The sequence below is a fragment of the Thamnophis elegans genome, chromosome 2, assembly GCF_009769535.1.
Source record: "Thamnophis elegans isolate rThaEle1 chromosome 2, rThaEle1.pri, whole genome shotgun sequence".
NCBI lineage: Eukaryota > Metazoa > Chordata > Lepidosauria > Squamata > Colubridae > Thamnophis > Thamnophis elegans.
This window is the reverse complement of record NC_045542.1, coordinates 62,907,311-63,051,489: the sequence shown is the minus strand read 5'-3', so window position 1 is coordinate 63,051,489 and position 144,179 is coordinate 62,907,311. Positions and strand designations below refer to the sequence as shown.

The 144,179-nt window shown below is 39.6% G+C and overlaps 4 protein-coding genes across 5 annotated transcripts in view; all 4 read right to left on the bottom strand.

Annotated features, from left to right (window-relative positions):
* The window catches only part of LOC116503014 (uncharacterized protein C16orf45 homolog), a 16,706-nt gene extending 2,045 nt beyond the window's left edge, over positions 1–14,661 (bottom strand). The window contains exons 1-4 of the mRNA XM_032209101.1: positions 14,583–14,661; positions 10,397–10,517; positions 2,051–2,124; positions 802–916 (exon numbers count right to left, since the gene is read on the bottom strand). Of these exons, the coding sequence (XP_032064992.1) occupies positions 802–916; positions 2,051–2,124; positions 10,397–10,517; positions 14,583–14,661 (389 nt within the window). The remainder of the gene's footprint in view (positions 1–801; positions 917–2,050; positions 2,125–10,396; positions 10,518–14,582) is intronic.
* A 14,841-nt stretch (positions 14,662–29,502) lies between these two features.
* Positions 29,503–41,867, bottom strand: MFSD6L (major facilitator superfamily domain containing 6 like). Its single transcript, XM_032212065.1, has 2 exons — positions 41,782–41,867; positions 29,503–32,976 (listed from the first exon to the last, which is right to left on the bottom strand). Exons 1-2 carry the CDS (start codon positions 41,796–41,798, stop codon positions 31,014–31,016), a joined length of 1,980 nt encoding a protein of 659 aa, XP_032067956.1. The 5' UTR covers positions 41,799–41,867; the 3' UTR covers positions 29,503–31,013.
* Positions 41,868–42,219: 352 nt separating this feature from the next.
* Positions 42,220–75,606, bottom strand: PIK3R6 (phosphoinositide-3-kinase regulatory subunit 6). The gene is made up of 20 exons (XM_032212064.1): positions 75,235–75,606; positions 66,574–66,703; positions 65,343–65,426; positions 63,361–63,452; positions 61,597–61,665; positions 60,152–60,284; positions 59,693–59,762; positions 58,908–59,091; positions 56,072–56,219; positions 55,370–55,459; positions 53,447–53,900; positions 50,580–50,679; positions 50,364–50,465; positions 49,482–49,592; positions 49,306–49,396; positions 48,819–48,889; positions 46,116–46,206; positions 44,769–44,830; positions 43,317–43,429; positions 42,220–42,395 (listed from the first exon to the last, which is right to left on the bottom strand). The coding sequence occupies exons 2-20, from the start codon at positions 66,584–66,586 to the stop codon at positions 42,233–42,235; spliced, it is 2,241 nt and encodes a 746-aa protein (XP_032067955.1). The 5' UTR covers positions 66,587–66,703; positions 75,235–75,606; the 3' UTR covers positions 42,220–42,232.
* Positions 75,607–81,952: 6,346 nt separating this feature from the next.
* PIK3R5 (phosphoinositide-3-kinase regulatory subunit 5) lies at positions 81,953–139,454 on the bottom strand. 2 transcript variants are annotated; one of them, XM_032212205.1, is made up of 19 exons: positions 139,284–139,454; positions 113,303–113,415; positions 106,517–106,617; positions 103,573–103,641; positions 102,565–102,703; positions 101,436–101,505; positions 100,944–101,118; positions 98,775–98,931; positions 98,595–98,678; positions 97,130–97,865; positions 94,073–94,223; positions 90,896–91,021; positions 90,010–90,138; positions 89,331–89,424; positions 88,311–88,387; positions 87,984–88,077; positions 85,083–85,165; positions 84,871–84,983; positions 81,953–83,480 (listed from the first exon to the last, which is right to left on the bottom strand). In XM_032212205.1, exons 2-19 carry the CDS (start codon positions 113,400–113,402, stop codon positions 83,333–83,335), a joined length of 2,646 nt encoding a protein of 881 aa, XP_032068096.1. In that variant the 5' UTR covers positions 113,403–113,415; positions 139,284–139,454; the 3' UTR covers positions 81,953–83,332. The 2 variants fall into 2 exon arrangements, with proteins under 2 accessions (XP_032068096.1, XP_032068097.1); XM_032212206.1 differs by lacking the exon at positions 139,284–139,454 and adding an exon at positions 138,505–138,620.
* Between the last annotated feature and the right edge of the window lie 4,725 nt (positions 139,455–144,179).

Below are 144,179 nucleotides of genomic sequence, written 5' to 3'. Positions count from 1 at the left end.
GTTGTTAAGTGAATCACTGCAGTTGTTACATTAGTAAAAACAGTTGTTAAGAGAATCTGGCTTCCCCATTGACTTTGCTTGTCAGAAGGTCACAAAAATGATCACATGACCCTGGGGCACTGTGACCATCATAAAACATGCCAATTGCCATGCTTCCAAAGTTTGATCCCATGACATGGGGATGCTATAATGGTCATAAGCATGGAAAATGTTCATATCTCGCTTTTTCAGTGCCATTTTAACTTCAAACAATCACTAAAAGAATGGTGGTAAGTCAAGAACTTCCTGTAATCAACTCCTGTTGCCACATTTCCTTTGGCAAAGTCCAAACAGTGTTTTTAACAGTATGGTATGATTAATGCAAAATTGAATGTAATACAATACAGAAAAGAAGTGAAAAAAATTCTGACTTTGAGTTCAGAAGGCCAACTGGTTTAACAGAGTCCCTGCAAGGTACAGTAGATAAAACATTGGCATTTTGGCAGCAACCTTGTCGAACTGAGTCCCCAAAAGATGGGTTAGGATAATTAGGATCCCAAAATCACAATTGACTCTTCTGAATCTGCATCTTTATGGTGCACTTTTCTGCCACATGACATCTACTAGATTTGCTCGACTGCAATTCCCAGAAATGCTAATTATTTACAATGCTGGTTTGGAATTCTGGGAGTTGTAGTAATACTGGGCATCAGTTTTGCAGTGTTATTTTAGGAATAAAAAAAGAATAACCACTATGTGTTTCTTTGGAATGTTTACAGGATTGGGGGAACATAAGGTAATCAAGAAAATTGGCATATTTACCTGAGCCTTTCAAACTCTACATCATCCACAAGGAAATCCCGAGTCTCTACAAGTTTATGAATTTGTTGCACTAACTCCTCCTCCTTCTGTTTGTCTTCTTTTGATTTTTTATTTTCTGCAGTTTGGGGAAAATACACATACAAATGTTTATTATTGAAAATTTTTGCAGGAAAGATGAAGATAATTCTCAGAACGGAGGAATTCCTAGAAAGATAATTGTTTAGATTAGATTAGATTATTGATTATCAGCACCCCAGTTGTAGAATATTCTCCCAAGAAAGTTTTTCTTACTTTTTGCCTTCGGAGACAGGAAACTATCTGCTTTTACTGGGTTTTTGAAATCCATATTAATCTTCCTGTCTCTTTATGACATTTTCCTCTTACCTGTTAACTTTGAATTTAATGTGTACTTGTTATATTGGAAATCCTAAAACGAAAAACAGCTCAGGGCACATGGAAAACTCTGAAAAATGAAATAATAAGGGCCCAAATCAAAATAATACTACAAAGAAAAATCACTGGCTGAGACCAACATAAAGAGCTTTCTGACAAATTGAAGAGCAAGGAGGACAAGTATAAAAAAAATGGAAGCATAAACATTTAACTAAAACACAGTACCAGCAAATAGCCCGAATCTACAGGAATGGAATCAGGCAGACTAAGGCTCAGAATGAATTAAGTCTTGCAACAAATGCCCAAAATAATAAAAATAAGTTTCTTTCAATGTGTAAGGAACAAGAAAAAAAAGTCAAGGAAATGATTCCACTAATGGGAGAAAATGGCAAAAAGGTGAGGGAGAAAGCAGAATCACTTAAATCTTTTTTTATACAAAGGGGGTGGGGGTGGGGAATAGCCCAACCCAACAAAAGCAACATATTGGGAGACAGAACAGAAATGTAGATTAATATAGGTAAGAAATTGGTTTAAAAACACCTATCCACTTAAGATGAATTCAGATCACCAGGACCAGGTGGTTTATATTCCAGAGAACTGAAAGAGCTGGCAGATGTGATCTTTTCCACGTACAGCAGAATCTATTGATGGACCTGACTCTCAACAGAATGGTATTCAAATATGGAGCTCATAGGCCACAGACAATTCAATTAAAACTGTCATGCAGCCTCTTGAACCTTTTTCAACAATTGCCTCTGAATTTGAGTCTTAGGTATCTGCATACGTCTATAGGAAAACAGTGTGTTATAAATCCTACAGCAGTTGTTGGATCAATCACTCCAATTATAGGCCTTACCTGGCACTGAAATCAACTTCTGTAACTCCTTTTTCAACCTGCTGATTTCCTTACAAAGCTGGATATCATCCATCCTGCACAAACAGAAAAAAAACCATAGTCCTGAGCATAAAATAGAGTTGCTTTGATGTAGTGGTTAAGGCATCAGATTAGGGAGATTATGATTTCTAACTTGGGCACAAAACCAACTGGATAACCTTGGGCCAGCCTTGTTCTCAGCCCTAGGAAGGAAGCAATGGCAAACCATTTCAGAAAAACCTTGCCAAGAAAACTGCAGGAATTTATCTAGGCAACCTTCAAGAATTGGACATGATTGAGCAAAACAAAACAAAACAAAAGAAACCAGAATAGAATTTATTAAAAGTTATGGAAGAAAACTGAATTAAAAATCCAGTGTTGTATTATTGTTGAATATGATCATGGCAGCAAGATTTTTATATGTGCAGAAATTGAAAATTAAAGAAGTTCCAGATGTTGAAGAATGGATGTTTGAAGTTATGGGTTTGACAGAATGGCAAAACTCACATTTTGAGAGAGAGAGAGAGAGAGAGAGAGAGAGAGGGAGGGAGGGAGGGAGGGAGGGAGGGAGGGAGAGAGAGAGAGAGAGAGAGAGAACGAGAACTACACACTCTTTTATTAAGAACTGGAATCTCTTATGGATTATATTACAATAGTAGAAAAACAGCTGGATGATAAATAGTTTTATAGATTAATTAAGGGGGGGATAACGGAAAATGCAAATAGTGATACAATGCAATCATATAAAAGAATAAGAAATGGTTACTGGTTCACATATGGGGTTTTTTAAGTTAGATCTTCAGTTTTGTACTTGTAGGCTTATGTTTTTGTGTATGTTTCTGTATTATGTTTTATCTTTATTTCATATATAGGATTTTAGTAACGTTTATATAGAAAGAGAAAATAATATTTATCACGCTAAAGCAGTGGTAGTCAACCTTTATCTACTTACCTCCCACTAATGGATCTTTCTTGATGGAAAAATTTCCTTACCGCCCACCAGTTTTTGCGCAAGTGCGGAACATGAGCATATTTCTTTTTTTCAGACATAGGTTCTGAATTTGTTTCACAATTTAACAACTACTTTTATTCTTATGTTTTGATCAGCACTCCACACAGTACTTTTTCCCCTCCTCTATTCCCTTTTATTACAAACACCAAAAACAATGCTGTATTAGGTGCCAATTTTTATTAAGTGTTACCATCAAAACAAAATACCTTTTCCTGCCTTCTTCTTCTTTACCTTTCTTATAGTATTTCACTATATCAAGGATCTCTTTTTCCCTTTTTTATTTTCTCCTCCTTCTTCCTTTACTTATTTCTTTCTTTTATTTTATAAGATAACAAAACTTAATTTATGAGCCAGACTAAACACTGCTTACTCTCCTCCTTTATTTTAGCCCCTTTTCTCTATTTTTCTTCCCTTTTTTGTTAATTTTTTTATCTTTTCCTTTTTATCTCCTTTTTTTACCTTCCTTAGGGCAATGTACAAAAGTAAGGCTGAGCTAGTTAGCCCACTTATTATTATTAGCCAACAACAATTCTCTCTTGCCTATAACTTTTCTTTCTCCTATTTTGCAACTGCTCTGCTCCGTTTTATTTTATAAGATAACAAAACTTATCTGCCTGTCCCTGTTATCAGTTTCCACTCCTCCCCTTCCTCTTCCCACGTGTTTGCTTGTTTGTGTGCACGCGCACATTGGTTTATTGATGTGTGCACTCGCGCTTGTCCACTCACTCAAAAGGAGGTTTTAACCTTCGAAGTTCCTACCACCCACCTGGAGTCCCAAAACGCCCAATAGTGGGCGGTAGGGACCAGGCTGACAACCCATGAGCTAAAGTGAACACAGAAACTATACATGATTATGGAAGGCAACGTCTACGTACTACTCTTTCAATGGTAATTGCCTTATTTCTTCCAAAGGAAAATGACACTGAATTTAAGAGAATCAATCTAAAGAGAAAAGTAGATAGAAGATGATTGAGGCATGATAGCTTGCTAGCCAGCTAGTGTGTGTGTGTGTGGGGGGGTTCTTTCAGTTGGAGTTTCCCACTATAGTTGGAGATAGAGGAATGCAGCACAGGACAAAATATCTGTCTGTCAAGCTAGGTAGATGGATGGATGGATGGATGGATGGATGGATGGATGGATGGATGGATAGATAGATAGATAGATAGATAGATAGATAGATAGATAGATAGATAGCGATAGACAGATTGGCAGACAGATAGATATCTTGTCCTGTGCCCTATTCCCCTATCTCCAACTATAGTTGAAAACTCCAGCTGAAAGAACTCCACTCCACACACACTCCTTGCAATATGCCTAAATATTATATATACATTGTGTTTATTTCTACATACTCGCCAGAAAGCACACTCAAAGAAACAGCAGCGCCTGAAACCAAGTAAATATTAGTTCATTAGTTTGTGATGTGTTTGTTTTAATTGCTGTTGTTATTTCTGGCTGTTTTTAATTTGATTATTAAGCCACTCTGAATTATGTAGAAAGTGGGAAGGCATATAAATAAATAACAATGCATATTATATGACTATGTTTGCACAGCAAAAAAAAAAGAAAGAAAAGGGGTTCAAGTCATTCACACATACTTCTTCATAACTACTTCATTAGTTAAGTGTAGGCAAACTACAGGGCGGGGCATAACCTTTTCCTAGGGGGTCACAGCAAGATCGACAGCAGTTTACAACTTCCGCGACACCTCATTTTAAAGCCCATAAAAAACTGAATTGAATGAGCTATTAAATGTTAAATTTGCTTTAAGAATGGCTGGAAAATTCGATTCGGAAGAACAAAGGATCATTGACAGAATAAAATGCATTGCCTTTCGAGAGGCTCGCGATGCTGGAGCGACGTTTATCAATCGAAAATGGATTGCAAACAAATTGAAACGTCATCCGGATTGGGTTACTGATAATTGGAACAAAACAGCCCAAGAATGTTTCACAAAATTTGGAGAAGGGCGTCCTCTGCAACTGTCCCAAGAAAGCAAAGCCATCATTGCAACTGGCAGTCGCAAACAACGAAAAGGAAACCGAAAAGTGGCCCAAGAAATCCTTCAAATTCGTGGAAAACGAGTTGATCAAAGGACAATCGGCCGATATCGAGAACGAGAAGGTTTGAAGCCATTCCACGTCATTTGCAAACCATTGAAAACTCAAACACACGTTCAAGATCGGCTTTGGTTGTGCGATTGGTTGTCTGAATGGACCGAGGAAGATTTTCTTCATTTGGCGCCATCTGACGAATTCTTCGTTTATGCCATTCGAAAACCGAATTTCCAGAACGATCGAATTTGGGCTAAAGACGTCGACGACATCGCCAAACATGAACGATATCGACAAATCGTTCGCAATCCGACTTGCATCGGGATTTTCGTCATTTTCACAGCCAAGAAACTGCATTGGGTTTTGAAGGATAAAGGGGAATCCTGGGATGGCAGTTATTTCCGTGAGAAAATTTTATTGGAGAATGTCATTCCATTTCTCAGTGATCCAGACAATGTCTTGGTGGTTGGTGAGGCTGTCTTTCTTCATGACAAAGCTCCTTGCATGCGTGCAAATGCGACTCAGCAATTGTTAAAGGAAAACAATGTCGAATTTTGGGGCAATGACGTCTGGCCGGGAAATTCGCCAGATCTCAATCCGGCAGAGAACATTGGGGCCATAATTAAGGATGAAGTGGAAGCTCTGATGATTCAGGAGCAAGGTCAAAATCGATATTCGGTTGAAACTTTGAGAATGAATTTGGAAACTGTGTTGAAAAATCTGGAAAATCGAACGGAACTGTTTGAAGATTTGTTGTGTTCTTATCCACCTCGTTTGAATGCTGTTCGAAGGGCTAATGGTGGTCATACTGACTATTAAATCGTGTCAATAAACTCAGTTTTTGATGGGCTTTCGAATGGTGTATGAATTATTTGTGTTGTTATTACAAGTGTTGCTGTGACCCCCTAGGAAAAGGTTATGCCCCGCCCTGTACGTTTCACTTATCAAAACCTCTGCAACTTTCTCTCCTTTGAAATATTTTCCAACATTTATTCAGTAAATATGAATGAAAATTAAGAGGAAAAATACAGGAGAATCTATGTGCTAAGCAAAATATTAATACTAATAATGCATGTAAAAAGATGCCAGGCTGAGTAAGGCTGCACACAGTCTGAAGGAGCTGTCCATGGTACTGAGTTTGACCAAGGACAAAGACCAAAATTTTAAAATTCGTATCCCATTAAGTAAATCTATAGATCCACACTGTACATTTTAAAATCTTTTTGTAACACTGCATTACATGTAAGAGTAAACTCTGATAAGCCTAAGGTTATGAACTCTGAACAGATATGTCTATCATTGTACTGTACCAGCATTGTTACACAGCTGATCTGTATACCTTACTTTTCGGAGTATAAGATGCGCCCCCACCCCAAAAGTGGGTAGAAATGCCTGTGCATCTTATACAATGAATATTGCTGAAGCTCCACCAGCCCCCACCCTTTTACCATTTTCAGCCTCCATGTGTCGCGTTTTCAGACTCCGCACGCTCCATTTCCAGGCTGCGGGGATCACCTCAGAACATCGCTGCTGATTGCTGCCTCCACACGTTGAATTTTTGGCCTTCATGCATCACATTTTTGGCTGGTTTCAGGTGGCAGGGATCGGCAGGGATCAATGGGGATTGGAGGCAGCAACTGAGATCCCCGCAGTCTGGAACCAACCAAAAATATGATGTGCAGAGGCCAAAAATGGGGCATGCGGAGGCTGAAAATGGGGTGTGTGGAGGCTGAAAATGGGGCATGCAGAGGCTGAAAATGCACAGAGGCCAAAAAATGTGATGCATGGAGGCCAAAAATGCAATGCATGAAGGGGGAGATCGGTGGTGATGTGCTGTGATGATCCTGGCAGTCTGGAATGGGTCTCAAACAGAGTGTGCAGAGGCCGAAAATCTCACACACAGAGGCCAAAAACGTGACATGCGGCGATGGGTTGTGGCGATCCTGGCAGCCTGGAACAGCTGATAGGCGGTATTCTGGGAGGCCAGTCCAATTGCCAATTAGCTGCTTGTGCTGAATCAGGATATAACAATGTGCTGAAACTGACCAGGCTGTTTGCTATTTACTGCAAGGACGCTAGCCAGATGAATACCAATGGATGCTGGTAGGCAGAGGCAGAATGTTTTTGTTTTCCTCCCCAAAAACTAATGTGTGTTTTATAATCTGAAAGATACAGTAATTTAAAAGAGAAATGTACATTGGCTAGTATCACCTTTTAAAATGCTTGCCTCTTGGTCTCTCTGTCTGTCTATCAAATTTAGATATCACCCATCTTACTCTCAGAATGACTCTGGGCAGTTTACAGACAAAAGCTTTAAAAGCCATATAAAAACATAGTACATACCAAGATCAGTAAAATGGGAGCCAAGTAAAAACACAGCAAAAATAAATTAAAAGGCAGTAGGAGGCAGTGAATGTCTTCAGGTCTCTAACCACTTTCAGATTTGCATGCCCCTCTTTGAGCCCCATGTGAGTTGGTAGAGCCAAGTCTTAATTTTTCTGATAGGTCAGGAGAGGGGGGATCATTTACTCTTGGGGGAAGATTTTTTCATAGGACAGGGGCAATGGCAGAAAGAGTCTCTACCAATTGGGATTCTTTAAGTTATGGGGTCTGCAACATACCTTCCTTGCTAAGTCCAGAACTTGGAATAGAGTCAACTTTATCCTCAGAATTCACAGCTTAATTGCTTCCAGTATGGAGTGATTGGAAGCCAGATAGAAATAATTCTCTAGTAAAAGAATCTGAGTTACAGAAATATATTCTTAACCATTCTAAGTCTCAGTATTGGAAAATTAGCTCTTCCTGATAAGACAGCAAAGAAAACGGTTGTGGCATGACACAAATAGGAAGTCCTTCTCTCACAGTGCCTTATGGCCAGGGGTGAAATTCAGCTGGTTCTGGCAGGTTCTGGAGAACCAGTAGCATAAATTTTGAGTAGTTCTGGCTGGTCCCAGAGTGGGGTGAGAATGGTGATTTTGCAGAATCCTTCCCCCAGAGGTGGGGAGGGAATGGGGATTTTGCAGTATCCTTTCCTTGCCATGCCCATCAAGCAACACCTACAGAACCAGTAGTAAAAAAAAATGAATTTCACCACTGTCTAAAGCTATAGGCAGTGCAAGCTAATCTCAAAATACTGGTCTGCTTTCTTGTTTTTACAATCATGCTGTCCATGTTTGAACTCTTGAAGATATTCAGAATGACAAGTTTAAAGGGCAATGTTCAGCTGACAGAAGGGATATTTACACACACAAACACACACACACACACAAACACACACACATATATATCCCTCTCTCCCCTCCTCTCTCTCTGTCAAATATGTGAAAGACAGGAGGGCTACAGGATAGAAAAACAGTAACCTGCTTTTCTGATATAAATCCTTTGCAAACATTGCTACTCTCGGAGTTCTTTCCAAATCAGCTTGTCATCACAGAAACCTCTGAAATTTCTGGGGCAGGTTGAACAATGTAGCCTTTGAGGAAGCGAAGTTGGTCTGATTCTGTTGAGAGATTCTTCTCATGCAATGAAGCCTACAATTATTCTGAGGAATGTGTTGCAGATGTGGGGATTGAAGAGTGTAAAGACGTGTTCAAAATTGCATGGAGGGACAAAAGCTGTTGAGTTACAATACAATACAATAGCAGAGTTGGAAGGGACCTTGGAGGTCTTCTAGTCCAACCCCCTGCCTAGGCAGGAAATCCTATACCGTTTCAGACAAATGGCTATCCAACATCTTCTTAAAGACTTCCAGTGTTGGGGCATTCACAACTTCTGGAGGCAAGCTGTTCCACTGATTAATTGTTCTAACTGTCAGGAAATTTCTCCTCAGTTCTAAGTTGCTTTTCTCCTTGATTAGTTTCCACCCATTGCTTCTTGTTCTACCCTCAGGTGCCTTGGAGAATAGTTTGACTCCCTCTTCTTTGTGGGATATTGGAACACTGCTATCATGTCTCCCCTAGTCCTTCTTTCTATTAAACTAGACATACCCAGTTCCTGCAACCGTTCTTCATATGTTTTAGTCTCCAGTCCCCTAATCATCTTTGTTGCTCTTCTCTGTACTCTTTCTAGAGTCTCCACATGTTTTCTACATCGTGGCGACCAAAACTGAATGCAGTATTCCAAGTGTGGCCTTACCAAGGCATTATAAAGTGGTATTAACACTTCACGTGATCTTGATTCTATCCCTCTGTTTATGCAGCCTAGAACTGTGTTGGCTTTTTTGGCAGTTTCCGCACACTGCTGGCTCATATTTAAATGGTTGTCCACTAGGACTCCAAGATCCTTTTCACAGTTACTACTTTTGAGATTGGTACCACCTATACTGTACCTGTGCATTTCATTTTTGTTGCCTAAATGTAGAACCTTACTCTTTTCACCATTGAATTTCATTTTATTAGATAGTGCCCAATATTCAAGTTTGTCAAGATCCTTCTGTATCTTTAGCCTGTCTTCTGGAGTGTTGGCTATTCCTGCCAGCTTGGTGTCATCTGCAAATTTGATGAGTTCCCCATTTATTCCCTCATCCAAATCATTGATGAAGATGTTGAAGAGTACTGGGCCCAAAACAGAACCCTGGGGTACTCTACTGCATACTTCCCTCCATGAAGATGCAGTTCTATTGAGGACTACACGTTGAGTGCAGTTGGTCAGCCAGTTACAAATCCATCTGGTGGTGATGCTGTCTAACTCACATTCTTCTACTTTATCTAGTAGCAGGTTATGGTCTACCTTATCAAATGCCTTACTGAAGTCCAAGTAAACTATATCAACGGCATTCCTCTGGTCCACTAATTTTGTCACATTATGAAAGAATGCAATAAGATTAGTCTGGCATAATCTGTTTTTGACAAACCCATGTTGGCTTTTGGCTATTACTTTGTTTGCTTCTAGGAGTTCACAAATTCATTGCTTGATTATCTTTTCCAGAATCTTTCCTGGTATTGAGGTCAGGCTGATAGGTGTATCGTTTCCTGGATCTGTTTTTTCCCCCTTTTTTGAAGATGGGAACCACATCAGCTCTTTTCCAGTCCTCTGGTAGTTCCCCAGTGCTCCAGGATCTCTGAAAGATTTCACCCTATCAACTGAAAATTGATAGGGTGAAAAAAAAGGAGGGGAGAAGGAAGAAAAATCTAGCAAGAGAATTCAAAACTACCTGCTTCTTGCTACCTTACAAACTTGGAAAATGATACTCCTCCCCTCCATCATCTGAATACTGTATCACACATACACACAAAGACCCAATTTTCCAAATTTCCAACTCACATGTATCGGAGCTCTGATTCTCTCCGCACAAGAACATCCCTGATTCTCTCAATTTTGAAAAGTTCTCCTTCAATATCATCAATGGTAGCTGTAGAGTCAGCCATAGAAACTATTTCTTCCCCTGAAGAAATAACAGACAAGAAAATCAGTTAGTGAGAAGGATAGAAACGAAGAGAAGGAGAAGGTCTAACATCAGCCAATCCTTTGAGTGAACAGGCTGAAGATTAGTGTTGCCAGCATCTTAAGCAATGTTAATTGCATGGAACTCAATGAAACCCTATCAGTCTTTATTGTGAGCCTTGTATATAAGATAGCCATATGAATATTTACAATAAAAAACCAATTGTTCCTTGGTACAGGAAGTACCTCAACATTGTTAGAACTGTCATTCCTAATTTTACTTCATTCCCCATGACACTGATCTTCTTTCATCTCTAAACATGGTTTCCACAGCCTTATCCTCCATAGTTTCCTAGCTTATCCCTGTCCTTTCCATCTCAAAGGACTTTAAAAAACATTGCCCACTCCTGCTGAAAAGGAAACTACAGGAATTCCTACTACTACTATTTAGAAGGTAGTGAGAGGGTTTCCCATGGGACTATTGGAGTCTGAATACAACATCCATTACCTGCATCATGCTAGGATGGTGTAGCAATTCCACTTGTTCCCTATCCCCATGACTGGCCCTTCCCTCATTCCTAGGCCTTGATTTATCCTGTTTTATTTTGCTGTTTGCTGCATTGCTAAATACCCACCAGTTGCAAAATAAAAAAAAATGAAGAGAGCCAGGAGGTCATTGCTATGCCAGCAGCTTTTTCTGTTGCTTTTTCTGTAAAGATCATTAGTGAGAAAAGGATGGTTTTTCCTAGGTTTAAATACGTGGTCTATGTTGATTCCTCCCTACCTCAATATTTTGGATTCTGAATTAAAGTATTTGACCTCCTACCAGGATTTCAACTGGAACTAAAGCAAAATGCTTGAATGGCAAATAAGGGCTAAAGACATGGAACAACACTGAAACACTGGGAGAATCTTTAGCATCTCCTCCAATCTAGAAGTTGAAGGGATGTCAACCATAGAGTGACTCCTCCCTCCCTTCCTCCCTTCCTTCAACATATCTTCAAGGATTTAACATAATCTTAGAGTCTCAACTCTAAGATTGCAGTATATGTGCTTGCCTTCACACTTATTCACATTATTTCTCTGGGGAATCATTGAAATGAAACGTATTATTGAAAAATGAAATGCCTGAATAGGTCTTTTTCCTAAGGGTGAGTAGACAAAAGCCTTTTTATTGGGTCAAAGAAGAACCCCCCCTCTTTAAATAAAATCCAACAGGGAGCAACAATTATGACACACCTGTCAGTGAAGAGGATGTGTTGATAATAAGGATGGTCCCTCACTGAAGTTTCTATCATTGGTTTTTTTTTAATGCTAAGGTACCCTTTGTGTTCTTTCATGAATGGCTGTAGCTCAGCAGGAAAGTATATGTTTGGCATATCCAAGAACTCAAATTCAATTCTTGGCATCTCCAGAAAGAACAAAGAAGCACTGATGCCTGTAAATCATTGCCAGCAATACTGTGCAAAATGGACCAATGGTCTGACCTAGAATCATCAGCTTCTTAGGTTTCTGTGTTCTCCCCACCCCACCCACCTTGTAAGTATTGCCATTTATTGTTAATTCCTCCTTCTGGGAAATGATGAAAGTTGGTGGCACATGCATTTAAAAAAAATATCCAACAGGCTCCTGTGGACAAATTGAAACACTGGACATGAGTTATAAGTGATCTGCCCCAACACCCCAAAATCATCTTGTACTGATTTGAGTTCTGCAATCCTTGGATCAGTTCTGCCAAATATGACTTGTGCAGAGAGAGAAACAAGTTTGTAACTTCGTTATCTTTATGCAAACCTTAAGGCCAGCAGTGCCATCCTTCTCTAGTACACGAAAGCTAGTTTAATATATACGGTATGAGCAGAGGTCAGTAATAAGATCGGCATTTCATTATTGGAGCCAACTTGGTCTGTGCTGGTAGGTCAAGGTAAGCAAAAAAGAGCAGGGCTTAAGCTCAATTTTGTTGTGTTTAGGAAGAGTTCCTCTAAGCAGAAGAGAGAAAAAACTGCAAACATCTGCCTTACATGACCTTGGGGAAGAGAAATTGCTTTTAGGTGCCTAGCATTCTAATTAACATGGGAATGCTCTGGTTTGAGTGCCTCTGTCAAATACCAGCCCTGGCACAAATTTCTACTATGCTGGCTGGGGAATTCTGGGAATTGAAGTCCACAAGTCTTAAAGTTGCCAAGTTTGGAGACCCCTGGCCTAGGAGATACTCAGGCTTCTACATAAATCAAGACATCTCTCCAACACTTGATCTGGACTGACTCAAGACTTTTAGTTGTTTTAAGTGAAGCAGCATGAAGATGGAGAGATGACATGTAACTGTAATGGTCCAAAAATTCCCACAGCCATTGCAGGGAATACTTGAATGCCCTCTCAATTTGTATGGAAGAACAGGAAATGGTTCCTTTAATTGGCATGCTGTTTTCAGAGTGGGGAGTCAACAAGGAGCTATATTTACGATGAAATGACCCAAACTTAGTGCCATATCTACAGCAAGTGATACAATACAATACAATAGCAGAGTTGGAAGGGACCTTAGAGGTCTTCTAGTCCAACCACCTGCATAAGCAGGAAACCCTATACTGTTTCAGACAAATGGTTATCCAACATCTTCTTAAAGACTTCTTAAGTGTTGGGGCATTCGCAAGTTCTGGAGGCAAGCTGTTCCACTGATTAATTGTTCTAACTGTCAGGAAATTTCTCCTCAGTTAATTGCTTCTCTCCTTGATTAGTTTTCACCCATTGCTTCTTGTTCTACCCTCAGGTGCCTTGGAGAATAGTTTGACTCCCTCTTCTTTGTAGCAACCCCTGAGATATTGGAACACTGCTATCACGTCTCCCCTAGTCCTTCTTTCTATTAAACTAGACATACCCAGTTCCTGCAACCATTCTTCATATATTTTGGTCTCCAGTCCCCTAATCATTTTTGTTGCTCTTTTCTGCACTCTTTCTAGAGTCTCCACATCTTTTCTACATCGTGGCGACCAAAACTGAATGCAGTATTCCAAGTGTGGCCTTATCAAGGCAGATCCACCTTTTAAAATGACAGTGTCTTCTTTGACATGTAGTTAGGTGAAACTAGCAGATTTCTGAAATGCATGTCCATATGCCATTTTCTTATCTTCAAACAGTTTTTGTGTTTTATTGCATAAATTTAGTAAAGTGGTTGGATAGATGGATAGATGCTTCTTACTTGATTCAATACTATTTGCTATATAATTTAAATCCATAATTACAAGAGAATAGATGCGGAGGGACAAGCAATGGGTCTGTTCTGTCATTAAGCTTATTGCTGTCAGAGCTGGCTTATTGCTTTCCCATTCACAAAAATTGGGAGCTTTTCCCCTGAAGAAATAAATAATAAATCCTTACTTGGAGTTAAAAACCACATTTGGAAGCAATAAATGAATTCCTTTAGAAAAATAAAGGCTATCTTCAGGCATCTTAGTTAAGAATGAGGATGCTACTTTTCTGGCAACCTCCAAATCACGTGTTTTTAACTTCCAGAGACTATCTATGGTCCTTCAATTATTCTAAGGGATTCTTCCTTTGAGTCTTTAGTAAACAAACTCCATCCTGCAATGATCTGGGTCAGATATCTTGGGGGGGGGGGGGTTGGGGTGAAGAGGAACCAAATCTTTTGGTTCTCAGCCAGATGTTCTTGCTCATATTTGTCTTCTTTTCTCCCTATCACTACTTAATGACACGTTATTCTGTCTCGATTGCCAGGGAAATAGACAAGTGACCAAGAAGCCCCTCCTATAAGCCACAACATCTCCAGGAGCTGTGGGGGTGTAGGAAGTAGGTAGAGGAATGAGCCATCAATCTTCTCTTGACTACTATAAAACTTTCAAGGAATAGGAGACCATGCACAGTTAACACATGAATATCCATGTGTTAATAACCATGGATACAAACATATATTTATACACAATACCCATACAGACACACATATATATTTATCCTGCACAGGTGCAAGGATTTGAGCCCTGTTGCTAGAGGTAAAGGTCATAGAACTGAGTTGGTATTTCAGCAGTACCCCAGATGTGCAAAGTAAACTTACCTTTGCCTGAATCTGCTGCAGTCCACTTGGTTGATTCCAGGGATCCATACTGAGTAGATGCCTTGCTCTCCTTTTCCATCTTCACTCCTTGCTGTGGTTTTTAAAATCCCCCCGTTTCCCCCTGTTTTTTAAAATGGTCAGAATTCCCTAAGGAGGAGGACTTCTAAGGAGAAGGGGTTGCCAGGAAGCGAAGGTCAGCTTTTGATCAAGGAATCATTTAGTGGGGAATCAAAAGAGCATGGATCTCAGCCAAACCCGGTCCCAGCTTGGCAGCTGCCGCCCACCATCAGTTCATGCCGCGATGCTCTTGTACATCTGTCGGGGGTGGGGGGGATAAGGCAGAATCTGAGGCTGCAGGAGACTAGATGAAGGTCTATTATGACACTGAGAGGTGCCCTCTGGTGGTTAAAAAAAGGTTTTATTTTTATCATTTGAAAGACTTCCAGAAAATCAAAACACCCCTACTTATTTATTCCACTGATTTTGTCCCATCTTTGCCTGCAACTACTCATTACTCAACCACTCAATTTAACTCCATGCAAAACAGTGTAGAACCACTCGCATAAATATCTCTTTGTTTCTAAATAAATTCAGCTAATAGCCATATATCAAGCTAGGTAAGGTAAAGGTTCCCCTTGCACGTAAGTGCTAGTCACTCTAGGGGGCATGCTCATCTCTGTTTCAAAGCTGAAGTCTGAAGATGTCTCCGTGGTCATGTGGCCAGCATGACTAAATGCCAAAGGCGCACGGAACACTGTTAACTTTCCACCAAAGGTGGCTCCTATTTTTCTATTTGCATTTTTACATGCTTTCAAACTGCTAGGTTGTCAAAAGCTGGGACAAGAAACGGGAGCTCACACCATTATGTGGTGCTCGGGATTCGAACCACCAAACTGCCCACCTTTCTGATTGACAAGCTCAGCATCTTAGCCACTGAGCAACCATGACCCTTTGTAACAAGCTAAGCCTACCCTAAGTTGCAGATTGCTGCAAGAGTTTCCTCAATATTATGACATATCCAGAGGTGGTATTCAACAGGTTTTGACCAGTTCTGGAGAACTGGTAGCAGAAATTTTGAGTAGTTCGGAGAACTAGTAAACACCACCTCTGAATGGTCCTGCCCCCATTTAATCTCTGCCTCCCAAGTCCCAGCTGATGGACTGGAAATGGAGATTTTGCAGTAACCTTCCCCTGGAGTGGGGAGGAAATGGAGATTTTACAGTATCCTTTCCCTGCCATGCCTACCAAGCCACACCCACCAAGACATGCCACACCCACTAAGACATACCCACAGAACCAGTAGCAAAAAATTTTGAATCCCACCACTGGACCATTTCTTCCATTTCTTCCTTGACCTTTTTAGAGAGAGCAAAGAAGAAGAATAATCAGTTTGTGTGACACAAAATGTAAATTTATCTGCAGTTTGGAAGACAGAAGCTTTGTTCCTCTTTCCTTTACTTCTACTAAGTCTTGAGCTTTATGGCATTTTCACAACATCAATTTCCAGGAAGTTTTCGTTGTGTTCAGCCTCTGGTGGATCCCTTCATGTATTGTTGACATTCCACACTAAGCCTTTTAGCTACAAAGGATATGAACTAAAGTCCCACAAGAATAGAGAATTTCCCCCTCTTTATACTTAACATAATCTTGGTAGAAAATGAACAAAACTCCCAGATGTCCACTATCTTTACTTTCTGATGAGTAGAAAAATTAAAATCTATGTATGCTGGGACTTGCAATGACCCAGTGCAATAAAAGAAATTCAGGTTAATTGAAAGTTGGTAAGGATTTCTATTTTTCACCAAAGTCTGCAAGTTCCATCATTTAATATTTATCTGTGAATAATAATAATAATAATAATAATAATAATAATAATAATAATAATATACACAGCTGGCATAGTTAACTGGACACAAGCTGATTTAGACCTTTTGGACCGAAAAACCAGGAAACTAATGACAATGCACTACAGTTTACATCCACGTGGTGATACTGATAGACTATACCTGCCCCGAAAAACAGGTGGCAGAGGATTATTACAAGTGAAGCAAACAGTTGAAGAAGAAAAACATGCACTGGCTGATTATTTAAAAGACACTCAAGAACATCTATTAATCGAAGTAAAGAACAAAAATCTACTGAAGGCCCAACAGACAAAACAAGAATACAGAAAAGATGTGATAAAATCAAGAATGGAGAGTTGGCAGAACAAAGCACTGCATGGTCAATTTCTGGAAAAAATAAAAGATAAAGTGGACAGTGAACAAACTTGGTTATGGTTAAAAACAGGTACATTAAAGAAAGAAACAGAGTCACTAATCCTGGCTGCGCAAGAACAAGCTATCCGCACAAATGCCATTAAGGCCAAAATCGAAAAATCCTCTGATGATGCCAAATGCAGACTTTGCAAAGAAGCTGATGAAACTGTTGATCACATACTCAGCTGCTGTAAAAAAATCACGCAGACTGATTATAAATTGTGGCACAATTCAGTAGCACAAATGATCCATTGGAATTTGTGCAAAAATTATAATATTAAAACAGCAACAAACTGGTGGGAACATCAGCCTGAAAAAGTCACCGAAAATCAGATGGTCAAGATCTTGTGGGATTTCCGTATACAAACCGACAAAATACTGGCGCATAATACACCAGACATCACACTGGTTGAGAAAAATAAGGTCACAATCATAGACATCGCAATACCAGGTGATAGCAGGGTCGCCGAGAAGGAACATGAAAAAATCGCAAGATACCAGGACTTAAAAATCGAAATTCAACGACTATGGCACAAACCAGCAGTGGTAATTCCAGTGGTAATTGGCACACTGGGTGCTATTCCAAAAGCACTGGAATTACATTTAAAACAGTTAAAAATTGACAAAATCACCATCAGTCAAATGCAAAAAGCCGCACTGCTTGGATCTGCACGCATATTACGAAAATACGTTACGACGTCCTAGGCCCCTGGGTGGGGCCCGACTAGTAACCAATGCCAAATCCGGCGAAACAACTGGCCGCTGTGATACAATTGTACAATAATAAATTGCAGATAACATGATGGATTATTTGGAAACAAACAATATCTTGCCAGTAGAGCAAAAAGGCAACAAAAGAAGGAGCAGGGGCACAAAAGATCAGCTCCTAATTGATAAAATGATATTAGAAAATTGTAAGAACAGAAAAACGAACTTGAATATGGTCTGGATTGATTACAAAAAGGCATTTGACTCACTGCCACATAGTTGGATCATAAAATGCTTAGAAACAACTGGCATTAGCAAAAATATTACATCCTTTACTGAAAAGTCAATGAAACAATGGAGAACTGAGTTGGCAGTAGGGAATGAGATCTACAGAATGGTTAATATCAAGTGAGGAATTTTCCAGGGTGATTCACTTTCACCTCTTCTCTTCATCATCGCAATGATCCCACTATCAGTAATCTTAAAAAAATGAAATTAGGCTACCAAACAGCCAAAGAAGCTGAAAAAATTTCGCATTTACTATATATGGATGATTTGAAACTCTATGGAAAGTCAGAAATAGAAATCCAATCATTGACAAACACAGTCCGACTATTCAGCACCGATATTTCAATGCAGTTTGGCATGGAAAAATGCGCCACTGTATCCATAAAAAGGGGCAAAATCACTGCATGTGAGTGAATTGAAATGCCCAAAGGCCAACTAATTAAATGCAATGAAAATGAAGCCTACAAATACTTAGGCATTCTGCAGTTGGATAACATCAAGCATGGAGAAGTAAAAACTATTGTCAGGTGAGAGTACACCAAAAGAGTTAGGAAAATTTTGAAATCTAAATTGAATGGTGGAAATACAATCAAGGCCATAAATACCTGAGCAATACCAGTTATAAGATACACAGCTGGTATAGTTAACTGGACACAAGCTGATTTGGACATTTTGGACCGAAAAACCAGGAAACTAATGACAATGCACTACAGTTTACATCCACGTGGTGATACTGATAGACTATACCTGCCCCGAAAAACAGGTGGCAGAGGATTATTACAAGTGAAGCAAACAGTTGAAGAAGAAAAACATGCATTGGCTGATTATTTAAAAGACACTCAAGAACATCTATTAATCGAAGTAAAGAACAAAAATCTACTGAAGGCCCAACAGATGAAACAAGAATACAGAAAAGATGTGATAAAATCAAGAATGGAGAGTTGGCAGAACAAAGCACTGCATGGCCAATTTCTGGAAAAAATAAAAGATAAAGTGGACAGTGAACAAACTTGGTTATGGTTAACAACAGGTACATTAAAGAAAGAAACAGAGTCACTAATCCTGGCTGCGCAAGAACAAGCTATCCGCACAAATGCCATTAAGGCCAAAATCGAAAAATCCTCTGATGATGCCAAATGCAGACTTTGCAAAGAAGCTGATGAAACTGTTGATCACATACTCAGCTGCTGTAAAAAAAATCGTGCAGACTGATTATAAATTGTGGCACAATTCAGTAGCACAAATGATCCATTGGAATTTGTGCAAAAATTATAATATTAAAGCAGCAACAAACTGTTGGGAACATCAGCCTGAAAAAGTCACCAAAAATCAGATGGTCAAGATCTTGTGGGATTTTTGCATACAAACAGACAAAATACTGGCGCATAATACACCAGACATCACACTGGTTGAGAAAAATAAGGTCACAATCATAGACATCGCAATACCAGGTGATAGCAGGGTCGCTGAGAAGGAACATGAAAAAATCGCAAAATACCAGGACTTAAAAATTGAAATTCAACGACTATGGCACAAACCAGCAGTGGTAATTCCAGTGGTAATTGGCACACTGGGTGCTATTCCAAAAGCACTGGAATTACGTTTAAAACAGTTAAAAATTGACAAAATCACCACCAGTCAAATGCAAATAGCCGCACTGCTTGGATCTGCACGCATATTACGAAAATACGTTACAACGTCCTAGGCCCCTGGGTGGGGCCCGACTAGTAACCAATACCAAATCTGGCGAAACAACTGGCCGCTGTGATACAATTGTATAATAATAATAATAATGATGATGGAAGTGGCAGTGCCTGGAGACAGCAGAATAGAAGAAAAAGAACTGGAGAAGATAACAAAATATAAAGACCTACAAATAGAAATAGAACGACTATGGCAAAGGCAAGCAAGGGTAGTACCAATAGTAATAGGCACCTTGGGTACAGTCCCAAAACAACTGAAGCACCACTTGAACACCATAGGCATTGACAAATTTGTCATCAGTCAATTGCAGAAGGCGGCTTTACTTGGAACAGCTTCCATCCTGTGACAATATCTGTAACAGCCAGATTTGCCCATTCCAGGTCCTTGGTAAGGACTCGATAGGTAGACAAAAATGCCAAACCCAGTCTGAACATCTGGCTGACTGCAATGATCAATCATCATCATCAACATCATCTAACACCCCCCCCACACACAAAGTCTCTGTAAGTTGGATCATATAAAAAGAAATAAAAATAAAATATATGGCTTGTGTTTACTTCTAGTAGCATAAGAAAACCCCGGATCAAGAAGAGTCCAATAGTCTCTTGTCACAGCCGGCCCATGGCTTGAAGGGGAACTCCTTCACATTTCTTCTCCACAATAAAGTTTTCTGGCTAAATGGAATAGTTGACGCTGCCTCAAATAAAGACATGTTCTTTGGCAGCTGCTAGGTAAACTCCAAATCCACACTTTGCTCGTTTGCAAAATATGCACATTAGTCATCTTTATGGTGGCTAAACACACACCAAGAAAAGAACAGTCTTCGGTTTGAGGTGATTCATTTTGCCATGACCAGGAGTTTAGTTCCTGGAGCAGAGACTTTAAATAGTTACAGCCTTGAATTGTTGACTCTATCGGGACAGGGAGGGAGGAACGGGGAAGAACTAGGGAAGGTACTAGAAGTGTTTTAATTTAAATACACTAATTGTATGTTTGGGAAACAAGGAGGTGGGTGGAATTTTAATTTAATTTTGGTTTGGGCTTTTTTGGGGTAGGGAAAAGTAAACAAGCAGGGAGAATAATACACTTTCAATGTTGTTTGGAAGTGTATCACACTGTTGTTGTTTGTTTGTTTACTGTAAGAGTCACTGAATCTACTCTACAATTTTCATACATGCTCTTGAGCAATGTAAAAAAAAAGAAGAGAAAAAAGCACAGACTTCAGTTGTGTCACTTCCTTATTCAAGACCATTGGTGGTGCAAACTGTCATGAAGTTTGGATCTATATTTCATCATTAGTCTTTAAGTTAAAACAGCATTAACAATTCCTAGCAATGCTTCAATAATTGAATGCCATTTTCTCTTTTAACATCAGTTTATTATTAGTAGAGATTGTCATTGAACCAAAAAGTAAACCTGCACTGGATCTTCTAAATGATACTAAAGGTTTCACTATGGCATTGAATTTGAAAGAACATCTTCAGAATTTTACAGCACTAAAGTTCGAAAGACATTCTGTTATTACCATGCAATAGTGTATATTAACAGCACAGTTATTCAAGCTGCCAAATTTAACCAGAAAACCACATATTATGACTTGCACCTCTGCTTCCCTAAAAGCATAGCAAGTCTCAGTTGATCCATGAGTAAACCTTTAAAAACTTTTTTATTTCTAATATGTAGTTATTTCATTGGAAAAAATGATAATTATAAGATTATAGTAGTAGTTTTTCCGAGGACATTATTTAATTAGGAACAATCCTATCATGATTCATACTAGATAACAGGGATGTTAACTAATGTATATCGATCTTGTTTTGGAGATACGTTTTACCTTTTCTGCTAATTAGCACAAAATGATTAAATATAGTGTAACTATGATATAGGAGATGACCAGGCTGAGCCTGAGGGAGGGGTCAAACACATCATAAGACACAAGTCCCTACATGCCCTCAAAAGAGCTAAGTTCAGCCCACCTTGAATTTCTTTCTTTTCTCCCGCTCATTTCCCTTGACCGCTAGTTGGTCATATTCTTGCAATAAATATACTCATTTGAACTGCCTGAATCTCCAGTTTTCCCTGGTGCTTAATATATGATTATCAATAAATATAAATTGCAGGTCAGCTGAAAAAAACATAAGTTTAATGAAAGTTTACAGTGGTGAGTGAAAAACATGTTTTTGAGTGAATAATATGTCTCGACAGTCTCCCCACCACCACCACCAATCCTTCGGCGGCTCTTCCCCAAAATTTTTGAGCTCAATCCTAGTTTGTGTTATATAAAACCATTAAACACATGGTTTAGATTTCTCAGAAGTCATGTCTGAATTTCTAAAGCTATTGTGCAAAATGAAATGAATTTCTGTTGTCTTGAATGTTGTCTTTATTTAGTAGGAGAACATGTTGTCTAGATAGCTCATCTATCCTTTTGTATTTATGAAGTAGACAGCATAATACTTTTATTCGAGTTCCAAATTCTAAATGTGCCATTAGTCCAAAGTTGTTTGAGCACCAGCTGAGGCCCTTGCAGAAAATAGAAGGAAAGATGCATTATAGCACAGAAACACTTGACATATCTAGGTTTCTGATAACCAATTGTCCAACCAATTCAAGCATGTCTTAAATTCAGCTTGGGACATTTAAGAGCATTTCTATATATGTTGCTTTTTCAATAGGAGCATTTGAAGCTGAATTGCCTTTGCAAGCAACACATCCTTTGCCTTTCTTGCTTATTTGTTCAGAACTAACTCCTACTGTTTCTTTAGGCAGAGAAAGAATGTAAAATAGTGAATTGTGGAAGATTCATAACAGTCAAAAGTATTTTTCTTCACACAACACACAGTTAAACCATGGAATCAAGAAGTTGTAATGGTTAAAGGCACTTCTTATAATAATTGTGATAGTTATGAAATATTGCTTAACATCAATTGTAAAGTAGTATAATTGGGAAAGATTGATGCTTGTGGTCTTTCTCTAGGACAAGAATGGATATCCCAGAATCCTCAGCTTCTCTAAAGGGCTTTCTTTCACAACTCCTTCCCTCCTACCCCCCCCCCACCCCCCATCTGTCTATCTCTTCTTACCTTAGTGGTTAAAAACTGGAAGTGCCATTTGAAACCTCAAAAAATGTCAGTGTAAGTCCCTGGATACACTTAACATAATTTCCAAAACAATTTAAAAAAAAACCAGAAAGTACCCACAAAAAAGAGGAATGCGGTGGCTCAGTGGCTAAGACACTGAGCTTGTTGATCAGAAAGGTCGGCAATTCGGCAATTCGAATCCCTAGTGCTATGTAATGGAGTGAACTGCCATCACTAGTCCCAACTTCTGCCAACCTAGCAGTTTGAAAGCATGTAAAAATGAAAATAGAAAAATAGGAACCACCTTTGATGGGAAGGTAACAGCGTTCTGTGTGCCTTCGGCATTTAATCATACTGGCCACATGACCACGGAGATATCTTCAGACAGCGCTGGCTGTTTGGCTTTGAAACAGAGATGAGCACACACATCCCCTAGAGTCGGTGACATATGACTAGCACATATGTGCAAGGGGAACCTTTTCCTTACCACAAAAATAAACAAATAAATAAAAATCCAATGTCCTAGAAAGGATGTCCCCATTCACTTTGTGTCATATCCTATATGCTGAATTTGCATCAAAAATGCTACTGTGGATTAGAGAGCATTTAGTCAGATCCAGAAATGCTTAGCCTGAGTATCAAGATAATCCAGTTTCAATGGGCATGATTAAATTGAGGAATAAATTACCTAATTGTCTAGCAGTGGCTATCAGATTAGAAGACTTTAAAAAGAAATATGAACAAATATTAAGATTATTTCTATCTATTATCCTGGTATCTAAGGAAACATGCCTCCAAACATCAGTTGCTAAGATACCTGATTGAGAAGAAAGCAGGAGAAGCTCATGTTCTCCTTATGGATTTTCCAGTAGGGAATTCCACTAGACAGCATTGGGGTTGAATGATAGAACACATGATGGAAGAATCTGATCTACCATGGATGTTTATGTTTTTGAGAGTACTTTGGTTCAATGTTCAAGCCTATCATTTCTGGTTATTTGTGAATTGGGATTTGTTCTCTAAGATAGTCATAGTCACATCCTGGTGCCACCTCCTTAACATTTCCTTAACTGACATTTCCTGAGCCCAGATGATTACTTAACTACCCTGTGAGCAAAAGTGCAGTATAATGTTGCACTGAGTAGAGTGTGTGTAGAACAGAGTTTTTATTTTCAGCATGCAATGGAGAAATGTATGAGAAAATAATGTTGTACATGTGTTGATTTAGATAATGTGTGTGCAAAATAAGAATTATTTTAGGTGAACAAGGAATTTAAAGTTGACTGCTGAATGTGATAATAGTGGTTTCATAGTTTTTATCCATTTTGGTGAAAAACAATGCAAAACACCTCTTGAGAGTGCTATCCATTTTATTAAAACAAATACTTTCAATCTGAGCAATTTTCTTCAGCAAAATTATTTACTGGGTCAGCCAGCCCTGGACATTCCCTATATTTTGATCCGGAATGAAGTCATGGCTTTAGATTTAAAATGTACTGTACAATATTATTATTCCTCTTCTAGAAATTGTGTAGCTGAAAGGTTTTCTAATGTAGTCACCCAGGGGTGGGTTGCTGCCGGATATACTACCAGTTTGCAATCTGTGCGCAACTAGCACGTGTGCACTGTTCAATGTAAACTGTTCTTCGCACATGCACAGAACAATTTACAGTGAACTGTACATGTGCAGTCACTAAAAACCCAAATTGTGGCGGCCCAGCGGTGGCGAGGGAACCGGTTCAGGGGCGTGGAAGGCCTGGGTTGCTGCCAGTTGTGCAACCCAGACTTGAGTTCCACTACTGGCTTAGTCAAACCGAGTCAAACTGGGAGCAACCCACCTTTGTAGTCACCTGAACACATACATTTCTATTTCTAAAGACTCTATTCCTGCATGAATAATGCCTTTTCCCCTCTGTCTGTCCTTGCCTAACAGAGGGAAACAGAACTTGGTTGCTCCTCTTCTGGTCTTCTAGCTTCCCCGGAACCCTCTGTGCTGGACAGAATCTGTCCCATATTAGACCTCTATCTTCAGTATTCTTCTTTGGGTTGTTTCATGCTTCACTTCTGAGAACGTTGCTTAATCCAGCCTCTCCTCAAACCTGCTTTTCAGCAGTATGCCCCTTTTTTGTACATCTCAGATTACCAGCCAATACTGCTGTTAATTAAAACCAGTAACATCTCTTCAGCTACCAATACTAACTAGATTAATCTCAGCTTGCCAGCCATTACACTTTCCCTATCGACATTTTCCTTCTTCTCCCCAAAGTTTCCTCCTGGTTTTTAAGACTGTATGTTTCTTAACTTCTATTTATCAACTACTAGAGCAAAATGTATGTTTGGCCCAAAGGTGCTTTTTTCAGGAGGCAACTGGACTTTCTGTTTTTTTTTTTTCTTTGCAGATGTTTCGTTTCTCATCCAAGAAGCTTCTTCAGTTCTTGAAAAAGCATCTTTGGGACAAGGATGATCTGGATGACTGAGAATCTCATTGTCATACACAATGTATGTGTGGGTTTTTTTTTTTTTGCAGATTCACGAAGAGGCATGGCTTTTTATAGCCTATCATGTGGTATATAATGTGAGTGAAGAAAACTTGAGAATAGTTCTCATCTGGTGTCCTTTCTATGATGCCCCAAGATGTCCTGTGATTGCTCCAATCATTCCCAAATATGGGAGCCATGCAGATAAAGTTTATGTTTATTATTTTAAAAGGGACACTAACCCTACACTCATATACCAGGTGGCCAAATATTTTCACCAAGTTACACAACTGTGCAAAAATTTTAATTACACCATTTTATTGCTCTATCATTATTTTAATAACTAGCTGCTGTATTACGCTATCACTCTTTTTACCATATTCTTTTATTGTCAAGACTGGTCAAAGACCTCAATAAAGCTTTTTGAATTGAACAAACGAACAAACAAATAAATAAACCTACCTCCAAAACGAAAGATTATACCAAAGATGTTTCTCTAAACAACAACAACTGGCTATCAAAACTGGGAGTTGGTACTATTGACAGACTAAGGGACTTGGAATTTGATCTGTCCAAAATTAGAACAATTCTCCAAAAACTGAATATGTATGCTTTGGAGGGAGAAGCCAGCAAAATAAAAATCATATCCAACTGGGAACTATGGAGAAAAACATTCCAGCTAAATTTTTCCCAATACTTCCCTATAGGAGTGGCAGTAAGGCTAAAGCTCAGAATACCATTACCGTAACTCCTCCAGTATAAATACTCCTCCCTTGATACCTCTTAATCACAAAGGCTTGGAAAGAATTCTGGAAATCATGCCCTGCAGTAGTTTCCTAATTAAGGGATTGTTGTAATTATGTGAATAAATTGTAATTAAGATGGCATTGCATCTGTACTATATATGTAAAATGAAGAAATGTTCCAAGCTATGAAATGACTCATTTCATTACCTAGAATGTTCAACATTGTGTCATCTTATATTTATAATCCCATTGTGAATAGGAAAGACAACAGTAAGCATTTAAATGTAAATAAAATAGGCAAAGGATAAAAATATGAATCACTTTTTCAGAAACAGAAGCCCCTGTGAATAGAAAATGATATTTTTCTCATGAAATTTTAGATTTTTAGCCTTATGAGAACGAGGTGGGAATTGCCTGATTAACCACTCTCTTACCATCAGTTAAAAAGTAATAAGTAGAACTAGAAACTAAGAAAAACAGTTGAAAAGGATATTGTGAAGAGTTGGATCCGGCATTTCATAGTTGCATCCTGATTATAGCTTTGATCAACGAAGTCATTCATTGAAAAATCCCATTTGGATATTTTAAAATTCAATATAATTATGGATGATATTGGAGGAGGAGGTAGAGAAGAACAACAAATAATATTGTTGCTGTCACCTGCTCCATAGAAAAAGAGAATGTGACCTATTTGCTAAAAGCAGAATTGGGAAAAATATGCAGTTCAAAATATGTCAGCCCTTTGGCCTATACCAGTGATGGCTAACCTTTTTGCCATTGAGTGCCAAAAACGGGGGGAGCATGGGGGGGTCATGCGTGCATGTGCCCACACCCATAATTCTATGCATCCTGCCCCACACATGCGCACGACCCCCCTACATGCATGTGTAAGTGCCCCCCATGTGCATGCAATGCCCTCCCCCCCGCTTTTGGCACGTGATGGCACAGTGGACCAGAGGCTTTTTAGCAGCCCGGAGAGGGCAAAAACGGCCTCCCCCACCCCTCCAGAGGCCCCTTCAGACACAAAAAATGGCTCATTTTCCAACTTCCGGTTTGCATGTTGGGCTGTTTTTCTCGTTCCTAAAGTCTCTGGAGGCTGAAAAATGCCCCACAAGTAAGGCCAAAATCAGCTGGCGAGCGTGCATACTGTGCCATCAGAAATGGCTCCGTGTGCCACCTGTGGCCCATGTCCCATAGGCTCGCCATCATGGGCCGATACCGTACTTCATCACAAATTCACTGCTGAGTTTCTTTTCAGCAAATAGCATAGCAAATAGTCTGGAAAAAGTCAGGTTGATTCATGTATTTTCAGAACAAATTATGAGGAACATCTTTCCTAGACTTTTGTTGTTGTTGTTAATATATTTCTCTTGAGAAACCTGGTACCTGGCAAACTGAAATCTTAAACAAATCATAGACTATCCGTTTTCTTTGAGACACTCTACCCAATGAATGTATGTGAAAGACTTGTTCATATTTAGGTTCATCAATAATGATTCAAAGATTTCAGGAAGCATCTTTAGGATTACAGAGGGCATATCAGAAGATGAGTTTATTACATTAATTATGGCTAGTTTAACAATCAAAGTTTCTCTGCCATTCAAAATTAATATCTGCATTATATTCAGATAATAGGCAGGTATGATTTTTTAATATGTGTGTGCCTTTGATTCAGCATTGGCTTCTAGTGATTGTCTCAAGAATTCTCTTTTCTTGGCAAGATTTTGGAAGTACTTTACCATTGTTTTCTTCCTGAGGTTGAGAGAGAGGAGATAAAGACTGGCCCCAGATTACATACAGTAGCTGACTTTGCCTAAGATAAAACCAATTTCTAGCATAATTCCTGTCATTGACATACAAAACAGAATGTATTTACAAGGTTGGGATCAGTGTAAAATAATACTCTCCTTTTAAGCAGAAAAATGGATTTATTTTATTATTTATAAATAGATTTATTTATATACATGGAATGATGGCTTATTGTACAAAAAAAATATTTTAGGTTGCTGGATCTTGTGAGATTTGTCAGCAAATTACATAAAAATGGTTGCAAATAATGTTTGTCAGTCAAGCGGTTTATGCTTTATTATCAGTTCTTGGCAAGCAATGCTGAATGTTTTGTTATTGGCATGACTAGAAAACTTATGGCACATGATGAGATTGCTTTGTTTTACACAAAAATTGATGCAATTATGCAGAATCAGGTTGGAATGTCAAGATTTTCCTGCAAAGTTTTCTCTCAGATCAGTACTTGGCCTAAATAAGATGCTTCACACTATGGAGGTGATAGTTTGTTGAGGGGGTGGTGCAATTCTGCATGAAAAGGTGCTTTATGTCACCTCAAGACTTCATACAGCAGTGCTATAGCCAGGCGAGACCTATGGGCATGCAAAAAAGTGTCTAATCTGGAATGGAAAATAGGCACAGATATTTTACCTCTAGAAATACTAGAGACCCTAAAGCAACACAAAAGGAATACAAAACAGTGGACTGTTGTTTGACAAGCATATTCAAAGGGTTGCTTCAAATGAAACGTCATCAAGGTGAAACACCAAAATTTGCATTGTGAATACTTTCCTGTGAAGGGTGTGTAATGTTCAAAAATATGGTGCCAAGTTATAAAAAGGATCAGTTGGGGAAGCCAAATTCACTTAACTACTGTGTTACTAACTTAACAACTGCAGTGATTAATTTAACAACTATGGCAAGAAAGGTTGTAAAATGGGGCAAAGCTTACTTAGCGTCTGTTTTGTTTAGCAGCGTAAGTGTTGGGCTCAATATGGTCATAAGTAGATGATTACCTGCATCTCTTTCTCCAGCACCAGCATTCAGATCTCCAGCGATGAGAGTCTTAGAAGTATAGTAGTATAATTTCATTCACAAGGATATATGGCATAGTAATACATATAAATTCATTTCTATGATAATTATGCAACAATTGGGAATCCAAATATATTTAAAGGCAAATACTGTTATATATTTTAACTTTGATTTTTAGGAAAGGAAATATTAAAATAATAATTGACTAAATAACAGTTCAAAACAACTCTGGCAATAGAATAAATCCATTGTACAAGTTTACTATTTACAAAGTCTGTACATTACAAAGTAAATCTGCCCCAGAGATAACCCTTAACTGGCAATCTGGAATGTGATCTATTTATTACTGATAAATATAAATTATGTCTCCTTCCCCTATCTAATTATTATACTGTCCTCAGCCAAACTGAGAACATAATACTGTGTGGCAAATCAATGTTTTTTCCTAATTTTTACACCAATAATCAGTTTTTATAATAAATGGAAAGAAGGTGCATTCCTTGTGTTTACCAGAAATGGGAAACTATTATTTTATAACTATAGAATGCACTAATACAATTTTCTTAGCTAAGTATAAGTATGCACTATTTATGTGTACCATGCACACAAACATTTATTTAAAATTGCTTGATAATGCATACATATGGAATTGGGTGAATTTTCAATTTGAAATCATGATAAGCACCTTATTAAAAAAAATAGCTGAGAATGGCAAAAGGAGGTAGACCTGTCTGTAGTTTGATCAGTTTAAATTCTGTAAGTTACGATATTGCAGATTCTAAAAAATGGAACTCCTATATTTATTTCTAATCTCCCAATTTACATTCCTTTGCTAAATATGTAAGATTTTAAATAAAACAATAAAAAATATTTGTAAAATCACCCAAGCAATTTCCATTTCCAAGATCTACGGATGGATTTTTATTTTGTTGTTGTAATGAGAAGCCAAACTTCTTCCAATGAAAAGGCAACTTGTTAGCAGCAGTTTTTATTGGAAAAAATAGAGTGAACTGATGCTTAATATTAACTGCAAAATGGGAGCAAAACTTGTGAAGATTGCATGTAAATTTATTTCTCCTGAATATGAAATTGGAAATATTATTTTTTCCATGATTCTTACAACATTCTTCTGAAACTTTAGTCCATTCTTCAGTAATTGTACATATAAAGGAAATTATTGTTAGGTATGCATTTTCTGATTAACAGCTTGTTGGGAATCAGGTGCTTTACTGTGAGACTGTAGCCCACAAAGCAGTTTATTATTATTGCCTTTTTGTTCTGAATAAAGAAATCTCTTAAACCAGATTGTATTATAGCTGTGTATTTAGACAAACTCTCTGATACTTACAAAAGTCCTATTTTATACTGGAAAAATATAATATACAGGAAAAAAAACCAAAATAATATTTTCATGTATCCCGAAGATGTATAGAAACACAAGAATTTTCTAAATATTATTAATACAAGATAGAATGATAAAGCCATGTATAAACTGCTTGTGTGACCACATTTTATAGAGAATAATCTTCTATTCGAAGGCCAAATCTGGTTTAAAAGACAACAAAAAGGGAAAGTAGCAGCTAAAATCATCACCACCTAAGTACCAGTCTCCTTCATTATGGTGAGATACATTATATTTCTATATATCTCTAGATTTACAATATATAAATATAAATTTGCATGTACAATTTGCTATGCATGTTTGTCTTCCATTTAGACAGGAAATAAGTGACCATTCTAATTTATAACCCCTAATGTTTGTGAGGGTTTTATGGTCATATTTCATCTATTGGGGAAAATATTTTAATATATGAACATTTTAAACATTACATCAAATGTATCTTGTAGATTTAAGAAAAATACCATTCCAAAGAATTAGATAGTGTCCAAGAATTTCAGCTGTTTTCAAAATATTGAAATATCTGTAATGACCTTTAATTTTAAAAAGAAAAGCAAGCAGAACATTTTTAAAGTAACTAATTGTGATTAAAAGAAGGGAAGCATTTTATGCAAGAATTCTTTGTTTTAAAAAATGATCAGTCTCCATAAAGCCAATTCTCATAAAGAGAAAAAAAAACCTTCACAGTATTTCTGTTGAAAGCCCTCTTTCCCTAGTTTTGAAAATAAACATTTTAGAAAAGCAGACTTGCTATAAATATGTACAATAAATTAATCTTAAGAAAATAAAATCTTTATAAAATCTTTATAATAATTTCCTGAGCAAATATGTACATCGTAAAATTGACTTCCAATAGAATAAATTCTTACAGAATGGATTATTTCTAAAAACTTCACCCTAATTCTCCGTAGTCTACTTTCTGATAAAGTGACCGTTGAAATCCAGTATTAGTTACCAATGCTTAGCAAAGTTGTCATCTTTCATAGCTTTTACAAGCCAGTCCCTTTCTTTTTCTTCATCATAATCAGAATCACTCATATCACTAGAATCTGCAGCTAAGAGACGGGAATAATTAATCCTTTTCTGTCGTGGTAATTTAGATTGAACAACCAAGAACAAAACTAGCCATAATATTAAGGTAATGGCACATGCTCTGTAGAGCATTGCTAAACCAAAGCTGTTCACAACAAAACCTCCTGCAAAGCTGCCTAAACTGGCTCCACATCCATGAGAAAGGCCTTGAAGGACCAAGTGCAGAGACCTTTCTGTACCAGGAGTGGCAACGTCGTCTGTCATCAAATTCACTGCCCACCATAATGCACCATTGCTGAAGGCGCAGAAGACCTGGATTGGCAGCACGGCCCAGGAATTCCAGAGGAAAGAATAGTAGAGCAGTTGTACTGCCAGGCAACTTAGTCCCAAGGCAAGTGTGCCACCACCAGAGAGAGCCTTTAGCAGTTTGCTTTTGTAGATATAGAGCAGGATTTCAGCAATCAGTCCAATAGTCACCGAGAGACCCATGAATAATTCATGACTGCCTTGATCTTGCATTTGCCAGAAAAGAAAGTTCTGCACAGTTGACCCAATAGCTCCTGTGAGGAAGATGGTGACAGCACACAGGATGGTTCGACCGTCATTTCCAATGAGGTTCAAAGCTTTGACTGTTTTATTGACATGTTCATTTTTTTCTGACATGTAAATGGGAAAGAAGGTACTGACCAGTAATGTCAGTGTCATGAACAAGGCATAGCCATAAAAATGCACTGCAAAACGTGGAATATTAGTGTTCAAAAAGCAATTCAATTGATCCACAAATATTGCAGTGCTGCAGACACCCAGAGATGCTCCTAGGTAGCTCCAGATCCAAAGGTTCTCATATCTGTCAGCAGCATCCACAAAGTCAAGGTATTCATAGAGACTGTCATCCACCATCCACTCAAGTGGTCCAGCGAGCAGCTCCCAAAGGACAACAGCACCTAACACCATAAGGAAGACCTGGTGCTCACTGTCCAAGAACTCAGTACCCTGAAGTAACTGAGAGCTTGTATCTTGGGCTCTTTCCCTGCGCCCTGATAGATTTTTCAGTACATAAGGTGCCTCTGTAACAGGTAATGGGATTGGGTAAAATTTGAAGTTACTATTTCTTCTTGAGTCATTTTTGTCAGCATTTTCTTCGATAGTCATGATGCCAGCAGTTTCTTTCAAAGGTACACTTACAGTAGTTGTTTCCAAATTTTGCTCTGCTGGAACAATAGCTTCCCCGGAAATACCAGATGTCACACCAGAAGAAGCATCTATGAATTGCTGTGGCTTTATATCAACATCATTGCCACCTTGGTTTATTATAGGAGTTTTTATACTTTTCATTTTGAATGAGGTATACATTACTGTTGGTTTTCTCCTAGACTCTTGGTCCTTTGAGATCATTCCAAGTGATTCTGTAGACCATACTTTGTTATCGGCAAAAGAGTTTCCATTCATTGCACTCGGATGATTCATATTTATATCAGGCACTTGCGTTGTAGTCAGTTTAGTGGGATTCTGGCTCATGTTGCAATATTTATAGATAATATCTTTATTCACTGGTGGAATGAGTGTAAGTAGCAAACCTGTTCCAACTGAGCAAAATAATGATCCACTAATAAATACTTTCCTTTTATTGTGGGTTTTTGATAGATAGGAACATAGTGGGGCCCAAAGAGAAGTGATTAAATGTTTGAGTCCTATTATAATCCCTACTAGAGGTGCAGTCAGCCCAAGCTGCCGAAAGTAGAGAGTTAAAAATGGGATTGCACAAGCATTTCCGGCACCATAAAGAAAATGGAAAAGACTAGCAAGTGTAAGTGCTTTGTTTACATCCCATTGGTTATTTGTACTCATGGCTTCAGAAGCAGTCTGTGTTCCCACTTTTGCCCTGCAAATTAATAAAGCAAAGTCAGATTTAAAAAATAGAACAAATATGTTGAAGTTTTCTTAATTTGATATGACTGAACATTACTACTCAAACCTTTAGTACAACTATAAATACAATAGCAATAACATCATAACTGGTTTGTCACAGAAAAACATTGTCCATAAGATACATTTTAGGAAGTCATGAAAATAGCAATAGCAATAGCAGTAGACTTATATACCGCTTCATAGGCCTTTCAGGCCTCTCTAAGCGGTTTACAGAGAGTCAGCATATTGCCCCCAACAATCTGGGTCCTCATTTTACCCACCTCGGAAGGATGGAAGGCTGAGTCAACCCTGAGCCGGTGAGATTTGAACCGCTGACCTGCTGATCTAGCAGTAGCCTGCAGTGCTGCATTTAACCACTGCGCCACCTTGGCTCTTAAAACCTAAGTTCTGGATCAAGAAAATATATTTTTTAATGTGTTGATTACCTTAAACTATAATCTTCTATACACTTACTTGGCCCATTTAATTTATTGATGCTTATTTCAGAGTACTGTAGATAAATAGAATTACAGTTCTGTTTGATTAGGATTACCGTTATTCTAAGCTTTTTTCAAAGTAAAATAAAGGGTATTTCTTATATAAAAAGAAGACAAAATTGTTAACTTTTAAAATTCAAAGGGACGCTTACATACAGAATTGCAACAAAATCCTTTTTAAAAAAATAACAAAAAAGCTAACAATCCAAAAGTGTGTGTATGTCTGTATATGTATGTGTGTATAAATTTAAAATAGTATGAAAGAGAGGCATCAGTCACCAGTAATATTGTTAAAAAAATGATACAGAATGTGAAAACTAAATAATATTTCAAAATTTATAATATATGTGCTATAAAATAAAAATTATTTTAGACGAAAAATGTTACCATTTATGCTGGAAAGTGTTGTATTGGGATCCAGTGCAATTAATAACAAACATTGCATTTGCTATATAGTATATAAATTCATATTTGGATTTGGATTTACTTTATTTGTATGCCGCCCTTTTCCCTGGGGGGACTCAGGGCGGCTCACAATTCAGGGGGAGGGAAGGACAAAACAAGTTACATACATGAAGACAATACATCATTAAAAAGCACAACAGTCATACTATTCGGGTGGGGTTGGAGTCTTTAGCCCCAGGCCTGTCGGGACAGCCAGGTTTTAAGGGCTACGCGGAAGGTCTGGAGGGTGGTGAGGGTACGAATCTCCACGGGGAGTTCATTCCAGAGGGTCGGAGCAGCCACCGAGAAGGCTCTCCTCCGGGTAGTTGCCAGTCGACATTGACCGGCTGATGGAATTTGGAGGAGGCCTAATCTATGGGATCTTATTGGCCTAGTGGAGGTAATTGGCAGTAGGCGGTCTCTCAAGTACCCAGATCCAATACCATGAAGGGCTTTGTAGGTGACAACTAGCATCTTGAAGCGCACCCGGAGATCAACAGGCAGCCAGTGCATCTTGCGGAGGATAGGTGTTACGTGGGTGAAACGAGGTGCACCCACGATTGCTCGCGCGGCTGCATTCTGGACCAGCTGAAGTCGCCGAATACTCTTCAAGGGCAGCCCCATGTAGAGCACATTGCAGTATTCCAGCCTAGAGGTCACAAGGGCACGAGTGACTGTTGTGAGAGCCTCCCGGTTCAGGTAGGGACGCAACTGGTGCACCAGGCGAACCTGGGCAAATGCCCCCCTGGTCACAGCTGACAAGTGATGTTCAAAAGTCAGCTGTGGGTACTCACAGGGTACTGAACATATACAATAGCACTTTTTTGATAGACACATTTTAAAATAATTTTAAGAGTCAAGTTACTGAATTTATCTATTTCATTAAATAATATATATTTTAGAAGCTAGGATTGGAGAAAGAGACAAAAATAAAACACTTCAGACTAACTTGTATTATCATGGAAACAAAAAATGAAGATAAAAGAAATAATGAGAGATAACATTATAAACAAATATTTCAAATTTTTGATTATCATTAGCTTTGGCATTAGCACAGAATTAGGATTCTAGAATCAAATCAAATATAAATAATACCAAGCTCCCATATCAGTCAGCAATAGGAAATTGAATAAGAGCCAAAATATTAAAATTACAGTTTTACAAAATGCTTTGAAAGTGAATTTGTAATCCACATAACAGTTGATTTGAGTGTGAAACAGCTATTTTCTTTCCAAATTGACTGTATCCATCAATTTGGAAAGTTTTAGTACAAAACAAAATGTTTTAAGCGCGGGTATTTTTCCAGCTCAAAACATTACCATGATCCTGTTGTTGCTTTTCAAATTCTAAGGTCCAAATCTGAAAATTTTTACACTACCATTAAAAAATAGTTTCCTTGATGAGTACAGCTGGGCCTAATGATAACCTTAAGAATGAAGCATTTTATGTCTAGTGGGATAGAAAGAGAAGATGCCAGTTGAGACCTTATACTGTAAATCCATGATAAAAAGTATAAGGTGTCTGTCAATCCTATGTGAGTGGAAATAAATTCAGAGTTTTGTAATAATCTATTCTTAAAAAACACTATTTACAGCATTATTCTGCATCTGCTACAATACTACTTTAATGCCATGCCTTAGAAAATGGTATAATAAAAATGCCAGAAGTCCTTCTTAAAAGGCTCCTTCAAACAACAAACATAAAGATGTCATTCCTATTTCAAAACTAAATGGAGGTGGGTGGGTCAGAGTCAATTGTGTTTTAGTTTAGTGGAAATTTTATATAATTTTACCCTAACTAGAGAACAGGTAATATCAGAAGCTTCTATTCACATAGGATCACATGAATCAGAACAGAAGAATGACATTATTTCCTTTGTAGAGGAAAACAATAGAAGTCTTTGTCCAGTAACAAATATTGAACTGTATTGGTAACTGTGAAGAAAATATATGAGATATAAATATAGTAAGGTATAACAAAACCACTCTTCAATAAGGAAAGAGCAGACAATATGAACAACTTTGTTTTCAGAAACTACTGGTATATTTATTCTACAGGACGACTGTGGAACACTTAAGTGTTCATAGGCACAACCTGTCTTTGTGGTTTCATGTGACTTATTAGAAATTGTTTATATTTTGTGAGCGTCTCATCAAAAGCTTTTGAATAAGCACAGCAATAATCATGGGATGAAAGAAACTACCTGATTATAAACTAGTTATAAACAGAAAGTAAAAATTGAACTACAGTATACATGGATAAGGAAGTAAACTGAAGTGCAACTGAAATTAGTGTTTTACAAATATTGATAATTTGGAGGAAACAGTAAGCTGGCCATATTTTCAGAGCCAATTTGCAGAGCCAAACACAATTGTGAAGAGTTCCAGAAGGCTTTCTTCAATTTGCTTGAATGAACCAATCAAATAACAAACAGCATTCAATGTAACTATGTAGAAAATAATGCCCCGAAAGCTGAACAAGAATATGATTTTATCTCCTCCTCTAAGAACACCAGGACTACAGTCATCAAATAAACCTAATTTGAAGGAGACTTAAAACAAGCAGAAGAAAGCATTTCTGCTGTGCATCATAAGGTCTGTAATTCATTACTGCAAGATATGGCAATAGCCACTAATTTGGATTGATTTAAAGGAAGATTGAAAAAAAAATCAGAGAACTGGTCTTACAAGTCTTGAAGATAAAACATTGCATATAGATTTTAATATAGTAAGCCTCCAAATATCAGTTATGGGATAACAATTGGGATACCTTTTCTTTATGGGTAGCCATAAAGAATAGCCAGATGGCTATTGCTTTAAGAAAATGTTGGATTAAGTTGGGATCTATGATCTTATAAATATAAGAACTAAAAGTAGCATAGCTGGGCTGCAAAAGTCCAGAAGATTAGTGCTAATGTTTTCTGTAGCCACCTTCCAGCATCCTCTGGATTGTTGCAGTGCAGATAGTAGATGGATGGACTTATTTTTCAATGTTTATGTCTGCCCACTTGCCAGGGGACTTTGAGCAACTAACAAAGGTTAAAAACATAAAGGAAAAAGATAACATAATAAAGATAATAAAACAAGATTATGAGTGCCAGATAGATAACAACTCATAATAGTTGCCACACATTCATATACCATCTTCGATCAGCCTATTGAGGAGCAAGTAGATCTTGTTAAAGGTGGCCATGTTGTGGCCAACCAAATTTGGGGGCTGGATGCTCCATAAGGCAGATGCTGTGGCAGAGAAGACAGGTCTCTTGAATCACATCAGGTGACATCAACTAATTGATAGAACCTGGAGGATGTCAACCCTGCTGGAATTTACAGAATGAGACTGATAATCCTGCAAATAATCAGATTCCAATTGTAACTCCAGTTGGGCCATTTATAAATAAAAACCATAGCCTCCACATTTTATGAAGGCAGCATTAGCGCCTACATAAAATTTAACCTTGTGCCACTATCAGTACAAATACACACATACATATATAGACACACACAAAAAGGATATTTGAGAGAACGATAGGTTTAAAAAAAGAGGGGGCATTTTGTTAGAAAGCCTTGTCTAGCCAAAATAGTCCTTGCTGTATATTAACAACCATCTATTTTAATGGCAATAATATTGCTTTTCATCTTTCTAGGGGGGAAAAAAAACCTAAATGGCTTTGAGAATCACTGCGATAGGAGGGTTGCTATCTAGATAACAGTCAGCCCATTTTCTCCTTGTTTGTGCCAATCGAGGCCGTGAAATACTGATTATTGATGCCGGTTCTGGTCATTAATAGTTCATGAGACCCTTTATTCTGCCCCTGAGTGAAGGAGCCCCCTTGGAAACCTGGCCCTCCACCCGGTTCAGCACCAGCCGCACCCACAGTCCCGCCCCACGCGGGAGGCGTCCCCTTCCCCCACCCCCACGCGCCTCATCTCGGTGCTCGCGGGGAGCTCCCCTCCTCAGCTCCGCACCTTGGAGACGTTGCCATGGCAACTTCTGTAGTCGGTCGCTTCTCCGGCGCTGAACTCCAGCAGCCGACACGGGGCCTCCCCTACCTGAAAGCAACGGGCAATCGGCTTCTTCCGCTACACTAGGCGGCCTGCGGTCCCGAGCGCGCCGACTGCGCATGCGCCGGTGTACCTGTCAGAGCGTTGTACACCTGCTGCCTCTGCACAGCTGCTGGAAAGCTCCCTCATCCTCCGTCGGAGGGGGAGGGACAAACCGTTGCTAGGATACGAGGAATTATTCTGGGAAGTAGGAAAAGGCGCCCGGCCACGTTAACCGCCTTCCTTGGCCTCTCAGGCGCCGGAGACCATCTTTGTCTTCCTTCTGCCTGTCGCTTCTTCTTCCCCTTTGCAAAGTCCTCCCTCCGATGGTCGCATAGTTGCTCTCGGGATTTGAAATATAGTATACTTTACGGGGCTCACTCTAAAAGTAAGCGCCCCTTGCTCTTAAATAATTTCAAATTCTTGCTCGTTGGGAATACGAATAAGGACGCATTGGAAATAAAAAGACTTGAAATGGGCAGAGAAGCGATATTTGTTTTACTAAACATGTAACTTACAATTCGCATATATCCTGCAACCATGAACATTTTTTCTCAGAGCAGTTGAGTTACATGTAACTGTCATTCAAATCAGTAAAAATGTAAATGGAGCATGGATAACAAGCAACGAAGTAGGACAAAGGTTTTACTGTGAAACGCAAAGTTTCAAAATCTTAGAACAACAGTAACAAAACATGGCACCATAACGATGCGCCCTTGCCAAGTTTCCCAAGGATATCACATCCCAGCTCAAATGGAGACGATTAAGTACAGCTCATTATATTGTGAATATATAAATTGAAATTAAACATAATTGATAGGGATTATTACCATTTTAAAACTGGTATTTAAAAGCTTATCTTCTAAAACCAGTTCCTATTCTAGAATGAAAATGTCTTGCAATCCTGTCAACTTTCCTAGTTCCCAAATCTTTTTGGTGGAGGTGATATGTTTATTCACTAGTGCAATTTACTTTTATTTTGAATTGATGTAACTACTGAATTCTTTAGAGAAAAAAGTCCCACAAAACTATATTTCATAATATTGCATAATAAATTGAAAAAATACTAGCTTTAAAGTTTCTGCTACTTTGTCTTAAATGAAGGATTCCTCCATGTGATCCTTCCTTCCTCCACCCAAATTCTAATAACTCTGGAAGCAATATTGGATCCTTATATCTCAATTCACTGATTATATTGCAACAATTTATAACCTCCAATTGTCTAAGGAAGAAAAATGACAAGAACACATAGTGTTAAACTTTTTAAAAAGTAATTTAATGAAATTAAAGACTGCCACTTTCTAGCAGATGTTATAACTATACAAATAATTTATAATGTATTTACACAATGTACATATCTATGTAATACAGATAGAACTCAATATTCAAAACAGTCTAATAACTTTTGGGTTGTAAACATTTAGCTTCAGCACCATGTTTAGGAAACCCTTTAATACATGCTTAAAATTCTATCTTTTATTTCTTAAAAAGAAAGCAGCAGCTCATGAAAATATTAGTTTTATATCCTCTGTTTTTCCATCAGCCACTGCTCAACCTATTTTTTTTTTTGCATTATTGCTCTGTTGAATGTGATCCCTTCCATATTCCAGGTTTTGTCTATTTACAATGATTATGCAATTGAAAGGAACCCTATGGCCATACCTATCTATCCATTACTTACAAAATAGAAAGACAAAACTGTATAAAGACTGCTTTTGAGAACTCTGAACATCATGCTGCATAAAATTTGCAGTCTGTTCCTCTCATGTAAACTATTCATGTTATCTATAGGGAGAGTGTGTGCTAATTCAGGTTTGAATAGAAAGCAACATAAAAAGTGTAATAGCAGTGGCTGCAGAAAGCAGATAAACTTTCGTAATATCCCTAAAATTATTATTTTCTCCTCTTGTGATATTCATACTTTATTATATATATTTTTATTTTTGTCGTTTCATTTTACTGGTAGTATTATTTCCTAAACTATCCTGAGGACCCAGTGAGGGCCAATAAGCAAAATGAAAAACAGAATATTTTAAGAATACTGTAGGAGGCATGAACATACTCCTGAACTTTATTCAACTTTGATCATTTAGTCCTCCTGTTCATCATATACAGGAATGATCCCTTCATTTATAATTCCTGTGTTTCAGGATAGTCACCTACGGTGGATTTCCCAATCAAAGCCTCTTCAGCAACCTAATTCATGTATGGTTATCTGCATTTCATGAAATTACAATTCCCAAAATCATCAGGGCAGCAAAATAGAGTGAGTTTTATATATTATCACAATTTGTAATCTGTATAGTAACAGATAAAGAAAATCACAAGTAGATGGCAGCAGCCAGCTGAGCCTGGCTGATATTAAGAGCTAAACAGTTTGCCCTGTCAGTTTTTAGATGAGAGGGTTGTCAGGGAATTCCAGAGTAGACTAAAACTGCAAAGGTGTAGTGGTGCAGGTAAGACCCTGAAAAAGGCAGTGACAAACTATTTTTGTAACACTGCCAAGAAAACTGCATGGATTCACCTGTGATAATTCAAGGCCATATTTATCTGTATATTAAAACATTTATCTAGACACAGAATGTGACTGGAGAATAAAGGAATTTTAAAAAGAGACTGAAATGAGGCTGAGAAAATCACAGGACATAAAACAAGATCAAAACCAAGGGGTCCATAGATGCTGATAGAAATGGTTAATTTGTATTACTATGAAAAAGCAAAAATTGTGGTTTGATGTTAATGCTTTATTTTACTGCAAAGAGGGAGGCGGAAGTCAATGCTTTTTTTTCTTTTCCCCAGCTCTCGCTTCTCTTCCCTCTTCTCCCTCCCCCTGCCCACTTCCTTCCTATTTACTTTTATATTTTGTATCTTGTCTTATAACAAATTTAAAAAAAAACAAGGGACCCATGATTAAGTGAGAAACAGGCTTAAGGTAACTCCAGGGCCAGAGAAAAGATGTCAATGAAGTTGGAAAACAATTGGATAGAAGGTTAAAAACACATTATTTTAGGATGAAGTGAGAAAGAGGGATGAATAACAACAGAACATTCAAGTAACACAATTTAGGTTTCTTGCAATTGGGGTCAAGATGTCCAAAGCAAGGAAAGATGCTATGCAAGACTTGCCGAAATAAATACTAGCTTCCTGGAAATGTACTGAATGTCCTGAATAGCTCATAGATAAGCAAAAGGGGTCAGTCAGAAATAAAGGCAGTCATTATACAATTTACAAATTTTCTTGTTTCCTTGACTACTATAATAGCAATAGCACTTAGGCATATGCTGCTTCACAGTGCTTTACAACCCTCTCTAAATGGTTTACAGTGTCAGCATATTTTCCCCAACAATCTGGGTCCTCACTTTACCGCCCTTGGAAGGTTGGAGGGCTGAGTCAACCTTGAGCCTGGTGAGAATCGAACTGCCAAACTGTAGGCAGCCAGCAGTCAGCAAAAGTAATCACCACCGTGACCTTTATATGATTATATGATAAGAATTCATGCATACATTTGTTTAACATTCTTCCACTTATTTTCTAATGAAAGAAACATTGCGAACATTGCATTGAATCTAAATTCTTAATTTTGGAACAAAGCTTATTTATGTTTTTTTAGAATAAGTTTATCTGTCATAAATTTACGACAACATCTGCTTCAGCTGAGATTTAACTAAAGCCTCCCAATAAGGAATCTAATTACATTTACCATACACATGATAAAATGAAAGGCATTCTTTCTTCAGCTACTAAAGAATTGCTGTAGAAAAGGAAACACAGTATAGTAGCTTAAATATTTCATACCTTGTTTTCTTTTGCATCAGAGTTCACTTTCCTTTATCTCATGCAATGTGGTAAAATCACTGGTTAAAGGAGGGGGGGGGATAAAGAGGTGCAACAATGCTTTGTCAGTCTGTGACAGGAAGCGACAAAGGCCAGACTAGTGAAGCCCTTATTCCCCGGTTCTCAAAGGAATGCAGTCAGTCTGGCAATATTCTTGTAAACAGGTGGTCAACAATAAATAAACTGCTTTGGTTTATTCATGGAGTTGTTCTGGTTCCTTGCGCCTGACATTCTATTGCAAAGCTACAAAATGTTCCTATATTGGATGGGATCTTCTTTTTTCTATTGCTAAAAAGCTGTCTTGTTCTTTTGGCAATACTTGTTTCTTTTCATCTTGACCCCTCTCTTTCACTGGAACAATTCCTAATGAAACTCAACAAAAGATTTTGAAAAGTTGGGATTGTCAGCTTCTTTATCGAACAATGCCTGCAAAAGTGTTGATGGGTAAGAGTAAAGACTTAGGTAAGTATTTGGCCAATCCAATATCATCGTCGTCTTCCTCTTTCAAGTTGGTCTGTTTTGTTCTTGATTTCTGCAAACAGTAGCTGGGTTCTAGGCAGGGAAACACTTGAATACTGCAAAAAAACAAAAACAAAACCCAATACAGTTTCAATTACTAAATACCTAAGATACATGCATAATTCTAATGTCAAAAATTCCTTTGTGAGCCCATATCATTTAAAAATTGGGGAATGTTGTTTAATTTGCAATCCATGTATTCTAAGCACACAATAATAATTTATAATTTATAATAATATTTGATGATGAAGTTGAGGAAAAAAATAGGTATCTCTTAGCTAGAATACGTTAGCTACAATTCTTTTCAATCATTTTTTCCTAGTGAATTTGGTGTAGGGGGGCACTTGTCAACAGTGACATGTAGTTATGTAAGATGAGTTAGGATCTTACACCCATTAATGCAGGTAGGCCTCACCTTCTGTTTAAAATTGGGACCTGTAATGCCATGTCACTAAGCAAAATGCCATGTGACAATGCCGGATTTATGTCTTCTTTCAGCATTAAGTAAATCACCATGGTTGTTAAGTGAGACATCACATGACTGTGACTTGCAATTTCACTTCAACATTATCTCTAATTCTGACAAATCATGTGACAATGAGACTGCAACAGACATAATTGTGCACTGATGTTGAAGTGCCCAAGTGGCAATTGCATGGCCATGGGATACTGTGATGGGCATAAGTGTGAGACTTGGATGCAAAGCTGGATTTCTTTCAACTGTTGTAACTTCAAATGGTTGTTAAACTTGGTAAGTGAGTAAGTGAGGACTAACTGTACTTGCAATGGATATAATTTCTGTGATAATCAACAGCCTAGAATGTCTGATCAGAACAGCTAAGCATACATCTCCGAAGTATTTTTAATTACTTTGAAAACGTAAATGAGAATGCTTTTTAGGGTGATTTGCTGTACATTCTCATACTTCAGAAACTGACCAAGAAGAATCAATAATTATTGCTCATTAAAAAGATTACCTGATAACATTCTTATAGGCTCGCCTGGAATCCTTGTCAAGGAACACAGTAAAAGATCTTTGGTCTGTACTTCTGAGACTGATGTTGCGCATTCGTATAGTATTTGTCATTAACTGAAAGAAAATGAAAGATGTTCTGATTATAAAAATTGGACTTCAGCCAAACCTACTGTATATCTAATTAAAGATGTGTATTGAAATGCCTTCCATTTTTAAGCATTTTCTCAATACACCTAAATAATCCATGTGTTGGGAAATCATAAAATGCAGTGTTAGAAAGCTGTCCTTCATTACAAATAACCTGATGTAACACCGAAAAAATATGATTATAGTTTCCTCAGTTTAAAATAATATTGTCTACTCAGGGAGCCATTAATGGATTGGAGCTCTAGCATTAAAGGTAGTCCTTGACATATGACCATAATTGAGCCCAGGAATACAATCTTAAATCATTTGGATCATAAGTCAAGGCACCCACATGATGAGAAGTAATTTTTGTGGCAGTCATTAAGTGAATGCCATGGCTGTTAAGTGAACCCATTCATTTGAAAGTGGGTTAAAACATTGTGAATTGCAGTCATCTGATCGCAGAACATCACAACCAGTCATAAGTTAATTGGTGCACAAGAAGCTAATCATATAACCACAGAGGAGAGGCAGTGTCATTTATGATGGCCAGGGCTGCCTTACAAATCATAATACCCATTCTGTGGCAGTCATAATTTTGAATGGTTGTAAAATGATTGGTCATTTAGAAGGTGGTTAACCATTTTCACAATATCATTCTCTAAAAACATTTTTTTAATGTGGCAGAAAATACAAGAAATTCTGAGGTTTGACTGGAAATAGTCCTTGTTAAAGGTTTAATGAAACTATTTGCTTTATATCACTCAATAATATATTAAATAAACAGTTCTTAGCTAATTTTTCTTTTTCATCATTACCTATATAATAGCTTCAGCAAAACAGCTTGTCTCTGAACGATAACATATAACCTGGTAAGATTTTTTCTTTTAAAATCAAAAGCCATACATTGAATATTCTTGGAAGAATCACATTTTATAGTATAATATTTAAATTATTTGCTATGTATTCTATAGACGATTGTGAGATAGGAGCAGGGAGCTTTTTTGCTTTAATAATTTAATAAAACATTTAATAGGCACAAACTTTAACCAGTTGAAGAGAAAGTCTATTTTTTTAAGAACAATGAAAAAAGGAAAAAATAAAAGAGCACAAATTGCTAAACCAACTGAAATTCTAAAAACTCTAATCAAGCAACATCTCCAATAGCAAGCAGACACAAATAGCAATTTAGCAATAGACTGCATTTGAAATACAGTTTTGCAAATTCCTGATTTACCAAACTAATCCAGAAATATCTCCCTAACTTTTCCCCTAGTATTGATTAGCATTATGGCTTCTATTCCAGAAAAATCATAGTACCACTTACAGAATATGATCGTCCTGAGGTTTTTATGACTTCATCAATATTTACAGTCAAGCACACTAGATCTACAATGCAAAAAAATGAAGAACTAATGAGTATTGACCTTGCCCTTTCCTCCCCTTCACATGTCTAGCAGTAGTAATAGCCACATCCTAATTTAGTTTATTTTGTTCTACTGTTCTATCGTTCAAAAGTTAGAATTCTCTGGGCAGGATACAGAATTAGTAAACTAAAAACATTAAAAAAAATGATACAGCTTGGACATACCGTAGTAAGATAAAACTAGCAGAACTAGAAGAAAAATCAATTCAGTAAATAAAATTATAAAGTCACGCAACATTGCCTTTGGGACTTGAGGCTAAGTGTAAAATGTATTTATAGGTTCTACCACAAAACCGCGGACGACAAAATCGCGGTCGACGAAAGCGCGTATGTGACGTCATCACAGCGCGACGAAAAAGATCGAAAAATGTAAAAATAAAGCTAAAACCTTCCCCTAACCCCCCCAAACCTAACCCTAACCCTAACCCTAAACCTAACCCTAAACCTAACCCTTAATGTAACGAAAAACCTAACGCTAACCCTTAACCTAACGCTAAACGTAACGCTAACGCTCTAACCCTAACCCTTAACCTAACCCTAACCCTAACCCTTAACCTAACCCTTACCTTTATGTGAATCGGCTTGCTGTAATTTAATTTTTATTTCAATTTTTCGATCTTTTTCGTCGCGTTGTGATGACGTCACATACGCGATTTCGTCGACCGCGCTTTTGTGGAACGCGCTTTTGACGGGTCACGGTATTTATATAGCCGCGTTTATTATTTATAATTCTATTAAGAAAGTGACCATAAATCTTTTTACAAATGCAAGAGAAAAACACAGTAAGAACAGTTTTTATAGATGTGAGTTTTTATATTCAGTAAGGAAGACACACGCTGGACTTTTTAAAAATAAAAATGTATAGGAAACATTCTATAGAAATATTTTTCCTGCCTCTTTTGCATGGTTTTCATTGACACCTATTTATTAACGGATGATACGTACATCTTTACTGTATATCATATTCAACCTAATTCTATCCATTTTTTATTTTTTTAAATGAATATGATGATTTCATCACCCCCTTCCATGATAATATGCAAACAGTTTATTCTTCTAATCAAGACTGTTTTTTTTCTGCCCCATTCCTTGGAGACATATTATACTTCTAAACAAATAGGCAAATACGGAAATAATGGGGAAAAAACATGTTTTGCATGTCTACAAAATTGCCAAACTTCTCACCTAGAAACCATACCAACAAATAAAACCACATATGCTCTCATCTCAACCCACCATAACTTTTACCTTCAAATTCATGTGAAGGAATGGTTTTTATAACAAGGCCTGTAGATCGCAAAGAAATTATCTCATCCTTTTCACGGTTACTCAGCAAAACCTAAAAAGAAATGTTTTATTCTGGTTATGCTTTATAAAGTGAATGGGCTATTTAGCTGTCCAACAGATAGACACTTTTCCTCTTGTGTTGAATAGGTCCGGGCAGAATGTTTGAAAACAGTGCTTCACAAAGCACATCAGCACCAAAGGAACACTTCTCTTCAAAGCATTAAAGCAGTAGCGTTCTTCACAAGCTCCAGCTGACTGTTTGAAAAAGTGTATCTGGCTACACATGCAGCCGTGGCCACTTCACTTTTTGGAGATCTCAGAAGTGTTGTTTCCACATGCATACATACCAGCAGAAAATCAAGCAGCTTTCAAAGGTTTGTGAAAAATGCAGTGCTTTTAATATTTTAAAAAGGTTTTGTTTGCAGTAATGTGCTTTGTGAACTGTCTCTTTTGAATGCTTTGCATAACCTACTTTAATATCTCATCTCAGTTCTTTATAATGTCCGAATGGGAGGGACACGGGCAATCCTTTACGAGGTAGAGCTGAGGAGTTCGTCCAATTCCTCGCGGACAAAGTTGCTCGGTTTCAGACAGACCTGGACTTCAATTGCGCAGAGCCAGCCGAGGTACCGGGGGAGGGTCTTGAGCGACATCTTTGGATTGATTTTCAACTTGTTACTCCTGAGGAAGTGGACAAGGCCATGGGAGCGGGGAGCGCCTCCACATGTGCACTGGACCCGTGCCCATCCTGGCTGGTCGCGAACAGCAAGGAGGTGACACGGGGCTGGATCCAGGCGATAGTTAACGCCTCCCTTGGGGAGGGCTTCTTTCCCCCTCTATTAAAGACAGCGGTGGCGAGACCCCTCCTGAAGAAGCCATCTCTAGATCCAGCCATATTAAATAACTATCGTCCAGTCTCCAACCTCCCCTTTGTTGGGAAGGTTGTTGAGAAAGTGGTGGCCTCTCAGCTCCGGCGGTCCTTGGATGAAACCGATTATCTAGATCCCTTTCAGTCCGGATTCAGGCCTGGCTACAGCACGGAAACCGCTTTGGTCGCACTGACCGATGATCTCTGGAGAGCCAGGGACGGAGGTCATGCCTCCATCCTAGTGCTTCTTGACCTCTCAGCGGCCTTTGATACCATCAACCATGGTATCCTTCTGCGGCGATTACGGGAGGTGAGGGTGGGAGGCACCGTTCTTCGGTGGTTCTCCTCCTACCTCTCGGACAGGTCGCAGTCGGTGTTGGTTGGGGGGCAGAGGTCGACCCCTAGGCCCCTGAAATACAGGATGCCGCAGGGTTCAGTCCTGTCCCCCCTCCTGTTTAACATCTACATGAAGCCGTTGGGTGAGATCATTCGGCGGCACGGGATAAAATATCACCAATATGCGGACGATACTCAGTTGTATCTGTCCGCCCCGCGCCAACTCAGTGAAGCAGTTGACGTGATGTGTCAGTGCCTGGAGGCTGTTAGGGTCCGGATGGGGGTAAACAAGCTTGCACTCAATCCTGACAAGACCGAGTGGCTTGTGTGTTTCCCTCCCAATAATTGGCTAGGTATTCCATCTCTCAGGCTGGGGGGTGAAATTCTACGCCCCTCAGACAGGGTTCGCAATTTGGGAGTCCTCCTGAATCCACAGCTGACTTTAGAACATCAACTGTCGGCTGTGACCAGAGGGGCATTTGCCCAGGTTCGCCTGGTGCCCCAATTGCGTCCCTACCTGAACCGGGAGGCACTCGCAACAATCACTCATGCCCTTGTGACCTCAAGACTGGACTACTGCAATGCGCTCTACATGGGGCAGCCCTTGAAGAGCATTCGGAGACTTCAGCTTGTCCAGAATGCAGCCGCGCGAGCGATTGTGGGTGCACCTCTGTACACCCCACGTTACACCTATGCTCCGCGAGCTGCACTGGCTGCCTATTGGTCTCCGGATACGCTTCAAGGTGCTAGTTGTCACTTATAAAGCCCTTCATGGTATTGGACCTGGGTACTTGGGAGACCTCCTGCTGCCAATTACCTCCCAAAGATCCATTAGATCCCACAGATTAGGCCTCCTCTGGATTCCATCTGGTTGTCGATTGGCAACCACCCGGAGGAGGGCCTTCTCTGTGGCTGCTCCGGCCCTCTGGAACGAACTCCCCGCAGAGATTCGGACCCTCACCTCCCTTCAGGCTTTCCGTAAAGCCGTTAAAACCTGGCTGTTCTGGCAGGCCTGGGGTTGATGAGTTCCCTTCCCCACTCGAATTGTGTGACTGTTGATTGCTTTTAAACTTTTCTCTGTATTTGTTTGTTGTGTTCCCTTGTGTGTACTACCCCCCCCCCCGGGTTTGTTAGCTGCCCTGAGTCCCTCCGGAAATAGGGCGGCATATAAATGCAATAAACCTTTAAACCTAATCTATAAATGAAATTACTTTGCTTTCTTCTTAATGGTTGTCATCTCTTTGAAGAACATAATATTTATATTCAGCTAACTTCTAAGTCTAATGTGAAATAATTAGGTCACCTTGTTTTTTTACATAAATTTGAAGCATACCTTTCAATAGTTCCTATTCTGAACTCAAGTTATTGATGTAGGTGAAATATTTTGCTGGAACTTAATTCCAATTTCTAAAAGTCTATATAATTTTCCACTTTAACCTACAATTTATAACGTGTCTTACCTTTTTATATAATAATGTAAGTTCTGCACCAGGAAATTCTATTGTTGGTTTCTTCTTTGTTGGTAAATTGTCTAGTAGAAAAAGACATAGCTTTCAAGCAATTATGACAGTGATAATTTTCCAGTTAGTTTACAGACAGTCTAAATATTGAGACACACAGTGTTCTTCTACTTGACATTTTTGTTTGGTTTTTTTGTTTGTTCTGAACTTAATGGGCAATACATGTGAGAGGCCGGGGAATGGCATTTGAACTTTCATCTAAATATTGTCAAGGAGAGGAAAAAGGCCAAGGAGTTGTGCTTCAGATGTAATCAGAGGACAAAACATTATTAGGCTCAGCTTGTCTGAGGTTATTTTTAAATATAAAAGATTATAGCATGATCATTAGGTTGAGATGAAAGGAACAGTATGTTAAAAGACCGATTACAGGTTTTGGGGATAAAACTGAAAATGCAATAAGTAGTAAATCTTGAAATGAAATACAGACCTTTGGAAGTGTTGAACTCTTCAAAGTTTATTCTTAACTCAGTGAGGAAAATGTCCTCAACTGGCTCCAAGGCAGCATTATTAAAAAAAATCTGAAAGACAAGAGATTCCTTCATCATTGGGTAAAATGTAATCATTTTTGTTTAAACTGATAATAAGTATTTCAAGACTACTGACCTTCACTGCATAGACTTGGAAGAAAACTGGCTGTAAGCCCAGACGCACATAATATGCAATCACATCAATAATGAACAATTCAGAGAGTGTGGATTTGCTTGGTGAAGAAAGCTGCATGGGATCAAAAATGATTACATCAGTTTATGCCATTTATATCTGCTATTTCTAGCACACATGATAGTAAATATAGAAGTATGATTAAGAAAAATATTCTTTAACTGAACCACATAGACTCTCTTGTCTAAAATACTGGAAAGTAAGGTATTTCTTTCTTCCCCTGCCCGCATTATTACACCAACAATGATAACCACACTTTTATGAAATATAAAAGAGAGTCGAGGTGGTGCAGTGGTTAGGGTGCAATACTGCAGACCACTTCAGCTGACTGTTATCTGCAGTTCAGTGGTTCTAATCTCACCGGCTCAAGGTTGACTCAGCCTTCCATCCTTCCGAGGTGGGTGAAATGAGGACCCAGACTGTGGGGGTGATATGCTGACTCTCTAAACCACTTAGAGAGGGCTGAAAGCCCTATGAAGCGGTATATAAGTCTAACTGCTATTGCTATAGTTAATGGTAGGGCTATGATCCCAAACACCGAAAGTGGTCTTTCACACACATAGGATGAAAGCAGGACAGTACATAGCACTCATGTTAAATTGGCTATTACAAGCTGAGGATTCTGATTAAGTTGAGTTGAGTTGAGTTTATTTGATTTCTATGCCGCCCAATCCCGAAGGACTCTGGGCGGCTTACAGAATAAAAAGAAATTAAGGCATGGTGAGAAGCAACTTCATGATGCTGATTTCTTCTGCTATCTCAAGAATGGGTCAGAAAATCTCATAGCTGTTTCTACACATACAGAAGGAAGGGCTTCTCTCCTACCATGGTGGCCAGCTTTGGAATCGTGTAACAGAGGGAATTAATATTGCTCTCGTACCACGGATCAGCTCTTCCAAGATAGGCCGCCAACTCACATGGCTCTCCCTGTTTTGGCAGACAAAAGAGAAGCAGGTTTTACTCAATACTGCACAGACAAAGTCCCATTGCAAAAAAATGGAGGACTTCCTCCCCTTCTATTATTAGCTGTAAGTCACTCACCTCAATAAGGGAAGAGGGTGATTGCTCTTCAACAAGAGGCACATAATAAAAATGTACTTTTAGCCTTTGTGTAAGAAACACCCGCCTGCTTTCTCGCTTCCTGGACATGGGGAAAAATAATTAATAAACCAATTTCATTGTATTTAAGTTCAATGACAATAAAGATTATACTTATAAGGTCTGATGAGACTTTTTCAGTAACAACTGATCTCTCCTTCTCTGGAGTCCTTAGCAAGCACAGTCTGAGCTGGTGATTTGCCTCCTTGTTACTCAACTATATAACACAATCAGTTAACTAGTACTGGGGATGTTACCTAGTTGGGTAATAAAAAGTCTGCATGCTAACAACCAAGCTTGAGCAGCACTAAGGAATCTACAGTTGAACACTGAGATACATGAAGGTGTGGTTATATAAATGGCAAACCCCACACTCACTACCACTGATCCATGTTACCTAGTCAAGTAATGAAATGTCTGCAACCAAACAAACCTAACCTTAACCCTAGCCCTAACCAAACAACCAAGTTCAGAGAGCACCAAAGGCTTCTCAATTCAACACTAACATTATATTATCTTCTTTTCTCTCTCTTCCTCCCTCCATCCCTCTCTCTCTCCTTCTCTCTCTCTCTCAGTGCGTGTGTGTCTATGTCTGTGTGTTCTGATTGAGAAAATATTGGAAGATGTATTAATGTGCTATAGTACTCTGACAATACTTAAGTAACTTTGGCTTACAGCTAAGCAGGTTCAGACTAAATATTTGAATTGGACACACCAAGAGAGATCAGGTTGACTAAGCTGGGAAGACGGAAGTATCTTGGAAAAGGGCAAAACAACATGTATATTAAGTTATCAAGTGTTGAGCATTAACCAGAAGGAGATATGACTTTATCTTTTTGACAGTTATGAAGTTGGTGTCTAAGAATCTATATCCGTGATGGCGAATATTTTTCTGCTTGGGTGCCAAAAGGGCATGCACGAGTGTGATAGTGGGCATACATAGATGCCCACACCCACAATGCAATGCCCTCCCCCTTGTGCATGCATGCACAACCCCCCTCCCCCCCCATGCAGGCATGCCTCACTAAAGCCTCCAGAATTTCAGTAGGCCTGTTGCGCCATTTTTTGCCCTTCCCAGGCTCTGGAAGCTTTCCTAAAGCCTGGGGAGGGTGAAAATGGCCTCCCCTGCCCTCTGGAAGGCTGAAAATCTGCTGGCCAATGTGCGCATATGTGCTGGAGCTGATATAGGGCAACACCTTGTGTGCCCTCAGATATGGTGCCATGTGCCACCTGTGGCACGCATGCCATAGGTTCACCATCATGGATCTATATCATTCTCTTAAAAAAGCAAATTCTTTCATTATTTCTCAATTTGTGGCTTCCTCTTTCTTGGGTCTTCCCTACACCTTTTTATAGAATGTGTGTGTGGGGGGAACCCAAGCACTCATGCTGCCAAGCTTCCTATGAGCCTTCTACTGCTAGCATAATATGACAAATGATCAAGACAAACTACATTCTACAGCATGTTAAAAGGTTTAATCCACTATAATGAGATACTGCAATTCCATTGTAAACTTTCTCCTCAGAATGTCCTCAGACTTGTTGGATGAATTATAATGAATTATAACAAGTTACATTAACATCTAGCATTAATCTTTCAGAACAAAGTATGGGTAGTTGCCATATCACATTTTTCTTCTGCTGGAGTTGAAAGGGCATATATTCTGCTCAATAAAAGGCATCTTTTTCATACAAAATGTTTTTATTTATTTATTTGGGGTTTTTCCCCTCTTATCTTTACTACTTTGTAAGTAACACAAGGTGGTGAACATACCAAATACTCTTCCTCCCACCTATTTTCCTCTCCAAAACAATCCTGTGAGGTGGGCTGGGTTAAGAGAGGGTGACTGGCCCAAAGTCATCCAGCTGGCTTTTTGCCTAAGGCAGGACTAGAACTCAGTATTTCCTGGTTTATAGGCCAGCACCTAAAACATTTTATTATTGTTGTTATTGTATTCATAATTTAAAGCTTGCTGGAATGACTTATGTATGTATGTATGTATGTATGTATGTATGTATGTATGTATGTAAAGTTGTAGAAAAAGCCCACTTACTACCCTTTCAGTTTAGATGAGCTAATTAAAAAAAATACTCTGGTTTGAAAAGAAGCAGTTAAATAATTAGGAAATAGTACTAATTTCCTTTTGTGAAGCAGCAAAAAATAGTATGCTATGGTTGAATGCTGCCTGAATATAAAACCATGGCCTGTTAGTGGTTAACAAAGATGCTAATGGTTAGTTGATGTGAGGCCACTGGCAAAATATTATCAGACTACAAAGCGGAATTGTTCCTGCAAATGTTTCTAGTTTGTTATTTCCATTGCTTGTGCATATGCAGGAGTTCAATTTTGAAAACAAAAACAATAAAATAAAGATATAACCTCCCCTATCTCATATGTCATAAATTCATTCCCAACCTGGCAATGTAGGCTTTAGTTACAGCTTATAAAAATTGACTAGCAAGCCAGAAAGAGTTGGCTAGCAGCCACAGAAAGATAGCTAGAATAATAATAACAAGAGAAAGGCAGTCATTGTTTGCCATGTCACTCACTGTAAGTGCTCTGGATGAGTGTTTTAATTTTGCTTACTGTTAAATTATATCTGATGTGCTATGGAAATATGGTCTACGTTTATGACTTGGGGACTTCAATTCCCAGAATTCCTGAATCACCCATGCTGGCTCAGGAATTCTGTAGTTGAGTTCCCCAAGTCATAAAGGGGCCATGGTTCCCTACCTCTGGTTTACATAGTACCCTAGTTGCTACCTGGTTGTCGCCCGAGGAGAAAGTATCTGCATTATACAATACTAACCTCAAAGAGTGATAGGCTTGGGCAAGGCGTCCCAATACCCTGTCATCACCCAGCACCAAGACACGAGCTGTATGCAGTTTTTTCACTTTAACTATTGGTTCCATGGTACTACCGCCAGATTTCCGGTGCAGTTTCCCAGTCTGCTTTGCACCTTGGCCACTGCAATTACTTTGAAGCAAAGCTATGCTATCTGCATATTTTTTCTTCATGCAACCCTTTCTCTGGAGTCGAGAATGCTCAGTCTCAGCATTGCAGGAAGTTGGCATGTCATCAGCCAGAAAGGGCAAGTCCCGCTCAATCCCACTGTCATTGGAGAGCACAGAGAAACGCGTCTGTTCACAGCAGTCATACTCTGGCACCAGATCTTGAAATTCAAAACCATCCAGTCCTGGACTCAGAGAATCCTGTTCACCACACTGACTCGGTGAACGGAGAAACTGCACCAACTCTTTCCCTAAAATGAGGAGATAATGTGAGATTTCGGGAAAGCCCTCATAAACCTGAAGCCAGTATACAATGGCTTCTTATGCAAGATAAATTTTAGGCTGAAGCTTTGGTTAATGAAGGTAACATAGCTGAACATAAAGTAATGAACATGCTGCCACAAAAAGCCTTAATATCTTTCTCCTTGAGAAGACTAGAACTTTAAAATGTTCTGCTGGGGGAAAAAAACACCACTATCTTCTGGGTTTTTGCAGTAAATAATATATCTGAGGGCTGAAGAATAGCCATGGTAATGAAAATGAGGTACTAATTCTAATGAGAAGTGATTGTATTCCAAATAAAAACATCCATTTAACACAAACTTTAGTTGTAATTAAATCATATTCATGGGTTTAAAAGATTTGCTTTTATTTTAAAATTTTGCTCTTTTAAAAATGCGGTAGGTTTTCAAATATTTATTCATTTTTTAAAAAAAAATGATGAGCTGCTTGTATACAAATGATTACATGTTTTAACAGCATTAAATGATAAAGAGCACACACAAAAATATAGCAGAATAAAAAACATGGTGAATCGGATTACCCCTCACAATCATTTCAAATGTGCACTTAAAATGTTTCTATTTTTAATGCATTGCTTTTATGAATGAAGCCTATGTATTCATTTTCATAAGATATATTTCCTGGATAGCATTCACATCACATCCAAACCACTGTTCTCACTCATGGGGGAAGTGAAATCATTCAGAAATCTATCAGTCCTTTTCATGCTGCACCATCCACTCTTAGAAAAGCTTTCTTTGTGATCCAACTATTGATGTGGAATACTATCTGCCATTTATTTATTTGTTTGCTCATTGTTTCTTTTCCTGTTACATAGCTTATTTGCATCCAAAGTCCCAAAGATACTTTTCAAAAGGCAACTGGACTTTGTTTTTTCCTGGAAGTCATTTTGGTTCTCATCCAAGAAACTTCTTCAGTCCTGACTCTGAAGCTTCTTGGATGAGAAGCAAAACATCTTCAATGAAAAACAAAGTCCAGTTGTCTTTGAAAAAGCACTTTCGGGGAAACCCTGACCTGGATGACTGAGAATCTCCATAGACATTTGCATCCAAAGCTTCCTTCAAATAAACAACTTCCTGATTCAGAGCTTCCTTGTTCATGTATCACCTTAAGCCCTTAAGAAGCTTTCTTAACCACTAAAGTTGGCCTGCTTCTTATTAAGATAAAAAAAAAAGTAAATAGTGAGATTGTGGTTATTGCTTACCCACACTCTCCACCCACAGTGGCTTAAAGGCTTCCTAGCATTACCCAGCCATCATTGAGATAATATAAAGCCTTTTATCATGATCTTTATATCAATGCAATGATATGTGGCTGAGTCTAAAAGACACTACAAGAGATCAGAGCGGACTCCACCACAAACTTTTCTGCCAGTTAGCTATAGTTCCATAACCCATTTCAGAGTTCAGATACTTACAAAGTTGGTCTTCATCAGTCCACAGGTGGAAGCTGATTTTAGGGTTGGGCAAAGGGATGTCCGAACTTTTGTCTACTGAAGAGTTCACCTCTGTAAAATATAAAAATCTTGCTGTTTATATATCACTTCAGGTTATAGTTTTGGCCAGTCAAGAAACAATGACAAAGTCTTAGAAAGAGATCAGAGAAATGTGAAAATTAATCTGGGAGAATGTTGGAATGTTGCTCTGCATTGGGTTATGGAACCTCACATTTCGTTCTCTGAAATAATGTTCAGGTAGAAAAACCACACAGCAAAATCTGATTAAATGTTAGATAAGTAGTTACTTTACAAGCAGCAACATTTTTATAGCGGGAGAGAGAAACTCAGATTTGGGGATAGGATTGCATACTCAGTTGCCACTTGATACCACTTTTACCCAGCTGTTATTGGCATTTTGCTGCTTTAGCTTTCTTTTTCTTAAAAACAACAACATCCTAATACAGTTCTTACGGGACTGATTTTGACATTGTTGCTTTTTGCTGCAACAAAAAGGATTGTAAAGCTCCATATAAGGAACAGATTGGATATATTCATCCTGCTGCCCATACTGGGAGAAATAAAGCATACAGGAGAGGGTATCACAAGTTCCCAAATCTCCTTCCCAAAAACAGCTCAGGGACCAAGACCTTCTTCTTCCAAGTTCCAGAATGCTGCACTTACTTCTCTCTGAAGGACTCAGCAGTGTGCTGTAGATGTTCTCAAGGGCCTCAACATATTGACTATATTCCACATTCATTTCTTCAACTGCATGTTCGGTTGCTGCCATCACTTCTTGGAAACAGTGTTCAATCTCATCTAAGGGCTTTGCCTATTAAAAGATAGAAGATGTAATTAGGTTTTACAAACTCCTAGGATGAAATTCAAATAAACAGACGTTTATATTGATCTACCGTGACTGTCATAATTCTCAGCTTTGTTTAAGTGGAAAATTGTTTTTTCACCAGGAAAGTGCAAACATGGAATACCTGATACAACTGACATATTTCTGGAAGTAATTTGATAACTGGGGTTTTTCATCCCCCCCCCCCCCCCAGTAATATGCTGATAAAAAAATATTCTTTACTAGGGTTAATAATGTCTGCATATTTTGTAATATTCATGTTAAATAATAAACAGCTCCTTCTTTTAATTATGGCTTGTTGAAATGCAAATCCTATCTACATTTTTCCCCAAAAACTAATTTCCACTATTTTTAATAGAGCTTCCTCCAAAGTAATGTTGATGTTTTATAGTTCTTATTGGCATTAAAGACAGAAGACTATTTCAAACAAAATCTGAAGGGGGTTTAAAGGGACAGCTCTATTTTTGATGATTACATCACTCAATACAAGCAGAGAGATTTCAAGATGAATTAATACATATTATTAATCAATCAGTTTTCAATGTTATTAATATGTACAATCTTAAATGGAATTCATAATAATATTAGTTTTAATGTTTGGCAAGGATAATCCAATATAAGAAATACTAGAAAAATAAATTTGTGACAGGGATTAAATAACAGTGGATTGGAAGTTAAATATGAATTAGCAATGTGATGTAGTTGCCAAAATAGCAAATGAAATGTTATGCCGCATCCTTAGCAATACAATTTACAAATCATGGAAAATAATTATTCCCATTTTGTCTGCTTTAGTCAGACCCTGCCATCCTAAGTGTAAATTGGATGATCAAAGGACTAGAAACTAATTCCTATGGATAAAGGTAAATATGTTTAGCGTTGAAAAGAAAAGCTTGAGGATCATAAATAGCATTCTTCAAATACCTCAAAGGATATTACACAGAAGATGGATGAAAAATCCTTAGTCATTGTTCACATTGTTCCATATGTCATGCACAAGGCAGATAAATATGGATATAACTTAGAGAAAGTCAGATTCTTAATTGAATGCTATAAAAATTTTCCTAAAAGAAAAATTAGTTCAACAGATAAACCAATTTCCCTCTTTGGATGTGTTTAAGCAGAGGATGGAGAATCATTTTTCAGGGCTACTTAATTCAGATCACAGCACAGAGTAGTGAAACTCAGAGGGGCACTTAAAACTCTGATTCCAAATTACAGGAAGATTTTGATTTGTAAAAAAATGATATGTTGGTTGATGAGTTTAGAATGGGGCAAAGAGCTTTTCCCAATTGCCAAATGAATTATTCTAATGAGAACATGCTGTATATGGGTGTATGCAGGGCAGGGAAATAATGGCTCATGAGTAATGACATCATGAAAATACCATCAGTTGTATAACTATTGTGATGCAAGTACATAACTGCTGCATTTGTGTGATAGTATTATTACACACGTCATTTTGCGATTATCATGGTCTGTTACTGATGAAACTGGTTCTCCCTGCCCCAAATAATCCAGAAGGTACTGGTTTATATGCCCCACAAACACCAATGGTGTGTTTGGAGGATGACAAAAGTTATACAGATGTTGAATTCAAAACCCATATGATCTCTGGAAATGGGGACAGCACTGGATTTTTCGATTTCACCTTCTGAAATAGAAAGCAATATTTTCCACAAATGTGAAGGGAGGTGATGGATTAAGAAAAACTAAAGTCCAAAACAATCTCCACTTTAAGTCAACAGGGCTTTGGAAGGTGTAATGGATTCACCGTTTCATTATTTTCTTTAACTATATTTAGGATTGCCCTGTTATTTATCGAGGCTTGTTCAACAAAAGTTGGGAACATTTTTAATGTAGAAAAATCCATACTTTAGCCCTGTACACAATGATGAAAAATCTGCTACATTTTATGCAATATGATATCAAACTCTCAGGTATATCAATAAGCCATTCCTCATCTAATTCTCTGCCTTTCTCAATTATTATAAAATCTTACAGAAAATAGTTCGTTTGAAGTTATAAAAATGCCTATTTCACAAAATGTTTGCAGGAAAGCAGTCATTTAAATCTTTTGTAATGCAGCTCATTTTTATTACTGTGAGGTTTAGCTTTGAGAAATCTATAGTACAGCATATTTATCAGATTGGTGGCTAAATATCAAGAAAGCTTTTACTTAGGCTAAATGTTTGCAGGAAAACAAGCATATTTCCAAGAATTAGTCTTTTATCTGTAGGATTACTGGCTTTGTTACTATTTCCCACTCCAACTTTTTTTTAACCTTAAGGGAAAAAATGTAGTCTTTTATTTCTATGTATTCCAATACATTTCTTTTTCTTTAAAAAGCAAAAAGCTTCCAGGTGTGTTAGACTTTAACTTCAATAGTTCACAGCCTGTTGAAAATTATGTGAGTTGATGTCCAAGAAGGTAAGGGAATTCTGTCTTTCTTGGGCAACCTTGAGCAGTACACATGTATCTATTTATGAACTGAAAATGAAATCCCATCTTGATGCAGCGCTCTGAGAAAGAAGGAAGTTAAAAATCTCCATCTATAATATTCAGAGTGAAAATGTTATTTTAAGGGATTTTAGTTACTTCATTAATTCCATCATTAATCTGCAAAATCAAACCTTCCTTGTTTCTTCACAATACCTGAAATACTTCATGCAAGTTCCTCATATCACAATGTTCCTTCAGGCCTGTTTGGAAGGCATGTGCTATCACATAGATCATGCAGGACCTGGTACACTGGAACATTTGAGCAGCCTTGATTTCATCAACTAAAGCTTGGCATACAGCCCCAGAGAGCAAATCTGGATCAACAAACATGAAAATCCTAAGGAAATGAAGAGTTAATATATATTACATAAGCAGAACTTATTAGCTGTAGATATGAAAGTGAATCCAAGAGTCTGCATGGGAAACTAAAGGGCTCTGTAAACAATCAGTTCCATGCTTAAATCCACAATATTCCAGATTCAGTAACTTTAATGGTCCCTTCAGTATTAATGGTTTCATTTTGGTGTAGACACTTGATCTTTTACTCTAACAATTTATTTTTATGTGGACGTTTTATCACCAATTTAATAACAACAAGCTCTTCAACTAGATAGCACCATAAAGAAAAAGAACCCGGAAAGAAAAATCATAAATCGATTTACAATTTAACAAAGTTTAACTTAAATAGAAATCAAACAAAAGGCATTTTAAGAAGTCAGACTGATGTTCTTCTGCAACAAATATGTAACATCACACACATACAAAGCATACTTAAAAACTTGATAATAAACAACTTGGAAAACTTATTTCAGCCAGATGACCATAGAGCACCCATCGTTTTCATACACTTTTCAATTCACTGTCCCACCATATGATACAAAGTCCTAATTTTAGGATAGCTATAGGCACAAAAGACACATGGGAAGTGGCATACTTACTTATCCTGATAAGGGAATGAATCATTTTTGAGGCCTTGTTCTGCAGAGACTTTCCTTTGGTATAATATCCCTAGTGGATAAACACATATACAACAATCAAAATGCAAATGTCCATGGCCTGATTTTGATTCTAATAAGTAATTGGTTAAAGGAATAAAGCTCAAAATTGCCACCATGAGCTACTGGACAGCTTGAACAGTGAATAATTTTAAAACAGTCTTAACAAAAACATGAAATATGCTTACAGATAACCCTTTTATTGTGCAATCTTCCTGCATTATTCATGAAGTATTCTTGGGGAGAGATCCATGCATCACTGCATGTATAAAGAATAGTCCATCATAATTCTGCCATAATTTCTGGTCCCTTTTCCTTTGATGCGAATTTTACGTATTGGTTAATAAGCAGCCATTATATTAATACAAATACAACAAGCTAAAATAAATAAAGTTTGCCTACCTGGGATTGCCCGTTCTAGTTTCAGTTGGCCAGCATAATCCAAACCAATAGTGCAGAAAGGCTTGGGCAAAGTAAGCAGCTTCTTGAAGAAATCATAGACCCGCTCATATAGGTCATCAGATAAACAAGGCACCTGGGAAAATAACAGTAAATGTCAAAGCAGACGTTTCTTCATTTGAAACACATTTAATTCTCAGAGGCATAAGAATTTCTGCTGCAGGTACTAGTCACCGAATTTTTCAAAGTATAAGACGCACCGGAGTATAAGGCGCACCAAGATTTTGAAGAGGCAAATTAAAAAAAAGTTTTTGCACTCTGCAGACCTCCCAAAAACGGCCCATTTTTTTCACAAAAACGGGCCCGTCCCCCCCCCCCAAAAAAGGGCATGATTAGCCTTTAGGAGGCTTGTAGAGTGCTCCTGCGGGGGGGGAATGAAAAAAATGGCCTGTTTTTGTGAAAACAGGCCCGTTTTTTGTCAAAAAAGGGCATGCATAGCTTTTAGGAGGCTTACATAATGCTCCTGGGGGTTGGGGGGCAAAAAACAGCCCATTTTTCACTCATTTCTGCCCTCCCTAGCCCCCAGGAGCACTCTATAAGCCTCCTAAAGGCTATGCATGGCCATTTTGGTGAAGGGGTGGGGTTTTGGGAGGCAAAAAATGCTCCCCAGATTTTCAGCCTCTTTTTTGAGGGAAAAGGGTATGTCTTATACTTAAAATATGGTATGTTAAACATGAGTAGAAAGCAAATTGTAGGGTTATGGTAGGGTTATAGAATCCCCATTTATAAGTAGTCTACATTACTGATAATCTAGATACCATCACAAAATCAATGTTTTTGTTTGTTTTCTTTTCCCATTGATATAATAAACAATGCAGTGCACAGTAGGGGCCAGCATGGCCATTCATAAATATACTGCATCCTATTATCTGTATCTGTCAAAGCAAGCAGATTATGAAGTATCCATTAAGTCTTTACAAAACTCTGCTTCCTGTCCTAAAATCAGAGTCCCTGCATTCTTAATCTGTGTGTATGCACACAAATGTGCCTTTGAATCAGTGTTGACTCTTGGAGACTGCCTGGACAAGTTCCTGCAGTTTACTGGACAAGGTGTTTTGAGAGTGGTTTGCCATTTGCCTTCTTCCTAGGGCTGACAGAGTGGCCTGAAGTCACCGACCCTTCAGAAGGAACACATTTAATTCTCAGAGGTGTAAGAATTTCTGCTGCACAGGACAAGAACCCACAGTCTCCCAGTTTCTAGCCGGATGCCTTAACCACAACACCAGACTAGCTCTCTTTTTAATAATAAGCAAAGCATATATGTAGCAAACTATTCTTTATAAGTTCCTCCCATTGAAATGAGTATGGAGTCCCAGTGCCAAAATTAATGCCTGGTATCAAGGCATTGTAATCTATTAATCCCAGTCCTGAAGAAATAAGGTTCTTACTTTGATCAGCGTATACATCAGTGTGTGAACCAGGGGAATGATGTGCTTCTGATGGTTACATCTTTCTGCCTGAAAAAGCAGAGTTATGTTAAATATATTCTAAATATTGAATTCTTTTCTAAAGAAGAGAGGCAAAGTTTTCCAAAATAAAATCACAAAAGAGAGGAAGGCAACCAGCCAAAGCATTGCAGCAGCAATGCTTCTGAAAGAATACATAACAACCACTGTAAGAAAATCTCTTGAGCTTTGCTGTTTAATAATTAGTCTCTTCCTTATTCTGAAACATTCTGAAAAAAGGTGGTGAAGGGTTGAAAGCTATAGGAAGGTGTAATTTAAAGGGAAGTTTGAAGGAGCTAGGCATATATCCCACATCCAAAGGAGAATAAGCTTAGTTGAACAGCATTTGAGAAAACTGGTCCTAGACAAAAGTTTTTTTTAAATCACAAAACATATGAAAGGATTTACTGCAAACAAAGGGTTTTTTAATGATACTACTATGCCAAAGACAGAGTTGCTCTTAATGTATTTTTTCCACTGACATTACATTTTGAATTTTTACAAAAACACTGAAGATTTACTTTCATTAGGAACTGTGAAATGAATGGTTATTCAAATGAGCCTGCCAGAATTCTGGGAAACAATATTGATATTATCTGTCTCTAGCCAGACGATCCTTTACTCCTAAAATTAAGGGCTAGGAAAGAAAACTAGCAAAAGCAGCAAAACAAAAGAGACAAATTAAGGAACATCGGTCTCTGGTCAACCCTACAGAGATCATTGTAGGTGTGATAAACTGAGATAAAGCAATCTGAAAGAAAATTGACCTGCAAATTAGATGATGCTATGAATTCTTGACCTTGAAAGAGTGCATGCTTTTACATTGGGATTTGGTAAGCATAGGTGAGACTTTAATCTAGAGCAATGCAGACATCCTTTTCTCCCCCCCCCCCATATTTTTTTAGGTAAGGGCTACTTAATATTTTTAGGAACTTTGCACCCACAAAAAGGTAGGACCAAAATTTTGTCCTTAATTATTAATTTTGGGATTTTGAAAAGTAAGATAAATTTGCTTAGTCTGATTTAGGTTAGACCGTTTTGCCTAACCCTAACCCATTCTTTTTAGAATAATGGCTCGAAAAACATTCTGTGGGCTGAACTTTCACAATTTGTAATTGAATTTCAGCAGTGCAATTTTAGGGGACTGGCTGCATGTGTTCCCAGCCCAAGAGTTGTTCACTCCTGTTCTGGCTGACAATAAGTTGCACTGATGAAATGTCTGCACAAGAAAACCACGAAGCTCAGAAAGCACCATGGACCCCAGGGAAGAAATCCCTATGTTTCAGCTGCAAGAGAAGATAGCATTGCTAACATCTCCCTCAGGATACTATGCCCAAGTCCCTGAGAGAAAGCCAATTTCATTCTTTCTAAATCCAGAAGAGTAAGATTGACCATAAAACATAGTTTTATATTCATGATCAAGTCTGTCGGGGTTAATAAGATTACCCCCAAACATAAGTAAGGTCACTTGCCTATTTGATTGTTAGATTTACATTCCACTTTTTCTTCAAGAGATTAAGGGATTTAACATCTCAATTTATTTTATTACAAAACCCAACTACCTGCTAAAGCAGGTTGGATTACAAGAGAGTGACTGAGTAACAAAGCCACCCACTGAGTTTTCATGGCTGAAGGTCGCCTTGACCTAAATCTCCATGGTCCTAATCCAACACATTTACTATTACATCATGGTAATTCATTTCTTACTCTTTCGAGTTCTTTCACCAAAATTTTAATCCAGAGGATTCCATTTTGGGGATTCCGGTCCATTTTCTTGTGCAAGGTCCATCTCAGCATCCCTGTGAGATCAAAATCAAAGTATCTATTAATGTTTCATTTATTAATCCAAGGATACAGTATAAAAATAATGGAATTCATAGGAGAGGGAAGGCTAGATTGCAATATGTACAGGAAAATCTCTCAGGATATAGGTGTCTTTCAGTATGTTTTACAGGTAAGGGCTCATCTATGTGATCATTAGTTTTAAGTACAATTAAACATATTAATAATTCTTTCCAGTCCTAAAACTGAGGTATTCATTTCCACCTCGGATAGGAATTTGCTCCAAAGATGTTTTTAACAAGCTATAGTATTGCATTAAAAAAATCTGAACAAAAATACTTACCGTATTTTTCAGAGTATAAGAAGCACCTTTTCCCCTTAAAAACGAGGCTGAAAATTTGGGTGTGTCTTATACACTGAATACAGCATTTTTTGCCTCCTGAAACCCCACCCCCTTCACTAAAATGCCCATGCATAGCTTGTAGAGAGCTCCTGAGGGCTGGGGAGGACAGAAATGAGCAAAGAAAGGCCATTTTTGGCTCAATTCCCCCCCACCAGCCCCCAGGAGCACTCTATAAGCTTCGTAACACCCTTTTTTTGACAAAAGAACGGGCCCGTTTTTGTGAAAAATGGGTCAATTTTTGCCCCCACCCACCCCAGGAACACTCTACAAGCCTCCTAAGGGCTATTCATGCCCTTTAAAAAAAACGGGCCTGTTTTTGCGAAAAACAGGTCATTTTTTGGAGGTTTGCAGAGTGCAAAAACTTATTTTTTAATTTGCCTCTTCAAAACCTTGGTGCATCTTATACTCCAAAAAATACGGTACATTGTCTTTTGTCTATAAAGATTCTCAATCATTCAGGTCATGGTTGTCCCAACAGTGCTTTTCAAAAGGGAATTGGACTTTCTTGATATTTTTCTTGAAAATGTTTCACTTCTCATCTAAGAACTGAAGAACTAAAGAAGCTTCTTGGATGAGAGTGAAAGATTTTTTTAAGCCCACAAAAGTCCAGTTGCCTTTTGAAAAGTATCTTTGGGACATTACATTGCCTTGATTTAACTTCAGTACTTCAGGTTAACAATACAGCATTTGTTATGTTATGGAACAACACTAATCCCATCATACAAATGGCCAGATAGCACAGGCTAAAAAAAGCTAAGAGAAATGGATATTGATACTGGTTGGAACACACCATAATCTGTCTTTAATGTTTTGTTGCAATTATCTTCGCACAACACAACTAATCTCGGCAAATATATCACCACTGTGAACTCATATACAAAGATAAAGTGTGGCTTCATAGAAAGTAGTGAGATTGCTTTTAAAACTATCTTGCTGCCTGAAATCTTTCAACTAGAGATAACCGTTGGAAATTTCATCTTTACAAAACATGTTCTTTGACAATGAGCGATTGCTTCTTCTCTGTAGTTTTACTGGTAATAAGGAAGAATTTAATGGGCAGAGATTTGTCCTCTAGGATCAGATCAACTACTTCACCTTTTGAGAAGTATCTCACCAAGTAAGGTATCTAGAAACAAATTCCAAGTGAATGACATCCAAGCATGGACAGTCACGCTTTTCTTCCTCCAGATTATGTAGGCAGAACATGTAGGAGATGACCAAGCTGAGCCTGAGGGAGGGGTCAAATGTGTTTTCAGTCTCAAGTCCCTTCATACCCGCAAGGTCCAGCCCACTTTGAATTCCATTGGCTCTTATCTACCACTAATTTCCTTTATTAATTAATAAATTAGTTAATGGTTCAGATTCTTGAAGAGAGCTTAATCTTGCTATAGACCTTTCTATTCATTTGAACTGCCTGGACTTCCTGATTTCCTGTATTGACAGAATGGGTGTAAACACATAACAACCAATTTCTTGGAAGGCTGGTTATCTGTAGTGATCTTACCTCTCTCACTTTGGAAGGCTGGATGGTAGCCATCAAGTTCCCGAAGAAGGGCATGCACACTTCGGAGAAAGTCTGACTCAACCTCTTAAAGCAAAAAAGGAAATCAACATGAGGAAAGAGGTTCAGTGATTTCTAATTTTTTAGTTTCATACAAACTTATGTAAGCTTACATTTACATAACCCCATCATCAAATGCAAAATCCTAGTCATATATAACTAGAGTTATTAGTTCCTATTTGAGATATATACTCTTAGCTAAGCAGCATTAGAGTTATGACTAGTAGATCAATATTGTAGAACATGGATTTTTTATAAAATCAAAATATCTGTTTATTTTCAGCAGTATTTTCCATACCCGCTTAATTTCCTGGGTAGTATTAACAAACAAAATTTGAAGGATACCATGTGTAAACAATTCAATTGGTAAAAAAAAAACCCACCTGTTTTTTTTTTATTTAAACAACCCATCAGCAATTACTATCAACCATTCCATAAAGAGGAAAAAAAATTACAACAATATTCCTTTTTTATATTAAGTGAGCTTAATCAAGCTTATAGTAGTTTTCTCATGAAGTCTTTAAGTATAAATAATGCTTAATTTCAAGGCACCCTAATACTGTTTCTTTGGGTGTTCCTTGTGTTTAATGAGCATAGCTAGCTCTTGTAATGGAATTGGCAATTGAGGTTGGGAATGGAGTTAATAGCCTGGCTAGCTTGGACCTTGGGACACAGTGGCTCAGTGGCTAAGACACTGAGCTTGTTGGTCAGAAAGATAAGCAGTTCAGCGGTTCGAATCCCTAGTGCCATGTAACAGAGTGAACTCCTATTACTTGTCCCAGCTTCTGCCAACCTAGCAGTTTGAAAGCATGTAAAAATGCAAATAGAAAAATAGAGACCACTTTGGTGAGAAGGTAACAGTGTTCTGTGCACCTCTGGCATTTAGTCATGCCGACCACATGATCACTGAAATGTCTTCGGACAGTGCTGGCTCTTTGGCTTCGAAACAGAGGTGAGCACCATCCCCTAGGGTTGGGAATGACTAGCACATATGTGCGAGGGAACCTTTACCTTTACCTAGCTTGGACCTCTGCAGGGGAGGAAGCAGCAGAGACCTGATCCTCTCATATATTTTATTTTTGTTCCCCCTCAACAGGGAAGGGATAGCAAAAGAAAACTGAAACCATGTCACACTTCCTAATTAGAATCTCATGGTTTAATACCAAGCACAAACCTGGGTTTTCCATATCTGGTCAGTGTTTAAAGGAGTTGATTGCAAGCTTAATTGTAGCAACGTTTTTTGGAGAGCTAGGTGAACGGAGGAGTCAGTTTCACTCAGCATGGCCTCAGGTCCTCTACTGTTTCTGTAAAATAAGATGATGTGTAAGACAGATATTGTGTACTACTGCATGGAAGAGCGAAGGATGAAATGATTTGCTTCCCACAACAGTTCAGTATTCAGAACAACATCCACGGTCACACAAGTGCATGAAATAAGATTTCCCTTTCCCTCCTATAGCTACAGCCCACCCCCAGCGCTGTAATCCTCTAGACCAGTGTTTCTCAACCTTGGCAGTTTGAAGATGTATGGACTTCAACTCCAAGAATTCTCGGAGTTGAAGTCCACAAGTTGCTGGCTGGGGAATTCTGGGAGTTGAAGTCCCCACATCTTCAAACTGCCAAGGTTGAGAAACAGTGCTCTAGATCTTGTGAGGTCGGCCATCAATAGCACAAACTATTGCTATTCAGCATGCTGGCAGGCAGAACAGGGGTTATCTAAGATCCTGAACAGGCAGATACCTATGGGATACTTGTTCTGTAATTGTAGATACAGTTGTATAGACCATCCTAGATTCCAAGCACAGGAAACGATGTTGAAATGGCTTCCAAGGTAAGCATAGGAAATGACATTGTGAAGATCTGGCAGGAGAAAATTCAGAATGACAAGATTCTGAATACAACACTCTGAGACTGCCATAAATCAAGAAGGTCTCACTTACCTCGGTATGATATACAGGGCATAAGGAAACTCATGATGAAAGTTCAGCTAGCCAAACAACAATAAGCTAATCATTTATATTACAGGATCTATATACCCAGCCAGATCTCTGCAATAGGCTGTTTAAACCTGTCAATTTCCATCATGTAGAAACATACCTAAAATAGACTTGCTTTACCTGCCTCACCAGTGTTGACAATACCTGCAGATATTTGAAAGGATTAGCAAGTGGAATGTGTTGTCACTTCCCTCTTGCCCTGAAACTATAGATCTCTTAACATGTTTGAAACCAGGAGTCAAGCCAGAATACCTGAAATATCTGATAATATCTTCAAAGTGTCCAGAGTCTTCTGATATGGAAATTTTCTTGTCATAGGCTCTCCCTGACCAATTTCATCCTGAAGCTCTTTGGAAGAAGGCATCACAAGCCTGCCAGAAGCCACATGGATTTAGTGGCTTTGTCCCCTTGCCATATTTTCCACACTCCAGTGTATTTGGCCCAGTTCTGAGGCAATTATCCAGCACCTTTGGACTCAGAGCTTAATGGTAAAAGCCAACCTTGTAAAATGCTTTTCTTGTTAGCTATTCCATAGCCTCACATCAACTGGCCTCCCCAAACCATACAGGCTGGGCTACACTGTGGAGTTCATGCATTCGTCCTTGAGAATGAAGCCGATGAGTCCAAGCACAGATAATGGCATTCATTTCTCCTCAGCTGCAAAGCAAGAAGTGCCACCACAACAATCTTTTGAAATGCGGGTGGATTTATACCAGTGGTTATTCCAAAATGTGCTAACACTTTCCTCTTAAATATCAACATGCACATAGACATACTCACAAGAATTCAAGTGACAAGACATGGGCTTAAAGATTTCTAGAGAAGTAACTATGTCTGCCCTGTGAAACAAAATTAATGTAAACTTTCAGGATATTTTTGAGACATTAGGATTCAGAGACTCATACAAAGAATGCATAAAACAAAGATAGGCATGTAGCGGTCTGAAGGTTTCATTTAGTTCCCTGAATCCTTCCAAGCCCCTTTGGATATTGCTATCAAAGAACAATTTTTAATGTGACAAAAATAATAATCAAATTCAGTAACTGTATTTATTAAATTTAAAATTAATTGCGTTTAGATGTTGTTCTGGGCTCATTCATTTTTGACAGTACAGCTCTGGTATGCAATTCAATAGGCAATTCCGCTACCTTCTTCCATATTGTACATTTATGGTACTTTTATTGTCCTGGTTTTTTTTTAAAAAATAACTGGGGATTAAAAAAAAACCCAAAATATTGTGTGGCTATAAAAAGTTAGAAATTTGCAAACAAAGATGTGGGATAAAGTGCCCGGGTACTTCTATCCACTGATGATTTTTTTTTCTTAGCCTTCCCAACTAATTTACTCATTATTCATCTTGAGTACCAAGCAATTTTCCAGCTGTTCACAAAGAAATGTATAAAAGTTAATTCCCATCAGAAAAGAAACCTGGACAATTTTACATAATTAATAAGCTGCAAGTTTCACTGATATTAGAGGTGGGGAAACTCCTACCATTTTGCCAGACACTAAGAAGACAGTTAGAAAAAAATATTTCCACCCCAAAATACTTAGGGATGTATCTGGAAATGATGGGAAATGATTCAGTTATTCTAATTCTTCCTAAAGAAACTGTATGATTTCAATTTTCTGATTGAGAGAAAGTTATAAGCAAATACTTGACAACATGCATCTCACTCGATCAAGCCTCTCTTACCTAGATTACATTCAGCTGCTAACTGGCATGCTTATAGCACTTTGGGTGGTGGGACTTACGACAACAATTGGTAGTCCTCAATTTATGACCACAATTGAGCCCATAATTTCTATTATTAAGCAACACAGTTGCTAAGTGAATTTTGTCTCATTTTACAACCTTTCTTGCCACAGTTATTTAGTGAATTACTGCAGTTGTTAAGTTACTGACAAAGATTCCCCACTGACTTTGCTTGTGGAAGTTTGCAAAAGATGATCACATGACCTTGGGACACTGCAACTATCATTAACACAAGTATCTGAATTTTGATCATGTGTGACCACAGGGAAGCTGCAATGGTTGTGACTGTGAAAAATGGTTAAAAGTCACTTTTTTCAGTGTCATTGTAACTTCGAACTGTCACTAAACAAATGGTTTAAGTGGAGGACTACCTGTATTTCAGGCCATTTAGGGGATGCCAAGTTTGGAAACTGCACTAAGCAGCCTCTACTTAGGATCCCTGCCATTGGATAGCAATTGAGGGGAAGAATTACTGGCCCTTTGCACAACATGCTTAACTGGGTCATGGAGATGCCCCGTTAATCTCAGCTAATTGACCTGCTACTGTATCCAAAAGAGATAAGCCCAGACTAGAATAGTCTTATTTTGGATAAAAGTAACATTTCCCCAATGAATTAATTCCCTCTATTTTGTGGAAACAACTTACTAAATTAGGAAAATGGGGACTCTTTTTTTGGTGGCTGGTGGTGTGAAGGTGTCAATCCCACTGCAGAGCCATTAGGAGGGGATCAAAAAGGACAAAAACAGTTTGAGTGGTTGCTGTGTTGGTGCTGAAAGTTAATTTTCCATTCAGAAGGAATTTATTAAAGCCAAATATGGGAAGGGTAAATGATGGCTTTGAGTGTTCTTGATAGAGGCTAGGAGTCTAAAAACATGGCAATGTTCAACTGCCCCACTGCACCAGAATTATGAGCTACCGACAAACAAGCCTTGCTTTTCTTGTGAAGGTGAAGCAATACAGCACTTTCTTTAAACTTTTGTTAGAGGGTTAAAATTCTTATTTCACTGGGAATTACTTCATGTAAAATGCTACGGAAGTCATGACTGCATTTGATTTTCAAAACCAAAATGTGGTCTAATAAATTTCAATCCATATAACATTTTAATCATCAAAAATATAATTGAACTGATCACAGTGCAAACAGCATCTGATCATGTGTCCATTCAAAATATTTCACCTATATTTATACTAATGATTCTACTAGTGATTTTTTTTTTAGAACTAAAAGTTTCCTTTCTCATCGTAGGTGGGCCTTATTGCAGGAACAGCTCTAACCATTTCCGGTTTTCTATTTTAAGACCCCAGTCAGGCAGAAGTTGTTGCAGACACACTTCCTCTTTACACCTTTGTCAGGGCCATCAGTGACTGCTGAAGCTACAAACAGCCTCCAAACTCCCACAACTCTTAAGGAAACAATTCTCCAACAGAAGTTGGCTCAAACCTTGAAATTTAGCAACAGCAAACAATGAAGCATTTCCTGAGGATCTGGAAGACAATTCTTAGATATTAACTGTAGCCACACGCTTAGTTTGTGTGTAAGTTATTGAGACCTTTTTAAAGATAAGGCAACTCTTCTGAGCCCCATACTTGGGAGGAGAGATAAGTAAGGTTCAGAATGTCAAATCACCAGATTTCCTTTCATTCCAGGCAATCAAAATAATCTGAAATTTTCCCCATGCATTCTGGTTTACTTCATCATTGGCATAGCCACTTGTTCAACATTACTTTTGTTTATTCTTTTGCACCTGGCTAATGTAGCAAAATAAAAAGTACATGTACCTGCGCTAATTTTAGGAGAAATTTAAATCCAGGGAAATTTTATAAATAAAAACTTACTTATCTTGAAAATAGTTCAGTGGTTTCCTTGATCTCTAAATCGACTGTTTTTCACTGACATTCTTGAAAAGTAATATGCCAATCTCTTTATTACGTATGTACGATGCTCAGGAAACCTGACTTTGCATGTGGTCCTAAGCATACTCTTTTCAAAGTTCCGTTGAATAATGTAAAAAAAGATGTTACTCTGACCTACCCCATTGCGATAATCCCTGTTTTGGGGAGGGCATATTTATGTTCCTTCATGGGTTTTAGGTTCAGAGTTTCATTCAGATAGTTGTTTAGTGTATTATCACTAAGATTTTTTTAGAAAAAGAAAAAGAATTGCCTCACTTCCAAATTCAGCTCTAGCATAAATGGGAACACAAGTCTATTCAGTTAGCAGTAGAATCCCACTCAACTGAAATAAAATGGATTTGAGGAACTGTTTCTTTACTTTGCAGTATACTGTCCTTGGCCACCATATTTGTAGAGGTTAGGAAATTAGAGGGCAATGACCGGAATTAAAATATGGTTAGATATAAACTATAAAAATGCCAGAAAACTAAAAACTGCAAAAGCTATGGAACTAATTAAAATTAAAGTTTAATGAAATTGAATAGATGAATAGTGAAGTCATTTACATTTTATTTGACTTGACTTAATTTATTTTATTGCTCTAATGTATCTTGGATCTTGCATCATTTGTTAACTATGTGGAAATGTTTATGTAGTTATCAAGAATCAAGATAGATTCAAGGGGTCTTGACTTTTGGATACTGTACTGTACCTATTTGGAGAATAGATGCTAGTAGGTTTCAAAACAATATTTGATAAGGTAGCAAAATTCATTTTACACAGCAGGTTTCAATGGGTTCTTTGAAAACTGTTCGTTTTATGTAGGAAAAGTTTATGGGATAATATAGCTGCTAATTCTTACATGCACTATAAGGCTTTTTGTGATTTTTGCTGCATTGACTAACACAAGTAACAACTTTGCAAATGCCAAAATCTTTTAGTGTGATAAAGCAGGAAGAGAAAAAGCAGAAATTTTAGATTTTTTTAAAAGCAACTTTTACAAAAACATACACTTTCTGTAACAACTGCTTAGATTTCTGAGCAAACTAGAAACCACTAACCACTAGAAAAACCACCCCATTCCTCAATATATCATTATCAAAATCTAGGAGTTTGGCTTAGTTTGGCCTCAACCATCTATCCTTGCTTCCAGAAAATATAAGTCCTAATTTTTATGTGTAATGCCTTTTTAGTTAAAGGCAGTTTAATATGTCACAGTGAAACTGAAGAATTTACATCTGCAAATCAGAGGCATATTAGGACATCAACACAATACTGAACTGCAGATAAATGCATTTTCTATACAATTCTAATTTTAGCTTAGGTCTTCCCTTTCCTTTTAATGAGGGTGGAAAAACTTGCAAAGTTGATTGCTATATTGGGATTTAGCTTGGGGAAACCCAGGAAGAGACAGGGCCTCACTTGAAAGACGGTACTATATATACTGTTGTAAAGCTCAGATACAAGTATTTGGGACAAGGGTTAATTTAATCTTTCACTGGCATGTGGAGGGCATACTGCAGAAGAGTGGCTGGAGACAGGAGAAGTAGGTAGGGACAATACATTATTTAACTAAACTTCAACATTAATTTAAATGAAGTAAAATGGATTTAAAGACCTCATTTGTTTTAATTCAACAACAATATTTGTGTAATGCCAGTTGGGCATGGCTCAGAAATTATATTTTAAATTCAGTAGTGGCCTATTTTAGTCTTAGGCTGCAACTGATGTCTTTTTTACTTTCTGTATTAAAACAATGCAACCAAGGAGAAAGGTGGCATATCACAGAGCAGAAAAAGAGCAGGCAAATTGCTGGCCGCAATCAGAAACTGGGAGCGTAATTCCATGCATATTTTATCATAAGGAAAGCCTACTAGTTTCAATGGGACTTATTGCTAAGTAAACACGTAGTGACTTGTAAAAGAAAAAATGTGGCACTGATTCCAAGAAGTGGCTGAAAGCTGGCAAGAGATTATGATTTCATATATAATGCAAAATAGGTTGATTCTCATAGAGTGATTCTCCTTGGTGCTTTTAAAAGATACGTGTTTTCTCCATATATCAGGTGTTTTATGAATCATAGCTTTAGCCAGAAGGATATGCACATCAGTTCCTAAACATGAAAGATCCTTTGGAGAATTTCTGCCAACTCATCACATTTAATTAGATGGGGGTGAGGAGTTCCAGAAAGCATTTAGCATCTCTGAATATAAACTGAAGAGGTAATACAGAAGGAAATCCAACATGTTGCTGAATCTGTTCATAAAATGAAGCAGCCCATCCAAACACCTGGAAAAGTAGTTCTGCCTCCAAAACTTTACACAGAAGTGGTCATATCCAACATTGGTTGGGGCAGCAATGGAGGCAAGGTCTCACTCATTTCTCCCCAAATCTGACTCAGGACTTGCTCAATTCACTGAGTAATAAACTTATGAAAAGGGCTGGGTTGCTAACAAATGAACTATTATTAAGCTGTACAAATTTGCTATGTGACCTGAATAAACGTGTTTTTTGCACCTAGCTGTAGTATGAAAGCACTTATCATTCTGTCTGGCTATCACGCAAAGCAACTGATCCATCAAGTTCACAAAAACCACAAGAATGAATGCAAACTTAACAGAAATGGAAAGCATACCCATGCAATTTCAATCCCTACAGATTAATTGAAACCACATTTGCCCATCATCTTCTTATACTCCTGCCTTTCCTCCAGCTAATGGAGAGGATTTGGGGGACCAACACTTTTAGTGAAGTCTTCATGAAGCCTGAAATTAGATGGGAAATAAATTCCCACCGCTTCTAAGAGACTCATTGCATTGGTGCTCACATGAATATTAATCATTTAGTGGCAGAAACATTAAAGGCTGGTAGATCACAGATTTTTTCCATGCAGAAGTTCCAAATTTAACCTCTTGGGCATTTCTAAGTGGGGAGAAAGAAAATTATGTAAAACTTTGATGAGTACCAGCCACACCAGCAAGCTAAATGAAGCAATTTCTGGTCTTGGTGCTTGGAAACTTCAACAAGCAAACTGAGCACATTTCAAATATCACAAACAGGGCTGTGGCACCCACCTCCAACATAAACATCTCCAGTAGTTCCAACTCACCCATTTGAGCCAGGAAGAATCAATATTTGGTGAATTAAATGTTTCTTTGAGGAGGCTCTTTGGGCTTATATAAAAAACATTAAACTGAAAGGAGGAGGAGGAGCTGCCATGTGGTCCCGGCTGCAGTAGGGCACCCATCCAGCTAAGTGCTCTGAGGGGCACCAGCTCCTGTAACACAAGCTAGCAATTGCGCAAATACAACCGACAAGCCGCCTCTCCAAAAGCAATCGCAGCCATCCTCGCACCTCTGTTCCAGTTTTTCCTGTCCCAGGGTGGAGGATAATCTGGAAACAAGGGCGAAGTGTTTCTGCCAGGAATTTAAACACGCAAGTGAGAATTAACCCGCTCCTGCCAGGCGCGCCCGGGGGGAGGGGAGGGGAGAGCACCGCTGGCTCCACTTTTGAGGGATCACCAAGCCCAAGTCTTTTGGGAAACACCTGTCGCTGAGCCTCGGCCCGCCAGTGCGGGCCCTTTCAAGTCCAGATGGCCCCTGTTTACTGGGGATCGAGTCTGCCATGCTGCATTTCTCCCTTGCCGCCTTGCCCCGTGGCCGGAGGGACAATTTTCCCTGCACGGGACACTGGCTTTTGCTGTCGCTTAGGAGACGGAAGCCTCGATATCCGTCAGAGAGAGAGAGAAAGAAAAAACGCGGCTCTTCTTTCCCTCCCTCCACCCACCCCACCCCCTTCCCAAAGACAGCAACTTTGTCCCTCGCACCACACACAAACTTTCCTGCTCCAGATCTGGCCAAAACAACCCTCGCCCCTCACCACTTGGTCGGAGAGCCAGAGAGAATTTAGAGAGACCCGCTCCAAAGTTTTCTAACGGGGAGTCTTTGGAAGATTTTTAAAGCAGAATTGGCGATCCTCGGGACTCTTCACCGAACGGGGAGCCACCAAACTGCCTTCTGCCCGTTGCTGCGCCTCGTCCAAGGGGCATTAATAAACAGCCCGCCTTCCGCGCCTCGTCCTTTTTCTCTCCCGTCAAAAGCTGAGGAAGGGGGGGGGGGCAGCGGCGGGACCCCGGGACGCGCGAGAAAAGCGGGCTGAGGGAGAGCAGTCGTTGGGCTGCAGCCGTACCTTTAGAGCGAGAAAGCCGGGGTTATTCTGGAAGACTTCCCAAGAGCGGTCCCGGTCTGAGCTCCCGTAGGACCCTTTGCGCAAGGGGGCCATCTGGGGCCTTGGCTTAAGGTCCCGTCTTCATCCGCGCGCCCTGCCTCCCTGCCTGCTTGCCGGCGCGCGCCGTCTCGGTTTTGGCTCGGCTGCTCAGGAAGTGCTTGGCGGGGCTCGCTCGCTCCCTCGAAGTTTGGCTTGCGGGCGGCCGCTTACCTCCTGCTCGAGGGCGGCTCAGTCGAAGCCCGCAGAAAGGTCCCTGTGCCCTGCCAGAGGACAAGACGCACTTCCTTTCCTGTCCGACGGTTGTTGCTTCACTCGGCCCTGGCTTTGCCACTCCGCCGCCCGCCCGCCCGCCTGTCTGGGTTTTCCGGCGCCGAGGAATCGCTGAGGTCAACTGGGCGTCCGCGGGAGTTGGCGGAATCCCGACGCCTCCCGGGATAGGACAAACCAAACGGGAGTTACCGCAGAAGCCTCCGGAAGGCTAGGACGATGCCTCGCTGGCTCTACCGAGAGACAGCTCGGTCCACGTGAGCTTGCAAGTGGTCAAGCAGGTGTTTATCCTCCTCTTCTTTAGTGCCCGGCGGCATTTGCCAGCCTCTCGGGTCGTCTTTCCACGAGTTAAAAGCTTCTGGGCACCCCTTGCCCCACTCTCCCTCCTCCTCTTTCCCGGTCCATTCTTTTCCTGTTTTCTGGAGGGCAGAACCCTCCAATTGTTGATTGGGTAGAAGAAGACCCAATTCGTATTCTACTCACTGCAGGTAGTCGACGTAGGAAGGCTGCTTGCAGTGAGTAGGAAGGCTGCTTGTAACATATATAATATGAATACACAAGAGATGTAATACTGTGTTTCACTTATTGCACTCAAATGGCCTTGAACTTTGATTTGAATAATTCATACTTAAGGTCAATAAATATAGCCACCCATCTTACAATTGCAACTCTCTGGATGCTTAAGACAGGATCTGCACATGATTAAGATGACCAGATTTTCAGATTGGTAAAGAGGGACACCTTTGACCGGCGGGCGGGGGGGGGGGGGGGGGGGCGTTATTAAAAATTTTACACGGAGCAACAAAATTTTTTATACATGCAAAAATAGTATTGTAATATTTTTTTTATTTCAACATAACTACAATTTACAAATATACATTGTAACTGTTGCCAAACATCAAAATTTTGATCACGTGACGATGAGGATGCTGCAATGGTCGCTAAGTGTGAAAAATGGTCATCAGTCACTTTTTTCAATGCCATTGTAACTTTGGTCACTAAACGCATTATACCACCTTTCTTGCCACAGTTCTTAAGTGAATAACTGCAGCTGATAGCAGTAACATAAGTGAATCTGGTTTCCCCACTGGACTTTGTCAAAAGGTCACAAAAGACGATTACATGACCCCAGGACACTGAAGCCATCATAAATACGAATCTGTTGCCAAACATCAAAATTTTGATCACATGATCATGATGATGTTGCAACGGTCGCTAAGTGTGAAAAAGGTTGCTAAGTGTGAACAATGGTCATCAGTCACTTTTTTCAATGCCATTGTAACTTTGGTCACTAAACGCATTATACCACCTTTCTTGCCACAGTTCTTAAGTGAATAACCAGCTGGTATTTTGTATTTTGGATAGAATCTTTTTTTAAAAGTCTAAGACAATTTAAAAAAAGAATCCACCCAGAATAAATTGAAGTAAAACATTTCAAACTATTCCACACAGAATAAATTGAAGTAAAACTATTTAAAAAAATTCTATGCACAATACATTTCAAAGTATTGTGCATAGAATATTTAAAATGGTCTATTTCAATTTATTTTGGATAGAATCTTTTTTTAAATAGTCTAAGACAATTTAAAAAAGAATCCACACAGAATAAAACTATTTTAAAAAATCCTATGCACAATAAATAAAATATTATTTTAAAATACATTAAAAAAATAAAAGAAAAAACCCGGCTCACTTACCAGCAGGCAGGCACTCCAAGTCAGTCCAGAATGATGTAGATATTAATACAAAGAACTGAGCAAATTAAAATGGTGAAATTAGTCCCACGGAAATATTTTTCAAAGAAACCTTGCCACCATTTTCCCCACACGAGCTGACCTCCAACCTCCGTGCCCCTCCCCTCTGGGAAATCCAGGAAGGAACAGTCGCTACTACTCTAGCCAAAGTATTTCCTGGAGCTCTATGGTACTGGGTCATCTTTTCTTATAAAAGTAAGTAAAAGGGGCGGGGGGGGTGTTCCGTTTTCTTGCTTTAACGTTTTAATATCTTCAATGAAAGTACTGAGACAGAGAGAGAGGTTAGACAGAGTGTCTTTTGCCTTGCCCCGGTTAGGATTTCTTAACACATCCACTGCGCTTTCAACATGAAACCAGAAAATCGGGACTTTTTTAAACGCAGTGGGACACACCACAAATTGTTAGAAATTGTGACTGTCCCACCAAAATCGGGATGTCTGGTCACCTTATGCACATGCCCATTCTGCTGGATGTAGTAGGCTGGGAACTTCCAACTCCAATCCTCCCCTTCCCAGGTTGGGCCAGACTGGTACAGTGATTAAGCCGAGACATACTGTATTTTTCGGAGTATAAGACGCACCAAGATTTTGAAGAAGTAAAAATTTTTTTAAAGTTTTTGCACTCTGCAGACCTTCCAAACCCTCTGGACGCCTCATTTTTTTGTGAAAAACTGGGCATGCAGAGAGTTAGAGAGGCCTGCAAAGTACTCCTGGGGGCTGAGAGGGGGAAAAATTAGGGGAAAAGGCACCCATAGCCTTTAGGAGGCTTGTAGAGTGCTCCTGGAGGCTGGGGGGGGGGGGGGAGGCCTGTTTTTTGCCAAAAAAGAGGGTATGGCCTTAAGGAGGCTTGTAGAGTAATCCTGGGAGCTTGGAGGGGGGGCAGAAATGAGCACAAAACGGCCCATTGTTCACTCATTTTTGCACTCCCCTGGTACTGTCAAAGCACTCTTATTTCCCCCCAAACTCCTTCTTTGTGCATTGTGAAATAAGACATTAAGAAACAACATGGGTTAATAGTAGTCAGTTTCATATATTTTGAAGAAGTGAAACAAGGTAATACATAATTCTTAATTCCCATAAAGGGGCCGGGGTTTCGGCAAGCAAAAATGCTGTATTCAATGTATAAGATGCACCCAGATTTTCACTCTCTTTTTTGCAGGGAAAAAGATGCATCTTATACTCTGAAAAATACGGTAGCTGTGGAATAAATTAGATCACTACGATTTTTTAAAAAAGGTCTCAGCCTCCATAATGTTGTTATGAGAATAAATGAGAGGGATTACATAACATGAGCTGTTCTAAGGAAGAATGGGGATATTTGTTAAAGACCAAACAAGAATTCACTGAATAGGCTTTCTGTAAGTCTCTACACTAACCTCTGGTGCACTCAGTGAAGCTGTTCCAGCTGTCAAACTCCAGCTGCCACAGCAGGCACTAAGTGCAGAAAGCCAGTCACATGTTCCAGGATTTGTGGTCACAACTGTTGTTTTGCTCCTTGAAGGCTCACTCTACTCCAGGTTTGGGTCCAAGTGAGGTTTTGTATCAGTTCTTTCCGATGTCCAGATTCAGCCCAGATCAGATGTTTTCTCCAAAATCTAACCCACATTAATCTGATCCAGCGGTGTTTCAGGTACAGCACTCTTCTGCAGAAAGATGATCTTAGAACTTTTAATAAAAGGTAGCAGTCAAAAAGAAGGTTACCCAAATTCTTCTTGGTTTTTTGCCACCATAGACTAAGGGGGCTGACCTCCTGCAATGTATGCATCACAGTAAGTTCCGATGTTTACAAGAGGTGCTTTCCTGCAGACACAGAGCAGGAAGCCTTTCAAGAGGATGCTTTCAGTGGCATGAGGCTAGATCGCTTTATCTGATCAGAACCACTAAACAAATATCATGGAAATAATTAGGTTACATTTTAAAACCAAGGCTAAAGGGTTTCTGCCTTCACAAAGAAGAGGGCTTTGTTTGAAAGAGCATCTTAGGATTTTTGCAATCAGGTATACACATTTTCATTCATGACACACTCCAATTAAATACTTTTCTATGTCTTCAAGTTACTTTATTTTTCGGACCAAAAGACACACTGGAGTATAAGACGCACCATGATTTTGAAGAGGTAAATTAAAAAAAAGGGTTTGCACTCTGCAGGCCTTTCAAACCCTCTGCATGCCTCGTTTTTTGCAAAAAAAGGGGGGGGGCATGCAGAGCCTTTGGGAGGCTTGTAGAGTGCTCTTGGGGGCTGGGCAAAAATGAGAAAAACAGCTCATATTTTGCCTGTTTTTGCCCTCCCCAACCCCTAGGAGCACTTTACAAGCCTCTCAAACCCTCTGCACATCCATGTTTGCAAAGGGGGCGGTGCTTTGGTAGGCCAAAAATGCTGTATTCAGTATATAAGATACACCCAGATTTTCACCCTATTTTTTGGGGGGGAGGTGCGTCTTATACTCTGAAAAATACGGTACTATCCTTAGGCTGTTTCTCCTAGATCCCATGTGCAGGATAACTCCCAGCTGGGTGGACTACAGGTGCCGAGAATCATAATACAGCAGATAATGTCACCTACTAACCCACCAACAAGGGAGATATAAAATCTGTGTTTTATACCTGATAAAGTACTATATTTTTTGCTCTTTAAGTCTTGGAGCCATACGATTCATCACAGGTTGGACCCCTTAGTTTTTGGAGCTAGAGTTGAACTGTTTTTTTTTTTTACTGTAAGTAGAAAACTTCCATCTTTATTATGCTTATTAGAATTGTAAGCAGCAGATCTCCCCCCTTTGTAATAAATTGTATTTCTGTCATTTCTAATATTGCACGTCTTTCTGATAAATCTTAGTTTACAAATGTTTAAGGGAATGTCTGAAAAAAAAATCCATATATGCTAGCAGCTAGCAGATGAAAATCTCATCATTATAGAAGATTATCCATAACAAAAGATGCAAGGAAGAGGATGCTGAATTTTAACAACAACCCTCTCTCCTTTATCTGATATTGTTGAATACAAGGAGAGAGGACTGAATAAGTAATTTGAATTCATTTCCTTAAAGGAAAGAGGAAGAAGTAGAGTTTGCAGTGTTGGCCCAGTGACAGGAAAAACAAGAGCTGCATTGAATATAAACTGCCCATCAGGATGCTACACTTCTTTTAAACAGTAATAATTTTTCCATAGTATTTTTAAGTATAATTTTTTTAAAGTGTTAAGAGTGCCATAGAATAATTTTAAAAGTGGTCAGAGCTTTGCTCATGATTTCATGAGCCATCCATGAAATTAACATGGTTTGTTGACAAAGAATATGATTATCAAGCTGACTTTTTATTATGATCTCTCCCACCACATCGCTCAGGTAAGCGCCCTCGTGGATTCTTAGCATATCTATTAACTAGCAAGGAAGATCACAACAATAATTTTTAATGATGAGAAAGATTTTCTTGGAACTTATATTAGAGACTATTTTATGCCACCTTTTTCCATAGGTGTGAACTTCATTTTAACAAAACTCAACTAAAAATTAACCCAATGATTTATTCATTTCAGTATCAAACTGTTCATGAGCATTGCAAATCCAATGACGTTTCATACAAAATATCCCATAACTTTGTTTAAGAAAATATACGGAGTCATGAATTAGGAAAATGACCTTTATTAGACAAATAATTTTACAGGCATAATTAAAATATATTTTTATAAAACCAGATCACAAAAATTTACAGAATATTTATATACAAATTCATTCCATAGGGCAATTCTTATCTTTATTAAGAAAAAGCTCTGCAAACATAAACATACTTTATTTTAATTGAAAAGTTTTGCATTGGTTACAGAAATATTTAATTCCTTTGCAGTCACTGAAAACCAAAGTGCTGTGTGCTATTTGGCAGATTGCTGACTGTTTAACTGGCCATTTAGGTCAGGTGCACTGAGATGGGAAAATAAGATTTTTAAAAATGAACCAAGGGAAAATTATTCAAGGAATAAAACTAAAAGATTAAAAAGCCAAACAAACTACCAAGCTGTTAAATCAGCACATTATGGCATTCAATAGTTTGTGTGCTATATCTATTGATTGCTATCTAGAAGAGAAATTGAAATTATACCTTTCCTTCGCAATTTTTCACCAATGTATTTCCTTACGCTGAAGCTGATATTGATGTTTTGAAGAAATTGCATTGCATCTCACTCTAAGAATTGTGCTTAAATGAATATGATTTTTCAGATTTTCTTAATTCTTGGAGGAAATGTTTTCAGAAGTAATATTCATATTAACCAGGCACTGTGTGTTTAAACTAAGTTACTGCAGTAGAAAAAGTAGATGAGCTTTTAAAATGTTCTTTACAATTCTTCAGTTTTACTTTTTCTTTCTGAACACAGTTTCAAATGTCTTTTTTTTTATTAAGCTCCACCTCTTTGAAAAAGTGGGTGTGATATCCTTCCTCAGGTCAAGGAAATGTATAGTGCATCTTATTGCTGATAAATGTTAAAATTATTTACTTTAAATAAGATGATGATGAAAAGGGACCTCATTTATTCTTAGTTGCATGTTTTATTTATAATTTATAGGCAACCTTATAATTTATAGGCCACAAATTATAGGCAACTCCAATAGACTCCAAGCTTTTGGTTAGTTGTTCTATAAAACTCAATAGAGCCTTTCTTTTTTCTTTTTGATTGGATGGAAAAATATTGTTGTGGTGGTTTTCTGTTAGGTTATCTTTGGGTATTATTTCTAAAAACCTGCATGCACCAACTGACAACTGTTGCTCTAGAAGTGTACCCTGAATATTCCGATATGCAGACACATTCCCCTGTCCAAGAATACAGCACCATAGATTGCACATGAGTGATGGTTATGACCATTTAAATAATTAACCTTGTAAATAACCTTGTGACAGAGTTGGATATTAGACGAAACTCCATGGAGTTGCTAAGTTCGGAGTTGGTCAAAGATATTAGAGGCTATTGGATTTGATCAAGAATTCTAAAAACAGGTAAAAACGTTTCAGAAACATTGGATTTAAAACAGTCCTAGTTCAAGTTACATCTTTCCCCTGCAAATCTAAGAATGTTGAATCTTTATGAGGTTTATATTTTTCATTCGGTAAAGTGCTGGGGCTGCTTGGCACAATTCATGCCAGTGCAAGGAGTCATCTTGTGTCCCTCAGTTAGAAAAAAGCCCCCAATCGCCAAAACTGCCCAGCTCCACAGATCACATCATAGGAGATATTTAACATATATTTTCTAGCAATGTTTCCAAAGAATTGGGATACTCGCCAATAAATAAACAATAATATATTTTCCAGACCCTTTGAAATGGGAAAGCATTGCATTTGTCATAAAATCATGCTAGCCTACAAGCTTATTTTGCTCAATGTTTTCGTTTGTCAAGTTTGCTCTTTCGTTTCATTCAATGCTTGCAGATATATCAATGGCACAGAAAGAAATATATAACCAAATAAAACAGCCTTTTCTTTTCTGCTCCCTTGTTCTCCTTGCCCATATCTCCAGGAGGCAGCTCAAATAATGCAAAGATGCTATTGCCAAAGCAATTCATGAATGGCGACCAAGTCTATCAACTTGTCTCTGAACTTCTTCAACCATTGTCTTGGCTGGTTTAAACTGGCTCGTAGGCCAAGTACCTGTTCTCATCATATATATCCTCGGATACACTGTGAAAAAGGAAAGACTGCAATTTCTTCATCTCGTGGGATGAAATTTCACATAGATTGGCCAGTCTTCTTATCCTTTCTCTACATTTCAGATGTGCTTTTTTGACTTTTATTCCAGGCGCCACAAATACAGTATTTCAGCAACACTCAACAACAGTCAAAGAAGTAATATTCCACCTCTTAAGATATGGCTTTTCACTTTATATTCATTTGCTAAGCTTGGGATGTTGTCCTTCTAAGACTGCAAGGAGGCAACTCAGGAACCGTGAATTTTCTTTCTTTCTTTTGGCCAATTTTTGGTAGCTGATCCCAATTTGGCAGCAATTTCAGTCAGCATTTGAGGCAGGTTGAGCCAGTCCATTCTTTCTGGTATTCTTAAGGAAGTGCTCCACTAAAAGTAGTAATTGGCAAGCACAGAAGAGAGCAGAAATCAGAGGAATCTTGGGGAGGAAGTAATGAAGTGGAATTTCTTCTGATGCAGGGCTCATTGGTCTTGGGTTTGTAGCATGCAGAGATTTCACATCTATGAAAACAACAAGACACCAAAGTCACTCTAATGCAATTCAGCCAGACATGAAATTATTTCCAATACTGTGGAAAGTCAAATATCTGAATGTCTCTAACAAGAGAATATTGAATAAAAGAGACTGATTATCCTTTGATAAATGGTACATTGATGTAGCAACTTTCCTTGAAACTGTAGATTGACTACACCAATGTGGGCACCAGCTGGGCAGTGGTGGGTTTCAAATTTTTTCAGAACCTCTTCTGTAGGTGTGGCCTGCTTTGTGGGAGTGGCTTGCTGGCCATGTGACCAGGTGGAAGTGGCTGGCTGGCCATGTGACTGGGTGGGAGTGGCTTGTCGGCCATGTGACTGGGTGGGAGTAGCTTGCCGGCCATGCGACTGGGTGGGCATGGCCAACTTGTAAAATGTGGAGAAATTCACTTAACAACGCTCTTGCTTAGCAACCAAAATGTTGGCTTGGCATTTGAAGCACACAAGTCTTAAAGCTGTCAAGTTATTAGGCCCTTTCACCCCTAACCCTTTAAAAAAGAAACCCAGGGGTGTTTAAACTTGACAGCTTTAAGACTTGTGGACTTCAACTCCCAGAATTCCTCCTCTCGCTCTTCATCTTGATGATAGGCGGGGGGAGGGAGCTGGAACCAGTTCTAAATGGCACTGTAGATTTGTGGAACCTCTTTTATAGAAGAGGTTCGAAATGGCAGGAACCCACCCCTGCAGCCGGGGTAGCAAAGTAGCAGTAGCACATTATCTGCTTGTAACCTGTCCAGTTGCTTCTGATCATCTGCACACCCCAGATGGATCAGAAGGTGGATCAAACAGATTTTCAAAGCAAGAGTTTTAAATGACATTCTCATTTTTCCCATTACAGGATACTAACCCTATATTAGGATTCCCTATAAAGAAATCAAACACTGGATAATGTTTCTAGTCAGATGTTACTCACTTAATACCACTATATAATCTTCTCTGGCTCATGCAGGATATCCGAAAGACCTAATTCTGCATATCCTTACATAGGAGCTGCAGCACTCTGTCAGCATTCAAATGTACTGAGACTAAAATGATACCATATTACTCTGAGCAATCTCAATAACTGAAGATTAAAGAATAAAAATTGCAAACAAATTGGATCCAATCTCTGTCAGACCTGTGTAGAATGTAAACACTTGCTAAGTTCCCTTACTCAGCTGAAGCAAGGAAAAAAGAACATGTATTGTAATGCATATAGCAGAAACAGAGATGGAAAAAACTCCCAGATACTAGTAAAGAAAAACCTTAATGGTCAAACCTAATGTGCTTCCAAATGGCTTTTTTTTTGCTTTGTAGAATGGCTAAAACCCTACCAATCTAGCTATCCCTCATCAAATGACTGTCCACTCTCACCTACCTGGTAACACTTTGCAGAATTTTCCGTTCATCTTGATCAAGGCATACAGCAAAGGAGCAGTTAACTCCAGTGATCTGGACTTTGTCCACTTTCAACTGATATATACCAATTTGCTATAAGAAAAACATAAAAGAGATTGTTTCATAGAGACACATTTTTGCTTCCCTCAGCCATAGCAATTGGGACAGTGGGTGGCATCATTGATCAGGTACCTGATTGAAACTCTTTTTAGATTTAGAGCTTTGCCTCTTGATTACCTCTGTGGCAGTAAGAGTCAAGCATTCTGTTTTGGGACCTGGAAGGCAAAAGGAAATAAAGGTAATGGCCAAATGTGGAATCTCCATACCAACCTTCACAAACTGATTAAGCAGTAATTATTAACTACTGAACTACAACACCCCATTCTCAATCAGCATGACTGTCACTGCATCATGGAACACTTAATAAAGTCATTTGCATTAGCGTATGCACAATATAAAATTCAAATTTGTCTTTAAAAAGAGAAGAAGAAAATATCCTGCCATCCTGAAGGTCCAGAAAAAACTGAAAAACATAAGTTGTCCACTTCAGAAGATGTGTGTGTAAGAGAAATGAATGTATGCTATCCATTTCAGAAGATGCATGTGTAGGGGAAAAGAGTCATTTTCAATGAAATGCAAATGGATATTAAAGTAGGAGATTGACTGGATAATGTAGTGATTAGATGCTGCCCTTTGATGCAGGAGATCAGGCTTTGAATTCTGGCACGTACCTACATTAATAGTAAGGGTCCTTGGGCAAAGATGCCCTAAATCTTCGCCTGTCTATCTCAGATGTGAAAGCTACAGAGGCAAAAACAACCATGCCACTTTGGACATCACCTGAATTAATAAGTTCGGCACCAAATGTTGGGGAACCAGGAAAAATCTGACAATACATGGGCTATTGAAACAAAGAATACATGGATGAGACAAGAGAACCTGCAATTGATGGAATGCTATTAAAGCAGTGTACCTAAGGAGAGCGGATATATGAAATGTATGAGGGAACTATGGATGGGCAGAAGAACTATGCCCACATTAACTTCAGAAATAGTTACCAATGCATCAATATAGTGATGAGCAAGCTACTCTTACAACTTGAAATAGATCAACTATACATTACATCCCAGATTCAAGAAGACCTGGATGTTCAACCAACACATGATGCTGGAATATCACTACCATACCCACCATTACAGAGCCCAGCAGTTATTATGAGGCATGGATATACTAGGTACTGTAAACCCTCAACACAGCTCAAACCCAGGAACCAAGGGAAGATTCTGCAGAGAACTCTCAGAGATAGCCCAACACATGGTGCCATGGTTAAGATGCAGGCAAGACAGGGGTGGGTTCCGGTTGTCATTACTGCTGGTTCACTCAGGGCATCAAAGGATGCTTGATGCGCATACAGCACAGTGCAACATGCACAGTGCAACAAAAATTGCTCTGTGCATGCACAGAAGGCAAAAACAAGATGGCGGTGCCTGTAGGAGCACCGGTGTGTGTGTGTGTGTGTGTGTGTGTGTGTGTGTGTGTGTGTGTATTAAATGGAAAGAAATGAAGGGGGATGGTGATAAGGATGAAGAGACTACTGAAAGGAGTAAATTTGAGATCCAACTGGGAACGACAGTGATATGTCAGAGATTTGAAAGCTGTTCTAAATGTTAGTGTCCAAGTAAATATTGAAGAAATGAAATTAATAAATGCTGCATGAAAAATGGCAAGGCTGTAGGTGCCCTAGAGAACAGTTTAATGTATGTGCAAAGGCTTCACCTGTGCCTGGTAAATGAAAGAAATATCTTCTTATTCCCTTAGACCAAGGCTTAGCTAGCAAAAGAATGCAGAAAGAACACATTTGTTTATACTAACAAAGTCCTTAATTCAAACACGTATCTTCCTGAGTTTATACTTTTAGGATTATATTTAGTATTGTAATGTGACAGATAATACATACATTTTAATAAACTATTTTAATTAATAAATATCCCTAAATATCACTATGTCATCTACCCCAACTTTTAGCCTTGATTTTCCATAATTCTCAGCTCCCGTTTCAAAATGCCCATCTAATTTAAGGGACTCTTTCAAAATTTCCTTACCCTATTTCAAGAAATCATTTACAATCTGTAATAGGTGTCATTAAAGTTATTTCTGGTACATTAGCCTAGTTTGTTTAAATGTGCAATTACAAACACTTGAAGTTGTAAGCACATTGTTCTATCAGGCTAAAAATATGATTTCCTTAGATAATTGGACCGCAGCCAACCCCTCTGTGTTTAAAGCCAGTCAGGTTACTGGAGTGCAAACATATTTGGTTCAAAGCAGGAAAATGTGTGACATCTAGTGTCCAAAATTGTTACTGCATGAATCTAGCAGATATCTCTAGAGATGTAAGCGTACAAAAAAAGGGGGAAATAGCAGCACTTGGTCTATTGCAGAGGTGGAGAATCTCTCTGGCAAACAGAGACTCTCAAATCCATTCCTTTTTGGGCTTTGACCGGGCAAGACAGGCCAAGGTGCCCAGGGAACAGTCTAGTAATATGATCTGCAATCAACTTGTGATTCCTAAGGAAATCAGTCTACTCTCAGCTCAGTTACCTAATTACTAGATCTGGGCACCTAATAGGACATAACAGTGGCCAAAAAAGGTGGCTTGGAGTTGGATCCATGCTATGGCCTCAGCCTCTTTGACAGAAGGTTCTTCCTGCCTTGAAAGAAACAGTGATATATCTTGTCTGTTGGACCTCACTTTCTTTTATAACGATTAATCAGTCTCCAACCTTCCCTTTCTGTTTTGTTTCCAGGGGAAACAAGCAGGAGAAAATGATGACATATGCATAAGAACATCATCCCACAACTCAAGGACTAGTGCCAGATGTTGGGACACAAGTATTTGCCTCGCATTACATAAGAGTCAAGTTGATCAACAAGGGGTGCATTAATAAATACACACCTCCACTGCACAGTCTGGGCTTCTCTGAATCAGCTGCCCACTTCTTAAGATAAATCCTAGATTCGACAAGATTCTCCCCTCCCCCAACCTCCACTTATTATTGATCTTATGGAAGCAGAATTGTTGCCCACACTTACCAAGTTCCTCTTGCCTCTTACACACCTTGCTAAGGTTGACGGATGTACAAACTTTTTCAATGTCATTCCAGCGGCTCCTTCCACTGACTGACCTCTGGAGAAATTAAAGGTGAGTTATTCCCGGTCCCTTGGTTCCATGTACCAATCTCTGAAGACCGTAGCTAACAGCATTAGCTCTCTCTAATTAAATACATTTCCCCATGTGTTGCTCCCAGTGCTTGAGAACTTCAGACTTGTGTTGCTGTTTTCTTCCCTTTCCTGATCAGAATCTCCCTTTCCGACCCAGGTCCTAACATGGGAGGCCCATAAGAAGAGCATCTTCCTTACCTTGCTGTAAGTGATCTGTAGTGTTAGTGGGATTGCTTCTCTGTCTCCATCTATGCCAAGACGCTTGCAACCTGGACCTGAACAAAATAAGAAGATAGGATTGGATGGATGGATGGGAGTAAACGCCAATAGAACATAGAAAGACTCTGCAGGTAGTTTAGCAAATGGGGAAGAGCTGTTTAGTTTTGTAACCGAATAAATACACATGCTGTTCCTCTATTTTAGCTTCTCCCCATCCTTCAAGAAGACTTCATGTCTTGGGTCCTCAGTGCATAGCTGTTGCCATGACCATACTGTATGTGCCTCTTTTATTGGTTGGTTCACAGTATTGATCCCCTTACTTTCCATGGATACCTGAAAGCAGGAGGCTGCCCCTTTGCCTCCTTCTCATAGGTACCTTATAGGAGTCAAACTAAACAATTCTCTTTCCTGCTTTCTATGGTGAGCTTTTACAAGCATTCCAGAGAAACAAGATTCCAGCAGAAGAACTGGGTAGATTAGTGTTTCTCCAAAACAAGACCAAAGAGTTGCTGGCCCGTCCGTTAATTGATTTACATAGTTATAAAGGGCCTCTTTTATTTTATCAGGTATGTCTTCCTCATGAGTTTCATGCTAGCAATTGCTGAGAAGAAAACCCTTCGGTAGATGACAGTCCTGGCTGAGTTTATCAATTTGGTTGCTCTTTGCAGGCAGGGTTTTGGTTTTTCTCCTTTGCATCACTGAGTTTTCCTCAGAGGTGGGTTCCTACCAGTTTGGCCCGGTTCAGCCGAGTAGGCCATAACTCGGCCTGCCATGCTCCCAAACTGGTTCTCTCGGCCCCACCATCTTGTTTTTTGCTTCTGCACTGCATGCACAGGAGCACTTTTAGTACAGCACATGCACATGTAGCGCACAACAAGCAAGCATGTGCAGCATGTCCCTGAGTGAACTGACAATAGCATCAGCTTGAACCCACCCCTGGTTTTCCCCCATCCCAAAACTGAACACAAAGTGATCACACATGAGCCTCCTTTGGCTTACCTGAGGCTTTGATGGCCCGTGTAGCTGCTGAGTGGCCCAACTCAAGGGAGTGGATGAAGATCTCACTTTTTCTCCCCCCACCAATGAAAGTGAGCTGTGAAATTCAGAGGAAGAGGCCATTTAACATTCTCCTTCAAAATAAACCAAAGCAAATCACCCCCATCCCCACCTTTCTATATTCAAGATATTTTTTTTCTAAAAAAAATTAACAAACACATTAAATGTGGTTTATAGGACCAAATATGAATTGGAACCACGAATCACAAGATTTAGAGACTGTTGCAATAAATAACAGGAAGACTACACTTAATGTGTGTTGAGGCAGTCAGTTCATCTATAAATAGGCAGAAGAAACCAGCAACAGTGTTTTGGGAAGAATAATAAACCAGGCATCTGATGAGCTTTCTAAAATGATCTAATAACAAGACTGGCCCTTTAGAGCCATAGGGCACCCCCTCTTCTAATTTTCAAGAAGAAAAATGTATTATTGGGTCTGACTTTTTCTGCCACACAGAAAAATGGTAACCTAGCCAAACACAAAATAGGATGAAATATGCTGAGTGAAATTGAACATATTCTTGGCCTATTGCATGGGACTGCAAGAATAATGACAGCATACTAATAACAATTATTTATTATATGCCTTTACCAACCCCTGTTGTTTTTTTTCCATTCTCACCTCTGCCTGATAGACCTGGAGTAATATAGAGTGGGTAGCAAAGCGGCAGTAATAAAGAATCATATCAGCCAGGATGGGAAGTTTGGTGGCTGTTTCCTCTGAAGACTCTCCCTCAGGCTTAATGGATTGCTGCAGATAGACAAAAAGTCATCAGTTCTCTTTCACCTAAGCAATGCAGTTCACTAATTCCTCCACAGCCTTCTGCTCACCCTCTACCCCATAAGAATATCTCCCTAAGACAGGGAAGGATTCTCGGTTTGTTCCCCCAAACGTTTCATTTTTTTAAAGAGAAAATTTGTAAGTGGAAAGCCTAAAGCTAAGCAACTTTGCAAGTCAATACAAAATAAGACAAATACATCCAAATAGGCACAAGGTTTATGTGTATTTAAGACAGCTAAATTTACGGTAATAATTTAACAAGTATTCATTGCACTCTTTGCCACACAGGAAGACATGTATGTTTGTCAGTCCTCCAAGAATCTTAGCATTTTAGGGAACCCCATGGCAGGAAGCTAACACAGGTTAATGTCCTCATTGCATAAATGAACAGGATATAATTTAACATTTCTCCTCAGACATAGAACGGAGAATTACTTTTTGTTTCAATAAGCTAAACACTCAAAAGAGGGATGTTAATATGTTAATAGAAAGCAGGTCTCTTTTTTGTTCTCCCCTATCACAATATCACAATTCTGCCTCCATCTTTCTATATGGCATCCTTCATGCATGACAAGATCACTTCCTTAAATATATGCTTTGATCTTTTGATACATTTCCCCTTTATAGGCAACAGTGACCAAGGGCAAAGGTTTGACGAGAATAAGGGTATGGAGTGCATTACTGAATAACAAGATGCACACTAAGCAATTCAGAATTCAGAAAATACCTGGCATAAAACGTTGGTGGGAAGATTCATTAGCTCAAGAACATTGCGTTCGTACCAGGGATCCAGCATACCTATATAGAATGAGATATCATTTGTGCTGCTCTCCATCCCTCCCATACCTGGATCCTGAAATCAAAGATATACATTTCATTAGCAGCTTTACTGAAGCATGGTAAGAAGCAATGCTCAGAGATCCAAGTGGAAATTCTTATGATGCTTGGAACACAGTAATCACTTTTTAAAGACAGATGTAACTGAATCCTTGTTCAAATCTAGCTGGATTTGTTGTAAGAAACATAAAGCCTAACTCAATACATTCCAGCCAGATCACCTCATAGCGCAGGCTTCCAAAATTCAATGCTTGCAAACAACTTCCTCAGGTATAGAGATATTAATGAACCTCAACAGACTAGTTAAGAAAGTTACTATACTCTTGCTAAGGAAATTCTATACAAAGTTGCTTGTTGTTTCCTAGCTACTCTCCCTATATTCCTATATGCAATGGTAGGATTCAAATAATTTAACAACTGGTTCTCTGTCCTAATGATTTCTTCCAACAACCAGTTCACCAAACTGCTCAGAAAGTTAACAACCAGTTCTCCCTAAATGATGCGAACTGGCTGAATCCCACCACTGCCTATATGTGCTTAGAGCTCAAAGCATTGGTAGAGACCCCATGCACCCACTTTACGGACTGTTTCTGTTGCTCCCCTCTGGGAGAAGACTTTGAAGTATTTCTAAAAGGGCTTCCAGATTCTGTAACAGCTTTGTTCCCTATGCCATACGTCTGGTAAACTCACAAGATTTGTTTTTCTTGCCATGTACATGTATACATCTGAACTAGACTGTGTTGTTTCTCTGTGACATATAACATATGTGAGTATATGCATATTTATTTATTTATTTATTTATTTATTTATTTATTTATTTATTTATTTATTTATTTATTTATTTATTTATTTGCATTTATATTTATGTAGAGTATATTGGAAGTGGTGACCCTCAAAGAACTGTATGCAATGACATTTCATTTTAATGTATGCAGATTAGTGTACATTCTAAGCGACAATAAAGTTATTCTAAGTCTATATTGCTGAACTCACCCTCCCCAAATGGAAGCAAGCATGATTTGGAGAAGGGATCAGCAGTGACTTCTATCACATTCATGCTATCTTGCCACCAAACACAGAGACTATGCTCTTCTAATGCTCACTTATATCAGCTGGATTTGTGCTATAAAGAGACATGCTTTTAAAGTATTTATCAAAAGCTCATCTAGCCCAGCATGTTGTTCTCACCCACGCCAACCAGATGTCTCTGGAAAGCACAGGGAAAGGATATGAGCGTAGCAGCATATTTCCACTCACATCCTGGAGCAACAATTAACCGATGCTGATAAAGATCTAGCACAATTAGTGTCCATTCACATAGTGATATGGGTAAATCAGTCCAAACTTCTAAAGCAATCCAGGTGGACAACTATCTTGACATTGTTTTGAACATTCAACTAGGTATTACATAAAAAGGTGTTTCCTGACTCAGTTACACTGAATGGCCTCAGTTCCACCATTATGAGGAATAGGGGCAAATTTCCCTGTTCATTTTTGCTATTCTGTGGATAGATTTATATAACTGTAACATGAGATACTGTAGCTACAATAATTTAGAATTCCCCCCCCCAATATCTTTCTTTTTAATAGCAGAATTACTTCATGTCCTTAATAATTTAGAAAGGAGTTAATTGAACCTTTTACTTTAAATATAACAGCCAAAAGTTTATACAGTGTTTTGAATGTAATTGCACCATAGAATTCCACAATATTGGTTGCTTTAGTTTTTATTCCTTTCATACTCATTCCCATAATGAAACATCCTGGGTCAACACTGCCACTGAGCTATCTTGTACCAGCTCAACCTTTTCTGCTTAATCAATGCCGTCTCAAATATCAGGCTGCCATTCTTAGTTACACGACTCTTTCACCTCCACATTCATCAGTTTAAATTGGCTGGCAGTGAACGAGCTATTTCCATGTCTATTCCTATTGGGGATGATCACTTCACTGCCCTGCCCCATTTTTGTTGTTCTCATTTTAATCATCTTAGCAATGAAAAGTTATCTTATCAAGTGAAACATGCCCATCGTATGTCTCATCATTCTTTCCAGATAGTTTATGAATAAATTGAAAAGCAGCAGTCTTAATGACTCCACCCCCAGAAACCAATTCTATTTTCTGTCTTTAGTTACTTTCCATACCCCACTTTTTTTTAGAATCAAGTTACCATTTCAGAAGAGGAGTCATACCCACGTAGTTTACTTAGGAATTTTTGCTAAGGAATTCTGCCAAAGCTCTAGGACTAGAGAGCCCAAATAAATACAGATAGTCCTAGACTTATGACCACAATTGAGTTGTAATTACAATTACAACAAAATTTCTGTTGCTAAGCGAGACATTTGTTGAGTGAACTTTGCCCCATTTTATGACCTTTCTTGCCACAGCTGTTAAGTGAATCATTGCTATTGTTAAGATACTAACATGGTTGTTAAGTGAATCACTGGCTTCCCCATTGGCTTTGCCTGTCGGAAGGTTGCAAAGGTGATCACATGACCCCAGAACATTGGAACCATCCTAAATATGAACCAGCTGCCAAGCATCCAAATTTTGATCATGTGGCCACTGTGATGCTGTAACGGCCGTAAGTGTGAAAAATGGTTGTGATTTTTTCAGTACCTTTATAACTTTGAATGGTTATTAAATGAACTTTTGTAAGTTGAGGACTACTTGAACTGATGATTATATCTCTCCAATTTGTTTGTTGACATTGTCCAAAAACGTATATATGCTGTTATAGAAGCCCTGCAAAAATACTGTTTCTGTATGCTTGCTAGTTTAATCTAAGAAGTTTTTTTTCAAAAAATACCAGCTGTAATTTTATTGATTCCCTTTTTAAAAAGGAACAATATATTATTCAATTCCCAGTTCTTTGGTACAGAAACCAATTTTAGTCACGTAGCATATATTTTTCCTAGATGAACCACAGGATTCATATTCAAATTTCTGAAGAACTATTGGATGAGTTCCATTTGTACCTGATATAAAGAAATAATTATTTAATTTTATGTATTGCACCGTGTAATAGACTATAAGCATCAGTTCCAACTATGCCCAGGAGGCTTACCATTGATCCAGAACTATGGGAATTAGGACTTCCTGAAGAAAGAAGAGGGTACGTCAGTGCAAATGAGGTAGGATTGCTCCTCTTCACTGGGACATAAAAAAATTGCAACCTACAGTACCGAGTTAAATAGGGACAGCTGCTTTCTTGAGATCTGTAAAAAAAAGAGAGAGAGAATAAGAATACATGAAGAAAGTGATATGCCGTGGCCATTTGCTTGCAAACAGAATGTGATTGATTGGTTCTATTTACAACATCCATCAAAAATAGGCAATCCATGGTAAAAATGAAGGACAACATTACAGGCAATCCTAGCATATACAGCATTACAACCAATGGCAAAAATGTATAACTCAAATAGCACTCTTTAAACCCAAAGGGCTGACATACTTGGAATCAACTGAAGTTTTCAAATGGTCTTCAAAGGTCATTCCATACAAAGTACAAAGTATGGTATGCTGGTTTAACTGCTGTGGACAGGAAGGGACTACAGAGAGTGATCAATTCGGCACAAGAAACCATTGGTTGCCCTCTAACACCACTGGATGACATCCGCCAGGTCTCGCTGCTTTAGCAGAGTAAGGAAGATAGAGATGATTCACACCCTGGTAGTGTCTCTTATTTATTTATTTATTTATTTATTTATTTAATTTGTTTAATTTATTTGTTTAATTTATTTGTTTAATTTATTTGTTTAATTGGTTAGTATGCCGCCCTCTCTCGAAAGACTCAGGGCGGCTTACAGATAAAAAGGGGAAGGGGGGAACATACAAAAATAAAAAACAACATTAAAAATTCCACAACATTCATAACTTAGGATGGGGCTGGATAAATCAACAGCCTCAGGCCTGCCAGAACAGCCAGGTCTTGGTAGCTTTGCAGAAGGCCGGAAGGGTAGTAAGGGTCCAGATCTCAACAGGGAGATCATTCCATAGGGCCGGAGCAGCTACAGAGAAGGCCCTCCCCCGGGGAGTCGCCAACCGACATTAACCGGCAGATGGAATCCGGAGGCCTAGTCTGTGCAATCTTATAGGTCTCTGGGAGGTAACTGGCAGGAGGCGGTCTCTCAGGTAGCCAGATCCGATACCATGTAGCGCTTTAAAAGTAACGTCTAGCACCTTGAAGCGTGTCCGGAGACCAATGGGAAGCCAGTGCAGCTCGCGGAGGATAGGTGTAACGTGGGTGTACCTAGGTGCACCCACTATCGCTCGCGTGGCTGCATTCTGGACTAACTGAAGTCTTCGAACACTCTTCAGGGGCAGCCCCATGTAGACCGTGTTACAGTAATCCAGTCTTGAGGTGACGAGGGCGTGAGTGACCATCCGAAGGGCCTCCCGGTCCAGATAGGGTCGCAATTGGTGCACCAGGCGAACCTGGGCAAAGGCCCCCCTGGCCACAGCTGACAGGTGATGTTCTAGCGTCAGCTGCAGATCCAGGAGGACTCCCAAATTGTGAATCCTCTCTGAGGGGCGTATAATTTCACCCCCAGGCTAAGAGATGGAATAGCTGGACCATCCTTGGGAGGGAGCATCAATAGCCACTCAGTCTTGTCGGGATTGAGTGCAAGCTTATTCGTTCCCATCCAGACCCTGACAGCCTCCAGGCACTGGCACATCACTTCTACCGCTTTGCTGAGTTGGCACGGGACGGACAGATACAATTAGGTATCGTCCGCATATTGGTGGTATTTAATCCCGTGCCGGTGTATGATCTGACCCAGCGGCTTCATGTAGATGTTAAATAGGAGGGGGGACAGGACCGAACCCTGCGGCGCCCCATAATTGAGGGGCCTAGGGGTCAATCTCTGCCCTCCAACCAACACCGACTGCGACCTGTCCGAGAGGTAGGAGGAGAACCACCGATGGACGGTGTCTCCCACTCCCACCTCCCGCAACCGTCGCAGAAGGATACCATGGTCGATGGTATCGAAGGCCGCTGAGAGGTCAAGAAGCACTAGGATAGAGGAGTGACCCCTATCCCTGGCTCGCCAGAGATCATTGATCAGCGCGACCAAAGCAGTTTCCATGCTTTAGCCAGGCCTGAAACCTGACTGAAAGGAATCCAGAGAATCGGCTTCATCCAAGGTCCACCGGAGTTGAAAGACCACCACTTTCTCAACAACCTTCCCTACAAAGGGGAGGTTGGAGACTGGACGGTAGTTACTCAAAATGGCTGGGTCCAGAGAAGGTTTCTTCAGGAGGGGTCTCACCACCGCATCCTTTAAGAGGTGCAGGAAGGATCCCTCCCAGAGAGAGGTGTTAACTATCATCTGTAGCCAGCCACGTGTCACCTCCCTGCTGGTCGAGACCAGCCAGGAGAGGCACGGGTCCAGTATACAGGTGGAGGCACTCACCGCTCCCATGGCCTTGTCCACTTCCTCAGGAGTGACAAGTTGAAACTTGCTCCATAAAATCAGCTCAAGACCTTCCCCCGGTACCTCGGCTGGTACCGTACAATTGGAATCCAGATCTTCATACTTCTATCATCAGGCAGAAGCCAGCTGAACAAATCGATTTAAAAATAGTTTCTATCCTTGGGCTATCAGACTCTTAAACACAACCACAATCACTCCACGCACATGCAGAAACATATGACTAGTTTTTCTTTCTTTTCTTTCTTTTTCCTAATTACTTGCATAGGGAGTATTCTTTATACTATTCATGTTGTTTGTATTTGTTGTCATGGATTACATCAGTGAGGCTAAAACCAATTTTGTTGTATACATGATGTACAATGACAATAAAGGTTATACTACTACATTGCAATGGTCTTTATTCTCTAGTCACAGTATGTACTAAAGAAGCATACAGCCTATTTCAGATTACACCCCACTTTTTCTTATCATCTATTTACATGAAAGCGTCATGAACAACATAAATAGAACATGTAATGACATAACGTAAGACCTCAGAAGAAATTTCACTTCAGTGACTAACAGAGAAGTTAAGTTATAGAAACTTTGGTCTTCTAAATACTACATTGGCTGGTTCCTGCATAATAAAACAATAGCTTTGAAAAGGGCAAGAGGCAAGTTATTAAGAATCGCTTTCACCCACTTACTTCAGACTACTATAAGCCCGGGCCACTTTCCCTGAGATGCGATCAGAACCAAACACGACCACTCGCAGTGTTGAAATCTTTGTATCTTCATCAGAGCTCAACAAGGGCCTGCGTTGGACAAAAGTGTTCTGTGCTATATGGCTTTGTAAAAGTGCGGCACTCAGCATATGCTGTGGCAGTGACTGTGCCCGTCGGGATCGTGCAGGGATGCGGTCCTTGGCTACAGGATTGCAGAGACTCTCTGCTCGGCGTAATGGCAACGACAATGAGGCTACCTCAGAAACATCTCTCAGATCTCTGCCCAAGATCATCTGGCTCTTGCTCTTGAACAACTTGTACAGCCTGTTGCTCAGCCTATGCCTGTGTGACACTTTTTCTTCCTTCAGATCTAAGCGTCCTGTCAAATCAAAAGAGTTGTCATCACTGTCTTCCACATAGCCGCTATCCATAGAATCTTTCAGACTGGAGACAAAAGATTTCAAGGACTTCCTAGAGACGAAGGAGAGCTCAGAGTTTTTGGAAAGAGCAGAGATGACAGACACTTGTGAGTCACAATGGTCATCTTCTGACAATGTTGAGAACATAGAGTCTTTCCTGACTGAGGCCAGGGTGGACAACAGGCAGTCTTTTTTTGCAAAGCCATTGTCAACCTCCTCCTCCTCCTCCTCCTCTTCATCCTCCAAAAGAACTTGTTTTGGGTAATCCACTTCTTTGTCTAGTACCTCATTCAAGATATCTGTAACAAGGAGGCAGATACAAAATAAGATGTAACAAAACCCCTATCAGTTTAAAGCAGTTTTTATTTGTGGTACACCCTAGAACCGTGATGGTGAACCTATGGCACGTGTGCCTGAAGCGGCACACAGAGCCATGTCACCTGGCAGGCGCGGTTGCACCCGCTCCTCTTCTGGGTTTCTGACATGCATGCACACGTGATGATCAGTTGGCCTTCATGAGTGCAGCAGTGCTGGAAACTGGAAGAGCTGGTCTTCCATTTTCCAGCGTGAGCATGTGCGCTGGACAGCTGATCATCATGCATGCATACCACTACCTAGAAGACTTTCTGGCCAGCACATGTGCACACACTGGAAACTGGAACTTCATTTTCTGGTGCAAGCATGCCCACTAGGCAAGTCCACTTCCAGGTTGCAGCTCCGATGAGTGAATATGCCCTTTGCGCACACTCCCTTTTGGCACTCAGTGCCAAAATGATTCGCCATCACTGCCCTAGAAGATGTCATTTGTCTATGACTTCTATCATAGAGCTATTGATATTAGTAGTTTAAGTAATCAGATATATCAGGCTCTATTTTTATATATGGTTTCTAAAAATCAAGACCAGTCTTAGATTTAAAGACGTTGGGTGCCAAATCTACTTTATTTCAATCAGGCTTACCAAACCATCCTTCCTCCCCTCTGAAAGCATTATTAAGCATGTAAACTGGCCTACATATTTTAAGCTTACCAAAATTATCCTTATCCCATCTGTACACATGACAGCGAGCAACAGGGATGGGGATCACACGGAGTTTAGACAGCTGGTCTTCATCTGAAGAGAGAAATGGACATGTTAACAGGTAGACAAACTCTATTAGGATGGAGACAGTATCTGAATATATTCACATACTTGTCTTAGCTTTCCTACCTGCTATTTCAGGTAGCCCTGCTGTTCTTGCAATCTCTAGCAAGACAGATTCCAGCTGTTCTCTAGCAGTTGAAGGATCATTGTTAGTCAGAACTGCCAACTCCTGGGCTTCTGTGGTTCTGGTGAACATTTTCATGAGTTCTTCTGCAGTTTTCAGCTGCACAGAAAGAAAATAATATAAGATTCAATTGGCAACTACTTCCAAAACAAAAGCTACTGCAAACTGAACAAATGTACCACAGAGAAATGAGATTCACTGTGTCAATAGCAGTAGCAGCAGCAGCAGCATCAACAAAAACAATTTATTCTAGGGTGTCCAGTTCCAAAAACAACTCGGGCTGACTTCATACAGCTAAAAAGAAAGAATCTAATTTTTTTAAACCCACAAAATTAAGCCAAAGGAAGAATAAAACAAAAACCACATCTCATACTACCTCAAATTAGAGGGGCCTTCTAAGACACCTTAACTCAGGGCTTGGAAGAAGAGCTATCAGGCCTGGAAGCTATCATTTGCATTACAGGACACGATCTTCTGATGAGGGGGGCAGCCTGTCAGGCCTGAAGGCACAATGCAAATGATGGCTTCCAGGCCTCACAAGAGCTACATTTATTTGTGTGATGGCTGGTAGGATGGCAGGCTGAATAGGTTGGGAAGCAGATAGGAGGAAGATTATTGTTGCTTTCTGAATTCTGCTAGATGACACTGCTTAATTACAAGTCAACCCTGTCTGATTGTACAGGATGGACAGACACTATGGGAGATAGGCAGTACTCAGAGACTGAGACCTTATGCCAGTGACCTTTATAGGCAATAATTAGCACTATGAACTGCAGTAGGAAGCTTATTGGTGTACAAGTGCAGCTCATGAAGCAGAAGTTTATATGGACATAGTAAGACTTGTCAATCACTGATTAAGCTGCTGCACAGTGAATCGGATGTAACTTCTGAGTAGTTTTCAGGGAATGACCTCATGTAGAGGTCATTGCAGTAGCCCATCTGAAAAAAAAACCAAGGCATGAGTAATTGTGAGAGTGATTCCTCTGAATCCGGGAATAGGAGCAAGTGGTGTACAAATTAGATTTTTTTAAAGACCTTCCTGGGCATAACTTCCTCAAGCAAAAGCTAAGAGTTCCAGTAGATGCTGTGATTGTACACTACTGTTGAATGAGGGAGTGTGTTGCCACATTTAAGACCCAAGGGTTGAAAGTTCCCAGCATTAGATCATAACATCCACAACCAGATTTTCCCAGTAATACGTTTGAGCCTGTTCCTCCCATCCAGTTACTGACAGGTTCCAGGCATAAAGACAATATCTTGACAACATCACTTGGCCACCGGAGGTCAAGGTAGGCAACCAGGTAGTATCCACATATTTATGATATATGCCCCTGAAGCAATGAATGACCTCTCCAGTTGCTTCATCAGTTCATGTATATATTAAACAGGAGAGGAGAGAGTATTGAGTCCCACTCTACCTCACGAAGGATCAGTATTGAATGTGACCTTTTTCCGCCACCAACGCTGACTGTGGAGCACTGGTGGGATTTAACTTTTTTTTACTACCAGTTCTGTGGGCGTGGCTTGCTGGGTGTAGCATGGCTTGGTGAGCATGGCTTGGTGGGCATAGCAGGAGAGGAATGCTGTAAAATTTCCATTCCCTCCCCACTCCAGGGGAAGGTTATTGCAAAATTCCCATTTCCTTCCGATTAGCTGAGACTCAGAAGGCAGGGAATAGATGGGGGTGGGGCCAGTCAGAGGTGATATTTACCGGTTCTCTGAACTACTCAAACTTTCCACTACCGGTTCTCCAGAACTGGTCAGAACCTGCTGAATACCAACTCTTCCAGTATGGAGAAAGGAGGCAATTGCGGTATTGGACTTCCTATTCCTATTTCCTTGAAGCCAGTGCAGAAAGATATTGTGACTGGTGGTATTGAAGGTCATTAAGAAATCAAGGAGGGACAGGACCGATACCATCACCCACATCCTAGCTCCACTATAGGTCACTGACAAGTTATCAAAGCTCTCTCCACACTAAGTCCAAGCATAAAACCTAACTGAAAATAATTTTATTTATTGATATATTTGGAATACATGTATTTATATTTCTACTATTAATAGCAATATGAATAAGTAAAACAAGGCCTAGGCCAGAGGACTTTCTTTACCTTCAGGATTTGACGTAATTTTTCCAGGTTGCATCTGGTACCAAAGTTAGCTTGATATGTGTGCTCCAGGAGTGTCGCTAGTAAGGTATGCTGGGAGTAGTCCGCAGAGCTTAGCTTTTCAGCAACTGATAGGAATTCCCCATCAACTTCTGAAGGATTCAGCAATAGGACTGTTCTAGGGAAAGAAGACAGGGAAACAAGCAAACCATTAATAGAAGAGAATATGTAGCTCAGGGTTGCAGTGTGGAGTCCTTAGTGATGTTACCAATGAAATGTTTGCAAGCAAACCCCTGAAGTCAGAGACACAAGGATCCAAAGTTGTTAATAACATATCAAAGGAACAAAGCTCCTTTCCCTAAGGATAGACTTTCCTAAGCTGATGTCCTCCAAAAATGTGTGCTAAAGGTAACGGTCCAATTATCCTGAGGATATCAGGTTAGGAAAGCTGCTCTAAAAATGTACAGAAAGCCATTATGAGTGTTTAATACTTACACGGTAGAATTCTCACAGCCTTTTAGAGGTAACCCTTGCTCATCTTTAACAAGCCTTTGAAAAGAAATCCCTGTAAAGGAAGAGAAGTGGTCAGCCAACGCAGCAGCATAAGTTGGCTTTCACCGTACAAAATAGGACAGCAGTGATGCAGGGTGAGCAACCTATTCCATGCCATGTGTGCCCATTCCATTGTGCACATGAGAGTGTGCAATTTGACAGTAAAAACATTGTCATTTGAAGGTAAAACCATCAGTTTTCTTCCTCCTCACCTTTTGTGCTTATGAAAATAAAGAAAATAGATCAGCTAAATACTCTCAAGGCTTAAGATTCCTGTCTGTTAATTTTAATACATACCCACATGCACCATGACCTAGATTGTCTTGAAAATCTAAGCAAAGTCTGTCTTGTTTACTATATTGTCATAAAACATTATGAAATCCAGAGCTGTGGGCTAGACTGGGAAGTCCAGAGAAAAACAACCCCCCCCCCCCAGAAAAAAGCTTCTGCTTTGCAAAGTTCATGCAAGAGCCAACTTGGAATAAGAGAGGGCAATCTGCTTTTCACAATCCTGAAGAAATAGGATGGGAGTGGCTGGGAAGAGGGCTTAGGAGAAATAGCCAATGGGGTTTACGAGATTCTGGGTGGCTCCCATTCTGATGGTGTTCAGGAAGTTATTAAAAACTAGCATCTTATTTGCATCTTTGGGCAAGTGGAATTTGAGCCCTTGCTGTATAGATTCTATGTGGAGGAGTTATATGTTGATTTCAGGTCACTTATTTTTTTGTAACTTTTATTTACCTTTACTTGTACATTGTGTGGTCTATACATTGTATTAAACATAAATAAAATTAGCCACTGTCTGGTTAGGAGAGTGGGGGACAATATTCTTTAAAATATTATTCCTGCTGTAGAGAATGCTCCTTTCTGACAGCTTCCAAATTGACTAAAACTAAATTTGGGACACTTTCATGCTTTCTAATTATTTTGTTTAATTGGTCAAACATCTGTGACTAGGAAATGTAAATGTATCAACATGCTTAAAATTGCCACATCATTGTCCAGCAAGCTGTCTTCCGAGGGCAGTATGCTTAGCTCAATCAGTCTCCAAAAAATTCCTGAAGATTCCTACCTGGGGCTTTGAGTTCATCGTTGATAAAGTTAAGTAATTCCTGACAGATATTGCAGTACGGCACAGGCCAGGTGAGAAAATCACGATATATCCTCACAGCTCTCAAAAGCAGATCAGAATCCGAAGGAAAATGGGGGATCTAAGGAGAAAAGGTATTTTAAAGAGGTGCATCACTTGAGGACAAATAACACAAGGGCCCAGTGGAGATATTAAGTATGAGCTAATGCTACAGATTTACCTGCTTAACAGCATACATCCCCCCCAAAAAAGCTCCAGGGGAAAAAAGAAAGGAAAACAAAATATTCATAACACAGTAGCACAGATTTTTGATGTGCATTCTCTCTCTCTCTTTCTCTCCCTCCTCCCTTCCTCCTTCATTTATTATTGCCATTGGTAGTTCCTCTTATAAGAAGGAAATCCCAGCCTTCTAATGGCTTATAAGAACTATCAATAAATGTCACTTAATAAAATGGTCAAGGGATGGCTGAAATAAGTGTCAAAAAGTTCTCAAGTTCTCAAACATAGATTGTTCAACCCATTTTTATTACAATAACCACTACTTTTTAAAGTTAAAAATATCTTGCCTTAAACTCCTTCCTTTTTATTTTTATTGAGGACTGATAGATTTGAAGAGGTAGAATCTAGACAGTGAAGACCTTAGTCTTGTAGAGAACACCTGATCGTTGACTTACTTTTCCAACTGACCTCATCTTTCCACTGAAGCATATATTAAAATAAATTTCTGGCTAGCTTCTGCAGCTAAGGTTTCTCTGATTCCTGTGACTTCCTCAAGTAGACCCTCTAACTCTGATGATATTGTTTGACTAATTTCTTTCATTGTGCTTCAATAAAAACTGGGTCTAGTGGTAGTTATTTACAGCACACCTTCATGATAGATTAGGCCCACAATCCCATCAATTTAGAAAAAAATCTAAATGACAGCGAGTCATCATCACAAAGGCTTGACTACTAAGACCATGAATTGCAGAATTTAAGCTCCAAACTTACAGACAGGACAGTTGCACTGAAGAGTAAGGCCAATGGCGTAAAAAGATTGTAGTCACAATTTTCTAGGACCTTCATAAAAAAGAAAAACAAGAAAGAATAAAAAATGAAAATATAATTGGTACACTACTTAAAAGACAATTCATTAAAAACAATATTAATCTTACTTTGCATAGCTTTACATATTATACTAAAACATATTTCATAATACAATTTGTTGCATAATCAATGGTTTATATTATGCTAAACCACAAACCATTATTGTTTTGGTTTACAGAACAGAAGAGTTGGGTTCCCATTTTGTTCCAAAAACACACCTATGTGTTGTGGTGCAAAATGTGGACCAGGCCTGTGGGGTACTTGTTTCAGTGATAAAGTCACTCTGAATGGTGATTCTGAGCTCTGGCACAAAACTCAACATAATTTATCAGTACATCTTTTTAGATAGTTGTGCTAGCTGGAAAAAGAATGGCATTGTGACAGAGAAGAGGGGAGTTGACCTATAGTATTCTTCAAAGCACCTAACAGTTGGATAAGAAGCAACAGATGGTAACTGTTCAAAGAGCAATCCAACCTAGAATTAAGGAGAAATTGCCTATCAGTGAGAACAATGAATCAATGGAATGGCTTGCCTCCAGAAATTTTGGCTGTTCCATCACTGGAGATTTTCAAGGAGAGATTGGACACCCATGTGTCTGGAATGGTATGGTTGAGCAGAGGGTTGGACTAGAAGACCTTCAAGCTGCTTTCCAATTCTGTTATTTTGACATTGTATTAGATACTACAGGCAAGTGAAGTGATGCCTTTTGCAGAAGAAGCTTGTCTTAAGAAGACACATGGAAACTGTGACCCTTCAGATGTTGTACAATGGTAACTCCATCTTCTATGCTCACAGACCATGATGGATTGGTCTGAGAGGAATCAGAATTAAACCATACTTTGTTCCAAAGTTCGCAGAGCCTACTGTAAAGGTACTGCTAGAACAGTATGGTTTTATTTGTTTATATCTGTTCATCTTTCTTTAAAACTTCCAGTATTAAAAAAGGGTTCTAACCAAGACCAAAGTAGTAAAAATAGTACCCTAAATAGTACTTGAGAGACTGCCTGCTGCCAATCACCTCCAATAGACCGATTAGATCCCACAGATTAGTCCTCCTCCGAATTCCATCCGCTGGCCAATGCCGACTGGCGACCACCCGGAGGAGGGCCTTCTCTGTGGCTGCTCCGGCCCTTTGGAACGAGCTCCCCGTGGAGATTCGAACCCTCACCACCCTCCAGGCCTTCCGCAAAGCCCTTAAAACCTGGCTGTTCCGACAGGCCTGGGGCTAATGAGCTTTTGTCCCCCCCTCGAATGGTATGGTTGTTGTGTGCTTTTAAATTATGGTATTGTTTTTGTTCGTCTTTTTTATTCCTTATTTATACCCCCCCCCTTGACTTGGGTTGTGAGCCGCCCTGAGTCCCCTTCGGGGAAAAGGGCAGCATAGAAATATAATAAATTCAATTCAACCCTCACATTCAAGAAAGATACACAGCTGCCAAAATGAGAAAGAACAGATAAGTAGCATCATCAAGAAGTACCAAAGTTTAAACTATATAAAATGAGTTATAGGGGGAAAACACCTTGGGACGTATAGACGTAAGAGTCCAATATATGAGGTTGAGGGGGGAATTGAATTGAACAAATGCAGCATTGAATGGCATGCCAGGGACCATGAAAGTTCTGAGCAGAAATGAAAGAAAAACTAAGCATAATTTCATTTCATTGTATTGGATTAAAATTACAAATACTTAATAGCAATAGCACTTAGATTTATATACTGCTTCATAGTGCTTTACAGCACTCTCTAAGTCAGTGTTTCTCAACCTTGGCAACTTGAAGATGTCCGGACTTCAACTCCCAGAATTCCCCAGCCAGCGAATGCCACTGCTCTAAGTGGTTTACAGAGTCAGCCTATTGCCCCCATTTTAGATCCTCATTTTACTGACCTCGGAAGGATGGAAGGCTGAGTCAACCTTGAGCCTGGTGAGATTTGAACTGCCAAATTGCAGTAAGCCAGCAGTCAGCAGAAGTAGCTTGCTGTATTGCATTTATTTCATATTTTTTTCCATACCATTGCACAGTAATTGGGTTTTTTTTAAAAGAGAGTGAAAGAGGACTTTGAGTGCTTCATCCAAGGTTCTGGGGGCTTTGGTTAATTTTCTATGAGCCAAATGTGACTATTTATTAAACTCCACGGTTTTGTTCAGGTGAAAGGGAAACTTTCTTCTAGTGAATTCACAACTGTGATTTGATTTTGCTGTATGTACCCTTAACCAAACTCTATTTCTAAATTACAAAAACTGAAAATAACTGGGGCTCTATTAAAAAACCAGGAAGTCACTGACAGGAAGAAAAGAATAATAAAAAAAACAAGTACAGAAGATATCAAATGGATTCACTGGAACTCCTGTTACACTAATCTCTATTCAGTAACACTGAAGTAACCTTGTTTCAGAATCAAAGCAAGTCCCTTTTTCAATAGAAAGTTGAGACCTCTCTTGCTGACCTGCCCATTTCACAAAAACAGGTATTCTCTGGAGAAAATTCTCTGGACAGTAGGTTCATATCAGGAGTTGTTGTTCAAAGCAGGATAGATTTTAAAAAAAACACCACCTTTCTGAGTCCTACCTGACCCAACTCTGGACTTTAGCTGCCGTTTCCAGCACAGCAAAACAGAACTGACAGATTCAGACTAAAATCTACTGAGACCAGATGTCTCTCAATAAAGATGCAATCAATTCCAAGAAGGATGCAGCTAGGCAGTTAGATAATCTCATTAGATGCTACCCCACAAGATGATTTCCCTTTTGTAGAGGGTTCAACACATGCAGACAAGGTAATTGTATGAGCAAGAAGGTGGCTTATCATCAAACCTTATTTTCTTTCCCATCTCTCCCTTTCTTTTACCTCTTGAGTCTTCTGTAGGATTTTTTCCAGGAGAATGAGGTAGTTCCCTGCATCGCGATTAACTAGCTCCTGGAGGGTCCAGCAGTTCAGACAAAGCCCAGCTATTTGGAAGAGAGGAAAAATAATTAGAGAATATTCAATCATACCACAAAGTCAAGAGCATAAGTAATCTTCACTAAAGAAGTCTGCTTGCCCACAAGATTTTTCAGATGGAGGTGTTGCACATACATTGACTGCATTCCAGAACATAGGATCAGATATTTTGCCCTGCATACCATGTTTCCCTGAAAATAAGACAGGGTCTTGTTTTCTTTTTACCCACAAAATATGGCTTGGGCCTTTTTATGAGGGGAGGGTTTATTGTTTTGGGGTTGCTGGGCAGCTGCTCTCTTGCAAGTGGGCTCCCAAAGAGCCAGACGCAGCCTCATGGGCAAATGGCTGTGTTGAGCTGTCGCAGCAGTGCAACATAACAGCCATGAAGTGACCATGCACACGAGCAGCCACCCGGCAAACCCCCTTTCCAGCTCGGCACAGCACCATTCACTGACCTAGGGGTATCACCAAGCCACATGAGCCAGCTGCCAGCAGAGCATACAACCATAAAGCGTATGCCCAGAGCGGCCACTGAATTGAATTGAATTGAATTTATTATATTTATATTATATTATATGCCTCCCTTTTCCCAGAAGGGAAAAGTGCCGGAAGACTTGGTTTGGAAGCTGCCGAAAAAGCCATGCTGGTGGCAGCGGCAGCAGTAGAGGTGCCCTGGCTCTGCAGGGAGAGCTGGGCCAGGGCATCATGAGGCTGGAAGGCACAAGAGCAGAACAGCCGCTCACGCAACCCCCCTCTCCAGCCATTCACTCACATTTCGAAGGAACCAAGCCGTGGGAGCCAGGTGGCAGCAAACAGGCACTCACGCCACTTGGCGATACCCCTAGGTCAATGAATGGTGCTGTGCCCGGCTGGAAAGGGGGTTTGCCGGATGGCTGCTCGTGAGTGTGGTTGTTTCATGGATGTTGTGTTGCGCTGCCGCGACAGCGCAGCACAACTGTTTGCCCCTGAGGCTGTGTTCTTTGGGAGCTCGCTCGCAAGAGAACAGCCGCCTGGCAACCCCCCTCTTCAGCTGGGCACAGCACTGCTCACCAACCTAGCAGTATCCTGAAGGCGCCAAGCAACGCGATCACCTTTGCCTTCCCCCCCAGTTTCCGTGGTTTGGCACCTTCAGGATACCTCTAGGTTGGTGAGTGGCGCTCTGCCTGGCCAAAGGTGGGAGGTTGTCCAGGGGGTTATTTTCAGGGGAGGCCTTATATTTTTGCCCACCAGAAAAATATGGCATGGCCTTATTATCCCGACATGTCGTATTTTCAGAGAATCATGGTAGTTGTGAGCTATTTATACTCATTAATACTATGCAAACCCACAATGTATGCCCTTTTTAACCTGAGTGTGTATTCCATCTGTCACTCAGAGCAACACAGCATGTGTACCAGAGGTGGTATTCAGCCAGTTCTGACAGGTTTTGAAGAACCAGTAATGGAAATTTTGAGTAGTTCAGAGAACCGGCAAATAAACTGGCCCTACCCCTGCTGCCTCCCCACTGATATTTTTTGGTTGCCCTGAACAGGAGAACAGATCTGGAAAGCTGGTTAGTGGGGTAGAATGGGAATGGGGATTTTGCAGTAACCTTCCGCTGTTGACAAATCCATACCCACAAAGCCATGCCCATAGAACCAGTAGTAAAAAACTTTGAATCCCACCACTGACGTATACCAAATGAAGGTAGGATGGGCCAAATAAGGGATAGAAAAAGGCTATCCTGCTTCTTAAAATCATAGAGGGAATTTCTTTATATTTAGACTAATCCTTGGAGGAGGGATAAAAATCAGTCCAGGTGGGCATCAGAGATTTAAGTTAAAACCTTCCTTCAGGTCTGATGCTCTGAGATTATCCACTGAATGACCAGTTTGATCTGATAACAAAGCAGAAGAACTGTATATGCTATTTTGAAATATGTAGAGTAACAGTAATTAATATTACAATGCAGACTAATTATTGATAACTTAAATGGCAAAGTGAAGATTCATACCATCAACATGAGTATCAGAAAAGCAACTATGATATACAACCACCAGGCTGGTCAATGTCACTTTCTTAAGTTATTTTTTAACTGGCTTTATATTTAATTCACAAGCCTCATCAACTCATAGAAAATAATTTAAGATGCTGCCCACTGGTTCACGTAACTTCTGTATTGCTGCATTGACTGGCAGCACCTTCTTAGGATTTAAAGTAAGAGTTTTTCCTACCCTAATAGGAGATGCCAGGGGGCAAAAACAGCCCTTTGTTTTCTGTAAATGTATTCAAAGTGTCAAGTAACACATAAGCAGCAACATTTTACAGTTGGGTGATAGTGGGTGGCAGAATTCATGTTGCTGCAAGCAGATACAGTGGGTGAGATACTTTTTCAGAATGCAGCATGTTCTTCTTAGAATTATATTGTCCCCGGAAATGCTAAATCCTTAACTTGGCATCTGTGGCTAGCATTTCCTCTCTCAATTCTTTGTCATATAAGAGCAGTTCAAACGTTGCATCCAGCAACTGTTGAAAATATCACTGGGAGATGTAAATATCAAGATTCCACCCATGATGAAGACATAGGCTGACCAATATTAAAGCAGGCAATCATCATGAGAAATTGCCATAAATATGCATTGAAGCCCCTGCCCTTCTATAGTCAATATTTTAGACTGATGGCTGCCAAGATATAAAATGCAAGATGGTACATTATGGAAATAACTGACAATCACCTGTAAAAATGACATTAGACAATTACATGCGTGTACTAAAATGGCAAAAACCTATCTAATTTAGCCTGTTGAAGATACTGGCATGCATTTCTTTAAACTGTCAAGCATATTCTTTCTCTCTCTCTCGCCCCACACGTTTTTCCCAATGCTAGGCAATTCCCTTCATTTGCAGATCCCTTCAAAAAACAAAAGTCTGTTCTGGGGAAATCTTAGAAGGTTTCAGATGGCCAAAAGGAAGCAACAGGCTGAGGGTTCTGTCTAATTCAGGGGTTATCAAACTCAAGGCCCCTAGGCCGGATCTGGCCCATGGGGTGCTTAGATCTGGCCAACGGGGCTACCTGGAAACAGAAAAGGACTGGCTCATGATGCCTCTGTCAGTGAAAATGGAGCTGGGGAGATGCTCACATGCGGCCCTCCTGAGCTTTGTTTTCGCTGGCAGAGGGTTGCAGGAGGCTGTCCCAGCTGAAAATGGAGCTTGGGAGCCCGTTTTCTCTGGCAGAGTGCTCGGGCCACCCCTGACACAGTTGACTTCAAGCTGGCCATCCCCACCCTGGTCATGCTCACCCCAGTCCCCAATGTCAAACACAGTCCTGATGCGGCCCTCAATGAAATTGAGTTTGACACCCTTGGTCAAATGAGTGACACAAATATCCGAGTGGATACAATAGATGCAGCTTCTCTTTCTATTCTCCTATCACACTCAGACTGCTTGCCATTGGAAAATTCTACAAACAAAAGGCTGTGCACATATCTTGCAAAACATGCACAGGCTTTTGCATTCAGCATACAAATGCAGAAACATTCAGAATTGCTTGGTACTGCCAGACATGGGCAGCAGTGTAAATTATTAGGGTGGCTAGGAAGCCTCAGGCAACAGCTTGAATGCACAAACATCTAGGAGTCTCTCTTTCCCACAAGTCCTTTTCTGTGCTCGTCCCCTGCCCATATATTCTTTCTTGCCCCTTTCTATTAGTTGCAAATGGACCTGTAAAGCCTGTTTTAACGACTCCAATCCTACCTGCTTCTCATTATGTCTGCATCAGTGATGAAGACATGATGAACAAATGAGAGAAGTTAAAGCCTCATTTAGCTTAGTACACCTATTTATTTTTAAAATCAAACAAGCAGGCTCCACATCTTCCAGTGGCCCCTCCTCAACAGCGTGCACCCTGTGCACCCACAGAGTCCTGTTTCCAAAAAAAAAAAGCATCGTTTTGGGCAGAAAAGAAATTGCTTACTCCTAAATCTATTTGGATGAGACTTGGAAGCATTTGCATTCAATAAATATAGGAAACACAAGCAGCAGGGAAGAAAGGAACCTGCCAGAGTGAGGAATCTTCTCCTCTTTCTCTCAAAGGGCATTGAGCTCAGAAAATGTTGACTGGAATTCAGACTCTGCTATTGATTAACCCGCATTGAAAAATGGCAGTGCCTCGGGAAACGGTGCTGATTTCCCTCTTCTACAGCTCTGGAAATTGAAGTGAGGGTTCACTGACTAACAGAACAATATTAGACCCTTCTTTGTAATGGAAGGCACTGCAGCAGGAAAGATGGAAGGATAGACAACCCTGCTGAACATTGCCCAGCATTGCCTTCCAGTATTAGTGTGTCATACAGGTGGGAAGGATTTGGAGATGCCCAGGTTTTGGATTAAACTAGGGTTGGTGCATCTAGCCCTCAAGTTTCTCTCCTTGCTCTTAACTACCTGGCCCAATAATTGGCCAGGTATTCCATCTCTCAGGCTGCGGGATGAAATTTTACGCCCCTCAGACAGGGTTCGCAATTTGGGAGTCCTCCTGAACCCACAGCTGACTTTAGAACATCATCTGTCGGCTGTGACCAGGGGGGCATTTGCCCAGGTTCGCCTGGTGCACCAATTGCGTCCCTACCTGAACTGGGAGGCTCTCACATCAGTCACTCACGCCCTTGTGAGCTGAAGACTGGACTACTGCAATGCGCTCTACATGGGGCAGCCCTTGAAGAGCATTCGGAGACTTCAGCTTGTCCAGAGTGCAGCCGCGCAAGTGATTGTGGGTGCATCCCAGTACACTCACGTTACACCTATCCTCCATGAGCTGCACTGGCTGCCTATTGGTCTCCGGATACGCTTCAAGGTGCTAGTCGTCACTTATAAAGCCCTTCATGGTATTGGACCTGGGTACTTGAGAGACCGCCTGCTGCCAATTACCTCCCAAAGACCCATCAGATCCCACAGACTAGGCCTCCTCCGAATTCCATCTACCGGCCAATGCCGATTGGCGACCACCCAGAGGAGGGCCTTCTCTGTGGCTGCTCTGGCCCTTTGGAACGAGCTCCCCACAGAGATCCCTCACCTCCCTTCAGGCTTTCCGTAAAGCCGTTAAAACCTGGCTGTTCCGACAGGCCTGGGGTTGACGAGTTCCCTTCCCCGCTCGAATTGTGTGACTGTTGATTGTTTTTAAATTTTCTCTGTATCCTGTTTGTTGTTTTTGCCTTGTTTGTATTACTCCCTCCCCTGGGTTTGTTAGCTGCCCTGAGTCCCTCCGGAAATAGGGCGGCATATAAATGAAATAAACCCATAAACCTATAACCTATAAACTTCTCTCAGTGATGAGAGTAAGCAAAAAAAAATCTGTCTAGACAAATGTTGGCAAACCTTTTTGCCACTGAGTACCAAAATGGGAGCACATGTGCAGGGGGGGAAGCATCAGAAACTGGAAGAGGAGCTCCGCAGCATGCATGTGTGGGAGTGCCAGAAACTGGAAGAGCAGTTCCCCGGTGCGCATATGCGTGCCGGGAGGTTGAGCTTTTGGTTTCTGGTGTGTGCATGTGCGCAGATCACCTGGTCTTCCAGTTTCTGGCACATATGTATGCACAAAGACCAGCTGGCTGGCACACTGGAACCCGGAAGAGCAATCGGCAATGGCTGGTGTGCCCGGAGAGATGGCTCTGCATGCCACTTCCAGCACGCATGCCATAGGTTCGCCATCAGGGGTTTAGAGGATGAAGGACAGGGAATTGAAGATGAAAGGCAGAAGTTGTGCTATTTCTAGACACTTTCTATATTATTAGTCAAAGGAAAAAAATGGAACAGAAGGTTACACAAGTCTATTCAACCACTATATACTGTATACGCTCAATAAATAATCTCAATTCCATTCATATCAAATACAAAATTTGAAGCTATGAAATTGGAATTTCAATTTGGTAGTAGTGTCACAAAGTTGTCTTCTTCTTTCTTCTGAAGCAACTACAAACATTCCCACCACTAAAGCCCCACCTGTAAACAGCATTCCCCTTGCTATTCTGACCTTGTTTGACTCCCAAGGATGTTTTGCCTGGTTTAACCTTTGGAACTAGTCTTTGTGGTGACCTTCCTGCTATTGAAACTTGCAGAATCACATGGCCAGAGCTCAACACAAAAATACACCTGTGATACTAGAGCAAAGTACCCAAGCACACATTCAATGTTTACCATATTCCCCCAGCTCTCAAGGATACATTTTTACTACGGAGGGGGTTATTAGTTAGGTTCTTAAGAACTTTAACCTAGAATAGAAATTGAAGAATTGTGATAAAGAATGCCAGTAGTAGTAATTTGTTATTTAGAATAAAATGTACATAGACCAGTATCATAGGAGCTACACCCTTTTTTCAAATAGTTATGTACAGTTCAGAGCCCAATGGCCCCATGCATCCTATAGAATCTATCCTCCAAATGGAAAAGGGGAAGGGAAGGGGAGACAAATGAATTCATACCTAAATAAGTAATAAAACTCACTATACATTTTTTTTGTTTTAGAGTACAAGAATTTAAATTTTTTTCCCAAGCCAGCTTTTGGTACACTACCCACCTCCAAAAAATCAACTATGACTCTTAACTCAGCAAAACCTGTATACTAGTAGTTTTAGTACTTCTTTACTAGTACTATATTCTACTAGTAATATCTTCTACCAGCAGTGCTTCTTTACTAGTAGTAAGTAAAAGTTTTTCACTTACCTGTCCATGTGCTTGCAGAAAATGTGCTTTTGCTAAGGCCATGGAGGCATCTCTCCAATGCATGGTGGATCCTGTCCTCTGTACACGTTGTGTGCTGCATTTTACTTCATCTCCTGAACAAGATAAATTAATTAATTCAAACCTAATTAGAGTAATCCAACCCCAATTTTTAGCTTAATCCACCTCTGACTTTTAGGTTTCTTGGTTAATTTGTCTTTACATTCTGCCTTTGAGATGCACACAACTCCCTAGCCAGAGAACTAGCATCTCCACAAACTCTGCTGCCAAGATAAAAATTTTCCCCAAATTTGACTGCTGAATTGTCATATTGCCTTTGTTACTGGGCAATGTAGAACAGCAGTGGTAAATGGGACAGGATAAATGGGAGTGATTCCAATGCTGAACCACAACAGGAAAGCTTTCTCTCTCATTTCTTTCCTGTATAATTTTTGGTTGGAATCATTTGCAAAAGCAAGAGGTTGCATGAAAGCCACAACTGTTGGCTTCCTATAAACTGGAAATGTGCTTAAGATGAAAGCGGGAGGGGAAGTATGGAGCACAATCAAGCTACAACCAGCTATGCCCTGACAATTTTGCCACACATTCAATAAAATTATTTTTTGCTAGGGATTCATACATGAAGGCTCTAAAACTGAGTTTCTTCTTCCTAACTCAAAACCTTGAGTATACCTTGAGTATAACTCCAGGAGCTTCACTTAAAGTTACTATGTACTTTTTTCTCAGATGTAGCCTCAATTGTAACTCTTAAAGCTCCATCCTATATGTCTAAACTTATTGTCTGAGTTCAGATATTATTATAAATCACAGTCTAGGTTAACCTGCCGTACATAGTAAGCCTGAATGGTTAGTTTATGTTTCAGTGAATAATAATTTCCTTCCTTCCTTCCTTCCTTCCTTCCTTCCTTCCCTCCCTCCTTCCTTCCTAGTGTGTCTTTAAATATCTGCTGAAAAAGCATTTGGTTCTGGATCAGAGGTGGCATTCAGCAGGTTCTGACCAGTGCTAGAGAACCAGTAGCAGAAATTTTGAGTGGTTCGGAGAACCGGTAATTGCCACGTCTGACTGACCCTGCTCCCATCTATTCTCTGCCTCTCGAGTCCCAGCTGATGGGGAGGGAATGGGGATTTTGCAGTATCCTTCCCCTGCCATGCCCACTAAGCCACGGCCACAGAACCGGTAGTAAAAAAAATTGAATCCCACCACTATTATGGACAACATTGCAACTTTCAAAAAGCTCATCTCTGGAAAAAGGAAAGTGTACCCAAAGTGCAGGATTAAATGTGCTTTGAAGAATAGAAGATTTTTTTTTTTTAAAAAAGAAGGAACTCCTCTCCAAATCACTATGTCTTAATTACATTTTGGAACAAATGTCATAAGGGAAATGATGACTGGATAAAGGACATGATTCATATCCTCAACATGGCCAGAAATAGTATTTTCTAATGTCAGCTTCTTACACAAAGGTCCATTAGCGGAAGAGAGATGATTCCTCAACTGGCCTCAGCAAACAGAAGTCTACCCAGCCTCAAATTCACTTTTTTTATCTCAAGTCCTAATTGCGTAATCAAGAACTGTCAACAGCAACAGAAAATGAAAAAAATATTCCCGTAACTTAAAAAGCCACAGGGTACAGATTTGACTTATGTCATAGTTTCCTCACATGATAATGAAGAACATGTTCTGACTTCATGCCAACTTAATGCAGATCGTCTAAGGCTGTCAGCTGCACAGGTTCCCTGTACATTTAACCTCTAAGATCTGCATGAAATCTCTGGACCCTAGTGATTATTGGACTGGGCTGAGATGTCATGTTGACTAAGTATGAAAAACCTTTAAGGCCACTAGTTCAAGGAAAAGACAATTTGACAAATGATCAAAAGTCTGTAGGCAAATTCTTTCATAGCTTTCAGCAATACCATTAACTTTCCCACTAGATTTTATCCTACCTTTCCCCATTTGTCTTTTGGAAGATGCCTCTCTAGACAATTGCACTAACAGTAAAGGTAGTGCAATTTGTTAGTTACACAAAAGTAACCAATATTCATTGTTCCACTTCGTTACTTTTCAAAAACTGCTGCATCAGTCCAGATATCACCATGTAAATATTTATAGTCACTCAGTCCATATTATGACATAATGATTCAAATATTTTCGCAGTTGTTTAGGAATCTTCAGCTGCGTCAGAAAGCCAATGCTTTCAGTATTTTAGTCTATTGAATCTGAGCATGAGCTTCGAACTAACCCCCAGTGAGCCATTTGCAAACTGGACTCTGAACTTATTCAGGACTTGGTGAAACTTCAAATTCTAAGTAACGTAGCCAGAAACCTACCTTTGTACTTCAGAAAAGAAAGCAAAGCAAACACCTTTCTCAAAGGATCCAATTCCAGAAGAGCACCAGGTGTGACCTTTTAAAGAGCTCCCTCATGACTTATTTTCAATGATTTCAAACATTTTTGTGCAATTTGTGTATCTGTTTTTCTACACACTAGAACTCTGGCCTGCCTGATTTTTACAACTTCTAGTTTATGATTGGGCTTGGGTTTGACCTTTTGCCCGAAGTTTTACTTCTGTATTCTGTTGACTTGACCTATCAGTAATTCACAGATAAAACATACAATTTTGGGACGGGGGGGGGGGGACAGTTGTCACAATGAGATGTACAAATTCTCTGATTGACAATCAAATTACATGGCTTTTATACTTCAGCAATCCATCCTTCTAGAACTCGGTTGAAGGATTGAGCTCTATTAATTCCTTGAAACATCACTGAGTGTTTCTTCAGTTCTATTGCCAAGTCACTTTGGAATTTGGTGGCAATAGTTTTCTCAGCCAGTTTTTCCTTGCAACTCACAGGGAGGATCAAATGTTTTACAGTTGTATGATACTAACCATTGTTTGTTGCTAAACTAGAAACAAGGGACACCCCTGATACCAAATTGTGTTTTTCCCCCAGCCAAATTATTACTGGCGGCTTTAGCAACTTGCCTTCTGCTCTGCTAATGCTCTTCATTCTAGGGTAGAATAAAATGATTTAATTGGAAATCAAGAGCCTGACCTAATGTTCAAAATGTGAATTGAGTAAAAAATCAGAATATTTAGAATAGAACAGAATAGAACAACCATAGGGATAGCCAACACCCCAGAAGACAGGCACAAGATTCAGATGGATCTCAATAGACTTGAACACTGGGCCCTATCTAACAAAATGAAATTCAATGTAGAAAAAGTAAGGTTTTACACTTAGGGAAGAACAACCAAATGTACAGATACAGATTAGGTTAAACTTGGCTCAATAGCAGTAGCTTTAAGCAGTAGCTCCAAGAAGAGAGATCTTGGAGTCCTAGTGGACAATCACTTAAGTGTGAGTCAGTAGTGTGTTGCAATTGCCACAAAGCTAATGCACTCCTGGACTGCATTAAAAGAAGGGTAGATTTAAGATAACAAGAAGTGATACTACCATTTTATAATACCTTGGTAAAACCACACTTGGAATACTGCATCCAATTTTGGTCACCATAATATAAAAAGATGTTGAGACGCTGGAAAAAATACATAGAAGAGCAAAAGAAATGATTAGGGGGCTAGAGGCTAAAACATATGAAGAATGTTTGCAGGAATTGGGTATGTCTAGTCTAGTGAAAAGAAGGACTAGAAGTGACATGATAGCAGTGTTCCAATATTTGAGGGGCTGCTACACAGAAGAAGGGGCCAACCTATTTTCCAAAGCACCAGAAAACAAGACAAGAAGCAATGGGTGGAAACTGAACAAAGAGAGAAGCAATCTAAAACTAAGGAGAAATTTCCTGACAGCAAGAACAATGAACCAGTGGAACAGCTTTCATTAGAATGGAGGCTTTTAAGAAGAGACTGGACAGTCATTTGTCTAAAATGGTGTAGGGTGTCCCAGTGGTGAAATTCAATTTTTTTTTACTACCAGTTCTGTGGGTGTGGCTTGGTAGGCATGACAGGGGAAGGATACTGCAAAATCTCCATTCCCATCCCACTCTGGGGCCAGTCAGAGGTGGTATTTGCTGGTTCTCCGAACTATTCAAAATTTCTGCTACTGGTTCTCCACAGCCTGTCAGAACCTGCTGAATTTCATACCTCTGGGTGTCCTGCTTGAGCAGAGTGTTGGACTAGATGACCTTCAACGTCCTTTCTAATTCTGTTGCCTCTGGGGATGTGGACAAGGCCATTCGAGCTGTAAGTGCCTCCACCTGTATTCTGGACCCGTGTCCCTCCTGGCTGGTTGCCAACAGCAGTGAGGTGACACATGGCTGGATCCAGGCGGTCATGACCGCCTCCCTTCGGGAGGGGCACTTCCCCGCCGCACTCAAAACGGCGGTGGTGAGACCCCTCCTGAAGAAACCATCCTTGGATCCAGCCATTTTAAACAACTATCGTCCTGTCTCCAACCTCCCCTTTATTGGGAAGGTTGTGGAGAAGGTGGTGACCTTCCAGCTTCAACGGGCCTTGGAGGAAGCTAGTTATCTTGACCCCTTCCAGTCCGGCTTCAGACCTGGTTACAGCACAGAAACCGCTTTGGTCGCATTGACCGATGATCTCTGGAGGGCCAGAGATGGAGGCCATGCGTCCATCCTGGTTCTCCTTGACCTCTCAGCGGCTTTCGATACCATCGACCATGGTATCCTTCTGCGACGACTGCAGGAGGTGGGGGTGGGAGGCACTGTTTTGCAGTGGTTCTCCTCCTACCTCTCGGACAGGTCGCAGTCGGTGTTGGTCGGGGGGCAGAGATCGTCCCTGAGGCCCCTAACATATGGGGTGCCGCAGGGTTCGGTCTTATCCCCCCTACTATTTAACATATACATGAAACCGCTGGGCGAGATCATTCGGAGGCACGGGATAAAATACCACCAATATGCGGACGATACGCAACTGTATCTGTCCACCCCATGCCAACTCAATGAAGCGGTGGACGTAATGAGCCAGGGTCTTGAGGCCATTAAGAACTGGATGAGCGCTAACAAACTGGTACTCAACCCGGACAAGACCGAGTGGCTGTTGTGTTTCCCTCCCAACAATTTGGCCAATGTTCCAACACTCAGGCTGGGGGGTCAAATTTTATACCCCTCAGATAGGGTCCGCAACCTAGGAGTCCTCCTGGATCCACAGCTGACTTTTGACCACCAGTTGTCGGCTGTGACCAGGGGGGCATTTGCCCAGGTTCGCCTGGTCCGTCAGTTGCGGCCCTACCTGAACCGGGAGGCTCTCGCAACAGTCACTCGAGGCCTTGTGATCTCTAGGCTGGAATACTGCAATGGGCTCTACATGGGGTTGCCCTTGAAGTGCATCCGGCGACTGCAGTTAGTCCAGAATGCAGCCGCGCGAGTGATAGTGGGTGCACCGCGGTTCGCCCACGTTACACCCATCCTCCGCGAGCTGCACTGGCTACCTGTCGATCTCCGGGTACGCTTCAGGGTACTGATGACCACCTTTAAAGCACTCCATGGTAGTGGATCTGGGTACTTGAGAGACCGCCTTCTGCCGATTACCTCCCTCCGACCGATTAGATCGCACAGACTGGGCCTCCTCCGAACCCCATCTGCCAGTCAATGTCGACTGGCGACTACACGGAGGAGAGCCTTTTCTGTTGCAGCTCCGACCCTGTGGAACGACCTCCCCGTCGAGATCCGTACCCTCACCACCATCCAGACCTTCCGCACAACCCTTAAGACCTGGCTATCCCGTCAGGCCTGGGGATAAGACCCTAATCTCGCCCCACCCGAATGCTGAATGAATGTTGTGTTTTACTGGTTTATTTTTTTTATTCATATTTTTCTTTTTTTTCTTGTGTTCTGTCTTGCACTCCCCCCCTATTAATTGTAAGCCGCCCTGAGTCCCCTCAGGGAAAAGGGCGGCCTATAAATGTCAATAAACTAAACTAAACTAACTAAACTAGTGGCCAACACAGCTGGCAGCAGATTCAGACAGTGAGAAGGTTGGGGAGGAACATGGGACAGGCCTGAAGTCTGGGAAAGGTTCTGATGAGTGCTTTGCATCAGAGGCAGAGATAGCACCAGGGCCCTTCTGACAGTTATCAGCTGCCTTCAGAGTCAGACATCGGTGAGGCAGATGAACAGCTGGAGCCTGTTCTCAGTGTGCACATGTGCAGAGTTGCCAGATGAAGGGAACAGTTAAGGAACAAGGGTCGACTTGGGAGTAAGACCACAGGTGGATGGTAAATGGCTCCTCCCATGGGGAATAAAAGAGGAGCAAAAGGGGAGGGCTCTTGGCAGGAGACAATCAGTTCATTCCTGCATTCTTGCCAACTATTGCAGCATCTGAAAGATATTGGCCACTCTCTAAGCCTCATAAAGTTCGGTAATTGTGAACTATCTTGGAAGACTGTGGGCCAGGACTTTTCTGGAGAAGAATTCACTATAAATTAAATAAATGGGGTTTATTGGGATGAGGACTCGGCTTCGTGCTGCTGGAGAAGCCTAGGTTAGAACAGAGAGCGGGGATGCTATCAGCCTTCTTAAGACAAGCTCTAATTAGATTATTCATGAAGAAACCTAACCTGGGCCCAGACGATGAAGATGACTATGGTCCAATAATTGCCAACACCAGAATCGCTAGAAAATGTTCCTAAGCAAGTGGATGCTAAATAAATCCTTGACCTCTTGTATGAAACTGTTTTTATATCCATTTTAAGCTAGTTTGAAGCCTGGTTTTGGAACAGAAACTATCTTGTTTACCTTGTGCTATCCCAAGCTTGAACAGTAAGTCCCCATTTTTTCCTGTTTTCTGTAAAAGTATCAAAGTGCATCTTTTAAGCCAAGAAATTATATAAAAATAATGATACTGCATTAGCATAGGATGGTTAATTTTCATTTTAATAATGCTTCCATTCATTTCCTTAGTGTTGATTGCCTAAATGATGTTACAAGCATGTGCAAATCAGGATTCAGAAAGAGAGAAGAAACGTGTATTTCTAAGCATACTGAAAAATAGTTAAACCCACCCAAAGAGCCACAAAAGCAGGATCCTGAAGATAAGAGATTTATTTACAGCTCACCTGTGGTTCATAAAGGAAGAGGAAGGCCAAAAACATATAGTTAGATTCTCTGAAAACAATTTACCACAAGGATCCAAAGATGCCAGATTTGATAAAGATTTTTTTTTTCATGGCTCAAACCAATGAGCCTACCTACTGAAACACAAGTGGGAAACAGTTTTTCTTAATGGGCTAGTTTTGTTTTGAAAAATGTGGGACAAAAAATGAAAATGTCAAGTTACACTATTATTGAAAGTGTGTGGTGGCAACAGGATGTGAAGCAACATATTCAACTAGTAAAGAGCTGCCCAACTCAGAGCTCTTGGATAACTCCTGAGTTAGGAGACGAGCAACAGATACTGAATTGGAGTAACAATGGCTATGGTTCTAAAAAGCAGTCACTAGAAAGTCTCATCTAATGAACAAAAAGTTCCAAGTAAAACCTGAAAGCCCCCATCATTGCATTTGAAGTAGACAAATTAAGTAACATATTGTCAAGCCATTGATGTTACTTAAATCATAAACTTTAAAAATCTAGTACTTTGTTTTTTATTTTAAATTTATAATTTAAAATCTCATTGCCTAATCAACACTTTGTTAGAAAACATAACAAAGTCACTCTACCCATAACTATGTGTCAATCAGACCCACACTTGCTAATTTATTGTTCTATGCCTATTCCACAGGAATCTTCCCTGGCTGGTAGCTTTAGCCTGGGAAAGACAAAATAAGGCTCAAAGACATTTGGGAGATGGGAGCAGACCTTGCTTGAATTTATGTGTTGTGTTTACATAACAATTCCAGACCAATTTCCTCCTCTGGCAGGGATAGTTGGTCTCCAACACTGTGCCAGTTTACCAACTTGGCAAAATCTTTTAGAAAACTTATCTACACTGCATTTCATTTTTAAAACTCTCATAATTAATCCAACTCATGAATGATTTCCTGTGCTATGCATTTAAAGAAGTGTTTCATTTTCATGAAGCAAATCAAAACAGGAAACACCACAGGAACAAAACCAAAGCTAAGAAATAGGATTTTCATTACATGTTCTCTTAATACAAGGTAAGATAAAGCGAGTCTATAATTGTAATTAACTGTATCTGTTTAGTACAAGATTGGTAGCAGAGATTTGTGTTTATTTTGTGTTAAAGCTATCCTGTCTTCAAGCCCCATGAAGAAGGCATCATAGCAGTTAAACATGAGTGATTGTGAGAAGAGCTTCCCAATCCGGGGGGGGGGGGGGGAGTAAATTGGCAGACAAAATATATTTACCCTCCTGCTATGACTGCCACCTGTTTATTGAGCAGGAACCAAGAGTGCAGGATAATCCCCAAATTTCAAACACATTTTGCTGAGGGACGTGTAAACATATTGATATCTAAAGGTTGTAAATCCTTGTAACAAGAATGCCCTTGAAACCAGTGCCATTTTGCTAAGGTTGACCCCCAGTCTGTTCCCTATCCCCATCTCATCCATACCCTTACCACCTTCAGATACAGGGACAATATTGTTTGTCGATCTTAGATATAGAATTGGGTATCAATTAACCATGTGTCAGTGTATAATCTTATGCAGTTGTTTTGTGTAGGTTTTGAAAAAGAGTTGGGATAATGTCAAAACTGTGATTGCCTAGCAAAAACTGGGGCTATAGCAATAGCAGTAGACTTATATACCGCTTCATAGGCCTTTCAGGCCTCTCTAAGCGGTTTACAGAGAGTCAGCATATTGCCCCCAACAATCTGGGTCCTCATTTTACCCACCTCGGAAGGATGGAAGGCTGAGTCAACCCTGAGCCGGTGAGATTTGAACCGCTGACCTGCTGATCTAGCAGTAGCCTGCAGTGCTGCATTTAACCACTGCGCCACCTTGGCTCTGATTTCATACAACTAGAACCAACCCCAGAAGAAGGATAAGACACTATTCATACAACAACTAGAACCAACTCCAGAAGGAAGAGATACTACAGTACACTATCCCCTACTCTCAGCCTCTCAAGACAGTCTGTAAGGAATACATGACTAATGGAATCAAAAGATGATGAGAAATCAAGTAGAATCAGAAGGGTTATATGACCCCTGTCCCCGTCATCCATAAACACGATTTCATTGCTATACACAGTCCTACCAGCCAACTGAAAAGTGTCTGGATAATCTATTTCTTCCACAACCTTCTGGATTGCCTTCCATGGCATGTTTGTCTTCACTGTCACCAGCACTATCATTATTCTTTCATGCAAATTCACAAATTCATTGAATTAAGATATAATGATAGACATATTGCAGAAACAGTATGCAAATCATGGCCAGATACCAACTTCAATGCCATTTTTAAAAACCAGAATTAGCATAGGAGAAATTATATCAGCTTTAGGAAAGAATCATGCCTATTACCATGTACCACCAGAAGCATGGATAGATTTCATTTCTGCACTTGCACTGGGACAAGTTTTACCGAATTAACCAAACATCAACACCATATGGTAGGACAAGTCCATTCAGATATGATTCAGTGAGGATCAAGGCCATCTAATAAAATGTGTCTCTCCTAACATGTCTGTAACTTTATCTCATAAACCTGCTGTTTCCCCTGAAGCTCACATAGCAAGATTTGTTATGCATGGCAATATTTTATTCACATATTTATTATGATTTCATTTAAATTTCATCAAGAATGTTTACTTTGAACAGCACTTACTCTACAGATATACAAGAACATCTGAAACCTCCTAATAGGGTAGTGCAAGCATCAGTGAAGCCAACAGAGGAAGGATGAGGCTGACAGGAGTTTCTTAGAAATGCAGTATACCATAGACCACATATATTTGTGCTGATTTTTTTCCAGTTATGCTTCTCTGTTTTCAGAGAAGAAAAAGGAAATGGTTGAAAATGAAAACATTTTTTTAATTAAAAACATTTGTTGTAATAAACAGCTACCCATAGTATTGTTCTGAAACAAACGTGACTATATATATATATATATATATATATATATATATATATATATATATATATATATATATATACACACATACACATACATACATACATACATACATACATACATACACATGTTATATTTTTATGCTGATAAATAAATAAAGGGAGACTAGTATAGATCTATTTCAAGCTATTTAGCTCTCATCAGCTATTTGGGCATACCAGGGGTTGTGACTTTAAATATATACCTCTCACCCTGGCTGGCTGATAAGGAGTCGAGTTCTGTAGCTCAATGGTTAACACATCTGCCTAAGAGGCAATAGAGCACAGGTTCGATTCCCAACATGGGGTATGGCTAGCTGATGAGAGCTAAATAGCTTGAAATAGATCTATACTAGTCTCCCTTTATTTATTTATCAGCATAAAAATATAACAAATGTAACAAAAAAGGCAACAGTAAAAAATATTGGGTTTCTGTCTGGATGGTCTCTTGTGACGAGCCGAAGACAGAGAGTGGAAGTGTGACCTTCCTCCCATATTTGGGCATACCAGGGGTTGTGACTTTAAATATATACATACACATATATATACACATACACATATATATACATACTATATCACTATATATATATATATATATATATATATATATATATATATATATATATATTATAAAATAGAAGGTTATTGCAATGATTAGTTTTTAAACATTTTGAGTTTCCTTCTTTAAAATTGAAATTGAAGAGACCTCTAATTTGTAAACAGTTTTATAGCATCATATTCAGGACCTCAAATCAAACTAAGGCCTTTCTTCCTCTGACATAAACTTCCCATATCAAATTAATCCATGCACAGTCCTGCATTTCAAAAGAATTCCAATTGAGCTTAATGGGAGCTATTGCTTGGAAAGCATGTGCCAGAAATAACTTATGATCTATCAGTAGAACACAGAATTCAAGAGCAACCTAACATATTGTAGATCTGAGTCCAATACAGTCTATGAAGTTAAAAAGCAGTTAACATCTATAGCACATCACTATCTCTATCTCTAGGTTTCTGTATTTATGTGTACTCCAAACCATTCTTGGAAAATCAAAATAACAAGGGCAGCTTTCAGAGTTTTATCTAGAGTATGTTTCCATGCCCTGAAGGGAAAAGAGGTAAGATAGTGGATAACATTCTAGGAAGCTAGAGGACATTGTGGGAAAAAGTTTGCTTTTTCCATATTAATCATTTTATGGAATGCCCAGAAGATGAGTTCAGAATTTCAAATACTCCCATCAGCTCAAAAATGTTTAAATTTAATTTAAAACACATCGTTTTTAAAACACTCATATTTCTAAGAAATTATTCATTTTATAAAACAATTTGGATTAAATTAAGTTAAAGCAATACATAGACAATATACAAGAAGCCCAAACAGTGAAAATACAGATTATACTGTAAATATCCTTAACAGCATCGTTGCCATGTAACCCCTTTGGTAATGCAAATTATCTACTAAAAGCAAATGTAGAAAGGAAGAAGGGAAGTCCACCAGCCCTGCTACTTTTCCTGAGATGAAGTACTGACACTTCACTTAGAACTTGTCCAAATTTAGCACCTAAAAATTACCAATTATTTGTTGTCAAATCTTGAAAAAGTCAAACTGACAATGGGCTCTAGGTCTTACACACTCTTGCATGAATTACTGTCTAAATCTGTCCATTAACATCACCTTACATTCAAAACTGGAGTGTTAATTGCATCTGAAACACTCCATGGTTTTTCCTGGACAGCCTCGTTCCTAAATATCAACCTGTGTCCCTTTCCTCACACAGAGAATTAAATCTGAAGCAGCAGATTTCTAAATCTAAGTTAGCAACCACATATTTGGATTCCCCCCCCTCAAAATAGCACTGAGTTTTGTAAAGCCATATTTCCCCTAATCCAGCCCAAAAGATGAAAAGAACAAAATTTACACAATTACTCAGCACTTTTCTAGCATGCCAATTTCTTCATGTGCACATATGAACACATATCATCATGTTTGAATTCTACTGTCCATTCAGCAGGCATAGCAACAAGTCTGTTACTGATTTTCTACGACCTATGTTAAAGCTGCACACGTGCCATGCTTTTCAGTTTCTCCCGTATTATTCAGTAATTCTTTTAAAAGTTCAGAAAGAAAATATTCCTTTTGTTGGAAAGTAAATAAGCACAATTTGCCTCAAGAATGAAATCATTTGAATGGGAATTATGACACAGATTACATAGAGGGCTATAGAATAATGATTATTGAACATGTAAGGGATATGAGCCAAACAAAAAGAAATTTGAACACCCTACTGGTGCAGTGGTTAGAATGCCTTTAGAATGCAGGCTAACTGTGCCCACAGCCTGAAATTCGACCTTGACCAGCTTAAGGTTGATTCAGCCTTCCATCCGTCTGAGGTCAGTAAAATGAGGACCCAAATTGTTGAGGACAATATGCTGATTTTGTATACTGCTTAGAGAGTGCTGCTGTAAAGCAAGATGGAGCAATATATAAAGGTAAGTGCTATTGCTATTGTTATTGTTCCAGATTTCTCAGTAGACTATATAGCTTCCACTTATGTGGAAAGCTCATGTACCTTATGTGGTGACCTTATATGACAACACCTTATATGATGACCCCTGTGTCTGCCTTATTAAGAGGAATCCTGACACTTTCCAGATGTATGTATTGTTGCAACAGTTGCTCCCACACAAACCAACTTCTTGTAAAGAAGCACTGGATCCAATTCAGATCAATTCCAGTTAAAGTTTTCATTTCGCATTATAACCAGCATTTATTTTCCAACAAGAGCAACACTATTGCATCAGATCCACACACTTAATAGTAATAGAAAAATGCTGATTTTATTTATGGAAGAACAATTTAACCATTTTGGAAGAATGCTTACATTACTATGGTGAGATCTTACAGGAGACCAGATTCCCCCCCCCAAAAAAATCTTATTTTGCTTTAACCAAAGAATCCACCTAGTTAATTCTGAGAGAATCTGAAATCATTCTAAGAACATAACTTCACCAGATCTTCCATAACCTGAGAACATTAACTACTACAACCACAATGGAACAAAAGAAGCTTGAGACATTTAGTAGCACACATCAAAGTATTTTAGTGTCCCATAAATACATGGAGTATCTAAGACCACCGTAATGAAGAAACTACCATCCCAATTAGTAGATCTGGGCCTTCCTGAAAGAAAGGAAAGAACAAGGCCGCTAAGAATTAGGGTAAAAGAGAACTCCAGATCAAACACTTCATAAAATTTACTTTCACAACCTCTTACTGATCTAATTGAAAAGAGCATCAGACAGAATATATTCTGGGAAAAAGAAGCAAAATTGCCATTATTCAATTCCCACATGGGACAGAATCTTGATGCTCGTATAAAGAAAGCATGCATTTCACTAGGTACAACCAAATAAAACTGCAATGTTTAAATGTTGATTGTGCAACTGACACACAAAATGAAACAAACAAGTAGGTCATTGGTAGTTTTTCAAAAGCAACCCTGAATGTGTCACCTGCCATTATGTGTGAAACTAAAAAGACAAGCAGGTTTTCCTTTTAAAGTGTTAGTCTTTATTCATTTTTTCCAAACACAAATTTTCCTGGGACCAGACCATCTTCTCCTAATATCTGGCCTTTTGTATCCTATATACTGTATGCCAACCTGCTGCTAAAAATAATCCTTACTTAATATCAGTGAATGAGCAGGATTTTTTTTATAAGTACAACTATACATCACTTACAGATGGTAAGTACCAATAGGTCATAATATGGCATTCCCCAAACCAAGTTGGTCATAAACGTTGGACTTATTCGGGACTTTTCTAGCACTCAGAACAGAAAAACGCTAGACAGAAACAATATTATGGTTAAGATGTTAAACTAGCAACAGCAAGGTCCCAGGTTCACATTCACCCTTAGCCCCAAAATTCATAATTGACCCTGGGCCAGATGTTCTCTATCAATCCATCTTATCTCACAGGATAATTATGGGGGGAAATTGGAAGAACAGCTATGCCCAATGCTCATAAATCAAGCCTGCAAGTCATTCAAAGTCCTCTCCAGATTTTGTAATGTACTCTTCATGTCAAAGGAAATAAATAATCTTGGCTTTCCAAAACAGCTATGTAGAAAATGTAATCTCCCTCTATGCACATGCCTACACACTCTGTGCTCATCGGATCTTCACTGGATAGAAATCCTTGGTTTCAGGAACCCACATTGAGATTGAAACAAGACACACACACACACACACACACACACGCACACACAGACTGAGGTTTCTACACGAGAAATCGCCTCCTGTACATACCTCTGTATGAGAGCAATTATAAATAAGCTGTAAAGTATTTTCTAATTCTAAAAGCAGCTAGGATTCTGTCATTCTCCTAAATGTATTTAACTGACAACTTCTATCTGTGGAATCTGTGGAAAAGTATAAAGAAGAGTCTTAGTGAACAGGGAAAAGACTGCTGCAAAATAGTTAGCTACAACACAACACTAATGATAGGGGCACTTGCGACATCTCATGAAATCACTTCTATAAAAGTCAACATGAAGTTCCTGTCTTGCTAGAAGGGAAGTGTGTTTGTGCATTGGGGGGGGGGGGAACAAAGAGAGCTGAACAGCAGCAACCAAATGATAATTTAACACTTCACACTCCCAGTTCCTCTTTGCATCTCTACTTCCGCTTTTGATTACCAAGAGTATTCTCACTCGGAAAAGTTTGCTTTTATCAGCCACTTTCTCAAGTGATTTCCAAAATATTCCCCATCTGTAACTGTGGACAGGCAGAATTCTTTACTTCTTTCTGTAACAATTACTCAGACTTTGTTCTGTCACTTTATATCAAATCAGTTGTGTCAATTGTTGTCCTTTCCTTGTTTCTCCTTTCCCAGAGACCCAAAGGTGAACAGTGACAACTACTAGAAAAATAATGAAAAAGGTTTAGACAACTCCAGCTAGACTTAGGAGAGAAAAGAAGATGTATTTAATAGCCATTATAATCAAAAAGCTGTTGAATGGACTACAGGATATAAATAATAATTTTAAAAAAATCTCCCTACCCATCAGCCCAACAAACAAGTTTCAGAGTAGCACACACACCTACTTAACATTCCCAGAGATGTTTGCAAAAACAGAATTCTTCACATTTGAGAACTTGTTTACATTGCAACTCACTGAAGTACAAAGAAATTTATTGTGCTGCCTCATTCGCAAAAAGAATGCAGCCATTATCTCTCTCAACAACTGTCATAACCTCTGAGTTCCCCCACCAAATGATAAGCAATGGCAGCTACTTTTAGAGAACTGTGTAAGTATCACTGAAAACAAAAATTTTCACACTCCACTATCTTTGTTTATCTGGAACCTCTGCTCCAATCATCTGCCTTTGACACAACATTGTCACTAATCAGCTTTAGAGTATGACAAAGATAGGAACATTTTTTTTTACAATTCCTGATAAATGTATTTATTTGTTTGCTTGCTTATTTGCTTGTTGGTTTAGAACGTTCATATGGGCTCCCATTTTAAACATATAAATCTGGGTAGCTAACAACCAATTTACACAATTAGTTTTTTTATTTAAAAAAAACATTTATAACCAACCAAATAATCCAATACAAAAGGAAACCAAGGCACAGATGCACAAATGTTGTTTATTTGTTTATTTGTACCCCATCTTTTTTATTTTTACAAATAACTCAAGGTGATAGACCTATCCAACACACTATCCGCATCCTATTTTCTCCCCAACGACCCTGTGAGGTGGCTTGGACTGAGAGAGTCACTGGTCCAAAGTCACCCAGATGGCTGTCATGGCTAAAGCAGGACTTGAACACATGGTCCCCTGCTTTCTAGCCTGGTGCCTTAAACATTAGACCAAATTGACTGTTATATTGGCTTTCCTAACATCCTGGTCCTAATGCCTGGGGAATTGGTGGCCTTCTGCTTGGTTCTTTCTGAATCTAAGGAATCAAGTTGTTTCACAGGAAAAATTAATAAAATTAATATCCGGTTCGCCCGGTCCGGACTGGCTGAATCCCACCCCTGGCTAAAACTCTTAGTGATAGGTAGTCCAACATGAAGCCTGGCCCCATGCCATGCAGGTTTTTCAAAGTGATAACCAGTCCCTTGAGCTGCATCCTAGTAGAATACAGGAAGGTAATTCTTCTCACAGTGTTACACTGGCAAGTTTGGCAGCACTCAAAATTATGCATCTGCATTTTAAAAATCATTGATGCTTCTGAGTATTCTTTAGAATTCTGACTATTTTTCAGTATTCTCATGTTGTAAGAGAAGTGGGGTTGCAGTAAACCAGTTGAGAAATGGTTAAGACATGAGTCTTATTCCAGGCCCACGAATAGGCACAACTGGTGCATAAGATGTGAAAGGTCATTGACTGAGGCTGTCACCTACTCTTTCAGCAGGAGCCATGAATCAGGAGGAGCCCCAGATATTGCTCCAACTCTGTTTGAGGAAGCATGATACCAACAAGAGTTAAAAAATGAAAAATCACTAGATCCAGAGGGGTCAAAAACCCAGGACAACTTGGTCTTGCCAATTTCTGGCAGAGAAACTGTAGGCATGTAAAGTGCACATGAAATGTTTAACTGATCCATTGACACATATACCATCCAAGCAAGCCATCCCCTAACCGAGTGTATTTGGGGCATTGAAGCATTGAAGCTTTGCTGGAGGTAGGGAACAGAATGGATTATAGTTGCAACAAGAAGGATTTAATGTCCCTGGACTCCCACAACTGTCACTACTTCATTGATGAAAAATGGAAAAACCACATTTGATAACTGTCATCTTCAGCACATGCGCAAAGGCATGAAAGATCCCTCAATCACTTTTCCCTTGCTTTTAAGGATCCAAGCAAAAATCATTGCAACCCTTTGGAAGAGAAGTAATAAACATGTAAGAATTGCTATGATAAAAAAGCCACATAATTTGTCTAAGGAATTGGGCTTCAAAAGCCCAATATTTGCTTTGGTTTATTGCAGAATATATGTAATTTCATTGGGAAAAATACATAAAAAATACATAAGGAGGAGGAGAATAAAATGTTGATTGTGAGATACTTGGTAGGCAGAGAGGTTTCTTGTTTTCTATCATCCAAATATATAAAAAAATCAAAAAGGAAATCTCAAATATTGACAATTGCACAAACAACAGGGTGATTCATATGTGTTCTTCATTTGGGGAAGTAGAGGACATGGCAGATTTGGGAAAGCACAAGAATGTACAATCATGGATCAGCTGAGACAACAAAATGCCACTCTTTAGTATATACGCATGTGTAGTTCACAGGATGAAGAAATACAAAGCTACCTAAAACCAGCAGTAACACTTTTCAGTCTAGCACTGTTGTGTATTGGCAACACAAAGAAACAGTAGGCGCTTTAAACAAGAGATGTTGTCTAATGTAATACAAAGGAAATTCCATCTGGACCATTTTAGATTTTTAAACGTATTTCATACAAAAGAAAGACAATCACTGACTGAAAAACACAACAGAATTTCTAGTATTTTTTTAAATTAAATTCAGGCATTTTTGGTAGAAGCTATACATCTGATTTGTCTAAGTTAATTCTAACTCCAAACTGGCTAATAACAAATTAAAAGGTTCCGTAATCAGAGAACACATGGATCGTATACATAACCTTGTCATAGGATATGGGATGTCAGTAAATCATTAATATCCCTGAAGGTTATTAAATGGAAGTTCAATTTTATTTATTTATTTATTTATTTAAAAGATTTGTATGGCCACCCCTCTAAAATACAACTCTGGACAGCTTCCAATAATAAAACCCAAAACTATAAAAACCATAAATCTTTTTTTCTTTGACATTAAATATTTTATTAGTTTATCAAAATATAAAATGCAGAAATACACACCATCAAAAACAACCCAAACTCAATGTCTCGGTCGTGCCCTTGGGAAAATTAGTCAATTTAATCTCTAACAAAGAATTTCCATGTGGCTCCACAGGACATGGAGACAAGTACACTGGGGACTTAGATCAGAGATGGAGTTATTTACACCCATCCAGATATGGTTGGCTGACAATTCCCATGATGACCAATGGTGATGGAGGTTAGAGTCAATGTGTAATGATAGACCACCAGCAAAGCTCTTTAATATTGGTTACAACTATGGTGCTGGAGAAGACTCCTGTGAGTCCTTTGGACTGCAAGATGATCAAACCAGTCAGTCCTAGAGGACATCAGCCCTGACTGCTCTTTAGAAGGCCAGATCCTGAAGATGAAACTCAAATACTTTGGCCACCTAATAAGAAAGAAAAACTCACTGAGAAGAGCCTAATGCTGGGAACGATTGGGGGGACGCCAGAGATGAGGTGGATGGATGGAGTCACCGAAGCAGTAGGCATGAGCTTAAATGCACCCCAGAAGATGATAGAGGACAGGAAGGCCTGGAGGAATGTTGTCCATGGGGTCACGATGGGTCAGACACAACTTTGAAACTAACAACAACAATATCTTGAGGCTATAGTACCTGTTAAAAACACATTGTTGACACCTGAGATTGGCTTAAATCTTTTGATGTTTCTAGTATGTAAGTTCTCTCATTGAATTTGATTGGGAAAGTTTCTTTTTTCCCCTCCAAAATAGTGACTTTGAAATCTGCAATGAAGTGTCTTGGGAGGCAGAACTGTTATTTTCCTTATTTTGAGACCTGATATCAAACTTGTGTCCATTATTATTTTTTTGCACAAAGAGGGCATTGTTTGCATACATGCTATACGTCACATTAAAGAGATAGCAACTGATATTGCCACTAATCTAATTTGTGCACTTGTTGATCCTGTGATTGTGTTGTTGATATAGGTGTAGGGGAAATCTGGATTTGCTTCAGTGTGCAAGAGAGGGATTCATCTTGCTGGCAATAAGCCATTATAGTTTGCTACTCTTCCCCAATCTAATGTCTATACAGGTTCCTTCAACTTTATTTTTTAACCATCTTTCTTCACACCCATACTATCAAAGGACTCAGTGTTTTCATATACTGTACAGAAATTAGGGGATTTCCCCACCCTTCAACTACTGTAAAAACAAATGTCAGAATGCTGAAAATTAAATATCTCTGAGATCTTGATCCAGACCAGAATTTTTGTGTTCCAGCCCAGTTCTCCTCCACCCATTTGCAAAGCAATCTCCTAAGAAAGCTACAACTAATTAACAAATTCATTGGGGCCAAATCAGAAACTATATCAGCCATCCAGATTAAGAGTTCAGTCTGGAATGCTGCAATATATATGCCATGAGTTGTGCTAACAATCTATCTTCAGGGAACTGTATTTGCTAAGTTTTTGGGGATGAACAGTCTTAGTCCAGAATTTCTTAACCATGGCAATTTTAAAAAGTGCTGACTGAGAATTCTGGGAGTTGAAGTCCACCCATCTTAAAGTTGCCAAGTTTGAGAAACACTACTGTAGCGAGTGCTGTGTTCTACACAGCATTAGTCACTCCCTCTTTTTAGGCTTATGGTACATCTTTGCATGTTTTTAGACTTAAAATGGATAGAAAGAACACTATTGGTTTTTGATAATAGGAATAGCACTTAGACTTATATACAGCTTCACAGTGCTTTACAGCCCTCTCTAAGTAGAGTCAGCATATTTTCCCCAACAATCTGGGTCCTCATTTTACCAACCTTGGAAGGATGGAAGGCTGAATCAGCCTTGAGCCTGGTGAGATTTGAACTTCCAAAATGCAGGCATTTTAACCACTGCACCACCACAGCTCTATTAACAGTTAGAGGGGACTATAAAGCTTATAGTAAAGGGAATCATAGGACACAGGCTGCCCATTCCTGGTATACCTATAAAAAAGCCTTATAAATGTCTTAAATCTAGATTGGTATTTAAAAAAATTATTGATTTATATCATAAATTTAAACTTTCACTGTTGCTATTTATTGATAACAAATTCAAATATAAAGCAGAATCACTATTGACACAGTTTATCTTTCTCTTGACAACAGAACACACAATACTTGGTCTCCTATCTTCCAAGGCAAAAATAATTCCAGAAATTAATATTAATAATTCTATCAATTTTAAGAATTTAACAATATTTAACTATTTTTGAAACACCAGAATAGGATTAATGCGATTAATTGCTCCAAAATAATTAAATGTTTTTTAAAATTGTTAGAAAGGTGATAGAAAGTTAATAAAGATTTAAAGATCCTGATGTATTGTTAAAATTGGTTTCTAAAATCAGGAATTTATTTATGAAGAACTTTGGATACAGTGTCCTTGGATTGTTACGAAGAAAATTGGTCTTGGAAAGACACGTGCATACAAGATGTCAAAAGGTAGCTTGATAAAATGTGCACACAGTCAATTTATCATCTCCTAATACAAACCTTCTTTACATCCTGTTTTTCCATACCTGACATGCAATTTTTCCCAAGGCAGATTTATTTCCAAGCACTATTTCCTAATGCATGCATTTTTATTTCTCCAAGGTAAATTTTCTTCTCCAATGTTCAAAAAACAAAAACAAAACCCCACCAACTGCCTCATAAATGTCAGGTAACTCGGAGTAGGGAAGGGCAACTGCCTTCCAGTTTATGTATTAAATTAGATCAGTTCCTAGTAAATGCAAGACGGAAAAAATTCCATTGAAAGGTAGCAGGTCAAGTGAGGCTACCCAGAGCAGGCTGTATGATATGAAGTTCTATCCACCTAACATCTCACTATCCTGCTGTCAGGATTCCAAGTAACACTCCCAACGTAAGAAGACTCCAAGACTTGAGCTTCCTCAAAGTTCCATTTTATTAGAGATGTCATATTGACACATCTGGGAAAACCCGAATTTGAAAGTTTCCAGGTTTTCCACATCCAAAAGAAAGTTCAAGTCCCTGCCCAGCACCCACATGTCCATCACAAGATCCAATCAGGCACCATCCAAAACTGGAGATGCCTGGATGTAACTGGAGTTACATCATCGCAGCTGCAGGGCAAGGTGTCCTTGACTCTCTGAGAAAGGAATGTTATTTTGACTATATATCATCCACACTCTATAATCCCCCCTCCTGTTTTCCCACAGTAGAAAATATAGCAGGCCTGAAGGCCCAATGTAAAAGATGGCTTCCAGATCTGACACCTGCATCTCTCCCTTACCCCAACATCTGCCCTCAGGCTTACCTGCTTAGAAATAGGTGCAGCTCTATTCATGCATGGATTTATTTACAACATGTCAAGGCGTATGCAAACATCTTGTTGTCTGCTTGTCACGGCATAACTATCTTTCTTACAGCCTGAGACTCTTTGGCTTTTTAGGCTGCAACGAAACCTCCAAAAAACAGGGAATCACATACTACTGGGCATTTCAATTTGGAAAGTGTACACCATCATGATGCATGGCAATAAGGCTAACACAAAGGAGCAGGAGCAGCACTTCACACACACATTCTTTCAGCAGTTTAAAAAATATTTATTTATTATGCTGCAAATATCCCCATAAGGTAACACTGCCAAATATACCACTGATGGAAATGTCACAGAAATTCTCAAACATCTTGAAAGACAGAAAGAAGCCTTTTTACAGGAGCAGAAAATGAAAACATTGCAAGGCAGCTTTTGACCCCACATTCGTTTTTACTGCAGAAACTCATGATTTGCTTTGCGACCCATGTGTTAGCAGATGCCATGATAGCTAGAACTTGGCTATGGGGCCTATCTGGTCAACAAAAGTTCAGGTCGGTTGCTTTTAACCTGGCACCTTCCAGGAGCATAGCTGACTACTCTCATTCTTTCCTTGACAACCAGGACCTTGTTGGTTGGGAATAACCAAAGTTGTACTCCAATATTTGAGGAAGAATCAGGCTGGAGGAGGTTGACTGATGAAACTGCCTTTGGATAGAAGCTACACTTAATTCTTCCTATTTGCTAATATCTCAAAGTTGGGGAAACGTTTTAACATCTGACATGTTAACAGCCATTTCAGTCTTGATCCCAGATTAAAAATTATCTCTTGGCCCAGTCCTTGCATACACTTAACCACAACTTTACTATCAACCTCAATAGAGGATGTTAATCTCAATAAGGACACAATCAGCAGTCACCAAATGTTTTGAGTGTCCTGGCCCAGGCAAGAGGAATAGTCTTTATGTCAGAACTCCTTTGAAATTCCTAGTTCCTAAAATTATTTCTCCCTGCCATCCAGGTTGTTCTATTTAGTAGTAAGTGGCCTTCTTAAGGAGTCACCTATAAAACCTGTAACCATTGACCTGCAAGGACACAAACACACCAAAAAAACACAACCATTGACCTGCAAGAACGCACACACATATCCAAAAAATAAAAAATAAAAGAGAAGACATAAGCAGCATTCTAGGATTTGAACCCATAGGGGGATTTTCATGGTATTAAAACAGTCACAGTTAATTCTAATTTGGATCAAATTTGCAATGCAAAACTATGGAAGATGATTCCAATCTGAAGTTGCAGCGTAACTGCTCTAACTCAGACTATGAAGATCTATGCTGAGAACAGCACTGGATAGCAACATGATTTTAATCTAGGTTTCCCTAGGTGCAGATGCCCTCACACTTCTGTTTTCACTCTTTGAAGCAGGTAAGAAAGGAGGCCATGTTGACTTAACATAATGGTGGAAGCATTGAAACTCTTGTTCCTGCAAGCAGGTGTGTTGTCATTTATCTAGTAAAGAATTGTAAGGCCAATTGTAGGCCCCAGGCTCAGAACTCTTGGCTTTGCTTCATAGGTAGAGGTAGGCAGACTATGGATGTAAAATAATCTACTGACCAGGAAACGGGTGCCTATTTGACAGCTGCTACATTTTACGAATACAGATGGCTAATAACAATGCGGGGGGGGGGAGGAAATGCCACCTGTCTGGATGGGAACTTGTTTATGCGTTATTGTGCATTTGAATACATATGGATGTATTTGGAAACAAGCAAAGTCTTTTATCAATGAAAGCAAAAATAAGAGGGGAGAAGGAGAGGGAGGGAGAGAAGAGAAATTTTGTCCTCAGGAAAAAAATACTAGTTTGGCTGAAACCTGAATTCATGAAATAAGATTACTGCAATAATTTCTTACAGCCCTAATCAAAAATATGTTTGAAAAAATATACTTAAATTTTCTAATGCTTCAGTCTTTTATATATGGATTTTAAAAGGAAGCATAACACTAAAATGCCTTATAGTGAATAGAATAGAATAGAATAGAATAGAATAACAGAGTTGGAAGGGACCTTGGAGGTCTTCTAGTGCAACCCACTGCTCAGGCAGGAAATCCTACACCACTTCAGACAAATGGTTATCCAACATCTTCTTAGAAACTTCCAGTGTTGGAGCATTCACAATTTCTGGAGGCAAGTTGTTCCACTGATTAATTGCCTGCAATATTCCATTCCAACCACTGCACCACCGGGGCTATTAAGCTTCTAAGTGAACCAGGTAGCTGCACCTGGAATTGCTCCCCAATCAGTCTATAGGGGACTGCCATCTGATTCAATCTAGTGGAATTTGCAGGACAAAGGCAAAAAGTGGGACAGACGTTATTAACAGATGGAACCAAAGCATAACATACCCATCATCATCAAGTTTCTGTACAGGTTATTGGAAGCAAATATAGAATTTAGTAATAGAGAAAGAAGCCGTTGGCAGCTGGTTCTTCCCCACCAGCAATCTAGAATCTCTCTCATTATGAAAGTTGGACTGGGCAAAAACATTTGCCTCAGTTCTCATTTCTTAATGAAAGCTCTATTTTAGCTACTATAGAAACTCAGATTTCTATGCCAGACTTCCTGATATGTATAGTACTTATTGAAACAAGTGCAGCAAAGGGAAGGAGAAGGCTCAAGGGATGCACCTCTGAAATAGCCTCTGAGACCAGAGGCAAAGCTTTGATTTGATGACTAAGTTTTGGTGAGTTTTCTGCTTGGAAACCTGCGAAGTAGGAAGCCAAACAGTCTTTCAGAAAACAAAGTAACTCAGTTCCATTAATCAAAAGTTGCAAACTGGTTAAACATATGCCCAGGCAGACCAAGAAAAGATAAATAAAATATCTTCAGTATGGACCCATGGGGGAAAAAAAACAGCCCTCTGGTTGCAAACTTGCCATGACACCCCAAAGCATTTTTGTTGCAGACAGAACAAGCTTTCCTACGCATGCACCAACTCCTAATAAATATTCAGCATTGAATATTTCCTTGAACTTCCTTGAATGGAAAAAAAAATCTCCTTACATCATGAATCCACATAGCTCCCAGCTCATCATGACACATTTGATTATCTGTCAAATTAAACAACCCCTGAGCCAAGGGACCATAGGAATCAATTATCCTTTATCAAGATAAGTATCTGCAGGGAACGTGCCCCCCAGCAGCTAAAGACAATAGATGTGGAGCTCACACAAAGCACTTGTGACTGAAAAAATGAGAAATCTGCATAGCTGCATGTCACAATGCTGAAGCAAAGGAAGAGAGATTGGCCAATGGTCCTTCAATCAGGAACATTTCTGAATTTTTACCACAGCTCTGGGACGCCATTCACAAGTCTGATTTCCACATTAATCTTACTTCTTAAGACATTACAAAATCATCTTGTGGTGAGGGTGTAGTGGAATATCCCCATTTATTAAGCCTCTTCATAATGTTATTCCTCCCATCTATGGTGGTGTGCAAAAATTAGCCAGTCTACTAATTATTTTATCTTGCATAATCCTTTCTCTGTGGACAAATCAGGTCTAATGTTATTTTATTTTATTTTTCAGGAAAGATGTCTCTCTTAATGGGCCGACTGTGAGTCTTGCCATCACTCTCTTTGTCCTCCCCTCCCTATCCAAAATTGTTCAAAAGAATGAAGGAACTTTGTACACACAGTGAAGTCACCATAGAAATAAACATCCTGGTGTGTAAACACTATGGAAAAGGTGGGAGCAAGACACCAAGACCTTCGCAGGAAAGGAAAGGGAGCCCATGCAACCCTCCAGGGTGAACAAGGATATGATAAATTGCCCCCTCTTGTTTTCTCTGCAATCACAAGCACACTCAATGCATCTATTTGCATTTTCAGCCTGACTCTCTAGTTCCTATTCTAAAAAATAATAATGCGTCAAAGTAGCATTGCAACATATTAAGAAAATGGTTTTTTTTTTTACCAAGCACTCAAGTACAACCTTCGAGACTTCTCATCAAAGCTTTCAGTCCAAAAAAGAGCTCAGGTTGTGATCCTGGACCCATGCCGCAGCTTGCAGCCCATTCCTCTACGGCTACGGTTCAGCCGCTTCATGTCCGTGCTTCCCCCACAGCGAGTGAATCCGGATTTTAAAAGTGCTTCGAAGCAGTAAACATTTGCAAGTATTCTGAGGAAGTCCTTAGCATGCCGCGATCATCCACCCGTGGGGCCAGAGCCAGGAGGATCCGGGAACCGGAATCCGCTCCTTCCCACAACTCCCCACCCCTCTTTTTACTTCGAGTCGCTTAGCGAAGCTCAGCCTTTGCTCCCATCTCCTTTTCTTCGCTCAAAAGATGGACAAAAAAAACAAAAACCCTTCTCTTTCCGCGGAGAGCGGGAATCGAACCACCCCAAAGCTGTCATTTGCTCATCCACGGAAGGTTTGGCTCTAAGTCGCCGGTAGCAGCTGTAGCAGCCGCCACGGAGAAGGGCTGCCCCTACCTGCACCCGTCCCGAACGCCAGCTGATCGTTTCCAAAACCTCCACGGAGATTTCTGCCCATTTACTTCACCTCCCATTTGCCCCGATGCCCGGCTCCCCCCCCCCCCACACACACCCGTTCAAAGCATCCCCTCCCTCCCTATTCATGCATCTCTCAGCTCTGCTGATTGCCCCGAAGGGTTAGTTCAGATCAACTGAAGCCCTGCGCTTTTCTCTCCCGAGCCATTCTGGACTGCCGCCCATTTCCCCCTCAATGCCCTTTGGGGACGGATCATCTACCTGTCCGGCGCCTCCTTGCCGAGCCTTGTCCTCCAGGCCCATCCTTAGGGCCGGAGCTTAGGTTGCAAGTCGGACCCGTAACATCTGGGATGCGAGGCGTCCGCGCTCAGCCTGCCGGGTTGCAACAACTGCAGTTTTCCATCGCCGGGCCAAGGGAAAAGTACAGTTGCCTTCAAGCTTCAAGGCTGGGCGAGAAACTTTCAAGCCCCGCCTCCCCCCGAGGAAAGCGCCCGGTCTTCTTGCCACGCCCTCGCCGGCGCTTGAAGCGGCGGGAAGGATCGAAGCGGCGTGTACACCCCCCCCCCAAATGAGCACCTGACTCTCTGCCCTCCCCGCAACCCGCCACTGTCCTCTGTGGCTCCCTTACCAGCGTTCGCGTTTGATTGCCAAACCTCCCTCGACGTTCAATACATCCTTTAGAAATCTGCCCAAAACCCACTTAACGTCTTCGTAAGCGTGAGCGTGCAGAGAGTGATAGGCTGCAACCTGTGTGTGTGTGCGCGTGTTTTGTCGCTTTTTTTCCTTTAAACGTTCTTTGGTGCTGCTTCTTTAATTTATCATCCCATATTATGGAATAGTTGGAACGCCGTGGCTCAGTGGCTAAGACGCTGAGCTTGTCAATCAGAAAGGTCGGCAGTTCCACCGCATAAGGGAGTGAGCTCCAGTTACCTGTCCCAGGTTCTGCCAACCTGGCAGTTCGAAAGCATGTGAAAATGCAAATAGAAAAATAAGGAACACCTTTGGTGGAAAGATAACAGCCTTTCAGCGTTTAGTCATGCCAGCCACATGACCACAGAGACATCTTCGGACATCACTGACTCTTTGGCTTTGTAACGGAGATGAGCACTGCCCCCTAGTTCGGAACGATTAGCACATATGTGCAAGGGGAACCTTTACTTTTATTATGGAATAGCTTCTCTGGGGAGCAAAGGAGGAGTGGGGAAGCAAAGACTAGAGAAAGAAGCAAGTAGATTCCCCCATCTTCTATCTAATGATATCTTTTCCCAAGCTATCACAAGCCGTATACAGATGGTCCTCGACTTACAACAGTTCCAGTGGTGGGTTGTAGCTGTACACCCCGGTACGGGTATACCGGTGCCTGCAAGGAGCACCAGGTACCGTTCCGGTACAGTGCTCCAGAGGGCTCACCCACCCACCCATCGTCCTTACCTGTATTTGAGCTCTTTGGCCCTCCTGCGCATGCGCATGGAACCTATGGCACCTGTGTGATGCTCCGCCGAGCAGCTGGAGTGTCGTGGAGGCATCACGGAGAATCGCAGGAGGTAAGGACCCATGCACGTGCTGTGCAAGTGTGCCATGATCATGTGATCAAAATTCAGATGCTTCATATTTATTTATATTTATATTCATATTTATGACGGTTGTTGTGTCCCAAGGTTGTGTGATCACTTTTTGCTACCTTCTGGCAGGCAAAGTCAATGGGGAAGCCATACTTACTTAACAACTGGGTTACTAACTTATCCACTGTAGTGATTCACTTAACAAGTGTGGCGAGAAAGGTTGTAAACTGGGCCAAAAGTCACTTAACAACAGAAATTTTGGATTCAACTGTGGTCATAAGCCAAGGACTACCTGTAAAGCTTTGTTTAACATCAATACAACATAGAATCATCCCCTGTAGATAACAACCAATTCACATATAGGTGTACATTTTATTGCTAAATTCCTTAGTGGGTGAGTAAATAGGCCATTCCAAATCATGGCACTGCCAGGCTTAAGCGGGCCTTAAGGCGAGATATTTGTGTGAGAAACAACATTATTGACACAAGCAATATTCAGTCCCAATTTCCCTTCAAAATCCACATTAAAAAAACACACTCAGAAATCCTGGCACTGTTCATATACTTGACACAGTTTTGCCCATTCAGTATAATCTTCTATTTTATCACATCATGGTTTCCCCAAATAGATGGAAAGTGTGGCTTTAGGAGCGATCAAAGCACCAAGGTGACAACCCCAACAATGTGACTGAAGCATCCCTTCTGTATGACACATGTAAGAAAAAAAAGTGGGGGGGAGCAAAGTTTCTATTGTGCAGCTGCAGCTGCCATTTTGACTTTTTTTTTGACACTCACCCACCGGACAGATATCTCTCCTAGCTATTGAAAGGTTGTCCACCCTGCTTTTAAACTTTGCCAAATGCCTCCTTGTTAGCTTGCCTGATTGGTATGTGATATAGTGTACCACATATGCCCACTCAGCTGGTATAAGTACATGACATCACTTGCTATAAAATCTGCATTGTTTGCATTTTAAAATGCATGGAAAGGTCATGTTCCAAAATATTTCTTGGATTGGTTTATATGCTTATCTTGATCTGCATGATCCCATAGAACAGAGAACTGTTCCTTAGTTCTTCAACTGGCTGGGCTGTATGCAACGGCTGGAACTATACTGCCAGTTGTAGAAATCAGGTTTTAGGTGCAAAATCTGGTAGATGCAGCCTTGCATATCTGATCATTTTGTCCCCACCCCCTACCCCCGTCTATAAAAAGGCATAATATCTTGGCAGAAAGCCATCTGAAGGGGATTACCATCAGCTCTTGGGGCTCATGCTGTGTGGAAGGAAGTGTAGAATTAGAATAAGGAGGAAGGTAATTTTCCAGGCCATGTGCACTGCTATAATTGCCCAGTAACTAGAGAAGTAAACAAGGTGATACTATTCTTCAAGTGGTGTTGTATGATGTCCTATGGGGAAGACTGTGCCTGCATTCTCCCAGGAAAAGCAAATAAACACAATGAACTTCTAGAAGACTAGTAGCAAAAGCCAGTGATTAGCAGTCATTTTGTCCACAAGCTAAATTGAATCTACTCCTTTTTAAACTTCCTTTAAAAAGTATTTTAGAGCAAACGTTTACTTCTGTAGTAAGCTCCTGTCAGCTTCAGATTATGCATTTCTTTTTAAAACTTACGTCTGAAACACAAATGAAAAACAACACAAGTCTCTTTCATACTTCCAAAGTAACACATTGATTATTGTGTGACATTCTGATTTGGTTTCCAGCCATAAGATTTGGTTTCATGGACTTAACTGTCAAGTAAAATACTATGTGCTTATGGTGTTATTCATAGTCACCATTTAATGACCATTTGCAGTTGAAAAACTTACTTTGCCACCAATCTACGCATTTATTATTTTTGCAGGTATGTAAAGCAAAGGAAAGTTGAAATAAAATTGCAAGTCCAGTTATAGTTTCACTTGGTGATAACTTAACTGGGCTGCTCACCCCACTTGTGGTTGCTACTAAATAAAGACTGAACAAATATTAGTTGGGTTTTTGATAGTAGAGATTTTAATGTGAAATAAAGCGTGTCTAGTTCAAATGACAGCGAGATGCAGATTTAGAATGGCTTGTTCCCCTTTATTGGTTTTTAAGTCTTGTTATATGCAGTCAACAGGAAGATCAAAGTAATATAAAGTGGAGGTGATACATTGGTAGGATCCAAGGTAGGATGGACTGCAACTTGTTCTTCAGTAAAATGAGAAAAAGAACATGTGATCCTTGAGATAAAAGGGAACATTCGTTTTAAGAGTCCTTCCAGCCGCTGCAGAAAAGATTGTTAGGCTAACAGTTCCTTCCTCCTCATTTCCCAGATGGGGGGGAGGCTAATTGTCATACAAGCTACTGCAGACATAGTAGGGAGGAGCTTACTTACTCCCCCTCCCATTTTCTACCTCCATCTCACTCATATGTGACTATGAAGAACATGATACCACAGAAATGAAATTCCTAGACTGCCCCATTTCTTTGGGCCTTTCACCTCCCCCTCAGAAGTGGAAAATTATCTACTCTCAAGTTGGCAGAAAACAATATTAGCCTTAAGTTAGAAATTCCCACTGCCAATTAGTATCCTGGCTATTAAATCAGAAGAAAAACATTTCCAGAAAATGTCAAAAAAGCTTTTATACTGTTGTTAAGCAAACCACATGAATGTGTCCCTGAAATTATAGTTAAGTTCAACTTACAGAAAACTACTTTTTGACTGTTCTGTTTTTCATCAAAAACTACCTAGATTTGGAGAGGAAAGAGATCCAGGTGTGCAGGATTATAATGATCAGACTAGGGGAATACTTTCAGGAATTTCTTTGCTGACAGACAATTCACAGACTGCTATTCGAAGACACTGATAAATATTGACTCATCAGATATTGTTCAGCCATAGTTCCTATCATCCTTCCTAGTGCTTATATGGTAGTGCACCTTCTTGACTTAACATTGATTTAAGTTACACTGCTGAACATTAAGTACTTAAAGGTAAAGGTTCTCCTCGCACATATATGCTAGTCATTCCTGACTCTAGGGGGCGGTGCTCATCTCCATTTCAAAGCTGAAGATCCGGTGTTGTCCGAAGATGTCTCCGTGGTCATGTGGCTGGCATGACTAGACACCAAAGGTACACAGAACACTGTTACCTTCCCACCAAAGGAGGTTCCTATTTTTCTACTTGCATTTTTACATGCTTTTGAACTGCTAGGTTGGCAGAAGCTGGGACAAGTAACGGGACCTCACTCTGTCACATGGCGCTAGGGATTCAAACCACTGAACTGCCAACCTTTCTGATTGACAAGCTCAGTGCCTTAGCCACTGAGCCACCGCATCCCTTACTAAGTTCTTATGGCCTAGCAAAAGGAACTCAGGCTGTGTGCATATTCAGTAAACAATGACTTAAATGTTTTGGAATAACATATTGTATGAACACAGCCTGGATTGCAGACATATTTTAAAAGGTTCTTTATTAAAGCCTGGTTCATCCTAGGCAGTCTTTCTAGAAAAAAGTAAATAATAATGAAATTATTTTCCTATCTCAAAATGTTTACGTTTGAGGCCAGGTGGTGCCTAGGTAAACACAAATATCAGCTCTTGTTTATCACCT

Bases quoted from the DNA above. Each gene is read 5' to 3' on its own strand.
- PIK3R5 (XM_032212205.1), bottom strand. From the start codon at position 113,402: ATGCAGCACACAACGTGTACAGAGGACAGGATCCACCATGCATTGGAG. The intron at 106,618-113,302 runs GTAAGTGAAAAA...TCTTCCAAATAG, and splicing joins TTCTGCAAGCACATGGACAG to CTGGGCTTTGTCTGAACTGC. The intron at 88,078-88,310 runs GTAAGGAAGATG...TAATTTCTCCAG, and splicing joins TACAGATCACTTACAGCAAG to AGGTCAGTCAGTGGAAGGAG.
- PIK3R6 (XM_032212064.1), bottom strand. The intron at 49,397-49,481 runs GTCAGTAGTCTT...CTTGTCTTTCAG, and splicing joins TCCAAGTCTATGCAGTGAAG to ATTTTTTTTAATAATGCTGC. The intron at 42,396-43,316 runs GTAATCTTTTTA...GTTTTTTTGCAG, and splicing joins GCCTATAAGAATGTTATCAG to TATTCAAGTGTTTCCCTGCC.